General features: G+C 41.7%; 1 protein-coding gene across 3 annotated transcripts; it reads left to right on the forward strand.

Annotated features, from left to right (window-relative positions):
• Positions 1-3,698: 3,698 nt before the first annotated feature.
• Positions 3,699-118,098, forward strand: ROS1 (ROS proto-oncogene 1, receptor tyrosine kinase). Of its 3 annotated transcripts, XM_069974931.1 has the most exons (42): positions 3,699-3,990; positions 7,405-7,474; positions 8,447-8,595; positions 10,374-10,509; positions 12,042-12,249; positions 14,072-14,148; positions 18,635-18,751; positions 20,779-20,963; positions 23,288-23,382; positions 24,254-24,777; positions 26,431-26,637; positions 26,878-26,988; positions 27,315-27,496; positions 29,263-29,454; positions 32,574-32,674; positions 35,306-35,520; positions 36,306-36,469; positions 36,755-36,920; positions 51,153-51,415; positions 52,456-52,519; positions 53,341-53,540; positions 54,083-54,294; positions 55,668-55,957; positions 58,051-58,227; positions 59,123-59,340; positions 60,118-60,262; positions 62,198-62,430; positions 62,579-62,752; positions 62,838-63,009; positions 64,338-64,455; positions 66,789-66,970; positions 71,558-71,641; positions 71,733-71,877; positions 73,285-73,447; positions 73,898-73,962; positions 75,221-75,353; positions 76,188-76,285; positions 78,041-78,244; positions 78,647-78,781; positions 97,064-97,227; positions 116,125-116,176; positions 116,899-118,098. In XM_069974931.1, the coding sequence occupies exons 1-41, from the start codon at positions 3,895-3,897 to the stop codon at positions 116,157-116,159; spliced, it is 6,669 nt and encodes a 2,222-aa protein (XP_069831032.1). In that variant the 5' UTR covers positions 3,699-3,894; the 3' UTR covers positions 116,160-116,176; positions 116,899-118,098. The 3 variants fall into 3 exon arrangements, with proteins under 3 accessions (XP_069831032.1, XP_069831030.1, XP_069831031.1); XM_069974929.1 differs by lacking the exons at positions 116,125-116,176; positions 116,899-118,098 and adding an exon at positions 112,749-115,092; XM_069974930.1 differs by lacking the exons at positions 116,125-116,176; positions 116,899-118,098 and adding an exon at positions 112,749-115,092 and having other exon boundaries at positions 29,263-29,415.
• Positions 118,099-144,179: the final 26,081 nt, after the last annotated feature.

Here is a 144,179-nt window from a genome sequence, read left to right on the forward strand (position 1 = left end):
ATCTGCATTTTGATTGGTGAACTTATTGAGAGACCTGGGAGTTCACCAACCAAATTGCATCATAATTATCCAGGTAAGGATCCCCTCCTTGTCTATTTATTTCAACAGCTTTATATATAATTCTCTTTGGCAGCCCTTTCAACATACAATTAAATCAGATTGTCAGCCGTCTCCTTCATGTTAACAAACCGGTCATACATAACCGTATACCAGTGGTATCTAGTGACAGGAAATGCTGGGAATTGTAGTGTATAGAAATGTCTGTGAACCACAAGTGTCTCTCCAAAAAGTTGGGAGGTATGGAGGAAGGGCTGACTGCAAAGCATTATGGGGAACCTTGATGTCATGTGTTTTCAGTCATCATTGTCATAAACTTTACAGTAATGGAGCCTTTATAAACCTGCCAGAGACACAGTCTGATTCGTCTATAGCAACCAATCACATATCACCTTTCACATCCTAACAAGCTCTAATAAAATAAAAGCTGAGCTTTAATTGGTTGCTATGGCAAGTTAGACTGTCTAAGTTGCACATGGCAACCAATTACAGTTCAGCTTTTATTTTACCGGAGTAATTTGAGAAACAAAAGCTGAGCTGTGATTGGTTGCTATGGGCCACATAAAACCATATTGTTTAGTGTTCTTAGTGTGGCCTAACCATAAGCTGTTGGTCACAAGGGTGTTTAGTGACCTCTGCAGTAAAGCGCATCACCAGTCATTAATGGGTTAATGCTTCAGATGTGTTTGCCCGCAGTAACCATGGCAACTGTGCACTGTGATGACAAGCGCTTCTGTCATAAAGGTTATATAAAGCAATGCACCGCCCCCTGATCAGTGCCATCTTGGATGCGCCAGAGGACCTTGAGCTTGACTACTTTACTGCCCCCTACCCTTGATGGAGGTTCTAGCAGGGGAAAAGGGGTGGTCTGCTTTAGACTACCCCTTCATCAAGTCTCAACCATCTTGAGAAGTGGACCTGGATCTATGAGAGAGAAGAGATACATCCGCCTAGCCATCAATAAGGTGACAGATACTGCAGCCATTTCTCTCTCACATCCAGTTCATTATATTTATAGTATGGTATTACCCTCTAAGCCCAGGGGAGGGGCAACTCTCCAGCCATGGCTACCTCGAGGTTTCCCCCACAGGGGTTTTTTCCTCGCCTGAGTGCTGGAGGGTGACTCTTTGTGAGTCGGGGGTCTGCCTTTTTTTCGTGTCATGTATTTTTAAATAAAATTGGGCCCCTTTGACACCTGATTACAATGTGTTGTGTCTTTATTTTGCTTTCTTTGGTTTAACTTATTATACTTGGGAGTTGGGGATCTATCACATATTGCAGAGTGATAAAGCTGGACATCTGCCTGCTACACAGATCCATCACCTGCACAATGAACGCAAGTAGGATGGAGCAGTGGATAGTAGAACTCCTGCATTTATGTGCGTATCCCTGGATTAAAGGGGCACTCAAATCTTGAAGAAAAAACATACATCGAGAGGTTTATACCTACATCTGTAAGGTTTGTCAAGTTTTTTTTTTTCAAGTGACTGGGTCACACCAATCATAGCATAGCATATCATAGTATAAATATACACATCATATATACGTTGTAGATAAATGCTAAAATCAGGGATTTAATCAAATCCCTAAGGATTTGATGTATGTATCGTGCATGTGTGTGTACTATGTATGCATACAGGTAACGTGCATTTCTTTATATCTGTGTATGATGTGTGGATATTTGTATCTAATATGTACCTACTAGAGATGAGCGAACCTGGAGCATGCTGGAGTCCATCCGAACCCGTGGAAAACATGGATATAGTCATTGGCTGTATCCATGTTTTCCAGACAACCTTAGAGCTTTATCCAAGTTCAGAAGCCCCAGCTAATCAAATACCGAACGCTCGGGTTCGGATGGACTCGAACCCGAACCCGGTTCGCTCATCTCTAGTACCTACATATTATATTCACTAATTTGTATCTCCCCCTTCCATACCTAAACCTGCTGGGGACTCAACGCCCAAGTGTCATTTTAGCAGGGAGAAGCCTCTTTGACTCTTTGTACCTGAGAATCAAAGCAATTTTTATGCTATGTGAGCAGAGATAAATATATTTAAGGTACCATGTGTCTACGTCTCAGCCCTGGCTCATCCAGCTGCAATGTCACAGAGCGGCTAATGGATTTCCTGCTCAGCCAGTCAGTGACTGTAGCGGTGTCCTGTCCCAGTCACTGATTGGCTTAGTGGGTGATCCATTGGCCAAGTGTGTGATGTATTAGTTGGAGGAGCTGCAGGAGGCCGGCGTCTGTCAGATATCTTTAAGGAAGCGCTATGAGGGCATGGGGACAGGTAAATATACTTTCGGTATTATATTCCCGCACCCCCTGCCTGCCTGAGGTTTGTTAGTTTCATGCCACTTTTACTTTCAAGAAAATTAAGTGACACACTATGCTGTTTGCATAGAGTGACTGACAAGTTACTAGCAGTGAGCTAACATCCCTGGTCACATACGCAGCTCTGTGCAAAGTCGCTATAGTAATGTGAAAAATTTGGCGCTGGCTATATCTGGTATATGTAGGGTGGGCCCCAGCTGTTGGGTCCAAGGTACCCCAGTCCGACACTGGTTCTGTCCAAGAACTGATGGCTACTGTTGGTTTCTATGAAAAAAGCTTGATGACAACTGATGCATGTTTTCTATTCTTTGTGGTATCAGTTGTCATTCGCTTCTAATAGAAACAAGTGAGCCAGACTTCCGGACATGTGTGCACCCAGCCTTACACTTTAACTGTCAATGCTAATGTTTAGGGAAATCACTCTCAGTTTTTATTATAGGGCGCCATCTTGTGGTAAGTGTTGTAAGCGTAACCATGGATTTTAACGTTATCAATGATAAAACTTGGGAAAATAACACGGTCTTTCAAGATTTACTATAACCCTTTAACAGATAATAGATTTAACTATTTAATGTTTACAAGACACACTGCTTTCTCCAGTATGATTTATTAAGTTTCCACTAGAGATGAGTGAACTTTAAGTTTTTATTAGATTTCACGCTGTAAGTTTGGCAGCGAAATCCACTGTGATACTTGGTACCATTATAGCTTATAGCCCTGTATTCTCGCAGTGGATTTTGATTTTATTCATTTTTATTTCATTTCCTTATTTAACTAATTAGCTGCCATGCTGGTAAAAATAACAAACCGCCCATGCTCCTTTGTTGCACTCTTGCTCGAGTCTCTGGGTCCCTGCTCACTGACGGCCCGCTAAGCCTATCACTGGCCACAACACTGTCACAGTTTCTGGCTGAGTGAGCTGGAGGCGGCTGCAATCAATGGGGAGACTCGTAGGAGGACACCAGGGGAGCGCAGACATAGGTCTTTTTTTTTCATTTTCTATGTGTATTAACATGTGCAGCTGCCATTTTTACGAACTCTTTGTGAACCCTTCAAAAAGTTCGGTTCTGTAATGAACCAAACCTTTTGCAAAGTTCGTAATGAATCTCATTTTGTGAAGTTCGGTTTGCTCATCCCGAGTTTCCACATTATAATCGATTCTCGATAAATTCCTGGTGGATGAGTAACTAGAGAACAACCTGTTACGTAGTTTTATGTCAGTCTACCCTGGAACTTTAGTCACAGGAGGGTGTGACTGTGTACAATAGGATTGATATAGATAAGTATACCAGATGGGATGGATGAAATGCAGCGGTCACTCCTATCGTACTGTTATGTCTTCTGTTGTCTGTGCTGTTGTAGAGAAGACTGGTAGCCATGTTTAGCAATGCAGCTGCTGAAGAAATATATTCTAGATAATGCATTCTTCTTTCCGAACCATCACTGAGAATGTTTTATTAATGGAAATTTAGAATTACAGTGACTTTCGCTGGACTCTAAATATGAAAACTATTCCTAGCCAATGCTCCCTATATATCCCCTGGCTTGTAGCCCTGCTGACCATTGGGAATTGGTTATTTTTACAAGCAAGTGGCCAGGTAAGTAACAACTTTAAATTTGTGTTTCAAGTTATCAAGCAGTCATTGATTTACCTGTATTGAATCTTGCCCTTGTGCCATTGGTCACATATGTTTTATTCTCCATAGAGACTATGCACCATAGAGACAAAGCCAAGAACTCACAAATATAGAGACCACATTTTAATCCCCCCAGGCCAATTGTGGGGGTGAAGAGCATTAAAGAGGCTCAACAGACCTCACCATACTTCTCTTATATCTCAGTTTGCTGGACAGTGTGTCATTATAGGGTGGGGGTGAAATTTTGGGATAAACTGCAATCCACGAAAAGTCTCCCTGTGTCCACGTCATAAAATAATTTTGACTTGTGATTAAGAGTTTTGGGCTTCGTTTACACAATGTCATCTTTCGGCTTTATTTTTGGATGGCTGTATGGTCATATTTTTGCCATCCAAAAATACAGATGTGAAACAATGTTGTATGGACATAACCTTGATCTGCCAGGGTCTGTGTGTTCAGACCTACACTGATTGTTAGATATAGCTGGGAGAAGTTTCTGGCTGACTGCTTCACTTTCTGGTTCACTGGCAGAAAATTTGTACCATTTAAAGCGACTCTGTACCCACAATCTGACCCCCCAAACCATTTGTACCTTCGGATAGCTGCTTTTAATCCAAGATCTGTCCTGCGGTCCGTTCGGCAGGTGATGCAGTTATTGTCATAAAAAATTACTTTTAAAATTGCAGCCTCGTGCCCTACGGGAGTATCTGTGCCCTAACTTTGCACCAGCCCTCCGTTCCTCCTCCCTACCGTCTTCAGCATTAGGAATGCCACTGGAACATTTTCTCCTGTTTGAACATTGCACAGGTGTCTTAAAGGGAACCAATCACACACAAATTGGCCATAAAGATAAGGAAACGTGCTGGTACATCAGCCAGCACGCTTCCTAACCATCCCCCTGTCCCCTCCGTCCCATGAACATTCAGCCCGCAAAGTTAGTTTAATAGTGTCCCGCGCTGTATGCAAATTACCATGTAAGTAGTCAAGGTGGGCGGGCGGCTGGTCAAGTAGTCCCGGTGGGCGGGGGCTTCGTCATGTAGTCACAGGCTCCTGGGCCGCCTCCGGTGCTGTAATCACGCCCCTCCGGGCGTGTTGTAAAGCGGCTCCTGGTGACGTCACTCGGGGGGGCCGGCATTGCACGTCGGCCGCGCCGACGTCTTTACTAAGCTGCGCGTGCCCAGTACAGTGGGTGAAGCCGCTGCTGTACTACGCCGCGCAAGCGCAGTACAGCAGCGTCTTCTCAGGCTGCACTGCGCTTTACAACACGCCCGGAGGGGCGTGATTACAGCACCGGAGGCGGCCCAGGAGCCTGTGACTACATGACGAAGCCCCCGCCCACCGGGACTACTTGACCAGCCGCCCGCCCACCTTGACTACTTACATGGTAATTTGCATACAGCGCGGGACACTATTAAACTAACTTTGCGGGCTGAATGTTCATGGGACGGAGGGGACAGGGGGATGGTTAGGAAGCGTGCTGGCTGATGTACCAGCACGTTTCCTTATCTTTATGGCCAATTTGTGTGTGATTGGTTCCTTTTAACGATCAAGCCCATGTGCTGTGGTAACACAGGTGGTGAATAATAGGCAATCTGCCTGGAGCATTCCTAATGATGAGGAGGGCGGGGAGGAGGGACAGAGGGGTGGTGCAAAGTTAGGGCACAGATACACCCATAGAGCACGGAGCTGCAATTTTAATAACTGCATCACCTGCCAAACGGACCGCAGGACAGATCTTGGATTAAAAGCAGCTATCCGAAGGTACAAGAGATTTGGGGGGTCAGATTGTGGGTACAGAGTCGCTTTAACAGAAAATAACGAAAAAATCTTAAACAGTTAAAGGGGTAGTGCGGTGCTTGACATTTATTCACTAAATAACACATATTACAAAGTTATACAACTTTGAAATGTGTGTTATTTAAGTGAATGGCCCCCTTCCCCGTGTTCCCTCCACCCCCAGAGGTGTGGTGCATTATACTCACCGCATTACTGTCGACCCCGGCCGCCATCTTGGGACAATGGCGTAATCTTCAGGAGGCTGGCCTGTCCTCTCCAGCCCTCCCTCATGCCGGCCCCCCTCTGACGGGTCCTTAGCTGCTCAGCCGCAATTGGCCCAAGATGGCAGTCGGGGTCGATGAGTATAATGCACCACACGTCTTGAAGGTAGTGGGGGGAACATGGGGAGGGGGCCATTCACTTAAATAATAAACATTACAAAGTTGTATAGCTTTGTAATGTGTGTTATTTAGTGAATAAATGTCGAGCACCACACTACCCCTTAAAGGGGTACTCTGACGGAAATGATTTTCCTTTAAATCAAGAACGTTATACAGATTTGTCATTTACTTCTATTTAAAAATCTCAAATCTTACAGTACTTATAAGCTGCTGTATGTCCTACAGGAAATAGTGTATTCTTTCCAGTCTGACACAGTGCTCTCTGCTGCCACCAGAACGGGAAAGCTTTCTGTGGGGATTTGCTACTGCTCTGGGCAGTTCCTGTCAAGAAAAGAGGTGGCAGCAGAGAGCACTGTGTCAGACTGGAAAGAACTCACCACTTCCTGCAAGGCATACAGCATCTGATAAGTACTAGAAGACTTGAGAGTTTTAAATAAGTAAATTACAAATCTGTGTTACTTTCTGACACCAGTTGATTTAAAAGAAAAAGTACCCCTTTAACTCTTTAAGCTTACTTCGTTTTTTCCTGGTTGAAAGATTTTTTTTCTCCTGGAGTACCCTTTTAAGCTTTTGAAAAACCTTTTGACATGTCACAGACACTGGGAGACGTGTCTGGCTTATCACTTCACTGCACTTTCCATTTTCTATGAAGCCAGTCTCCTGCAGTGAGATAGAAAAATGAGTAATTTTTCATAAAAATTTTACAGATACACTTGAAATATATTATTTATTCCATACTGTGAACATCACTTTAGTGCGGCCATAGTTAGGGTAAGTTTAGGGGAGGAATAGAAAAGGAAATATTCCTGAGGACAATTTTCTCTTCTTGAGTTGGCGCAGAATTCCAGCAGAAAAGCTGAAATTCAAAGCTCTAAAAGTTCCTTCTATGGGATTTCTCTAACGGAATCTGCGGCAGAACATTCCACATGTAAATTCCGCTGTGTTAACAACAGAGCGGAAATCCCCTTGAACACAATGGGACATTGCTCTGTACATATTTTACAGGAATTTCAAGCAGAAAATGCATAAAACTGAGTGTGAATGAGCCTGAAATTCCTCACCTATTCCTCAGTGTGAACATACTCTTACAAAGTGAGGAGGCCCAAGCTTTATGTCAGAAGCATAATTTAAATCTTTACGCGTCTTTTGATTTCTAATGTGTTGTGATATACATATATGTATATGTGTATTTTTACAGGTTATACACTGTGATGTCCAATGTCACCATTTAAATGTGTCAAGCAACAGCAGCCAAGGCTTTTCAGAAGGTAAATGGGTTATATTATTTACAATTATGTTTATTGTTTCTGCCATTATTCATTCCCTTACTTCCCTGTAGCAAATAGACTGCTGTGCAGTAAAACGAAAGACAAACAGAAGTTAAGCAGATTGCAGAGAGCAATGTGTCAGGCTGGAAAGAATACACCACTTCCTGCAGGACATAAAGCAGCTGATAAATACTGGAAGACCAGAGATTTTTTTTTAGAAGAATAGAAGTAAATTACAAATCTATACAAAACTTTCTGACACCTGTATCTTTTTTTTTTTCTGGAGTACCCCTTTAATGAGAATCACTGATGCTCTATGTAACCTCAGAAGTTGTATTAGCCAATATGGACTACAATATATTTAGATCAATGATCATTTGTCAAAAAATCATTAAAAAAACATTTGGTCACTGATCATTAATCTACTTTTTTATGTTTGTAATTTCACACTAGCAGAGTATTGGTGCATATAATATTTCTGCATTGTTGTTATGGATGTATGTCCCAGCTATGCTGCAGTCCTTATGATATGACCCCACAGCATTATAGATCCCTGGGGGGTTGGGGTCATTTAACTGTAATACACACAGTTGCAGCAGTTTAAAACTGGCCAAAAACAATGGATCAATAAGCACCTAGAAAAGTTTTCATAAATTCTCCCTACTGCCTCCCTGTGGCATAAAACAACGAATGAGCCTTACCTATCCCTGCCCCACCTCTGCTGTGCGATCATCCTATCCCGGCTGTTTTCCTGTTCTCCGCGCTCTCTCTGATTGTGTGATTGGCTCATGCACAGGAAGTGTTATTTATGGATCAGTATGGATCTGTTATAGATCACCCGGAGGATGCTGTTGGCCCATTCTATGCCTCCGTTTTATTGGGAAGTGGGCATTGTCTGTCTCAAAAGCATACATGTGATTATAGCTGTGTAGACTGTCTGGATTAAACTTTTTTTTTTTTTTTTTTTTACAGACTGTATCATTGACCCAACACCTCCTGTTGTGTCTTTTATTGGGGCACATAATGTAACATTAAAGTGGAATTTAGCAAATGTATCTGAAGCAAGATATATGGTTCAGAGCAAATATGTTAACTTTCCAAGTGAATGGGAGAATACAGAGGTAGGATGTATCAATACTACATATTAAATTGCAGAAAAACAGTAACAAAATACTAGCTGTGCATTTCCAGGAGAATATGCATAGTACTTGGAAGAGTTCCCCTTTATTAGTGACTTCCAGGGTGCCCCTTTAAGAGAAACTTTATCCCTGCCCTTCAAGAGTGAATTTGGTAGCAGACCTTTAACAGTGAATTCAGTATTGGTCCTTTAAGGGTGAATGCAGTACTTGTCCTTTAAGTGTTAATTCGCACAGCCTTTCTCAAGGTATGTGGGAGCTGATAATTCCAATGCTAAAGTTCACTCATTTATTACTACTTAGCCTGCACAGTGAAAGTAATACATTCCCTGGGTTTAACTATTAACTTTTGCAGCTCAAGATGCCCAGATTTGTATATTACATCACAACATCAGTTGTAATATAGGCTATATCAAGTTGTAGCAAAACTGCCTTCTATCCTGTGACCTGTTTCATCTCTGAATTGTGGATGTATGTTGAATTATTATACATGGGCTGTGGAGAACCCCAACCATTGACTTACAAGTATCTAGATCCTTACTAGGCATCTTTGCTCAATTAGTATGCCTGCGATCCCGGGTGCATAGGTGGATTTCCAGGGAATGTATCTTGAATTCCTTGGAAGATCCCGGCATCGCACTGGAGTGAGCTGCTTTCGGACCGAAAGTCCGAAAGTTCCGCTCATCTCTAATCCTTACAACAGTAGAACAATGCTTTATATGTGGGAGAGGAAGAAAAAAATGAAAACTCATAAATTTTAAATTCCAGGGCCATTAAAGGGTTAATATAATTTTCAATTAAAGGGAACCAATTAGCCCAGGAGCGATGTCATTTATCCCCTCCTAGAATGCTGATAGGATACGGGTGGGGAGCCGCCCAGATGACTACTTCCCCGCCGCTGCCTGTCACGTGCCCGGAAAAAAAAAACTATTTTTTTTGGTACATACAGCGCTCCTGAAAACCATACATATCAGCCCAATTGGGCTGATTGGTTCCCTTTAAGGTTGCTACTGTGCAACCAGGTACCACGGTGCCATTCTGCCTGGTCATGCAACTTCATCAATCAATGAAGTGAATATTATTCTGTGAGCGGCTACTACCACAACCCCACAGTTGAGAAAAATTCCTACTCACAACGTACCAAAGTTAAGAAACAAAAGGTTGTGGACCTCACACTATTATTATTATTATACGTCCCTGTACATACCGCTTCCTCTCTGTAGTTAGGCTGATTGCTCCACACGGTAACATTAAGGATCTGCGTGTCATGTGATTCAGGTCCTTCAGCCTCTCCCTCTTTGTGTGTAGAAAGCTGGGGGAAAATGCAGAGACTTCACTCTGCCTCATGGATGCAGCAGCCCTGAAGAGAAGCAGGATGCGGGCAGGTTCTGCTCCTCTATTCTATTCTATTCCTTTTGATGTTTATCCCTCTTATCCTGCACACTCCAGTGTAAGCTGAACATTACAGTGGCGGGCCCCTTTCCCTCTTCGGGCCCCTGTGCAGCCAAACTGCCACATGCGGTATGTCCGCCACTGAACAGGCCAGCCAGGGGCAGATTGGTGCTCTGAGGGTGAAAACTTATTAACACTGGAGATAAGTTGCTAATATCATGGAAACACTGCAGAGGACGAAGGAAAGAGATTTTGTGTGCAATAGGGACATATCAGGAGGTTAAATGCTTCTATCCTGCTGATAATTTCAGTTTAACACTGCTAGTTGTATGTATGGATAGAAAACCCTGACATGTTGTCTCTAAATACAGATAGTGACAGAACCATTCTATACAGTGTGTAATCTGCAACCCTACACAGAGTATACGTTCCGTGTTATATGGATTATTTGTCAGCTACAGTTCTACTCTCTACCCAGCCCTGCCTACAGGACCCTTGCATCAGGAGGTAAGATGGAAGCAATATTGTAAATCTATTTTGTTCTCTCTTCTTTGTTTAATGCATTTAGGATTATTTATGCCAGAGACAATGGTTTGGAAAAGCAGCGCTGCAAAATTTGGTTCTGGGAAAGATGGGTGATAACCAATATGGGTACTGACACATCTAATATTTGTAGTATGCCCAGCAGTTACTGGTTATTTAACTTTATACAACCTGTAAAAGCCAGGTTACCACCCTCCTGATCTGAACATGATTGAGTTATATAGATTTGTAATTTACTTCTATTTAAAAATCTCCAGTCTTCCAGTTATTAGCTGCAGGAAGTGATGTATTCTTTCCAGTCTCAGCTCTCTGCTGTCTTGATCTCAGGAACTGTCCAGGGCAGTAGCAAATCCCCATAAAAAAAACTTTCCTGCTCTAGACAGTTCCTGACATGGACAGAGGTGGCAGCAGAGAGCACTGTGTCAGACTGGAAAGAATACACCACTTCCCGCAGGACATACAGCAGCTGATAAGTACTCTAAGACTTAAGATTTTTAAATTGAAGTAATTTACAAATCTGTATAACTTTCTGACACCAGTTGATTTGAAAGGAAATAAATTCAGCCAAAGTAACCCTTTAAAGAGGTTTTATTATGAAAACATTTTCTGCACATAAGGTATGTGCTATTAGAGCATATGGACATCATAGAAGAACCAGAATGGAAGGCTACATTGTAGCCTATGCTCCCTCCTATAGAAGCAAGGGGATTGTAAAACATGCGTTGGGGTACTGGTACCTGCTAGGCAATATGGGTGGGTGCAGTACTCAGTTTGATTAACCAGGTTACTGTATCCCTGGGAAATTAGTCTTATTCATGTGCTTTATAATGGGCTGGCCTTATTTAAACAGACTGGGGAAGTAACTCTGCCCATAATACAAGGGGAGACAGCAGTTTATTCATCTATTCATCCACCCATTATTAGGTATGTGGACAAATCTATGTTTACAATAGCATTGGCACATTATTTCGCCCTGGAGGTACTCTGTTTATTTGGAATCTCCTACATCTTTTGTCATTATTTTAAATGGTATAATAAACTGGTGTTTTATTGGGATAACATGTCTTGGTTCTTCTTTTTAGTATAAAATATGATTAGTTCAGGAGATTACCTAATGTTGAGTTAATGCCTCTCTGTCTGTGTTTCTCAGATGTCTCTCTGTCTCTCTGATGTCTGGGGCTCTCTCCCTGCACTATGATTGCCAGCATGGGAGCAGAGCTTTGAATCTTCCGCCTTGACTTCCTGTCTACCATAAAAAGTGCTTTTATTGACAAAGGGCAGTGGAGCTAAAACAGTGACACCTAGTGGTCATATAAGTTATAACTTTGAATTACACATAGAAAACAAAAATTTTTTTAATAAGATGAAGTACACATATGTCAAATATTGATGTCAGATGTTTTTGATCATAGGTAACCAAGTTTAACTAACTTTGGGAGGCTAGAAAATGTATTTCACTTTTTGTCTGTACTTATATAATTTGTTTGCGTTTTCAGTTCCGGCTTCTGCACCCCTGTTTGAAAGCCTTAATAGTTTTAGCAGCAACACAATAGAGGTCAGCTGGCTTCCTCCACTTTACCCATGTGGCCCAATTGTTGGGTACAATTTGAGACTTTCTGCTGATGGTGAAACCCCAAACCATATTTCAGTGGCTGAGAAGCAACATTTTCAGTTTTATGGTACAAAACCAACAACAACATACAGGTAATAATACATATAAACCTATCAAAAACCAACAGCAGTATTATAGGTGCTAAGCAGCAAGACAATGAGGAGGTGTGGTTTATCATGAGTTTTGACTGCTAGTGTCGAAAATTTACACCAGCTTCAGAGCTGCTATAGATTTATGAAGGTGCCACACAGCAGCCTCAGACTTGCTTCCTTTACTGAGAGGTGTGCGGCAAGGAGGTGAGAATTTATGAAAGAGCACCATGCACATTTGCCAGTCTTGATTGATCCCCCTATATGTTTTTGAGAGCATAATAGAACAATTTTACTTTTCCTGACTGAAAGATACTGCCACAAAAATGGAATTTATTACATGGTTCATTATACATATATTCTGAAAATAAAAGCTTTGTCTTGAGTAGAGATGAGTGCAACTCTAGCATGTTTGACGTGGCTGAAGAAGTTGGATGCAGCCCAGACGAGTCAGGGAAAACATGGATACAGCCTATGGCCTCTTTGCCGGCATACGTGTCCCCACCTCCTAGACCGCGCAGACACCTGCTCTATGAAATTCAAAGGGCCAGTGCTCCCTTAGGCTGGGTTCACACTACGTATATTTCAGTCAGTATTGTGGTCCTCATATTGCAACCAAAACCAGGAGTGGATTAAAAACACAGAAAGGATCTGTTCACACAATGTTGAAATTGAGTGGATGGCCGCCATTTAATGGCAAATATTTGCTGTTATTTTAAAACAACGGCTGTTGTATTGAAATAATGGCCGTTATTTATTGTTATATGGCGGCCATCCACTCAATTTCAACATTGTGCGAACAGATCCTTTCTGTGCTTTTAATCCACTCCTGGTTTTGGTTGCAATATGAGGACCACAATACTGACTGAAATATATGTAGTGTGAACCCAGCTGAATGTGTAACACCTGCCATTATACTTATATAAAGCCTGCCCCTTCCTGGGATCTTTGCTGACTCTATGGGGAGATTTATCAAACTGGTGTGAAGTAGAATTGTCTTAGTTGACCCTAGCAATTAATCAGATTCCACCTTTCATTTTTCAAAGAATCTGTGAGGAATGAAAGGTGGAATGTGATTGGTTGCTAGGGGCAACTAAGACAATTCTTCTTTACACCAATTTGATAAATCTCCCTCTATGTGTGCCCCTTTTTTGCTGTATAGTGTTGACTGTTATTCTTGCCAGTTTCCCTGTTTCCTGTCCGCCATCTTCCCGGACCTGCCTGTCTGTTCCTGACCTTAGTTGCACCTCGGGCCACCACTGCTATCTAGCCAAACCAGGGGTAGAAACCTGGGTGTTGCCTAACACAGCAAGTCCATCCTGCCTTGTGGTGGGCACTGGTGAAGACTAGTGGCACCTTAGACTCCGCTCCTTGGAGAGACTTAGTCATCTCTAGCAGTGGTGCACGGGAACCACAACCCCAGTCCTTCCAGTAGGACAATGATCCTAAACATACAACCAGTGCTACAAAGGCATGGTTTAGATCAAAGTGTATTCATGTGATATAAAGGCCCAGTCAAAGTCCAGACCTAAATCACATTGAGAATCTGTGCCAAGACCATTCAATTTGACTAAGCTTGACTAGGCTGACTACAAATGCACACCACAATTTACAGATTTTTATTTTTGAAACATTTTGAAAACCAGGTATCATTTTCTTGACACTTGACAATTACTTGCCACTTTGCGTTGGCCTATCTCATAAAATCCAAATTAAATACATTTACTGTGGAGAAATGTGGAAAGGTTCAACAGGTGTGAATACTTTTTTAATGCACTGTGTTTGTGCCATATTTTCTAATATACTGGGTATTGCTTATTTATAGGCTTTTCATCACCGCAGTAAATGAAGAGGGAGAAGGCCCTGCCGCAGAAACTAACATTACTACAATGGGATCAGCAGGTATGTTGTGCATTAAAACTCCATTTTACGGTGACATCCGTGAGTGTGCCATCTATCTGAAAAAGAACCCAACCCACAGTACAATGCTATTTTAACTGCGTGGTTACTGGCACATATTTAAAACACATGGAATAAAAAGTAATCTTTAGACATATGATAACTACAGATTATGGTTATGTTCACATAACTTTATTTCTTTCCATTTATTTTTTTTTAAAATGATATCTGTCATTTTGAGGCCCCAATAATGTCTGTCATTTTGCGTTTTAGTGCCCGTCATTACAATAATGGCTGTTGGTACATTATTCTAGTCTAGGTGGAATGATTGCTCTTTGGGTGCGTCTTTAAATAAAAAGTCTATTCAATTTAAAGGAGAAGTCCAGGCAGACCTCTTTTTTCACAAGTGTCGGGGAGGGGGAAATAAAAGAAATAACATGCTTTTACTTCCCCAGCTCCATCGCTGGTGGCTGCATACCACTGATCAGATTCCCCGGTCCCTGGCCGCTTACTCAGTGGGGACCCGTGTCGTGACGTGTCAGGTCCACTCAGCCAGTTAGGTGCCGTAGCAGGGTCCTACCTCAGCTGCTGACCGGTTGAGCAGACCTGACCCATTATTTTGTTTTCCTTCACTTCCCCAACTTCATCTTTAATAATAAAGACGGTGAAAGGATGTTGAAAAAAAAAAAAAAAACAGTGTGTGAAAAACTAAAAAATAATGTCTGTTTGCAAAAGACGTTCACAAATAATTATCATGATCATTATTTTGATGTCTACACAATGTTCGTTATTTAACGCATTGAGTGCTTTGGATGGCCTTCATTCCATCGACTTCAATGCATTCCATTAAGGTTAATTAAAATAGGTAATAACAGATGTAATTTTAAAAAGAAAAAGTAGACGCCTTTTCTTTCTCTTTTTTTTTTTTTTTTTTTTACTTCGTGTGAACATAGCCTATGGCACAATAAATGGACTCCAATACAGCTATGTAGACAATAAAAAAAAAAAAGTTAGAGGAGTCTTTTTTGTAAGAAAAAGTTTTAACATTTTTTAAAAGTAATTAAACCTGATGGAAACCATGCATATTGGATATCAATATAATCATACCAACCTGAGGAATTTTACCACACAATGACTGATGTAACCCCCCCATATGCAAAATTGCTATTTTTTCCATTAACCTCAAAGGATCCAGTAAAAAAAGTATAAAAAGACAAGGATCCAGTAAAAAAAAAAAAATGCATAAAACGACATGTAACCCCCACTATTGCTGGGCACCACAAAAACATAGCGTGAATAAAGCCTAGGTATATATATACAGTATATATATTTTTTAATTGTAACAGAAAACCCAGCAGTACAAAAAAAATGAACTGACTACCAAAAGTAGTCCTAGGAAGGACTAATGGTGAAGCCACAGGGTTATCGGTATCCATGCCTCACTGATATGTGTAGGATGCAAAGGCTAGCTTGTATGGCTAGCTTGAGAGGGTGGCCCAGAAACCAGCAGATGTCTGGGCAGCAGCATATATTAATAGTTTATCTCGGACAACCCTTTTAATTAACAAACTAGGCTATGAGTAGCAGACACCCGCTGCTAATGACTGACATCAGCGATCCCACAGATCAGTTCTGATCCATGTTCATTCAATCAAAGTGAGAAATAGATTTTTATTTCTTACAGCCAACAGCGTTGGGGCAGCAATTACACTAAAGGTATCTTTATCTCTCTCTATATCACTGCTGCTCTAGGCATGGGAGCTCGAGTGCCTAATGGCAACTACAGCCCTGGGGTACTTTTTAATGCTAAGGCTAGTTGATGTATGTACAGTATGACAATTTCCAGTTTTCACTTCAGTATTCAAATGTTAATATATTTTTATTGAGGATTTGACATTTATTGCACCCAGAGATTTATTACTATACCAAGAGGAAAGATAAGATTTATGCAAAGTAGATAGTCATTGCGGAAACAGGTTACACAATAAAGGACTTTTGTTGAAACCTTTTAGAAAAGATGTATGAGTAATACTGCATGCAATATTACATATTAAAGGGAACCTGACCCCCCTATACTTACCTGATCGAGCTGGGTCCCGCTTCTTGATCCGGTCCGGTGACGGAAATTTCAGCGCCTGAAGACCGGCGCACGCGCTCTGAGATGAGTCCGATGCTCATAGAGAATGAATGAAGACTCATCATTCATTCTCTATGAGCATCGGACTCATCTCAGGAGCACGTGCGCCAGGCTTCGGGCGCTGAAATCTCCGTCACCGGACCGGATTAAGAAGCGAACCCAGCTTGATCAGGTAAGTATAGGGGGCTCTAGCGGGGGGGGGGACACGGGGGAGGGGGGGGGGGACAGGTCCTATTTAAGCACTGAGAATGTCTCCTTAACAGCAGAAATAAGCCGCCTTTCGGTGTGTCTATATTTTGTGCACTTTGAAACACAACAGCTACTGCCTGTACATAGCAGATGAGACTTAGGGCCCTATTAAAGATTATTGTGCGAAAAATCTTGAAATTGTAAGAAATTTAAGGAGACGTTCGGGCGGGGAACTTTTTTTCAAGATTCCAGGGAGGGGCAGGATGAAAAAAACAACGAGCACTTACCTCCCCGGCTTGGTGGTCGTATGCGGGACCATACTACAGCCGCTGACTGGCTGAGAAGGCCTTGAATGTCATATCCGGTCCTCTCTCTTACCAGCACCGCGGGGGGACTGGAGCGGGGCTGAGTGGCCACCAGCTCCAGAGCCGAGGAGGTAAGAGCATGTTATTTTTTTCATTCTCCCTCTCCCAGGCACCTTTTAAAAAAGCTCCCTTTCTGGACTTCTCCTTTAAGAAATAATTTTAAGGGTGCCTTCATACGTACCGGACCCGCAGCAGATTTCACGCTGCAGGTTTGCAACAAAAACGGATAAGTAAGCCGGCCTCTTTAACCCCCTGCATCCCGCAGCCCCAGCCCAAAGCATTCATTACCGCCGCGGCTGTGTGAGGCTCCTGGCTCCCCTTGCTCCTAATCAGCCAATCAGTGCAATGAAAATTCTGCTGCGGATATGTAACCCATAGACCTTCACACTATATGGATCCGTAGCGGATTTCGCTGCAAACCCACAGATTGAAATCCGCTGCGGATCTGGTACATGTGAAGCCACCCTTAAGGAGTATACAAACAATGGTAATTACAATCGTAACTAATGACTATCGTTTTGTGTATTATGGTGACTGATTTCAGATTTTTGGCAAAAGTGCTCATTTGCAATCATGTATCGTTAATCGGAGAAAACAAAAAATGGCTTTATCTAAAAGAACCCTAACGTTTTCTAGCATTGTCACTGCGGATCCACAATTACAGACAAATTAAGGGCCAATTGGGGTTGTTATTTCTAAGTAACGGCTGCTATTTTGAAATACGGATGTTGTTTTTACATAGTGTGAACATAACCTTAAGGTGTATTAATTTAATGTTATTTGCTGCAATTTGGATCTAAAAGTCAAAAAGACAACCATCATTTATTCAATGTATTATTTAGTTATTTAATTACTTAAGTAATTAATTTTCTTATGCTGCGTTTACACGGGACGATAATTCGCACGATTGTACGATTAACCATTTTGAAGTAACAATTTTTTTTATAACGATCAGTGTTTAGACGGAACGATATATCATACGGAAAATTTGTTTTGCGATCGTTTTGCGATTGCTTAAGCCTATCTCGCACATAGGTAAAATCGGTGAACGACTGTTTACACGGAACGATCTACGAATTTTTTGCGAACGACTAGCGACGATTTTAGAACATGTTGTAAGATCAAAATGAACGATTTCTCGCTCGTTGCTTGATCGTTCGCTGCATTTACACGTACGATTATCGTTCGAATTCGAACGTTATCGTGCAAATTCGCACGATTATCATTCCATGTAAACGCAGCATTATTTATTTTAATAAATGATGGACACAAATAATGTTCATGACCTTTATAAACTTTCTAAACAATATAAACTATGCTATGTTCATGTATGTGCTAGACTACATTGTGATATAAGTGGATCCGTCAGTCAACTTTTTATTGTCTGGGAAAGGGTCTACTCCCAAATGGCCGGTCATGTGATATGTCAACCCTCAAGCATAAGTAGAAGATATTTCCATATAGATGAGAACCAGCATCTGTTCACTGTTATCATGTTGATCTTGGCTATGGCCATTTCTTACAATTCAGTAGTGCTGCTTATTGACTAACTTCATTATCAGAGACACCATACAAATCCATCAGAGATAAAATTACACAAATCCTCTTGAAAATCAACAGAAAATATCCATGGTAACCTACACGGGCGATGCTTCAAGAGGTAGCTCAATACAGTCGTATTTATTTCCAGAAACCCAATGGAGTCTGTCTTCAGTGTAACAAACAAATTGTCAATCCGGCTGCCTGGACCATTAACATTGAAAAATGCAATCTCCACATTTAATCATTCTCTATTTAGTTCCAGATCAATCTCAGTGGTTCTTTATGTCAAGAAATGACACTCTCAAACTGTGGGAAAACCTGAAGTATGATGTGCATGAAGCTCAATGTCTCAGAACAGGCAGCAGAATACACAGTAAGTGTATACTCCATTTAATTATATCGTGAAAATAAATGGACATTATTCGCGGTGGTCTTCATATGAAAATAATCACTAGGTAATCTTGCCTAGTTATAGCCAACATGTACATTTATTATGTTCGAAAAACTCTATTAATCATACATAAAATAGGGCAGAAAATGAGCGATTAGCCCAATCACAGAGGAAGAGCATAAATGGCAACATTTAAATTTTTTTCCAAGGGACACTTCAGCTTTAACAGATGGGGCGGGGCTTATTGTGGGTGAATATTTTGTGAGTGTGGGGTTTTGGGTGTGGTTTTCAAGGGGCGTGGCTTCAGAAATTTCTCTAAATTGGCCTTATTGTATGGACCTTACAGTTAGGACAATAAAGAGCGAGCATTACAGACTCCAGGATCAGGCCCCCAGCATATTACAGACCCCAGTGTCAGACCACCAGCATATTACAGCAGTATTAGGGGGTCTGTAATATGTGGCTTATTGGAAGTGGCTTATTGGAAAATGGGTGTAGGTTCACCAAAAGGGGTTTAAAAGCAACACTGCATACCAGAAATGTGCCAAAATTTGGTGCCCAATTATGACGTAAATTAAAACAACTTAATAGATGGCCTAAACTTAAAATGGGAAGGATAGATTCACAAATATTAAAAATGCGGCCTTCATTTTGAGGTAAAAATACAGCCGTATTTTCAATATAATAATGTGAGGTGTACCCCCTGTGTGATGTTATATGGGAGGAGCGGCCGGTCACTTGCAAGGTGTTGTAGTGTGACACCACTTCTATGGTGGATGGCCGAGATACAGCCGGACCTTGAGATGTTGTCACATAACGCCAGTGCTCCTCTACATAAATCCCCTGAGCTTCGGAGCTGCGGGGACATTTGTAAGCCCGGCGTAAAAAACACCGGAATTCATAAATGTCCCCCAATAAGTACAGACTTTTGCAAAGGGTGTTGTGGGAATTAGCTATGGTATACACAGGATTGACTCATTTGGCAGACAGAGACAGGGACACAAAGTCCAATTAAAAAAGTCCAGTTTATTGTGGTGCCGGCAACAGAAAATAAACAGCCTTTACACATCAGACAGATTCAATGGCAAAACACAAAACAAAACCCTGCTCGTCTGAGCACTAACTAAACAGTTCACCTTTAACTAACTCCAGCACCTTACTACCAGGCACTGGTACAGCTACTCACATAGCAGTTTGGCACCTCCAGGCATGGCACAGGACTGAGGAGGAGAGTGACCACTCTGCCTGGCCTCTCTATATGCACCGGCTGCAGGTGCAGATGATTAGGCCTCAGCCTTGTCCACTACCAGAAGTGGACTATGGATTGGGGAACCCACCCAACTCTTCCCCAATCCAGAAAACTCCAGGCCCTATTTTGGCTTCCTTACAAAGCCAGATAAGGTTTTTCCTACAAACACACTGGGCACTCCCTGGAGCTATAACTCGTATGACAGGAATCTAGGAGAAACATACCTGACATCTATTATTTCCCCAGTTAATGCTTGAGTGCTCAACTCAATGAACCCTACTGAAATTAATGGGAGACTCGAGCATCTAACCAGGTGCCCCCTGCTTGGTAGAACATAAGGTGCCTGGTTCACCTTTAAGAGATTTGTAAATGAAATGTGCAAACGTTAGAACACAAAATATAATAGGTTACGGCAAGACATGTTAGAACTCCGGCAGTATGCTGTCAAAGTTTTAATGAATCTGATGTATTTTGCAGGACCACGACCAGACGTCTTTTTTTGGCCATTTTTTGTAGGGATGTCATGTCACGTCCAAATAATGTCTGTCCATCAAACGGCCAAAAAGACATTGTATGGTCATGGCCATGTATTGCATTTTTTCATTCTTGTGGGACTGCTCCTTTAGCACAAAGAAACATTTCCAGATTTACTTCCTAACGTTCCAGTCAATTTTAGAAAAATTTTTAGAAAAAATTTGGCAGACTTAGCTGATAAATGTCTTGTCCTCATTTCTTTCTTACCTATCATTACTTTTGCTAGGTGTCTCTGTTAATGTGCATACCCAAGTAGTCTATTTCTCAGAGAGCAAGTATATTTGGTTAAAAGGAGCCACTAACATGACTGACACATCTGACCTCAAGATATTTTACATGGGCCATGGGAACATAACTTCCTTATCTGTAGACTGGTTACGTAACAGGATATACTTCATTATGTACAATCAGGTAAGAATGTGTTATGCATGCAGTCCTGAGCTAGGCATGTATGGCTTAGTATCTCTTTATGCAAATCCAGGTAACAAAGTGTATATATAAAACAGTTTTAAGATACAAAGGATAACTTCAACCTGAGGGCCTTTTACACAGGCCGATTATTGTGCAATAAGTTGGTAAATTGTTTGAATTTAAGCGATAATCTTATGGTGTAAACACGGCAGTGATCAAAAGTACTTTGTATTTGTATTAATTGACCTCAAAATCATTGAGACTCTGTCAGCAGGTTTATGCTGTCCTATCTCAGGGTAGCATAAACTAGTGACAGAGAAGCTGAACGGAATGATGTATGACTTACATTGTTCTGTGCAGCTGATTCAGAGATATCCTCCTAAATAACATAGATAATAAGTAGTCCTCTCCATAATGAGCGGTTATGAGGAGTTATCTATCCATGCTGTATACAGGGACTGCTCTAACTGTCAATCAGCAGCTGGAGGGTGGGAGGAGGGACACATCAAGAATCACATTCTCCTGCATATTAGGAGAACGGCTGAACAAAATTATGTAAGTAATACACCGATCTGTTCAGCATTTCTGTCACTAGTTTATGCTGCCCTCATTTAGAGCAGCATAAACCTATTGACAGATTCCCTTTAAAGAGGAAGTCCCAAGAGAACGAAAAAACACAGGTAGGCAGAATCAATGTGATGTACCTGGTGGTAAATGCCCTTTAATATTTTAAGGACCGTCATGGCATCCTGTCACTTAAGGACCCATGCTGTACCCGGACGTCATGGAGTCCACCGGTGCCGCAACTGCTGAACTTACATCAGTGGCAGGAGCTGTGCTACTGTCACTGACCGATCGGGGCCCCCACAGCGTGACTGCGGGGGTTCCGATCGTTGTATCTGACTGCCAGAAGTCTCTTACCTTCCTCCTGGCAGTCAGATCGGCGATCACTCTACAGAGACTGCACAGGCAGGCTGTATGCAATGATCGCAGATTTCACTGATCAATGCTATGCTATGGAATAGCAGTGATCAGTGTAAGAAATCCAATGTAAAAATGTTAAAGTCCCCTAAGGGGACATAAAAAGTGCAAAAAAAAATAAGAGTTTTAAAAAACACACCATAGCCCAAATAAAAGTTTAAATCACCTCCCTTTCCCATTTTATGAATTTAACACATAAAAATAAATAAATAAATAAACATATAATATACCGTAGCGCGGTACCGCGCGGTACGATTGGCGCTCTGGTCACTAAGCCTGCACAGGCAGGCTCAATGAGCAGATCGCCGATAACACTGATCAATGCTATGCCTATGGCATAGCATCATCAGTGTATAAAATGAAAGTAATCAATGTACAAGTCCCCCAAAGAGACTTAAAATGTATTAAAAAAAAAAGTTAAAATCACTAACACACTACCCCAAATCCCTGCCCCAATAAAAGTTTAAATCACCCCCCTTTCCCATTATATAAATAAAACATATAAAAATAAATATATAAACATATAATATACCATAGCGTGCGTTATTGTCCGATCTATTAAAATATAACAAGCGTCATTGCGAACGGTGAACGGCGTACACGAAAAGAGGGAAAAAAGTGCGTGGATTACCGATTTTATGTTATATTATATATTAAAAAAATTTATAAAAAGTGATCAAAACGTCTGATCTTCACAAATATGGTATTAACAAAAACAAGAGCTCAAGGCGGAAAAAATGACACCCCATACAGCCCAGTAGGTGAAAAAATAAAAGCGTCACAAGCGTCACAATAGGCCCATTTTATTAATAATTAATTGCCAAAAAAAAGGATTTCATTAAAAATATATATATATAATATTAGAGAATCTGTGTAAACCTGCATATAGTTGTGTTCGGGCTGACCTGTAGAGTACTAGTATCATGTCGCTGTTACCATATAGTGCATTACGTAGACACAGGAACCCCCCAAACATTACCATATTGCATTCTTTTTTACGATTTCACCTATTTATATCTTCATAAATAATATATTTGGGCTTCCATCATACACGTTATGGTAAAATGAAAGACGCCGTTACACAGTACAACTATTACTGTAACAAACAAGCCATTACATGGCCTGTAGATAGAAAACTGAAAGTGCTAGAGCTCTTAGAAGGGAAGGAGGGAAAAACGGAAACACTAAGATCAAAATTTGCGCGGTCCACTGGGTCATTTTGGACCTGGTCCACAAAGGGTTAATATGTGCTGTCCACGTGGCTCCTCCAATGAGAGGAAAATATAACTTTAGCTGTATGAGGATTTATGTGTACTTGAAATGTGTATGTTTCTTTATTGTAGATATATACATGTCATTTATTGAACTGCACTACCGCTAATATTCCATTAGAAGATGTTCAGAAGCCAAAAAAGATAATAGTTGATCCGAATAATGGGTATTTTTTTACTTTATTATTTACCTTACTGATTTCACTATTCAGCATATTTGTCCGTGTCTGTTCAGACCTCAGCATGGCCCTCTGCCTGTGAGAGCCTGCAGTTTTAGCCATGATTCAGTGCCTGAATTGTATTTTTTTTGCACCAGTCTACACTGTTATGTTCTAGCGCTTGCTCTGTGCTGATTGAAAGGTTCTACCACACCCGCTTGGTTTCTTTTGCTAGCCTAGTCCTGGGCTGCAGAGAGTCTGCACTGAGCAGAGATGAAAAGTGGCTTTTGCCACTCATCTTCTTTCCCTGTCAGTCTCTGTTCTGTGTGGTATGGATGTCAGAGGGCTGGTCCAGTCACGCCTTGGACCAGGACTCTGACATCTTATAAGAAGTCCACTTGTGGTCTGGTACCTTGCTTGAGATAATCTGTTGTAACTTGAGCTGGTGCTTCATATTGTGTTAGATTGGTTCTGACCTCTTTCCTTGTCTTTCTGTTCTGACTTCAGTTTTTATTGCTTTTCTTGAACCGCTCTGCTATCACCAGTTTGTCTGTCTTGTTCTGTGTCACTTACCCAGCCTAGGGACCGCCAATGCAGGTAGGGACAGTCTTGGGCAGCCTATCGCTAGGGCTTGCACTGTCTATTCTAGGTATTCTATCTAGGTCTTGAGTTCCCTTAAAATATTGCATTGTGTATGGCTTGTTAATAGTAGCAGTTTATCTTAGGCTATGTTCACACATCCTCAAAACGATGGCCGTCATTTAATGGCAGTTATTTTAAAGTAATGGCTATTATTTGCCTTTAAATGATGGCCCATTATTAAAAATGAACATAGCCTCAGACTGTAGTATTCTTGAATATTCTTTCTTTATACTTGCAGCTATTTATTCCTCCTTCTGGAAGATGGTATTCACAGAATGATTCTTCCTGAACCTTCCATCGTGAAAAATGAAACCGAGCACATTGTAAAATACAAAAACATTCAGGATTTTATCCTCACTGTCCAGTCCAAGAGAATAGTATATGCACGGCGAATTGGTTCAGGCACTTTTTACCTGATGTCCGTTTTCTTGGATGGCTCAGACGATAAATACTTGCGACAAATCCATGATGGATCCATTAAAGGAATAATAAGCTTTCTTTATATCAATGACTCTTTAATGTTCACAGATGGAGACAAAGTGTTCTATGAAGAATTTGCAATGAATAGTTACTGGTACAATGAGTATTTAGTAACCTGTAACTTAGCAGCTCCACCATCATCAGACTATAATAACATTATATTATATGGAAGGTCTACACAGCCAATTCCTATGCCAGGATCTCCTCAACATGTGTTGGTCGTGTTTGGAACAAAATCAGTTGAAATTCTGTGGAAGCCACCAAAGCTAACCATTGGAGCCAGTAAGTTATGTTGGAGTATTATTGTATTTAATGTGTCCCTATACACATTAAATACCCATGAATAATCCTGCACTACTAATGTAGGATCAATAATCCATGAAATGTAATGTACATTTCATTTGATTGAAAATACACATACATACAAAAAGTTAAAACTGCCTAAAAATAAGCTACACACTGCACCTGAAAAAAGGTGGGGGGATTTGCATATAGTATTCACATACAGTATATTACATATTGAAATATACAAAATTTGCAGTGATCACCAAAATTTATTAAAATGTAAATCTTATTGGAAGAAAATAGTAAATATATACATATGTATAAAATACTAAATTTAAATACATTTTTAAATCCCCCAAAGATGTAGGAGTCATGTAGAGATTATATAATCAGACCAGTACTAACCAACACCATACCAGAAACCCCCCAAAATATAGAGCAAGTTACTGACAGAACTTAAGGGCCTTTTCCACGTCTGCCATCCAGGACCTTTACATGGCAAAAGAGGCACTTATTACTTCTCCTTCATCTCCTTCTCCCACTACGGGTTATATGCCTGGTTGGAAAAAGTCCACATGACCAATAAGTACCCTGTTATTGGGTATACTAACTATATGTGAAAGTATTACTAAACGTTTTGTAAAACGTGGTGGAAAAAAGTGCCGAAGTGGTGCCTCATTTACATGTCTAGTGTTTTTCAAAGAGTGTGATTTTGTCCGCACTGTGAAAAACACTAGACATCTGTTGATTGCATCCGTGAGGGTAAGGGCCCTATTCCACCGGACGATTATCGTTCAGATTATCATTAAATCGTTCAAATCTAAATGATAATCGTTCGGTTGAAATGCAGTTAACAATTAACGACCGAAAGAGAAATCGTTGATCTCTTTATAAGACCTGGACCTATTTTTATCGTTGCTCGTTCGCAAAACGTTCGCAAATCGTTCGCATTGAATAAGACGTCGTTCGGTCGTTTGCAATAGATACGAACGCAATAGCGAATAAGTAGCGAAGAAAAACTATCGCAATTATGATCATAAGTAATGATTATTGTTCCATGGAAATGACTGAACGTTTTCAGGTCTTTCGCAATAGCGGTCGTTTGAGATCGTTAATCGTTAACGATTATGCAAACGATAATCGTCCGGTGGAATAGGGCCCTAAGGGCAGCGGGGGATATAGAACCGGTGAGAGACGGGAGTGGGTGACAGAAGGGCGGCAGATGGGACGAGGTGACAGGAGCGGGGTTGGGGGGGTTTGACAGGAGTGGAAAGAGGCATCCACCACAATCCGCACTGTCACCTGTACTATTTTTTTTGCAGCAAGGATCACAGCACGGATGGTATAAATGCGCACACAGGATTTAATGGGCCCTAAAATTGTCCATAGTCGCGGATCTGTCATCACAGACAATTTTACGGGACGTGAGCATAAGGCTTAATGCTTTCTTAAATGAATGATGACGTGATAAGCATTAGTAATCGCTACTATATTGTATTATCATTAACTGGCACCAACAAACACGGAGTGCACTAGGATTTACTATCACTCAATCATTATTGGTCAAACATAGATTTCTCATTGTGATTGAATTATTTATCTAGAAGGAAAAGGTATAATGATCAATTCATATATTTTGTTTTTTGAAAGGTCCTACAGCTTGGCAAAAGTGGATATATAGAGTCTCCTTATTATCAGAACATGGAACACAGCAGATCATCTCTAATATTAGTGTAACTCAAATAACATTGACTGGTCTGGACATATCTACACGCTATCAAGTGACCATTCAGGCATCATCACCTGCTGGCCATAGCAAGTCCACAGAACCTATAGTAGGGACAACTCTATGTCCAGGTGAACTATTTTTTTTAGCATCCCAATTTTAAATACAGAGAATGGGGTCATATAACACATGGTGGATATGTTGTGGGCTTTTGGTGTGGTTTGGTAATTTGTATAACTTACAAAACTTAAATAAAAATTTTCGCTGGACTTCTCCTTTAAAAATAGGTTTTTATTGTCAAACAACTCCTTTATGAAGGCTTTATTGCTAATTCCATTTCCTCTAATTTAAATAATCTACTTTTGTTTCAGCTGAGGAGGACCCATATTTTCTAGCAGTGGGCTCTACTGGAATATGGAGGCAGCCTCTAGATAGGTTTGGTGCTGGACAGCTGGTCTCCGACCAACTCAGGCATGTATCAGGTAAAAGACAGAGTACATGACATATACAAATGACATTCATATTTGAATAATTTTGTGGGAAGAGATTCAGAATAACATTGACGTTTTTACCAAGGAAAGCTTTGAATTCAGCTAAATTGCCCTCTGTGAAATATATGGATGGCTTGAGTTTGCACTTTAATTTTTTTTTTAAGATGATGTGTTCTTATATGTAGCAATATAAATGAAAATATTTTGTATTTGCACTCATTACACTGCTATCAAGAATAATTATATGTATACATAAAATCGTGTTATACTTTGGAACTTTAGGATTATGTTTCTGTACTGAACTATTCTGTTTGCAGATCTGGACTGGTACAATGGCACCATCTACTGGAGCAATGAAACAGGCCATGTGCATTTCTGGAATATAAGTAACACAGCTGACTTTTCAGCCCTGCATGTACCTGTGATTAGAAGAGCCGGACCCTTGACATTTGATTGGATTGGACAATTCATTTACTGGGCTGACAAAGCTGACCCAAAGGTATAAGCTAAAATATAATTTTAAGGGGAATGACACAGAGAATTTTAAAGGGGAAATGTCAGCAGGTTAGACGAATCTAACCTGCTGATATGTCCCTATTGTGCAGGAGACGCCAAGGATGAACGTATGTCTTTTACCTTCATCCTCAGCGCTGTTCTACTGGAGTTAGTCATTTGATCCATATCAAATGACCAGTCCATATCGATGATCCATTGAGTCCCTGGCTGGCCTGCTTCGTTGAGTATCATTAGAAAGGGGTGGTCCAGCCGGGCAGTACTCCTAATGGTCTTACTGGACCATGAAGCAAATGACTAACTGCACCAGGACAGCGCTGAGGATGAAGGTAACAGACATACCTTCATCCTCTCTGTCTCCTGCACAATAGGAGAGGAGGCCCAGAGGGCCTAGATATAGCAGCATGCAGACATAAAGCAGCACAGATGTGGATAAAGTTGTAGGTGCATCTAGTTCTGGGAAGTGATCAACTGTAAGAGATATTTGTTCTCAATGATGATCCCATTTTGGAGTTTGGAAATTGATGCAGAGACTAGCGACCTGGCTATGGTGGAGAGGCAGACTACTGAAAAAAAACTTCTTTTCTAGGTTTTCTATTTTTAATATATTCAGAGATAGCCTGGGTCTCGGAGAGAAAAAGGGTAAACATCAACACGCTAGGCTCATTAACAAACAGGAGTTTCACCTGGCAGATGTAAGGATGATATGGAGGCAGTGTCTCATCCTCCCTATTACTGAAGATGTCCGCAAAGGTAGCATATTTTGGTGGAAGTTCACAAAGGTTTTTGCTTACTAGAGGCAGGGAAGCAGGTCAGACCTCCGATAAGCAGAAGGAAGGATAATAAGAACCTCAACAGAATGGTATGGTAGTTGTATTTTTGGATTGGATTGAAAGCAGAGCATTTGTGGTGTCCCACCATGGGTGTTTTGTGTCTCTCTTTTGCACCTCTCAAAAAAGCTTCTTACTCCAGGTTAAGTGGTGATGAAGTGCGCTCTAAGGTTTCACCATTAGATGTCTGTGTTATTTGCTATGTGTATGCTCCTATGTATTGCACAGCAGAAATAAGTTATGCTGTGCTAAACACTACAAAGGGAGAAGAGTCTGGGAACATCCTTGCCCAAGCCGTGAACCAGCCTAAAAAGTGCAGGGCAGTATCCTGAGACACAAAGAGGAACTAGCCTGGATAGGACAAAGATACCAAGAAGGTCTATGTATCTTATCTCGCAGTGCAGCTAACTGGGTCACCCCCATGAACTTAGCTTCACCCAGGTAACCACGAACCCGAACCTCGGAGGTTCCGGACCATCCCTTAATCTTGGGTTATTTTCCCCTTTCTGTGGGTGGCAGTACCGATAGTCCAGGTGGGTCAATTGCCTCTCAGGACTACCATGACAAGAGCCCAAGTAATCCATCACAACCCAGAAGGTCACCGACCATTTCTGGGAAACACAGCTGAGCTGTACAAAAAAACCGACCAACCACCATAGAAGTGGCGTCACCAGTAACATCTTAGTATGTTACCAGTTGAGCTACCACACATGTAAGATCTGGTTCTTTAAAGACCATTTAAATGAAAGGTCTGCAGATTAGAGAATTGACCTAAGGTAGGGCTTAACAAGACAGCATTCTGTGGAGAACTTGTGTCTGTGCCAATTGATTCAGATCAGGCAACTAAAATGAATATAATACCTTTAATAATAAATTTAAAAAAACCCTTTTCGTTTGAATTTTTTTTTTCTTCCGGTTACAGATTTACAGAACATCTGTAAGAACATATGCAAGTGAAACAGTGAAAGTTACCAGGTATCTAGTGAATGATTTGGCAGTGGACTCTGTCAATGCTTTCTTATACTGGACCACAGAATACACAGTGGAGAGCTGCAGACTGAATGGACAGGACCATGTAATTATTCAGAACTTAACATTGTTTTCAAATTTAGAGGTAAACACCAATAGGTTTCAATATACATGTATGCTTTAATAACCTAACTTGGTGAGTGGGTCTAAATGAATGAATTAATGGATACTAAGGCAGTTTCTAGGTAATCTGGCCAACTGGGCGAATCTTAAATAATGCTGAAAGAGCTCCTCTGGTGTCCTCCAATGGGTCTTTGGTGTCTCCAGCCGCCTACAGCCCGCTCAGCCAATCATTGACTGAGATGCGACAGCACTGTGGACAGTGACTGGCTGAGCAGTCACTCCTGAGACAAAAGTGACAGCCCACTCTGCCAATCATTGGCTGCAGCATTGCCCTGTCTCAGTCAGTGTTTGGGTAAGCAGGCTGGAGGCGGCTGTGGCGAACACTGGATACCATAAAACAGGGGTGGGGAACCTCCGGCCCGCGGGCCGCATCCGGCCCCTGAGACCTCCCGATGCGGCCCGCGGCCCGCAGCTCTCCTGTGATGGGCGCCGCTCTGGAGGAGGAAGGAGCCGGCATACACAGCATCCTCCGGTGTCTGTGACAGCTGCCGGACACAGGAGGATGCTGTCTATGCCGGCTTCTTCCCCAGCAGAGCGGCGCGTGTCTTCAGTCTCCTGCGGGCCGCGCACGATGACGTCATTTCATCGCGCGCCGCCTGCAGGAGAAAGACCGGCACAGAGGACCTGGGACAGAAGAGGACATGGGCAGCGTGGGAGCGGAGGTAAGGTGAGTGGGATGTTTATTTTTTTTATTTGGGGGTTAACTAGGCCACCAGGGACATGCCTGATGGGGGTTAACTAGGCCACCAGGGACATGCCTGATGGGGGTTAACTAGGCCACCTGGGACATGACTGATGGGGGTTAACTAGGCCACCTGGGACATGACTGATGGGGGTTAACTAGGCCACCTGGGACATGACTGATGGGGGTTAACTAGGCCACCTGGGACATGACTGATGGGGGTTAACTAGGCTACCAGGGACATGCCTGATGGGGGTTAACTAGGCCACCAGGGACATGCCTGATGGGGGTTAACTAGGCTACCAGGGACATGACTGATGGGGGTTAACTAGGCCACCAGGGACATGCCTGATGGGGGTTAACTAGGCCACCAGGGACATGCCTGATGGGGGTTAACTAGGCCACCAGGGACATGCCTGATGGGGGTTAACTAGGCCATCTGGGACATGACTGATGGGGGTTAACTAGGCCACCTGGGACATGACTGATGGGGGTTAACTAGGCCACCTGGGACATGACTGATGGGGGTTAACTAGGCCACCTGGGACATGACTGATGGGGGTTAACTAGGCTACCAGGGACATGCCTGATGGGGTTTAACTAGGCCACCAGGGACATGCCTGATGGGGGTTAACTAGGCCACCTGGGACATGACTGATGGGGGTTAACTAGGCCACCAGGGACATGACTGATGGGGGTTAACTAGGCCTACCAGAGGCATCACTGGGGGGGGTTAACTAGGCTACCAGGGACATGACTTGGGGGTTAACTAGACTACAAGGGGCATCACTGGGGGGGTTAACTACAATAGCAGGGGCATCACTGGGGGTTAACTACAATAGCAGGGGAACTAGGGGAACAATACTTTGCCTTGCCCTGGGTGCTGCAAACCCACGCTACTAACTGCCGCACACGGTATGCGGCCCTCGAATGATTTTATTAATGCCCGACCGGCCCTCGACATGGAAAAGGTTCCCCACCCCTGCCATAAAAGAAGGATATCAGGGGGGCATGGACAGAAAAGTATGATGAGCGAACTTGCTGAACCGTACTTAAACAGCTAAATTATTTTTTACTGGGGTTCATTTAAGGTTCAGATTGGATGAACCCAAACTTTGCTTTAAAGTTCCGCGAACCCTGCCAAACGGAACTTTTGAAAGTGAATCTGTACCCACAATCTGACCCCCCAAACCACTTGTACCTTCGAATAGCTGCTTTTAATCCAAGATCTGTCCTGTGGTCCGTTTGGCAGGTGATACAGTTATTGTCCAAAAAACTATTTTTAAACTTACAACCCCGTGCCCTACGGGAGTATCTGTGCCCTAACTTTGCACCACCCCTCTGTCCCTCCTCCCCTCCCTCTTCATCATTAGGAATGCCACTGGAACATTTTCTCCATGCTGAACATTTGCACAGGTGTCTTAACGATCCAGCCCATGTGCCAGGCTCTCACAGCTGACGAATAGTAGGCAATCTGCCTGGAGCATTCCTAATGATGAAGAGGGTGGGGAGGAGGGATGGAGAGGTTGTGCTGGCCTAATGCATACACAATCTAGACCACTCCCGTAGGGCACAGGGCTGCCAGGGGCTGCCAGGCTATGTTCACACAATGTTGAACGGGCGCCATTTAATAATATTAATAATATTTGCTATTATTTTAAAACAACGGCCGTTGTATTAAAATAATGGCAGTTATGAACCGTTATATGGCGGCCATCCACTCAATTCACACATTGGGGGACATGTATTAACGGGCGTACATTTTTTTCCGGCGGAAAGTGGCGATTTGGGCATGATTTTATTTGCAAATCGGCACTTTCCGCTGGCTACGCCGGGGGGCGGGGAGGGGGTGTGAGGGGGCCAAATGGAGGGCGCGGACTCGCCATTCGTTCCGCCAAAAGATACGCTGAAAACCAACTCCAGTCCTCAGCTGGCGTAGGTTTTCGGCCGTACGCACAGGAGCGCGCAGGATTTATGTAGAGGCAGTCCGCCTCTACATAAATCCCCGTAGTGCCGGAGATGCGGGGACATTTTTAAGTCCGGCGTAAAAAATGTCGGACTTAATAAAAGTCCCCCATTGTGTGAACATAGCCTTTCTGTGTTTTCAATCCACTCCTGGTTCAGGTTGCAATATGAGGACCACAATACTGACTGAAATATAATGTGTGTGAACCCAGCCATAGTCTGTATCCATGTTTTCCTGAACTTTCTAGGGCTGCATCCAACTTCTTCAGCCTCCGTTGTTAAATGCTGAATGATCAGACTTGAGCATGCTCCAATTGTGCTCATCCCTATTTTCCTACAAGGGAGTATAGAAAACAGCGTGAACAGTGACCATTTTATGTTATATTTTATTTTTCTTTATGAAATGTAATATTCATCTTAATAAAAATTTACAGGTGGTGGGCTTGACACTTAACATTATAGATGGACAAATTTACTGGCTTGTTAAGAACAGGTTGCATATCAATATGTACCAAGCAAACACACTCAAAGAAGGGTAAGATATTTCTGGTAATTTTCATACTTATTCTCTATTATAAACATATCATAAAATTGTGCCCTGCAAAATATAATGCTTGCTCAAATCTGAATTTAGTGTTTGTGGAGCACTGTTAAAGGAAACTTGGTTATGGCAACCAGCCTGGACAGCCCAAATCACTAAACAAGGACCTGTTAAAGCGACTCCGTACCCACAATCTGAGCCCCCCAAACCACTTGTACCTTTGGATAGCTGTTTTTTAATCCGAGATCTGTCCTGCGGTCCATTCGGCAGGTGATGCAGTTATTGTCCTAAATAAATACTTTTGAACTTGAAGCCCGTGCAAAACGGGAGTATCTGTGCCCTAACTTTGCAACACCCCCTCCGTCCCTCCTCCCCACCCGCTTCATCATTAGGAATGCCACTGGAACATTTTCTCAATGCTGAACATTGCACAGGTCCTTAATGGTCCAGCCCATGTGCCGGGCTGCCACAGGTGGGGAATAGGAGGCAATCTGCTTGGAGCATTCCTAATGATGAAGAGGGTGGGGAGGAGGGACGGAGAGGTGGTGCAAAGTTAGGGCACAGATACGCCCGTTTGGCACGGGCTTCAAGTTTAAAAGTATTTTTTTAGGACAATAACTGCATCACCTGCCGAACGGACCGCAGGACAGATCTTGGATTAAAAGCAGCTATCCAAAGGTACAAGTGGTTTGGGGGGGATCAGATTGTGGGTACAGAGTCGCTTTAAGATCAGAGCAATATTCCTCTCTCAGATCTCGAAAGAGTAGGGTCCATTGAGGAAATATATTTGTGAGAGCAGTTTAGGGCTATGTTCCCACATAGTAAAGAACAAACAAACAAAAAACCCCGGACATTATTTTTACATTATTCAACTATAAGTTATTAAAATCTGTAATAAAAAGCAAAAAGAGTAACCAAGTAAGGACTATATACGTGTACAAGATTATTGATCAGGCATCAAGTGTCCGGAAAAGAAAAATAGCCAATGATAGCTGGCTTTGGCCATCAATGCAATGTTTAGGTTTAGAATACAGAGCCTGAATAATACAGGTGATTTAAAGGATCCAATTATTTCACTGAAAGAATGCTGCGATGTTTTTTTACTTGTTAAGGCTATGTTCACACACCATCTTTTTGTGGCCACTTGACTGCTATCTTTTGGGACAGCCATTATTTTAAGCATCATATCAGTTGCAGATCCTGTACGTGTGAATGGACTCTTAAATTCTATTTTGAGTTATAGTAACAGCAAGACATGCTTTGAATTGGTTTCCCCAGGGGGGCACTATTAACACATAGATTAAAATAATACAATGAAATTACAACAAATTTTCAAACCACCAAAATTTCATTTCAAATTAATCCAAAATAAGGTTGATGAAAAGTAATCAGAAAGCTAATACAGGTAAAATATTTATTAGAGGTGAGCAAGCTTTTAAAAAGTTCAGTTTTTGAGGCAAAGTTCGGGTTTGTTAGAACCTTAAATGAACCTCACTAAAACAGCTAAACAATTGCAGGCACTTAGCTGCTTTAGTGCGGTTCAGAAAGTTTGTACTTGTCTACTTACTTCTCCATGTTCCTCCGGTGTCCTTCTTTTCCGATGCCCCCTATAGCCACCTTCAGCCCACTCAGCCAATTACTTACAGCGTCATTGGCTGAGCAGGCTGCACTCTTGTCTATGGAGTGACAGCCCACTCAGCCAATCACTGGTCTCAGTCAGTAATTGGTTGAGTGGGCTAGAGGTGGCAAAAAAACACTGGAGACCCATAGGGAGAGCTAATAGGTGAGCATACTTTTTTTTTTTTAATTGTGTAGTTTATTGTGCAGCAATCCTTTCTCTGGCTGCAACAATCTGTGGTTTTCGAAAAATTTACTCTTTTTGTACCGCAATATTTTTAATTGTTGCACGGACTGAAGCCCAGACATTGGTTTGGTGTATCTGGCAAAGCCAAAGCATTCCTTTGGTGAAGTTCCTGCTGTGCAGTTCACACACTGGGACATATAAATAAAAAGTTTTCACTCATGAAAACTAATGAAAAACCCACAAAGTGGCTGTTTCATTTAGAGGATATAAATAAAAAGTTTTCACCAGTAAAATAAAATTTTCCCGACAAACCAAGGACATAAACAAACACAGTTCACTGTTGCATATGTTTTGGTGCACATTTCATGGAAATGGTAAATCAGTCAATTGTAAAAATGTAGATTTATTTAGGTTTCAAAAATACATTTCACATTTCCATGAATTGTAGCCCCCCCCCCAAAAAAAAAACATGAAGCTGCCCTCACTTGATGTCTAAAGAAGTAGGTCATCCTGACAATGTCCCAAAGTAAACGTTGCAGACACTTTATACAATGCTGTTATGCTACGTTTACACGGGACGATAATTGGCCCGATCGCACGATTAACGATTTTGCAAGAACAATGTGTTTTCCATAATGATCAGCGTTTAGACGGAACGATAGATCGTATGGAAAAATCGTTTTGCGATCATTTTAAGATTGCTTAAGCCGGCCGAAAGCAATACACTCCCATATTACTCGTGTGAATGCAGCCCAAGTGCTGCATTTTCCACCAATAAATACTCTTACTGAATTTTTATTTTATATGTTCGTTTCTTCTAGAACCTTTGATGTGAAAGTAACAGAACATGAATCATGGGGTTATTCGGAGATTTCCCAGCATGCTTTAATGTTACATTGCAATCGACTTTTTTGGATAAATGGCCAAAGATTTATAACTGTGCAAGAAATCAACCAAAGTTTTTGCACACCTATATCCCAACCTGCAGAATTCACAAGTTTTATATTGGGATTGAATTCTTTTAAACCATTGCCAGGTAAGTGGAGACAAATAGAGGTAAAGAATCTTAGTTGAATTACATTTGTTTAGTCGTAAGAAGAAATGTTTGATGATTTACTTATTTAAAGGAGTACTCTGAGAACTCCCAAGAAAAAAACGTTTTCAAATCAACTGGTGTAATAAAGGTATTTAGATTTGTAATTTGTAATTTGTACTTCTACTTCTATTCTATTTCTGATGCCTTCCAGTACTTATCAGCTGCTGTATGCCCTGCAGGAAGTAGTGTATTGTTTCCAGTCTGACACTATGCTCTCTGCTGCCACCTCTGTCTGTGACAGGAAGTGTCCAAAGCAATAGCAAAGCCCAATAGAAATCCTTTTTTGCTCTGGACAGTTCCTGACATGGACAGAGGTGGCTGCAGAGAGCACAATGTCAAACTGGAAAGAATACACCATTTCCTGTAGTACATACAGCAGCTGATAAATACTGGAAATCTTGTGATTTTAATTTTAATAAAAGTGACTTACAGATCTGTTTAACTTTCTTAAACCAGTTGATTTGAATTTTTTTCTCAGGAGTACCCCTTTAAGTCTATAAATTGCCCATACAAGAAAGGGTGAAAAGATGTTACAGCTAAAACCACCTCAAAAGACAAAGGGGTGGTCCCTCTACTTAGAGAAAAAATGGTTCAGTCTCCAGAGGCACCACCTTTACCATAAGTGCATCATACATATATGTAAGAAAGAGTAAGATACACACAACAGTAACATACCATGCATGTAATGTTAAATGGGGTTTAATGATACTTCTTCCAAATTACAGGCAATTTCTCTTACACTCCCGAAGTGACACCTGAGGCCATATTGAGCTCATCCTTTAAAATAAGAGGAAATTATTCAGATTTTATCATTCAATGGACAAAGCCGTCTAATATAGAATATGGAACATTATTCTACTGTGTCAAGTCTGCAGTGCTTCAGGAGCTGGTATCGCTAACATTTTACCTATAGTATGAAAGGTTTACAGGGATATTTTTAGTTTAGACTTTTAGTTTAGAGGGTAAATATTAATCGAGGCTTGTGTAGTAGGGAGAAACCAGAGGCAATGACAGGTTCCCTTTAAGAAAATAATATATTGTTCTTGTGCAGTACTTCTAGGCTTGAGAAATGTTGCAGTTTTGGGGCAGATACGAATGGATGGGGTTGGTTCTTAGTCCTGGCTACTTTTGTGGGAGATAATATACGCATTAATAATATCTTTATGTTTTGAAGCTTGGAACTGGATATGACTATTGTCTTACACCTAAAGGATTTACAGAATCATCCTATACTGTAAAAGGACTGGAACCATATACAGAATTTGATTTTGCTGTCATTCCCTACACATATTGGGCTAAAGGACCTACAAGCTCACTAATTCTTAACGCACCACAAGGAGGTATGACAGTAACCTTTTCTTTTCCTATATTATAATCCATTGTAGACGGTTCATAATGACTAATGTAGGTAATTTGGCTTAGTACCAGATACCATTGATTCACATTATTAGCACACAGCGGTTCCTTATTCTATTTTGTGTTTTAGCTTTTTACAAGGCGGACAAAATGCATTTTGTTAGGGTCTTGAATGTATTAAATGCATTGTTGTAAAAGTTTCTGCTTGTAATATATCTCTATTCTTGTTTATGAGCAGAATCATTACCTTGATATATGCTTTCAGATATGGAGACACAGCTCCGAAAAGTTAACTTGTGTTAACAATTAAATGCTGTCATTAATCTAGTCAAACAATAGATCTTTTATAACTCTGAATTGAAAATTCCCTGCCGCTGTCACTTCGGGTGCCCTTACCTTTAGGAATTTTTTTAAGCAATGATAATCGTGGATACTTGTCAAAACAGTTCAGTGGGAGGTGAATGGTGCTTAGAAAAAGAGGAAATGAGACAAAATAGAACAAAATAAAAGAATTATTGGACAATTTAGTCTTTAAAAGTCAACAATTTCAATACTAAAAGGGTTTCAAATCTGTGATAGAAACACAATAGTGTCCGAATAATAAGTACACTGGCAGCATACCAACAAATGTTCTCTATTTTGAGGCTATCCTAGGGCAGAATTTTTACCTGTAACATGAAATGGTCCTTAAAGTGTACCTGTCATTACAACTTTCAAAATGGTTCTGGTTGAAAAAAAAGAGACTAAACACAGGAAGTCCCAGCCAGTAAAGAGTGTTACAGCTCAATGTGTCCGTCAAATGACTGCCTTCTCTATGAGTATGCAGATGACCTGGGAAACCCAGGACTTCCTGTTTTTTCCATGATAACTAAAAAAAATGTAAATTGCAAACTTGCTTTATATCACATCTACTGTTGATTTAGATTTTAAAAGTTACAACGACTGTGACTGTCAGAGGCCGGGCCGTGCGGTCAGCTCATCGCACGGCCGGCTCTCTGGCAGCACCAATGGCATCCCTGGCGACCGGCCCGCACTTCTCTATAATGCTACCGGGGCCTCACCAACCCCAATTGACATTAGGTGTGTGTGTGTGTGTCAGGATGGGGAAGGTAGGCACACGACACAACAATGAGCCTTGAAACTGAACCCACCAAACTGTCCCTACATACTTGCCTTACACGGCCCTAGGCAGCAGCGGACAACCACGATGCTCTGATAGTGTCTGGGGTCCAGTTAACCAGATCCACCCCTTTTTTAGTTAAATCAGTGAGAGGTTTGGCTATGAGTGAAAACCCCCTGATAAATTTCCTGTGATAATTGGCAAACCCCAAAAACCTCTGCAGGGCCTTTAGGTTATTGGGTCGCTTCTAATTTTCAATAGCTATGACCTTAAGCGGAGTTTACCAAACGAGTTTGGGGTTATTCTATTCCCCAGAAATGAGACCTCCTGGATACCAAACTGGCATTTCAACAACTTGGCACAGAGATTATTTTGTCTCTATAGTCAATACAGGGCCAAAGCCCACCATCTTTTTTGCCCACAAAAAAGAACCTCGCCCCCAAAGGAGAGGAGTAGGGGTAGAATGTGGCCCTTACGTATGCCTTATATATTCCTGCATGGCCTCCCTCTCAGGACAGGACAAGTTGAATATACAACCTTTGGGATATTTGCCACCTGGAATTAATACAATAGAACAATCATATGGTCTGTGAGGAGTTAATCCGTCCACTGCGCTTTCATAAAATACATTAGCATAGTCGGACAAAGACAAAAATTCCGAACATTCCGAAAGTATCACAGCAATACAATGTGGACCACACTTAGGCCCCCACTGAACCAGTTCCCTGTTGGACCAGTCAAACCACGGGGTTATGTTGTTCCAACCAGGGCAACCCCAGGATAACATCAGACGACAGGTTATTCAAAACAAGAAAGTCCAGGGACTCCTCATGTACTGACCCCACTTTTACTTTAAGACGGGGGGGGGGGGGGGGGGGGGGGTGGTAATGTACCGCACATTCTCTTAAGCAAAGGGGACACAGGAGAGCCAAGTCGGTGTTGTAGCGTAGCTGATACCCGCATGACACAGCAGAGCCAAGTCAGTGTTGTAGCGGAGCTGATACCCACATGAGACAGCAGAGCCAAGTCAGTGTTGTAGCGGCGCACATACCCGCAGAGGTGAGCCATTGAAGTAGCAGAGGTGAGCCAGTGATGTAGCAGAGGTCAGTCAGTGATGTAGGAGAAGAGAGTCAGTGATGTAGCAGAGGTGAGTCAAATTAGCGCTTAACTCTTAAAGTGCCAGTATCAAACTAGCTTTTAAAGAGCCAGGGCCACATTCGCTTATAAAGGGACAGTACCAAAGTAGATCTTAAAGGGAAGGTACCAAAGTCGCCCTTAAAAGGGTGGTACCAAAGTTGCTCTTAAAGGAACATTACATAACTCGCTCTTATAAGCACGGTACCAAAGTAGCTTTTAAAAAGTACCAAAGTCAATATATAGGTCACTTTTAAAGGGTTGGCACCAAAGTTGCTCCTTAAGGGACTATACTAAAGTCGATCTTAAAGGAAGGGGAATCAAGGATTAAAGGGAAGTCACTGTTAAAGGAGTGCTCTTTTCAAGCACTATGAATTTCCCTGGAAATGCAAATCTAGTTCGACAATAAAGCTTTATTCACATAAGAGTAAGTAAATCCCACTATGGGATTTCAAGACCATCTTACTGGATGTCCGTCTTTTGTTAATGACAGATGCAAATAATGATGATGTGTAAGCCGTGTACCGGGGTGAGCTTCCCAGGATACAGCGAAGTCACAAACAAGCACCTCCAACATAAACTGCACTTTAATGAAAAAAACAAGGTGCTGAGAATTTAGATAACCCCTTGTGCTACCCAGCGTGTTGCCCAGACATATGTTGTATGAACACACACGCAATAATTTTACCTGCTAGCGATAGGATAGGCCGGCCGCCAGCTTATAAGATATTTACACTATTCCCAAACCACAAATAACAGTATAAAAAGAGAAATGGCCGAGTATGCTTTAAGCTGGTATCTTAGGCCAAGGATTTCAAGGTCCCTCCACTGTGATGTTCCTTACACAATATTTTGTGGCCTGTCACAGATAATAGCCCTAACTATACTAGCTATAGGCCCAATGCCTGTCCTAGAAAGTTTGGCATGCACGCTTACTGACCCGGGTCTCTTTTAGACAGTTTCTAAATGAGGAGGCCCCTTTTGTCAAAGTTCTGTACCAAAGATGGCGGTCGCTGCTCTTCACAACTGGATTTGGCAGGGCTCCTTAGTTGACTCAGTGAACGTCATCTCAACAATACCCAATACAGATAGGTGTAGTTGCCGTCCACAGCAGTTGGGGGATCACAGAAGAAATATACTTCACGTAGATGATATCAGGTCTCTCTGTCTGCATCAGCTTCAGCCAGCTCTTTAATCAAAATGGCTGCTCCAGACTTCCCTCATCTGCTCCTTCTCCTTCTTTTAGGACACATCTTCCAACTGTCAGATTCATCCCTTGACAACAGCACAGCCTTAAAGGGGTTATCCAGCGCTACAAAAACATGGCCACTTTTCCCCCTACTGTTGTCTCCAGTTCAGGTGCAGTTTGCAATTAAGCTCCATTTACTTCAATGAAACTGAGTTTCAAAACCCCACCCACACTGGAGACAACAGTAGGGGGAAAGTGGCCATGTTTTTGTACCGCTTGGTAACCCCTTTAACAACGCAGGCTGTGTACAGCAAAACAGCGACATCTTGTGGCCAAATGCAGAATGTCAGTTCAAAACCAAATGTCATACATATTATTATATACAGGTACATCTCTCCGGTTGTTTCACCATCTCAAACATGAACATTATTTGCAGGTGTTATTATCAATAGACGGCTGTCATTTTAATGTAATGTGAACATAGCTCAGTAAAAAAAAGTGACAAAAAAAAAGTCATTCATGGCAGGGCTAAAAAAACGTGGCCATTTGTTAACTGGAAGTCAAGGAGGAAATATAAAATCACAAACCTACGTGGCATTTTAATGGCATTATTTCAGCCCGTTCACATTTTTTTTTTTTTTTGCCTCAGTGGCAGTTTTTTCTTTTCCAATTGCAGCGCATATTTTTTTTTGTTTTTTTCTTTCATTTTCTGGATTTTGCAGTGTTTTCTCTCCCATAGACCTTCATAGGTTGAAAGGAATGCCATGTACAAGGCATTTTATTCAGGCTTTTTTTCTACTCACATTCCTCAAGAGAGAAGCAGATGAAAAAACACCACTTAAAAACACCTTTATTTATGCACACTATTTTTGGAAAAGAAAAAAACAGAAAAACTGTCTCATAAAGGGTATGCAGTAGGCCCACTAAGGTAAGCAACCACTAGATGGCGGCATGTACTAATAGCTCACATAATAGAGCCACATCACTATATAATTGACATGGGTCTCTATTTGAAATGGTGGGCTGTAATTATCACAATTAAAGCCGGCATAGCTCAGTAAATTTTTGGTGAAATTAAAGCCAGCTCAGAGTTAGGTACTTCCCACCCCGTCCCTTGAAGCTACTTATCTATTATCACTTGAGAACCTGCAGCCAAGTAGCAAATAAAAGAAAAAAAAATATTTGGCCAATCCCTGTATAAATGGCCTTGAACTAGGAAACCAGGAGGACTTTGTATCTGAACATTTTGGGTTTGCAATGTAATATGGACTGTGACTCTGATTCTGTGCAGGATTGGTCAGACAGTGTGTTCCCAAAGTTATCTAAAACAAACCTGTTAGGTGGTTTAGGTAACTGAGAACAGCATGATAGGCTTAGGCTATGTTCACCTAACGTAAAAAAAAAAAAAAAAAGGTATCCACTTTCCGTTATTGCGATTTAATTGACTTCAATGCAATGCATTGTAGTCAATGGGATAACGGATGTCCAATGCAGTCCTGAGGCTGTCCAACACCCACTGTCCCTGCTTACTTGCCTTAACGTGTCCTAAGCGACACAGGGCAACTTGGACATGTCCCCTACGCTAATATAGGCCAAGACAGAATCCAACCATGTTCACACCAGTGAAATGCAAACATGAGAAAAACTGGCAAGAACGTAAATTCTGCCACAACGGCCATAGCGGGTGGCCACAGCTCAAAAACTAAGGGTTTATCAGACACAGTCATGACAAAAGCAGAGTAAATTCTGACAGGACAGGGGAGGCAGTGCTAGTCCTGGTTATTCCATTGATTGATTGACATGACAGCTCTTCCTATATTAACTCTGTGGAGACTGCGTGGGCAAGATAATCACATTTTCTTAGCTTTTTTTTTAACAAAAATTCTGTTCCAAATACTGTAAACTTATCTATTTTGGATCTCCGCATCAATCCTATCTTATAATGCTCTTAAACAGAGCAGAAGAAATCACCTGACAGCTGTTCCTCTGACAGTGTCATTCCTAGTTCCCCAAAATCCAATAGAACTAATGTACATTATTCTGGGCTCCAGAAGAAACAGATATTCATTTAGTACAGCGGTGGGGAACCTCCAGCCCAGGGGCCGCATCCGGCCCCTGAGACCTCCCGATGCGGCCTGCGGCTTCCCTGTGATGTGCGCGCCACTCTGGTGGGGCAGGATCCAGTATTCACAGCATCTTCCTGTGTCTGTGACACAGGAGGATGCTGTGAGTGCGGTACACATCTTACTTCTCCTGCGGGCCACGCGCGATGACATCATTTCATTGTGCGCCACCTGCAGGTGAAGACAGGCACGGGCTAGAGGGGAGACAAGAGGACCTGGGCAGCGTGGGTGCGGAGTAAAGGTGAGTGGGATGTTTTTTTATTTGGGACAGGCACTGGGGGTTAACTAGGCCACCAGGGACATGACTGGGGGGTTAACTAGGCTACCCGGGACATGACTGGGGGTTAACTAGGCTACCAGGGACATGCCTGGGGGTAATCTAGGCTACCAGGGACATGACTGGGGGGTTAACTAGGATACCAGGGACATGACTGGGGGAAGGGGTTAACTAGGCTACCAGGGACATGCCTGGGGGGGTTAACTAGGCTACCAGGGACATGACTGGGGGGTTTAACTAGGCTACCAGGGACATGACTGGGGGGGTTAACTAGGCTACCAGGGACATGCCTGGGGGATTAACTAGGTTACCAGGGACATCATTGGGGGGGGGGAGGGGTTTAACTAGGCCTACCAGAGGCATCACTGGGGGGAAATAACTAGACTACAAGGGGCATCACTGGGGGGGGATAACTAGACTACAAGGGCATGACTTGGGGGTTAACTAGACTACAAGGGGCATCACTGGGGGTTAACTACAATAGCAGGGGAACAATACTTTGCCTTGCCCCGGGTGCTGTAAACCCACGCTATTAGCTACCACGCATAGTATGCGGCCCTCGAATGATTTTATTAATGCCCGACTGGCCCTCGACATGGAAAAGCTTCCCCACCCCTGATTTAGTATAACATCCACGAAAGCTTATTGCATGATCTACAGCCATGATCTACAGTATATAAATGGTATAGGCTCCCAGTTTACACACAATATTTAAGACAATTTTTGATCCTTATTCTGGTCCATATTTCTACCAGACCAGGAGTGGGTTCAAAACTGAAAAAGTGGCTAGTCTTTTCATGATGGTTTTTCTTTGTGTCTGTTCCACTTTCAGTAAAATAACTGTCCAAATACTGACTAAAATACTGCAAGTGAACCCAGTCCTAGTGAATTCTTTATCCAAATATTATATACTCCTTTGTTTTTTGGACTAGTTGTCCATTTGCAATTTGCAAATGGGCACAAGTCGATGTGGTCTTAAACATAGATACTAGTGTTGAGCAAGCATGCTTGGATGCTGTTCGAATTACTGATGTCTGAACGATTGTTTGGCCATCAGTTGTAGGTCTGGGGAAAAAAGTAGTTTTTTTAACCCCTTAGGGACCGAGCCTATTTGGGCCTTAATGATCAGGCTCATTTTTCAAAATCTGACCTCTCTCACTTTATGCGCTTATAGCTCAGTGATGCTTTAACATATACTAGTGATTCTGAGACAGTTTTTTCGTGACATATGGTACTTTATGTTAGTAGCAAATTCGGTCACTGTCTTGTGTGTTTTTTGTGAAAAAAATCAAAATATGAAAAATTTGCACTTTGCAAATTTTGAAATTCTCTGCTTTAAAAAAAAAGAAAGTCCCATGACATAACTTAGTTACGAAGTACCAGGGACCAGTTCTTTTTTTAAGTGGATGTATTAGACTTGTATACTAGAAACCCCCATAAGTGTCCCCCATTTTGAAACTACACAGCTTAAAGAATTAATCTTGGGGTATACTGAGCATTTTGACCCTACAGGGGCTGGAGGAAAGTATTTACCATTAGGCCGGTTAAAAATGGAAAATAGAAATTTTCCAATAATATATTTGTTTAGATTAATGTATCTCATTTTCACAAGCAACATGAGAGAAAACGCACCAGAAAATTTGTAACACAGGTTCTACCGAGTAAACGACTGTATGGGCACACAGCAGGGCTCAGAAGGGACAGGAGCGCCAATTAGCATTTCCAGTTCAGATTTTTCTGAAGAAGTTTCTGAGCACCAGGTACGTTTGCAGTGCCCCTGTAGTGTCAGCAGAATAGAGCCCCCCCCAAAAGTCATCCCATTTTTGAAAGTACACCCCTCAAAGAATTCATCTTGGGGTGTGGTGAGCATTTTGACCCCACAGGTATTAGAGGAAAGTATTCAAAATTAGACCGTAAAAATGAAAAAAATTAAAATTTCCAATAATATGTTTGTTTAGTTTGAAATTTCTCATTTTCACGAGAAACAGGAGAGAAAACACATCTCAATATTTGTAACACAGGTTCTCCTGAGTACAGTGGTACCCCACATGTGGGAATAATAATAATAATAATAATAATAATAATAAATGTATTTGTATAGCGCCAACAGATTCCACAGCGCTTTTTTCTATGCATACAGTACAGAGGTACATAATACACAGTTAAATAATTAGAATAAATAAAAATAACATAAAAATACAAAGTATAAAGGAGACCTGCTGGTTGGAACTTACAGACTACAACTTGGGTTGACACCAGGCATAAGTGCTTCATTTGTCCATGATCCAGCCATTGTACATAGTTAGAAATACAGGATGAGCCAGCAACAACGCCAGTGTCTGATTGCAAGTAAACATATAGAGTGCAGGAACCGTCATAGATAGAGCGAGGGAAACAACAGAAGGGGAAAACAAGTTTAGGGAACGTTATAAGCGAGCCTGAAGAGATGAATCTTCAGGGCACGCTTGAAACTGTGAATATTGGGTATGAGTGTGATGTCTTTGGGTAGGGCGTTCCAGAGAACTGGTGCAGCACGAGAGAAGTCTTGGAGGCGGGAATGAGAGGTTCTGATTATGGAAGATGTTAAGGTTAGATCATTTGCAGAGTGCAGAGCACAGGAAGGATGATAAGTGGAGATGAGGGAGGAGATGCATGGAGGGGCAGCTTTGTGGAGAGCTTTATGGGTGAGGGTGAGGAGCTTGAAGTGGATTCTGGATTTAATGGGTAACCAGTGCAGTGACTGGCACAGAGGGGAGACGTCGGTATAGCGGCTGGAGAGGAAGATGAGCCTGGCTGCTGCGTTAGGGATAGACTGGAGAGGGGAGAGCTTAGAGAAAGGAAGACCAATTAGTAGGGAGCTACAGTAGTAAACTACTGTATAATCACACAGCGGGGCTCAAAAGGGAAGGAGCGCCAATTAGCATTTTCAGGGGAGATTTTTCTGAAGAACTTTCTGAGCGCCAGGTATGTTGGCAGTGTCCCTGTAGTGTCAGAAGAATAGAACCCCCCAAATTTCACCCCATTTTGGAAAGTACACCCCTCACACACATCTTGGGGTGTAGTGAGCATTTTGACCCCACAGGTATTAGAGGAAAGTATTTAAAACTAGACCGTAAAATTGTGGAATTTTTCCAATAATATGTTTGTTTAGTTTGAAATTTCTCAATTTCACTAGGAACAGGGGGAAAAATGCACCCAAAAATCTGTAAAGGAGGTTCTCCTCAGCACAACGAACCCCATATGTAGGCATAAACCACTGTATGGGCACACAGCAGGGCTCAAAAGGGAAGGAGTGTAATTTTGGTTACGGGCAATCTGAGGGTGTTTACTGGCTATCTAAGGTGGTAAGTGGCAATCTTGGGGCGTTTACTGGCTATCTGTGGTGGTGACAGGCAATCTGGTGTGGTTATGGGCAATCTGGGGTGGTTACGGGCAATCTGTGGCAATCTGGGGTGGTAATGGGCAATCTGGGGTGGTAACAAGCAATCTGTGGCAATCTGGGGTGGTTACTGGCTATCTGGGGGTGTTTAATGGCTATCTGAGGTGGTTATGGACAATCTGGGGGTGTTTACTGGCTATCTGGGGTGGTTATGGGCAATCTCGGGGTGTTTACTGGCTATCTGAGAAGGTGACGGGCAATCTGGGGGTTTTCACTGGCTATCTGGGGTGGTGACGGGAAATCTGGGGTGGTGACGGGCAATCTGGGGAGGTTGCGAGCAATCTGGGGAGGTTACAGTCAGTCTGTGGCAATCTGGGCTGGTTACAGGCAATCTAGGGTGGTTACGGGCAATCTTGGGTGATAACAGGCAGTCTGTGGCAATCTGGGGTGGTTACGGGCAATCTGGGGTGGTTACGGGCAATCTAGGGGTATTTACTGGCTATCTGGGGTGGTTATGGGCAATCAAGGGGTGTTTACTGGCTATCTGGGGTGGTGACGGGTAATTTGGGGTTTTTCATTGGCTATCTGGGGTGGTCACAGGCCATCGGGGTTATAAGTAATCCGGGGTGGTTACAGGTAATCCGGTGCACTTGACTTTGGTGACAGGGGATAAAAAGTTACGGCAGCATTTGGAACAAGCGATCAGCAGTATATAGTATATACTGCTGATCTCTTGTATCAGGACCACACCAGGTGGTCCCCGATCATTTCCCCATGCTCTCTGCCACCTCCGGTGGTGGAGAGAATCGGGCTTTGATCATTTTTAGGAATCCATCACTGTGAAAAGAGTTACAGTGATGGTGGCAGCCATCTTGGATCAGATGGCCGCCCAGGGAGGGGAGTGTCAGTGTCCGGGTCACTAGGGTTAATCCTGGGGGGGGACATGTTTTTATCTCCTCTCACCGTCACTCATAACATAATAAATGTATTCTCTGGGTCACTACAATTACCAAATTTGTGTAGGTTTTTTTTAACTATTACCACTTTGGCGCAATAGAAATAGCGTTCTTATCTTTTGTGCGATAGAGCTGGATTTGGGCATATTTTTTGCAGGAAGATGTGTAGTTTCTATTGATACCATTGCAGTATCCCAGAACAGGCCCTTTTATGCTCACACTTTTATTATAACCATTCCTGTTCTGGAAAATCCAAATAACGGAAATACAGGTGCCGTTACACCATAGTAGCGTAAGGTCCAGTGGTCAAGACAAACTAGGGTAATCACCGGCGTATGGGTACCACTTAGGACTAACTAATACTTAACTTTTAATAATTCATTAAAAATTGTACAACAAAAAGGTCCACACTAACGACAAAAAGACATTCACTAATGTGCTCTATATACAGTGAAGTAACCTATAAGGCCAAAATGCACATAGGGAAGATATCCCCCGTTCCTAAAAGGATGCTGATACTTAGGGACTAACGGCCAGGTACAGAAATACCCAAGATACAATTTGAGAGTCAGGGAGAAAAAGAGAGAGAAGAAAGTAGTGGTGCGTCCTACTCTCAGCCCTAATAGCCTCTTACCCTGCCTTTTGGGGAACCCACCTCCTTAACAGGGTGGCCCCAACCACGATGACAGTCCCTTCCTTATTGCACGTGCCCAGTAGGAAACAAGAAACACAGAAGACAGAAAAGAGTGAAAAAACAGTGTAAACTCAAAACCACCTTAAAAACAACCAGCAAGAGATATCATAATATATACACAGTACCTATTGTATAAGCTGTGCTTGTTCCTACACAGCGCCTAAGTCAGAAGCTGTGTTTGTTCCGACGCGTTTCAGCCATCCCAATTATGGATGGATTCATCAGGGAACATGCATAGCACTCCAAAAGGATGTGCCTAAACCAATTCCTGCTGTGAGGGATGTCCTTTCATCACAAAAAATACATGGACCTCTTAGGAATGGTAAAACATAATATAGTAATAAAATATAATTCGTACTCAGTATGGTGACAGCAAAATAAGAGAATAGCACAAGAAAGACCCCATATAGATAAACAGATAAATATAGCAGATAATTGTACTTAGCTATACAGATTGTGCTGCCTGCGAAGGTCCATGCTCACCCCACCTCATCGTGGGGTGAGCATGGACCTTCGCAGGCAGCACAATCTGTATAGCTAAGTACAATTATCTGCTATATTTATCTGTTTATCTATATGGGGTCTTTCTTGTGCTATTCTCTTATTTTGCTGTCACCATACTGAGTACGAATTATATTTTATTACTATATTATGTTTTACCATTCCTAAGAGGTCCATGTATTTTTTGTGATGAAAGGACATCCCTCACAGCAGGAATTGGTTTAGGCACATCCTTTTGGAGTGCTATGCATGTTCCCTGATGAATCCATCCATAATTGGGATGGCTGAAACGCGTCGGAACGAACACAGCTTCTGACTTAGGCGCTGTGTAGGAACAAGCACAGCTTATACAATAGGTACTGTGTATATATTATGATATCTCTTGCTGGTTGTTTTTAAGGTGGTTTTGAGTTTACACTGTTTTTTCACTCTTTTCTGTCTTCTGTGTTTCTTGTTTCCTACTGGGCACGTGCAATAAGGAAGGGACTGTCATCGTGGTTGGGGCCACCCTGTTAAGGAGGTGGGTTCCCCAAAAGGCAGGGTAAGAGGCTATTAGGGCTGAGAGTAGGACGCACCACTACTTTCTTCTCTCTCTTTTGCTCCCTGACTCTCAAATTGTATCTTGGGTATTTCTGTACCTGGCCGTTAGTCCCTAAGTATCAGCATCCTTTTAGGAACGGGGGATATCTTCCCTATGTGCATTTTGGCCTTATAGGTTACTTCACTGTATATAGAGCACATTAGTGAATGTCTTTTTGTCGTTAGTGTGGACCTTTTTGTTGTACAATTTTTAATGAATTATTAAAAGTTAAGTATTAGTTAGTCCTAAGTGGTACCCATACGCCGGTGATAACCATTCCTGTTCTGGAAAGCTATGGTTCACTGCAAACTGTGTGTGTTGTGTCACCCCTCTCAGTGTTCAGGTCTGCTATTCCATTCATTTCTTGTATGCATATTCAAGAGTGTTCAAGTATGGTACTTCTCATGTATATTTCACTGTATATGCCTAATGGTGTGATGATGCAATGGCTGGATGTCACGTGACTGCCCCTGCTTCCATGGTAACTCCAATGGCCATCGAGCTTTGGCTGGGGAATACCATGTGACTTCCTGGTCTACTTAGTCTATCTCCTACCACAGGGGGGATAGGTTGTGTGTTGCTGCTGCTCCTGTGTCACAAGGCCGCGACCCTGCGGTATCTGCTGCAGCATTACCAGAAATGTTCCTGGCTGTGTTCTATTCTCAAATCCTCAAGATTCACATCTGTTCTCAAGATCTGGGTGCCATTCTTCAGTCATTCCTCTCATCATCTTCTCTAATCATCAAAAGCAAGTATTCATCTCAGTTTCATTCCGCCCAGCATCTCAACTTCAGTCCCACTACTACTCCCATCATTCAGTACGCTATCATCACAGCCTATTGCAGCATCACCCATTACTCTGCCTTATCCAAGTCTGCCTTATACCCGGTGGCATCCGGAGAGACTGTTGCTACTAGTTACCACCGTTACAATAAATATACAACTACCGTTATTTCTGAACCTTGGCATTGGTGTAATTATTGGTGCCCTGACTAAGAACAATGAAGAATCGCATGCCCAGCCTCCGCATGGTCAGGAGCCCGGTTCTCAGCTGTGTTGCCCTCGTGTCAAAACCGTGATAATCCTCTGCTCAGCAGCTGCCCCGGTTCCTGCCAGTAACAACATCCTCTCAGCGGAGTGGCCCCTAGGGGCCCGGGCATCGCACCATGTTTTATATATATATATATGTCGTTTTGATCTCTTCTATGATGTATTTTCTAAAGCGGATTGATAAAATACAGCTATTCTGTTACTGTTTTTTTTTTTTTTACAGCATGCAATATAATTATTGATATAGTTTTATACATTGGGTCATTACGGAGGTGGCGATACCAAATATGTATAGGATTTTTTTTTTCCTTTTACACTAGTGGACATTACTGTACACTAATGTAAATACTTTAATCACTGATACAATACATTGCACTACTACTGTGATCACTGTACACTAATGTAAATACTTTAATCACTGATACAATACACTGCACTACTACTGTGATCACCGTGGAGACATGGGGGGACATCGGGATCACGTGAGTATGACGGTGGAGCCGACTGGGACCCACTGTAACCCGTTAGATGCCGATATATTTCCTCTCCAGGTAGTTACAGGGGGAGATCAGCTGTCACACTGACAGCTGATCCCCAGCTCTGCTGCCGCAGGGAGGAGGCAGTTAACTCCAATGCATCCGCCGTTAAAAGGCTTCGGAATAAAGCCCATTAGTGACCGCCGTGAAAAGGTAGCATGGCGGTCACTAAGGGGTTAAATCCTTTTTTTTTTTTGCATATTTCATTCACTTAGGGGATATTTTAACAAAATGTACAAAAATTAGAATGAAATAATGGAAAAGCTTTATGCAAAACACATACAAATGAGACGGGGAATGTGGGGAATGTCGGCATTTGCAAGTATAAACCTATGACATCTTTTGTTCTACTTTTTGGATATTTTATTTAAACATCTTCTGAAGGAACGAATTATACAAGAAAAAGAATTAAAAGGGACATTTAACTCTGAACTCCTAAGTTAAAAGTTCCTATGTTAACCAGGTACTCTCCACTTTCGAGTAGCAAGCACCTTGACTTCAATGGGGCATGTTACTTGAGTCAAGCATTCAAACATTAAAAAATGCTCATCTCGGTAAATGAGGTAAATGAGTATTTTATTACTCGCTCAACACTAATAGATAGACAAGCCTTTGATTACGTTATTATCGTAGAGTTTCTTTTGGAAATACTAATTTCCTTCTCTTTCTTATTACAGTTCCTTCCCGACCCTTAAATCCTCGGATATATAGTTTACAAAATGCAAGCATATTTGACCCAATGGATATTGGGGTAGAATTGAGATGGGATCCTCCAATGATGAGCAATGGTGTTTTGATAAACTTTGTAATTTCCTACAAAGTAATTCATGAAAGTAAGGAATCCCATACAGGTGGTGTGTGGGTTACTGTGAACACAACAGCATCTACTAGGTCATTTATCCTTCATGGCCTTAGTCCAGGACTACTTTTTCAGTTTCAGGTAAAACATCTTGTACAACTGTTCACTGTTTACTAAGTTAGACTGGGTTTACATCCACCCAGTGATCCGGCAGCGTTTCCCTCCGGAGAAGGAGAAAAGCCCCGGAGGGAAACAAATCTTTGAACTGATCCCATTTATTTCAATGGGACAGTTTAAAGCATCAAGCTTGTTAATACATGATAGGACAACTGATGCATTTCTTTTTTTGTTTTTTTTTTTTGTTTTGGATTTCTTGAATCATTGATTTAATTTATTCATCTATAGATAAACTCATTGATTCATTGTTTGATCCTACAAACAGTCATGCATTCATATATATTTTTTTTAATTTTAATTTTATCATTTTCAAATGAAAACACAATACAAAAAAAAAAACATCCGATAAAAAGGGAAATACAAAAATTCATCTACTACCATGTTCTCCCCTACCTACCCAACCCTCCCTATCCCCTTTTCATTTCTGCCATCAGTTGTGGCATCAGTTGTCACAAAGGAAGGATGCTGGACCACTGGATATATGTAAACCAAGCCTAAGGGTCTTAAGAGAGGTGTTTTAAGCTGAGACATTTTGAAGTTACGTAAAATATGGAAATTGTATTTACCCTCTCAGGTTCCTCACACTCCAAGACATGGCAGGTCAGGAGAACAGTGTTATTGTAATACTGTCGGACAAGACTCACCGCCGACGGTGCCTTCCTACAGCATGACTATCTTTCCTACAAGCAAAGGATTTTAAATTAAAAAAAATGTTAATTTTTAAAAATTTCTATAACATTTTGTAGTTTTTCCACAAATAATTACTGAATATAATGACCCAAAATTTGTCAGACATGTCAAAATTTGAAGACTGCATCACTCCTTAGACCCTAAGCTGCAGCTCTCCACTCCCTGACAGGAATATAAGCCTCCATAGACTGTAGTTATTGACAGCCAGGGAATGAAAAAAAGATGTTTTGTGGTGGTGACCTTATATTGTATATAGGTATCTGTTAAAGCAATTCAAAAATATTAGAAATAATGATTATGTTATTGTTTTATAGGTACAAGCTTTCACCTCTGCTGGACCTGGACCATTTTCTGAAATGGTAGAAGAAATAATTTCAGGTAAAATTTTGGAAAAAAAAGTAAGATTTCTATTCCTTATTCAAAATATTATATTCAAAATATTCAAAAAAATCTGGTAACACACATCTGCCACCAGAGTCTCAACGAGTTTCTCCCTACTTGGGATCATCAGGAGACCAAACATAAGCACAATGGCTAGTAAACAGGGTCATACCACAGCTATCTCAGTCATGGATTAAAAAAACAAAACAAAAATGGCTGAGCTATCAAATATTGTCAATATAGCAGTGGTGCAGAGGGCAATGCTCCCAACCAGCAATTATATTGGGGGCACTTTTGGGTGTGCTTACAATTTAATTAATGATTGACCTCAATACAATATATGACAATGAGAACCGCCAAACATTGTGTGAACAGACTGTGAACAACAGCTGTCTGCCGGCCGCAAATAATTGACATGTCATGGCCGTAAGGGAACAGCGGCTATTGTGCAATACATTGTGTCCACAGTGGCTGCTGTTTCCCATAGAGTGTATTATTTTTTGATAAGAACCGCTATTGTTATAATTGACAACAATGGGCGTTCATGTCAAAAAAGAATACACTGTGTGAACGTAGCCTAAGGCTATGTTGACACTACATCTTTTTATGCAAAATAACAGCTGTTGTTTTTTAAAAAACGGCTGTTATTTTATGACAGCCGTCAATAAGGATCATGAACATTACTTATGGCTGTTATTATCAAACAACGGCCGTTATTTTACAATGACGACCATCAATAAGGATCATGAACATTACTTATGGCCGTTATTATCAAACAACGGCAGTTGAACATAATAACTTTACCGTTCTCGTTACAGATCTTTATCCTGTTCCAGTTCTAATCAGCTTTTCCTCCAAGAAAATAACTTATAATGACATGGACAGAAAACAACCATTGTGGAATTTAAACGCTGAAAATATAAAGATGATTTGCTACATAGCTCATGAAGAGAAATTCTTTTATCTGGATAATGATACTCTCTTCTCGACAGATTTGAAAAGCCAGTCTGCTGCTCTGGTATTTATTAGGATGCGAATTAAATAATTGTAATGTTTGGGTCTAGGACTTTTAATTGCTCTTACCTATTGTTATATAAAGGCACAGTAAGTGCCATTGTGTGGTTAACGTAGCTTCATAATACAATGCAGAGAGAACAATCGAAAAACACCAAAAGAAGGTCTTTGAAAATAATAGACATAGTCTCACAAACCCTTTAACATCTCTGTACCATGTGATGATGAGACACTTCAGAGTAAAATTCAACAATTTATGCTACTATTCATTAAATTAACACTTCTTTCAGAGAAGAAATCATCGTCACGAGGGCCAAATACAGGGCAGATAAATGACTACAATTCAAAAATTATAGCTAGGTATAAAGTGCCAAACAATACACGAGAACACATCATAATACACGGTATGTTTTTATGCACACTTGATAAATGTAGCAAGGTTTTCAGGTATATAAATAAAAACCACTTGAAATTTTATTAAAAAGGGTTCTTCATTGTTTCATGCATTTGCATTCCTTTTGTTCTGAAGATTTACTTTATTTGTAGCTATTGGAAGATGCCCGTCTCTCTGGATGTCAGAGTATGACAATAGACTGGATCACAAGGCATGTTTATGTGGCTGTACATTCAGAATGGAATGGCACTCAACTTCTTGTTATTGACCTGGAGCAAAAGGAAAAGGTTCTAAACCATCTCAACACATCTGAAATATCTCCAAGGCTAACCCTACACACAAGTCTAGTCTACCCACTGCTTAGGTACAAAATCAGCCTTCTGCTTCTGCCGTATTGTTAGATATATTAAAATATTAATACTGTACAATATTAATTAACATAATGGATCTTCTTCTGATGAAATACCTTGCCTTGTGTATAGCCACACTAAAGAAAGCAATTAGCATTAAGCAAATTTTTGGGATAGGCAACATTCTCCAAACCGCTCGTTTTGACTCCCAGTGGCTATAGAAGTTGGATGTGATACTATGGCTAAGAGAAAAATATAGATACAGCCTATGGCTAAGATCACTTGCTGTCAAAATGGTGTCTGTTTTTGTTAAACGGCTGTCAATTTATGGAAAATAAAGACCATTATTTGCTATGAAATGATGGAAGTCCAATGGAAACGGAAAATAGACATTGTCAGACCATGATTAAGTACAGCCACGAATAGATGTACGAATAAAAGTTATATTTTGTCTGCTGACATCCTTGAGTGCTGGCCCCTTCACCTTGTACCATAGCTATCTTCTGCTCACAGCATCTGGCCAATGCCCGGGAGCCCATGCACCGTCCATCTGGATAATCTGCTGCTGTGGGATCACTTCCATATGGTGAGCTGTATCTTCCATGCTTCTACTTGTTGAAATGATGGCTGTTTTAATTGATGGCTGTCGTTTACCAGAAAATAACGCCTGGTATTTGTCATTAAATGACGAGCATCCAATCAAACAGCCGTCATTTCAACAACGTGTAAACATAGCCTCTGGCTGTATCCATGTTTTCCCGGAGTCCCTAGGGCTGCAAATGCTGCACGATTAAGGTTTGCTCCTCTCTATTGCTGATATTTTCTACTACAGAGTGGTCTGAGACTCATAGAATTTGATACAAGATTTTATTGAATGATTTTCAGTATAACTGAGAAAGTCAAATGATTTCCTCTTAGACAATTATTTGTTATATTCTGTTATTAAAGGGGAACTATCAGCAGGTTAAACGAATCTAACCTGCTGATAGCCTCCTATAGCTCCAGGGACGCTGGGGAGGAAGGTATTCGTCTTACCTTCCTCCTCACCACTCCCGTGCTGTTAGTCGGGGTAAACTCCGCTCCAGAGCACCCTTAGCAACACTGCCGCGTCATCCAACCTGCCTCTTCTAATGGTAATCTATGGAGGGGGCAAGCCAGATGACGCAGCAGTGCTCCTAAGGGTGCTCCAGAGCAAGGTTTACCCTAACTAACAGGGCGGGACCAGTGCCAAGGAGCAAAATAAGACACATACCTTCCTCCTCAGTGTCCCCAGGGCTATAGGGGGCCATCAGCATGTTCGATTTCTCTTAGCTGCTGATAGTTCCCCTTTAATTTGTTTTCATATGTTTTTTTTCCCTTTGTAATATTACTCATTCTCTTTCTGCAGACGTATTTATTGGATAGACTCCTGGGAAAATAGTAATGGACTTTCATTCTACGACATAATAAATGATACAGTAGTAGGTATTTTGGGACATAATAGAAAAATAATTCCTACTGCTACAAATAATTGTGATTGCAATGAGAAGAATTGCGATCTAGGAACAATAATGGCTTTGGATACTTCAGATAAAAATAAACAGTACTTATTCTTCCTATGTAATGTCACGAATATCTGGGCCTCAGATTTGGATGGCTGCCACTGCTGGGAAGTGATGAGTGTTGCCCTTCTGCCTGGTAAGTGCTCATTATTATACTGGACCATTATAACTTTTCTGTCAGGCTGGTCTACCTATGCTTCCTTTATTTTCTTCCTTGAAAAGAACTTAGCGTACCATATTTTTTAAAAGTTGGTTTCGGCAGGTTTGCCAAACTTTAAAGCAAAGTTTGAGTTCTGTTTGGACAAACTTTTCTTAAGCCACTAAAATAATAGAATTATTATTTTAGGAGATTAACCCTTTCTGCACCGGGCTAATTTTCATTTTTGCGCTTTTGCTTTTTTGTCCTTGTGCTTAAAAGGCCATAGCAGTTGCAATTGTACACCTACAGACCCACATGAGCCCTTATTTTTTGCGTCACTAATTGTACTTTGCAATGACAGGCTTAATTTTTTCATAAAATATGCTGCGAAACCAGAAAAAATTATATACGCAGTGAAATTGAAAAAAAACAACAATTCTTTTTCTTTGGTGGAGCTTCGTTTTTACACCGTGTGTCCTATGGAATAACTGACATGTTATATATGTTCCCCAAGTCGTTACGATTACAACGATATGAAACTTTTGATAATTTTATTTTATTTGATGACTTCAAACCATTGTTAACAAATATACGTTCCTTAAAGTCGCTCTATTCCCAGGCTTATAACGCTTTTATCCTTTGGTCTATGGGGCTGTTTTGCGCCATGATGTGTTCTTTCTATCGATACCTTGATTGCGCATATGCGACTTTTTGATCGCTTTTTATTACCATTTTTCGGGATTTGATGCGACCGAAAATGGGCAATTTTGCACTTTAGAATTTGTGCTCACGCCATTTACTGTGCAAGATCAGGAATGTGATAAATTAATAGTTCGGGCGATTACGCACGCGGCAATACCAAACATGTTTGTTTATTTATTTATTTATTTTTATTTATAAAATGGGAAAAAGGGGGCTGACTGAAACTTTTTTTAGGGGAGGGGGCATTTTATTAACAAAATAACTTTTTTTTTTTACAAATATACTAGAAGCCTCCCTGGGGGACTTCTAGTATATACACACTGATCTCTCATAGAGATCTATGCTGTATAGTTATACAGCATAGATCGATGAGATCAGTCTTGTATTGCTTTTGGCTGCTGCAGCCAAAAGCAATAGAATGCTGAGCTGGGATCAGCGCCATTACGCCAGATACGGAGATCACTCCTCCGTGACAATGTCACGGGGGAGCGATCTCCCCACTAGACACCAGGGATCGGCTGCAATACAGTATTCAGAGGCAGCTGTCAACTTTGACAGCTGCATCTGAATACTTAATTAGTGGGCACGGCGATCGGACCGTGCCCTCTAATAGCCGCGACCCTGCTCTGAACTCCCCCACTGTACGTCCTCGCGCGGGAAGGGATTAAGCTGTTGCACATAGTTATTTTGCTGTATACTATCTTTGCAAAGACGCAACTCCTGTGTATGCCAATTGCTTTCTAGCCCACCAGCTTGTTTTGTGTATGTTTACTTATTACAGCATGTTTTTGTTCAATCGTTGCTGTTTTTCGTTTCCAATTGCAACATTGGAATGAAAACATGCTGTCAGGTAAATATACAGGAAACAAGCTGGAGGATGGCACCGGGGGACTGTGGACGGGTAAGCATAACATTTTTTTTTTTTTAATGTGTATTATATTGTGTGGCCGCCAGCTTTATGAACTGGTTACGAACGTTTCAAAAAAATTGGCTTGGATGAGAAACCAAACTTTTTGTAGAGTTTGTAATGAATTTCTGTTTGTGAAGTTTGGTTTGCTCATCTCTAATGATGCGTGTGCGCTTGCATCCGAATTCAGCAGGAGTAAGGATCGTCCAGCCAGTGCTGCGGTACCAGCCAGGATGATCGTCAGCAACACCGGCCGTTCTGTGATCTGCCAGGGTCACAGAACGGCCGGTGTTTCAATGATTGTGAACATGTACAAAATAAGGATTGAAACTGACAGGGCAAAATTATAAAGGAAAGTTCTGCACAGTTTTCTGTCTTTTTAACCCATACTCATTTAGGTACTTAGCCTACGTAGCCTACGCATCTTTTTATGGTTTTTTTTTCCCCTTAAATAACAGCTGTGTTTCTTTCTTCATACAAGGTACGTCAATAATCAGTCTTTCACTAGATGGCTATTTTATTTACTGGAGTGTTCAAGAAAATGGAAAAACAAATGTTTATTATGCAAGTAAAAGTGAAAAGGTTCCAAATTTGCTACAAATGTCTCAAGACGTTGTTCAGGTTACAGCATATAGCACCTCTCTGCAACCCTTTCCAGGTAAGGAGGTCTTTTTGTGTGATGTGACAATAATGCTAAGAATTATCATTGTCGTGATCATCATTCTCTTTATGATGATATTGTTAGATATTTTATATAGTGTCTGTCTTGGCACACATTGTAAAAAATATGTATATTTTTTTTGCAATGTGTGCGCCGACTGACATTTTCCCATAGACTTAAAGGGGTAATCAAGAGAAAATACGTTTTTTAAATCAGCTAACGTTGTACAGATTGGTAAATTACTTTGATTTAAAAATCTCCAGCTTTCCAGTACTTATTAGCTGCTGTATGTCCTGCAGGAAGTGGTGTATTCTCTCCAGTTTGACACAGTGCTCTCTACTGCCACCTCTGTCAGGAACTGTCCAGAGCAGGAGCAAATCCCCATAGAAAACATCTCCTGCTCTGGACAGTTTCTGTCATGGACAGAGGTGGCAGCAGAGAGCACAGAGAGATTTTTACATAAAAGTAATTTCCAAATCTATATAACTTTCTGACACCATTTTACAATTTTAAAAACTTTTTTTTTTCTTCTGAGAACCCCTTAAATGTAGCACATTACTAAATTCAATATATGGCCACATTGTGAACTTATTTTACTGTCGTATTTTGCTTTAGTTTTATTGATTTTATTGTGTTTGATCATTATTTACGACCTGCTTATCCAAAATATGACTTTTTCTCCCCTATCTGTTCACACAATATTTTATTTTCACTTATATTTACAGTCATATTTAGGTTTTATTTTACTGTGTGGGATCCCAGCCCTAAGGTTATATTTCAACATTATAACAATTTATACTCTTCATCTCAGAATCAAGAATTTGGGTTATATTGTGCAATGTATAATAATTAATTTACATTACCTGATAACTTGTTTTATTTCTCCTTATAGATAAAGATTGTCTGACATTGGCTTCACCTATTGATAATCCTATCATAATGAGCTCTGCAAATACAAGCATTACATTGCGTTTACCATCACTAACGACAGAAGTCATCTGTCCATTCATAATCAGCTGTACTTCAACATACACAGTTATACATAGGAAACTTCTCACTGGCTACAACATGCTTACAGCCTATCTTGAAGATGTCAATGGCACAACATTAGTAAGATGTACTTTTTTTACATCTAAACAACTGGAGCCATAAATAGTTGGAGCAGTTTGTAGACAAGGCCCCGTTCACACTACGCTCAAAGAATTGACATGTCAATCCTTTGAGCGGAGAGTGTAAGCGCGCAAGGCCTCTCGCTCAAACTGATGGAAGGCAGGATTCGCATGGGGGGTGGGGGGTGTTCTACACGGAATCTCAGCGCCGATTCCGTAGTGTGAACGGGCCCTAAGGAGTGGGACAGCCTTATGAGGTCCATTAAGGTCTGAGTGTTACTTTCCTTTAGACTGGTATACCCATCTGGGACATTTATGGCATATTTAGATCAAGGACTTCTTGGCCCCCTTTGCCCTATTTGTAGCTCCCCTTAGTTCATGGGTAGAAATACATTCATTTTACCCTGTGTTGGAAGTTAATGCCAGTGACGGTTGTTGTAATGTCAGTAAATTATATAACAGTAGAGATGAGCAAACCTTGAGCACACTTGGGATTGCCCGAACCCGAGTATGCAGTATTTGATTACTGTTGGCTGAAGTTGGACGTAGCACTAAGATCATAGGCCATACTGTAGGCTGTTTTCCAGGACTCCCTAGGGCTGCATCCAACTTCTTGAGCCACTAGTAATGAAATGGTGCACGCTCTGGTCGCTCTTCTCTAGGTTAGCAATAGTCGCCCCATGTAAAAGGATCCATAGACATTGGATACAATTCTGCCACTATTGATTAATGTAAGTCATTGTTACTAAGTATTTATTGTATAAAATTGTATCCCTAGGAATTTCAGGAGCAGATAGCAACCGTCCCTGACTTGCAGCCCTTCACTGTCTATGAATTTGAAGTCAATGTGAGAAACTATTATTTATTTCTACTTGATCAACAACCATTAGGAGCCACAGTCAATGAAAAGACAGCTTATGGGGGTGAGACATGTCAATAGAGCATTCTTACATACATTTCCTATAATGATGTTGACCCCAGTTTACAACATATATCCCACTCTGATGACCAGTGTACAATGCATCTACTAGTGGCAAATATACAGGTATGTCTAGAAGTATTTGGACAGTGTCAGTTTTTTTTTTTTATCATGTAGCTTCTGTATCACCATGGCGGATCTGAAAAAAAGCCATCAATATATCATGATGAAGCATAGAGCTTTATAGAAACTTTTTGTCAATTCCATACAAATTCACAGCCTTTAAAGTAATTAGACAATTGACTAATAAGCAGTTTTATGTTACCATGTGTTTATGTTACCACTTAAGTTCATAATAGATTAAGGAGATCTCAATATTAAAGCGAATGTACCACCAGGAACATCATTTTGTGTTTTTTTTTACATGAATAGACTGGCACTGGTGTGGGGATGCTGGCGCAGCAGTCCTTTTTTTGAACCACAGCCTGGTTCCTGTGCACAGCGCAGGTTTCGTCCCAACTTCCAGCCTAGCATGTAGCGCTGGGAGCTGGCCCACCAGCCCCCAGTGTGATGAAACCCCTACCCTCTGTGACGGGGCTGCATTGATTCCAATGGAGCTGCGTCCCAGATGGGAAATCACAACAGACATGCACCATTAAAGAAAATAGGATCTCAGCAGTTAAAAGACCCAATCTGGGTCCTCTGCTCAATAGGTAAACAGAAACTCCGCAAAACTCCAATATTCAATAAAAAAATGAAATGGTGTTTTTTATGTTGAAGAATATGCAACAGCTTCAGCTTATAATAATATTTTTTATTTATTTATATAACACTTTTATATATAAGCTCTTTACAATTCTAAAGCTTATGTTGGAGGACTTATGTCATGCAGACAGCAGATGGTGCTATGTTAAGGGTTAAAGTGTTTTCACCTGGACTTGCTTGGTGTCTCAGTATGCTTTGTGTCCTATACCTAGTCTGTAGATACAATGTAAAATCCTTTGCCTTACATTTCTTACATGTTTAATTAGATGCTGTGACGTTCTCAAAGTAATTACCAATTACCAAAGTTGGGTATATTACCTGGGGAGCAATCCTCCGATGGAATTAGGGCTATATGTTGTGCTCAGATTTACTCAAGTGTTGCCCCCCTTCTCACCCCACTTTTAGAGTAGAGTGATCCCTCAAATTACAATAGTAACTGGTTTCAGCACAACCATTGTAAATTGAAAATATTGTATCCTAAGACCAAAACCCCATTAAAGACTTGTAATTGGTTTTGAAGCCCAAAAATAGGAAAAAAAAGTTAAAGAAAAAGGGGCAGATACATAGATAAAGGGATTCCTTAAAGAAAAACAAAGTGCGGGTGGGGGGACATAATAAATAAGCTATACTTACCCGTCTCCATGCCCCGATCACGGACCCCGCTGGTCTTCTGAACCTCTCTCTCGCTACCCGACTCAGGAATGCCCGCTCAGCCAGACAGTAACTGGGGCAAGATACCGTTGTAGTCACTGACTGGCTGAACCGTCACTTCCTGCTGGGGCGTGACGACACTGGAACACGGGAGAACCTGGAGAGTGAGAGCAGTAAATCACTTTCTAGAGGACAGGATTCTTCAGGGCCCTGTACAATACAGTCCAAAGAAGCAGTCCATTCTGGCACAGGTACAGAGCACTTGATGATCATTTGAATATATTAAAAACACAAGCTGCTTGGCTCACAATCTCTACCTGGCGCTGTGATTAGTAACACTATATGATACCATCTGACAGATTCCATGTAAAAGTCTACACTTCAGTCTACTATTGATGGTTTTGATTCAGATCCATGGAAATTGGGTCACTGTCCAAATACTTACAGACTCAACAGTATCTGTCTGCGAAACTTTTACAAACTTCTCTCTGGGTCTACAATTTTTGATTTATATTTTTTTTAGTGCCTGGACCAGCAACAATCACTGTTGTGACCATCGTATCAGATTCTGTAGTCAATATCAGTTGGACAGACCCGCACAAGCCAAATGGACCCCTTGATATGATTCGATATCAGGTTAAGGCCAACAATTTGTCTCCAACCCCTGCTTCTCCTTTGAAAAAAAGTGAATTTCCAAATGAGGTCTTATTGTGGTCTATAGATGATCTTCAAGCAGGAACTGAGTATGAGTTTAAGGTACGAAAAACTCAACCTAGTTATCTCTCTCTACTAATATCTGTCTATTAGAGATGAGCACAACTTGAGCATTTTCTAGTTGGACTATCTATCTATCCTGATGTTATAATAACTCAACAATTTTTTTTTTTTTTTTTTTGTTTCTTAGGTCCTTGCATTTCATCCAGATGAGGACTGGTATTCAGAAAGTAGTGTTGTTTATGACAGAACATTTAATGCACCAGCTGCTCCACACAATATAGTTCCGGGGAATATAAGCTTACTATTAGAATGGAGAGCTCCAGATGTATCTATACAAGAATACTGGTTTCAGCTAAAAATGGTAACCCTTTATTACAGGTTTGTGGCTGTTTTGTATAATGTATATGTATAGCCCACTGTCTTATTGCTATCATTTTTCATTACAGTCACCAGGTCACAATTGGTATAAACCGACATATCAACACTGCACAAATGGATCGGTCCTCACCTGCACCCTCATGGGAGTTGTACCAAATGCGATCTATCAAATACAATCGGTGGTTGTTTTTCTTACTGGAGCCCAAAGTGTTTCTACACCTGCAAATTTCAAGACATTAGGTTTGAAATTCCTGATTTCTTACAAAATTACAAATAGTGATTCTGTGTATAGAAAACTAGTTACTGTCACACTGCCAGAGCGTGCAGCCGGTCTCCTGCAAGCGCCAATGGCGTCCTTGGCAATTGAGCCGGACGGTTGTGGGGAGCGTGTTGACTACGTCCCTGATGACTGGCCCAGCCGTTTGCTATGGGTGCATCGACAAAGTGTCCTTCTGTTGTTGCCACGGCTGTGGATTTGTTGCACCCGGCCGATTGGCTCAAGTGTTTTGTATATTGGCCTGCTGACTGGCAACTGGCACCACCAATCAGCTTCATAGTTTTTGCTGGGAGCTGGTTTCTGTGCCCCAATCATGCCTGGGGCTGGGACTCCAGCCTCCATTTAACTACCATTCCCATCATGCTTCCTTGCCTGCGATACAGCCTCTATGAGTGTGACTAAGCTAGCGTTGTATCCTGATTGTTATTTGCTGGGTTTCCTGATTTTGGCTTGACTTCCAGCCTATTCCTCTAACTTCTGATTTTGTACCGCGATGACCGATAGTTCCTAACCTGGCTTGTTGACCCTTAGATATTGTGTTTGTTTTGTCCAGTCTTTGTCTTGTGTACCATTAATATCAGCATAGTGGTCTGGTCTTCTGGCAGGCCTGCTAAGGAGCCGATCACTCCAAAAGAAAGGAGCAGTGGGACGGGTGCCAGCGTTAAGGCTACACTTGTCCAGTCCCAGCCTTACAGATACTTTATAAACTACATTGGGCAATTGAAAACTGAAGTGTTTTTATGAATAACACATTAATTCGTATATTTGTTCTATATTGTGGAACACTTGGAGGTGGATATACACTTATAGCTCATTATATGGCGAAAAGGACTTGAACGTTTTCACTTAAAAGTATAACTGCATTGCTTAAAGTTCAAAGAAAGGTTAAATTAGCATTTAAGCGTTTGTGTATTTAAATATATATATATATATATATATATATATATATATATATATATATGTTAAATGTGAACGTGATTAATGGATAAAAAATGCTCAAGGTTTGTTTACTAAGTAGACAAATTTGAATAGGTCATAAAAAAAAAAGAGTGAGGATTTACAGTTTATAGCTAACATAAAAGAGCATATTCCAATATGTCCTTGTAGCTGGTAAATAGGTTTTGTGTTTAAATGCAGAATTAATGTTTCTTTTAAAAATGTTAAAATTGTGTTTCCTAAATAATATCCCTTTGTATTGTTGAGAATAGCATAATTTTATTATGCTCTTGAATGTGCCAGTTTAGGGGAGAATTTTATGTTAACCAACAACCTTTTATCTTTCCTACTTTAGCTGGTGTTCCTAGTAAACCAGGAATTCCACAAAAAGTGCCTGGAGATGACAATACCATCCAGTGGAAAACATCCATTGATAATGGTAGTAACCTTACATATAATATCCTAGAGTACAGGTAAGCAGTGCACTATATCCATTTCTGTACAGGGCATTGATAGGGGAGTAGCTAAGATTCATGGGGCTCCATAGCAAAATGTGCTGCAAATCAAGCCAGAGGCTTTAACCCTTTCTGGACCGGGCTAATTTTCGTTTTTTGCGTTTTCGTTTTTTCCTCCTTGTGTATATAAGGCTATAGCAGTTGCATTATTACAACTACAGACCCACATGCCCGCTAATAGCCGTGGTCCTGAGCTACATGCTGCACCCGGGACCGTGGCGGTTCAGAGCGGGGTCGCCACGCGGCCCCGATCTGAACTCCTCCACCCGCGCAAGGACGTACAGTTACGTCCTCGTGCGGGAAGGGGTTAAAGAGGTTATCCAGCATTAGAAAAACATGCCCACTTTCTTCCAGAGACAGCAGGACTCTTGTCTCCAGTTCAGGTGCGGATTGCAATTAAGTTCTAATCACTTAAATGGAACTGAGTTACAAAACGACACCCAAAATGGAGACACAAAAGTGGCTATTTTCTTTTCTAATGCTGTATAACCCCTTTAAAGGGATATTCTAGGGAGATAACATTAAAATTAAATAAATCCAACGTCCAAGGTCATTGAACTATGTAATATACTTGTATTAAAAAAAAAGCCTGTGTGTGATCCCATTGTACTCACCCTCCTCCTGTAAGCTTTGTGCTGCTATCTTTCTTCTTTGTCTTCCTCTCCGCTTTACAGCTTCTTCCCACTCCCCCACCCCTGAGGAACGATACATATCTAGAGATAAGCGAACCTCGAGCATGCTCGAGTCTGTCCGAACCCGAACTTTCAGCATTTGATTAGCGGTGGCTGCTGAAGTTTGATAAAGCCCTAAGGCTACGTGGAAATCATGGATATAGTTCATTGGCTGTATCCATGTTTTCCAGACAACCTTAGAGCTTTATCCAAGTTCAGCAGCCCCAGCTAATCAAATACCAAACGTTCGGGTTCGGATCGACTCGAACCCAAACCCGGTTCGCTCATCTCTATACATTACCTATTAAGTTTAGGAGGCTTGGTGGGCATTGTGAGGCTGAGCTGACGTAATGTGTGATGTGAAAACAAAGGGAGGTGGAGCAAGCAGCATCAAATAGTCAGGACGAATAGAATAACACAGCTTCTGGCGGAGGGTTAGAACAATGAGGTCACGCACAAGCCCCTGACACTCATGCTTAGTTCCATCAAGGGTGCAGATTTATTTCAAGAGTGTACTCTTGAAATAAATCTGCACCCTTGATGGAACTAAGCATGCAGGGGTATGGTGTTATTCTGCCCGCTATGTCAAGTATATGTCCAGCTGTGGATACAGGCTTAAAGAAGAAGACCGGCCCTGTCAAAAATCTGACATAGTTTTGCTTACCTCTCCGTGTGCCTGCTATGAGCAGCGTGACTGGCCCCGGGATCCCCGCCAGAAAGCATTTTTCCCCAAGTTGGGATGATGTCACAACTCACGGAAGAACAACTGTCTCGGCTGATGGACAGCCCACTCAGCCAATCAGTGACTGCACTGAGTGGCCAGTCTATCAGCTGGGTCATGATGTCGGCTCTGGCCCGGACATCGATCCAGCGCTGGAGAGGCATGGTGAGTTGGTGTAGTTTTTTCTGTTACCTCCTGCCCCTGCTGCTAGAAAAATTTTGCCCCTGGCCGAACTGCTCCTTTAAAGTGAAAGTACCATCAGGGCCGGGCTGAAGCACTGGAGGCGGGCCGACCCACCCCCAGCGGGAAGAAAACCCTGCCCCCTATGATACAGTTCCATTGATTCTAATGGAGCCGTGTCATAGAGGGGCAGGGATTTCCTTCCACTGTGGGGTGCGTTGGCCCGCCTCCAGTGCTTCAGCCTAGGCCTGATGGTACATTCACTTTAAGGTGAAAAAAGAAAATCTTTGTACTGGGGAAGGAAAGCTAAATTGCATCTCAACATGCCAATATTGTTAATTTAATAAAATAAATTAGGCAACTGATTCACATAGTCTTCTTTGAATTCTTCAATGCAAAAAGCATTAATTTCTAAGGCTATGTTCACACAACGTATGTTCCGTGGGAATCACAGCCGCTGTGTGCAGCGGCACAAAAGATCGTGCACCCGATACTGCAGCACCGGCCAGGATGATCTTTTCAGAGACTGGCCAGTCTCATACGTAGTGTGAACATAGCCTAACAGTGTGAGCAAATATATGCACCTCACCATAGATGCAGAAGTGGATCTGAAGAATGGTAGAAAATCCTCCCTTTATTCCAACTTACTGTACTGCTTCCAGAATAAATGGCTACATAGGTTTATGTTCATGATATACTTTAAACCATTTCATCTTTAGGCAGCTCACTGATGTTAGAGAGATAATCCTGTGGAGACTGGCATACAATGGCTCATGTCATGACATTTGTATATGGAAGTCAAAATCTTTGGAGGGAGTCTTCCACTTCAGAGCAGCTGCTGCCAACACACTAGGTCTTGGAAATTACAGTGACATAAGTGAAGATATTCTGTTACATGCAGGTAGGTACGAGTGGATTGGTAGACTCTTTTGAGAATCCTTCAGCTCCTTTATAAAGGAGCAAGTCTCTAGCTCTGTTTTTAAACTTTGAGGAGGTGTTCTGCACACTGGCAGCTTTGCTGCAGCTGAACCGAACTGAGGGCTACCTTAAGGGGGGAAGCTATCCCGACACTGGGAACTCAGCTCTAAGGGGTTATAACCACCTTGTGTCAGTGGAAATATACTTGAGAGAAAGAACCTATATCCACAGCTATAAAGTTCCGCCTATTGCTGCCCGAAGGCACAGAATAACACAACTCCTGGAACACAGGCCCCGCCTTGTGGGTAAACTAGCCATTGGGATTACCAGTTAGGTCCTAATGAATTGCAGCAAAGTTACTCAGCTTTAGTTTCACTTTCCAGACTTCTGAAATTCTGAGACTCCTGTCGAAGTTTTCAGGCCACTTGAAGGAAAGAGAAAGAGAGCCCCTGATTGTGGATAAGTCTTTGGTCTCTGTCTACAGTAGCGTCACCGCAGGTTTCACTAGCTTGACATGGCCAGGTTGCAGAAGCGTGTTGAATAAAGGATCTACAGTACATGCACTCTCTGACTCAGGGTAGTGCCCCACGGGTGGGTTGTGGCCTTCAGGCTGAACCCTGGGAAGTCTCTCAGTAGGGAACACTTTTCTGCCTCTTAATCTTACCCTGACTGGACCAGAACTCTCTGAACCAACAGCGCCACCACTATATGAAGACCTCCGGGAGCTAACTGTTGGAAGAGAGGACATCAGTTGATATGTTAGTGAACTCCTTTCACTCTCACTGCTTTTGAGGGCCCTCCTGGCGCACGCACAATGATTATGATGATGTAATTGTGCGGTACATGGGTCCATTGGCTTCTCGTCGTAGGGATTTGTGAAGCACAGCCCCTAGTAATTGCGACGAGGGGAGACAGCTCCCTACATTGTAGTCCATGGCCCCCGTTTTTACAAGAGAGAATGGCATCGAAAGAGGACTTGCTTATCGCTCCTTTGTCTGTCAGTGTTTTATAGCCATTGTTTTATAATCAATACAAAGCGCAGACGGGCCCCCTATGAGTCAGGGACCCCCAGGCACCTTCCTTCCCTCCCCAATGGGAAAGATGGCTCTGTGCTGGATGTGTAGAGCTGTTTTCAAAGAATCTACACACTATTACACTACACTATTTGGAGTACCTCTGCAGTGTTCTCTTGGGAGGTTGGCCCATATTTAGTTTTAGCTGATCAGTGTATATTTTTAGGCATAAGGTAAACAACATCAGTTTACTATTTCTTCATAAGAAGAGTCCACTATAAAAATTTGTGGAGACTTCCTGCTACACTGGGAATTCTGGGAAGAAAGGATATGCAAAATAGCTCTCACACCACTCATGAAAAGTGGCATCCCTTTTAGGTGAGTGTTTCACTCCATTTGTGAATCTTTGAGCATTCAATGGTGATGTATGCCAAGCCACAAATCTCTCCAAAAGGAAAGAATTCCCATCCGCAGCTCTTTTGAGTTTTCGTCCCTCTTCAGTGCAAAGCAGATTGTTGGCTGGCTTGTGAGTGGCCTATCGACGTGGGTAGATTTTAAGAAGACCTTTGTAACATTGAATATAATATTGTATTGGACAACAAACAACTATGATATCATATAATCAGAGCAGTGAAGGTAAGAACAAAAATAGAAATTCTTCTTGTCGATGACAATATTTGTGGAATAAAAAAGCTTGATTAACCATGGACGTTAAAAGTTCTTACAATTCAGCGATCAGATAATGATACGTCAAAGTAATCTCCTTATCTAGAAGACACAGAGCTTTGTTACGAAGCTTATCGGCTACTGAACCCAGAGGCGCATTCATTTATATTACTGTACTATGTTGAACTAAAATAATCTACCTGAATATGTACTTTATATGAAGCACAGGTGTTGTATAGTGAGGGAGAATAAACGTTTTCACTCATAAAAACTGATGAGAAACCCTTACATTTCCAGCATATACCTAAAAAAGTTTGCAAAATATAATTTTCCTAACAAACCTGATTCCCAAAAAGGAGCATGGCTTTGTGTAAACTTCATCCAGGGTATAAGCAAACATAGCTCACCATTTTTCGGTACAGATTTCATGAAAACTGTTTTGCTTAATTCATGACTCATGGTATTTCTGAGTTCATTATGGCTAACCTTGACCCCTTCCTAATAAACCCCCATCAATCTCCCCCTCTTTCTCCACAAACTTAAAGGGAACCTGTCACCCCCCGTGCCGGGGTGATAGGCTCCCGACCCCCCGTTAGAGACCCCTATACTTACCTAATCCCGCCGGGTCCCGCTTCTGAAGATGGTCGGGTCCCGGAGATCTCAGCCGCCGCAGCCCGGTGCGCGCGCTGAGAGATGAGTCCAACACCCATAGAGAATGACAGGAGAGTCCAGCGCTCCGTCATTCTCTATGAGCGTTGGACTCATCTCTCAGCGCGCGCGCCGGGCTGCGGCGGCTGAGATCTCCGGGACCCGACCATCTTCAGAAGCGGGACCCGGCGGGATTAGGTAAGTATAGGGGTCTCTAACGGGGGGTCGGGAGCCTGTCACCCCGGCACGGGGGGTGACAGGTTCCCTTTAAAGGACAATAAAATAACAGAAAAATTGTCCTTATTAGCCGCTCTATTGGAGTGCTTCAACATAACAAGATATAAATAACATTAAATAACAAGTTAAAGTCAAATCTAGGGAGGTCTGGCAGGGTGCTATCCATCAGCACCAGTACTTACAGTTTCACCAGTGGCACCGCACCAACATGGAATCTGTCATCTAGCAATGCACTTCTGTTCCCTGGGTCCTATCCCAGTGGGAACCACACTGTAGCTCCTCAATTAACACCCTCTTTTATGGGTCCCCTCAGAACAACTTCACCTTAAAGTGCCCTGCAAGAGCCCCCTACCACAGGCTGTCATGACAGTAAATAATACTGTACAAAACAAAAGGCCACACCCGGACCCCAATACAGTCAAAGCTGCAACAAAGGCGTCCAGGTTGGCTGAAACTGGGCCAGTGGGAAACTCAATCTCTTAGTTCTTCAACTCTTCCCTTGTAAGTGATTCACTTAGCGACTCCTGCCCTTCCTTATTAGCTCCTCTCCACCCCCATCTGTCTCACACTTAACTCTGTAGACCCCCTATCCCATCCCAGCTAACTTGGTCATGATGGACCTCTGCTCGGTCTGCTCCCCCTCTTTGTGGCCTTCCTTTACAGTGAGTTTTACATGTAGAAAATTCTCTTATAAACAAGGGGAAAATAATTTTATTTATCAGTAAGTTCATTTTGAATTCATTTTGTTTTTCACAAATACATTTTACACTTTCTTTTACACTCCCCACTCGTGAGCTATACTCAGATTTATACTTAGATTTTCAAGTACATTTTTATGCTTTCATCTTGTAAATTTGTATACTTTTTATCCATTTTTTTTTTTTTTTTTGCACAAAAATGTTAACCAGCTTCTCAGCAGGTCAGGCTACTGTTGCTGTTATGCAGGCTTAAAAAAAATGCCAGTTGATCAGCTGCGCTAATTCTAAAATAACATACAATATTGTGTCATTTTTCTGTACGTTCTTTACCGAACCCGAGTGTGCGGCATTTTAATACTGGTGGCTGCAGAAGTTTTATGCAGCACTTGGGAGCCTAGGGAAACATGTATAATGCCAATGGCCTATGGCTCTATGTTTTTCAGGCAGCCTTAGGGCTACATCCAACTTTTTCCACCACAGGTAATCAAATGCAGCATGTCCCAATTCATATGAACCCAAGCACACTCGAGGTTCGCTCATCTGTAGTATTTAGACAAAATACATAAAGTGTAGTTACTCTGTCAGGATCGGGTGATACAGACACAACAAGACAGTGGGCCCTAGGTCTGAACCCACCCTCTGTCCCTGCCTGCTTGCCTCGATCGGCCCTAGGCGGCCGTGGACAACCACGTAGACGTTCCCTACGCTGATAAAGTGCACACAGAACGCGACTGACGAACAAACATAAAAGAATGGTAAACAGGCCGGGTCAAATCCAAACAGGCAAAGCAGTACAAAATCAGCAGACAAAGGGATCGTCAAATAGTCAGGCAGAAGGTCAGATAACAAGTTGAGTAAAACAGAGGGATTAGGAAAGGGGTTCGCAGGAATAGACAGGGGAGCTGGAACCAGGAGTAAACCTTAATAACCAGCGCTGGAACTCAGCTTTGTTTTATGCTGAGCTAGAGCCTGGTCCGGATCCTAATTGGACCGGTGCTCTGATCCTCCAGGCTGCAGACAGGCAGAGAACCCGTCAATCAAACAGACCACCCAGCTGTGTAATCAAGTCCCACAGCTTCTCAGCTAACTCCTGCATTGCCAGGAAGCTGAGAAGCAAGCGGGTGTGTCACACAAAAGCAAAACAGACCCAATTCAGACCAGGTTACTGCACAATGCTGATATACTCATTTCTAAACAATTTACACCAACATCAGTGACATCATACAAATTTGCTATGGTCATGTGTTCCTGTTAATACATAAACAATTGTACATGAAAGTAGATATCTGATGTTGTTGTTTTTTTCAGAGGACAGTTCCTTTGATAATGTCGGGGTTATTGTTGGCTGTATCTTAGGTGTAATATCTGTACTTACACTGTTGACTGTTTTTGGTAAGTATGTGCACTGCAGGTATCAAATGTCACTTTGTACTTTCATCTAAAGTCACCTTATGGAATTTAAAGACTTGTGTTAATTTTTTAGTTATTTACAAGCGCCTGAAGCAAAAACAAAATAATCTCATACAAACCAAGGAGACCATGGACATGACTTATAAGGATAAAGAGCTTGCTAAGCTGCGTAGCCTGTCCAATGCTGTTGGTTTAGCTAATGCTTGCTATGCTATAAGGTAAATGTTACTTCTATCTTTTATGACTTCACATAACATCTCTACTAGAAATGAGCGAACCAGGTTCGAGTCCATCCGAACCTGAACGTTCGGCATTTGATTAGCGGCAGCTGCTGAACTTGGATAAAGCCCTAAGGCTATGTGGAAAACATGGATATAGTCATTGGCTGTATCCATGTTTTCCAGACAACCATACAGCTTTATCCAAGTTCAGCAGCCCCAGCTAATCAAATACCGAACCCGGTTCGCTCATCTCTATATCTTTTCCAATGTCTGATCACGTCCTCATCAAGTGGGGCTATGTAATTCATTAAAGGGGCACCTGGGGCCCTCCAGCTGTTGCAAAACTTCAATTCCCATCATGTCTGGACAGCCAAAGCCGCTTTGACTGTCCATGCATGATGGGAATTGTAGTTTTTCAACAGCTGGAGGGTCACAGGTTTCCCATCCCTGGTGTAAACATACCCTAATCATCAACACAGTGTGTGGACCCCTATCATCTGGACTAGGTGTCGAGTGGAGAGGAAGACATGTTCTGATTAGGCAACATTCTTCAAGCCTGAATGCTCGGGATTTGAATCCCTGCGGCTGCAGAAGTTGGATTCCAATGGCTGTATCCATGTCTTCCAGGACTCCCTAGGGTGGCATCCAACCTCTGCAGCCCTGAGAAGTCAAATGTTAGGATCAATGCTAGATGCCTAGATAGTATACCCGATTCCCCAGTGTGTTAGTCCCTCTGCTATAGATGCGTAATCCAGGGCTTATGTTAGTATTGCAGTATAGAGTTGCTATATGGCTACAGTTTAGAGCGATTTTGTATACGTTCGCTAGTCCTCTCCATCTGTCCAGTTGATCACATGCCCATATTAGTAACGCTAATCTGTTATTAATGATAATTGAAAATCCATGCCGTAACTGACATGTTTCTTCAAACGAATCTGACTTTATTAAAGCCATAACTTTGATAAAGTCAGATTTATCTGACGAACATCTTCAAACAACAACAATAAAAGTTATATTTTTAAATATCTTTAAATAAAGTTTTTGAGTTAAATATATATTTTTTAAAGGCTACCCGTCACATTCTTTAGAGCAAATAATGCTGAGTAGACTGATATTGATGGTGTTGTCAATTATCCATGTAAACCTCTGCTCATTCTGTGGGTAAATAGTTAGAAAGCCAGTGATTGACAGCTATCTCTATATACACACTTGAAAAATAGTGTAGATTTTGTTGCGCATGTTCCATATTTGTGCAATATTTTTTTCCGCAAAGTTGGAGTTTGCACAACATTATTTGTTGAATAATTTTATTTACTTTTTTTTAAATTGTGCAGTTTTGGCCACTCTACGCTAGAGCACAACGTGAATAGTTAATAGTATAACCAACCAGTCTTGTTTTCTCAGTACTTTGCCAACAAAGAGCGAAATGGAAAACTTGCCCATCTTTCCTCGAGAGGATTTAGAACTCTCTGTTTTCTTGGGAAGTGGAGCATTTGGAGAAGTATATCAAGGCATTGCTAAGGATATCATTGGTCCTGAAACTGGAACTCAGAAAGTGGCTGTGAAGGTTCTGTATATTTCTATAGAGATTAGGTGTAGCTTTTTAAATTTTAAAGTGTCACTGTCATTATAACTTTTAAAATCTACATCAACAGTGGATGTGATATAAAGCAAGTTTGCAATTTACATTCTTTTTTTTTTTTTAGTTATCATGGAGAACATGGCACTTCCTGTTTTCTGACTTTTTTTTTCTCACAAAGCAGGAAACAGTCAGAAAACAGGAAGTCCTGTGTATCCCAGGCCATCTGGGTGCTTACTGAGAGAAGGCATTCATATGATACACATATTGAACTATGACTCTCTGTACTGGCCTCAAAATAAAACCAAAAATCTTTTAAACACCTCTACAAATACTGTATGCATGAGGGAGCAAAGCAAAGCCCATTTAGTAACATTAGAATAAGAGGTGATACAGACTTTATTGTACACCTTATTTTTAATCATTTTTGTTGAACAGACCCTGAAAAGAGATGCAACAGACCAGGAAAAAGTGGAATTTCTAAAGGAAGCCTATGTGATGAGGTACATTATCTTAATACTAATTTTAAAGAATTTTTATAACATATGACATCATCAATAAATACATGAAAGAAGATGATATAGGCATGTATGCTTCTGAGAAACATGGTGCAAGCTTAAAGCTGATTGTCGATGGGTGGCGACACAGGGATCCTGGTGGTGCGGTTCTTTTCTTTGAAACACAGTCCAGTTCCAGCGCTCAGCACAGCTCTTTAGCCGTGCACCAGCCCAACTCCATTGATCCATTGTTTGTAATGGAGCCACGTCAAAGAGGGGAGGGGCTATAGTCACACTAGGGGACAGAAGGCCCACCCCCAGGGCATACAGGGGTGCCAAGCGTGGAAACCAGGCGGAGTTTAAAAAAAAGAACTGAATCACTCTGATCCCCGAGCCGGTGCCAATCTGCTACTGTAAAAGAAAGAAAGCGATGTACCAAATAGGCACTATTACTATAGAGCAAGGAAAAGTCCGCACTGAGCTCATTCTCTCCTGGTTCCGTGTCACATGACCAAGACAACAGCATAATGTAAGTCTAGGGACTCTCACTCAAAACAGGATGAGAGACACATTGTAGCATCTCCCTTTCTTCTCGTTTTACTGATGGGTCAAGGTTTGAACACTCAGACCCTGACTGATAAAAGCTTTTGGCATAGGCATATCTCTGTGACAGTTCATAAGTTTTTTTCTATGAGAGGTATTGTGACAGTGTGCCTGGCTGTGGACTCCTAACCAGAGACAAGGAGTCTGGAGGAGAAGGAAGGGGGCAGCATGGAGTCTTATCACCTTCTGCTGGGGAACTTATAGACAACACTAGGTGTGGAGCAGGGGGCTGTAGGTTATGCAGACCCCCACCCCCAACAGACTGGGCAGAAGAAAAAGAACTGAGAAGACAGAAGGGAGTTGATTGTGAGTTAGTGAAGAAGCCAGGAGCTGCAGCTGTGGCAGATCCTGGGGCCCCAAGAACTCAGAAGATTTATGAGGAGAGAAGAGGAGCTGATGTGAGCACAGCACCCGGTGAGATGAAGAGGAAGAATTCCATGGGGACCTGAGGACTGATAGACTATGTGGACTCTTGCTAAATCCGTATGGGTGGACTCTATTGGCATTGGATTACCTGCTTCATACAGTTGGATTTAATAAATTCTCCTCCTTTTCTATAAGTTGCTCCATCCCCGTGTGTTCTCTGATAATCGCCCCGTCACAGGTATGCTTTAAAACAATGCAAAAAAGCATTACTAACTGTATTTCTTATGTTTTGCAGTCAGTTTTGTCATCCTAATATCCTGAAGCTGCTTGGAGTCTGCCTTTATAATGAACCTCAGTACATTATCCTGGAATTAATGGATGGTGGGGATCTGCTGTCATACTTGCGAGGAGCTCGGGCAAATACTCTTGTAAGTATGAGCAGTGAATTCCTTAATTCTTTGTCACAAACAAATCAGACCCTACACATTATTTAAGTAAATCTGTATCCCCCTCCCCCAAACCATTGGTACCATTTGTTTGTTTTCAATTCCTCCTGGTGCCATCTTTAGGGTTAAAAATGCTCTCTTTTGTTTTTTAGCTGGAGCAGTGTCAAGGATTTCTCCTCTTTAGGGCTTTTTAAACTCTGTGCATGCGCAATAGCGATCTGTAGCCACACAGGCAAAACAACGTGGCTGGGCTCCTTGTTCTTTTTTTTTTAAATTCAAGGAGTTTTTATAAAATTTTTCAATTTAAAAGGATATCAGACAAAGAAATAGAAACATGAACCCTGGATAATGTTCTAAAGGCATATAGGAAGGTAAAACAAAAGAGCAGGTTAATCAATATAACAAACTAATGCAACAAGGGAAAATAAACCTTTGTGGTAATGGTAAGTTGCGAAACAAATTAGTTCAGTCAGAGTACTCGGGTAGCCCATTGTTTTTATAAAGAGAAACTACGAGGAAAAGTGTGTACTGTTGATCCAGCAGGACCAGTTCAACTGAAATTTCAGGTAGGTATGAGATAAGTGAGCATACATCAGTTTATAGGAGGCAGAGGAGTTGACCAGGTAGATCACTTCATTGACATGCAAAGGAGAAATGATTACAAGTTTGGTGGACATCAAGATATGGGCAGTCAAGCTTACTTTTAATGTAAGACAAAATATTGGACTGCTGGTCCCAAGATTTCCCCAATATGGTTTGCTTAGCTGACTTTTAGCAGTTTTCAGACTTTTATATTTATGGCTATATTTCTTATAGGTTCAAGAAACATGGTTGTCAATTGTGGATTTTCTGGATATGTCATTGGATATTTCCAGAGGCTGCACATATCTGGAAAAAATGCATTTTGTTCACAGGTAAATAAATAAGAAATAGCTGGTAATTTCCTTGTAGACTACATAATATGATGCTCTGAAAAATTGTAAACATTCTATGTAGGTTGATTTAATATAGCAAAAATAAACTTATCTTATAACAGAGATATTAAAGGAGAAGTCACAGGCAGGGACAGAGGGAGGTATAATAAATGAGCACTACTTACCTCTCCCCGAACCTCCGCAGCACCGCATTACAGGCTCCAGGATCCCTGCTGGAACTCAACGCAGCTAAAGGATTGCCCGTCCTAGTCACTGATTGGCTGACCAGGCAATCCATCATCTCAGTTGTGATGTCACTGGAGCAGGAGATCCCTATGCCAAGTGGGGGTCCCAGAGTAGTGAGACAATGCTCCAGAGGCATGAGGAGAGGTAAGTAGAGCTTGCCCCTGCCTGCTTGAAAATTTGTATTTCCTCCAGACTTCTACATAATTCTAGATCTTATCATTCTTAAAAATATCTAACTTTTAAAGAGTTACTAACTCATTTGCAAAACTTTTCCAAGCTACTTTGGTGTTATAAAACAACTACACTATCACGATCTTTCAGGATTTTCACTGTAGCAGTTTAACCCTTGGCAAAGCTCTGTAGCGTAATCACAAACAAGCAGCTATTTGTACTGTATGTGGATTATTTTCTCTCTGTATTTTATACTTTATTGCATTGTAATTTACAACTGCTTTTATGGAACCAGTTTCTTCTTTTTCCTTGTCCTACAATTCTCTACTATGCAGTAAGACTCCTACACCTGTAAAGCGGCACACATATAAATGAGGGCGTTCCATAGCAAAGATAAATAAGGATGGATAAAAAAATAAAAGAATTTCCAACATCGGAATAGGATCCGTCTGGCTAAGACTGTTGGCAAAGACATTACATTAGAGTAGGTCACAATACTCAAGCACTCTTTAGATTTCCATCCAGTCTGCAGAAGATCCAAGCAAGATAGCTTCAATAAGGATCAACATTGGTCAAGGCCAAGTTAAATAGGAAAACAGCTTCTAGTAGTCAAGTATAAAATTGTAGCACTTGAGTGAAGAAGCTGCCAGTAGACATTAATATTAGTACTATTTGGCAGGACATTTTTGGGAAAATAAAGGTTTGCATGAAAAAACAGGTCTTGGAGGTACCACTCAAGTAATATAGGTTTACTTTTAAAGGGTACCTGTCGGCACAGATACTGCTGGACCCCTAATCTAGAAGCTCGGGTATCCTTGTTAATGCCCCACGTGTGACAGAAATGTGCACAGCATCAAATAAAGTACAACGGAGGTTGCGTGCATTTCTGTCATGTGTGGTGCATTACCAATAATAACCAAACTTTCCGATTAGGAGTCGCAGTGTCAATTATAATGACTGGGTTTATGCTGCCCTATCTGAGCATAGCCTAGTGACAGACACATTAAACAAAATGATCTATTGTTCTGTGCAGTTGCTCTGAAGATACAGTAGATCTTTCATTATGTGTGTGCGCTCAGTAGTCCACGATATTCTTGAGAACCCACTTCTTCTCTTCACCCGCCAATAATTGGCAGCTTTCTTTCTGATATGATAGGTAGACAGCTGTCAATCAGCAGCTGGAGGGCAGAGGGCTGCACAAAAAAATGTACTGTAAGTGATACATTGCTTTGCTTAGCATGTCTGTCATTAGTTTATGCTGCGGTCAAATAGGGCAACATATTCCTAGGGACAGATTACTGTACTGTACATACAATGACTGAATGATCTTTTCTTTAGAGACTTGGCTGCTCGCAATTGCTTGGTATCAGTGAAAGAATACAAGGACCCAAGGAGAATGGTGAAAATTGGGGATTTTGGCCTCGCTAGAGATGTGTATAAAAGTGATTATTACAGGAAGAAAGGAGAAGGACTCCTACCTGTTAGATGGATGGCTCCTGAAAGTCTTATTGATGGTATATTTACCACTCGCTCTGATGTTTGGTGAGTTTCATCCAGTAAAACTTCAGTCCCACAGTGCTGGCTTATTTTATATCCTATTGTTGGAAATGCATTTTGGGATATTTGTTTCGAGAACCCCTACTGTATTATAGATTACGATTACTGATCTCGGGGAGTTCAGATGAGACGAGACAGTTTGCACGTTAAATTGCTCAGCACAATGAGAACCTAGGTGAATTGCCCCCAGGGAAATTAAAATATGCAAAAAAGTCAGAAGAATTGTATAAACAGCAACGTTCCGATAGTTACATTGTTAGTACGGTGGAAAAAATACATGAAAAGTCCTTTAACAGCTATAACTTGAAGTAATGGTTTCTGTATGACTTTCAGTCTCTCTCTAAATAGTAATCTTACACTGTAAAATGACAAATTTGTTTCATTCAGGTCTTTTGGTGTTCTTTTATGGGAACTTTTCTCTATCGGACAACAACCTTATCAAGGATATTCCAACATGGAGGTTTTACATTATGTGCGTTCAGGACAGAGAATGGACTCTCCAGACAATTGCCCTGATGACATGTAAGTAGAGAGTGTTATAATTTTGTATTGTTTGATAATAGTACTGTTTTAGTGCACAATAATTTGCTTTTTTAACTATGTATGTGAAAGGAATCTGCCAGCAGTTTGAGCTCTAAGGGTATGTTCACACTGAGCAAATGTGGCGGAGTTCTCCACTGTGGAATCCCGCCTGCCTCAGTGTGACACTGCTTCTCTATGGGAGAGCTTGTGCGCCTCCACTCTCCTCCTCTCAATTTACATCAATTCTGTGAGTGGAGAGCGGTAGGAGCAGAGGCGCGCAAGCCCTCCCATAGAGAAACAGTGTTACAGTGAGGCAGGCGGGATCCCGCAGCGGAGAACTCCGCCACATTTGCTCAGGGTGAACATATCCTAAAACTACAGACATTTGCCTAGGCTGTATCAATGTTTTCCCGGACTCCCCAGAGCTGCATCCAGTTTCTTCAGCCACCGGTATTCAAATGCTGCATCATCACACTCGGACACGCTGAAGTTGCGCTCATCTCTAATATTGATGTATTGCAACTGGTCTCAGTAAAGCAGTCATATATTTGTTAATAGTTTACATGCTGGCTGTTGGACAAGCTCCAATGCGAGCCTTACCTTCTACTATGACATCTGTGCGTTAATGTGAATCCATTTGAATGTGTCTACAAGAACACATTCATGATAGAGTATTTCATTGGAAATTGAGATGCTAAATTAATCCTTCATGACCAAAGGTCGTTGATGCACAGATGTCGAGTTCAAATTGAAGCAATTTTCTCCCCGCCTTCTAAGAGCCATAACGCCTTTATTTTTTCACCTACAGGGCTGGTTGGGGGCTAATTTTTTTGCCATGACCTACAGTTTTTATTGGTATTTTATTGGTGTAAAAGAAAAATTTTGATAATAGAGACACGTAGGCAGCACAGCAGGCAGGAACACAGCAGGGAACTCTGTCAGGAACCCTCAAGAACAGGAGCCAGGAGCCAGAAGAGCTTGGACCACAATGCTCAGTGTCAGCAATGCAGAGTCTTCGGGGGGGGGGGGGGGGGGGGGGGGGTTCAGGCCTGTGCATTCAACCAATTAAGGGCATACTGCCCTTAAATTTCCTTGAGCCTACATGCGCACACCTCAGTAGGTGAAGAAGCATGCAACAGTGACGGGGAATGAGAGCAAAAGTGTAGCAGGTTGAGTATGGGGGGGGGGGGGGTTGGCCTGAGGGATGGGTCACAATATTTTTGTGTATTACTTTTTGGGTTTTTTACATGTTTTTATTTGTATAATGAGAAAAATGGTAATTTAAACTTTTATTTGGTTTTATTTCATATGGGTTTTTAAAAGTATACTTATATACTGTAGGCAATCGTTAGATTGGATAAACTGATCATAACATATTGCATAATACTGATCAGTACTATTGGTGATCTGCACATAGAGTCTGCCTGAGGGAAAAGTATTTCACCCCCTCCCGTCAGGGAAGGTGATTGGGACCCCTGCAGATCATGCCATCAGTGACGGATAGTTCTCCTGTCACTGACACCATTAAATGCCGCGATTGCTATACATTGCATTGTTTAAGGGGTTAATGACAGGCAGCTGCATGATTGCAGCTGCCTGTCATTATGGCCTGTACCTTGGACACTAATGTATGCAGGGCTGCTCACATTAAAACTCCTTCTTGACAGGACAGTTATGTACCTTTCTAGTGTACGAGGCATCGGCAGTAGGAACGTATATAGCCATATTGTGGACGTGAAGGGGTTAAAGATTTTTGTAATTATTTAGTAGTAGTAGTAGTTATTTAGTAGAACTGCTACATGTGTTTGGGCTATAAGGGCTATAAGGTAAGTAAAATACCACCACAGATCTTGCTACAAGTCGTTATCTTCGTATTAAACTTTTGCTATGTCAGTATCAATTTCTTTTGGAAGCTGTGCTGTTTTTTGGTAGTTTTAATTTTAAATGCAATTATAAAATGATCCCACTATTAAAAGAAAAAAAAAAGAAAATTCCCTATAATCTGCAAAAAATGTACTTAACTAAACCAGCAATTGCTGTCTACACAAACAGGCAGAAGAGCAAGCTGCTTAAGTCATTAAACGTCTCTTTATGGGATTGACCTAGCACTCAGCGCCTGGATGCTGCTCCTGTCAGTAAAGGATATTGTCTGTTGCCATTACACACAGTTATTATTGGAAGTGGGGGATTCTTTGAATTCCATTTATCCTAAACATGATTCTGAATGTGAGGAAGAGAGGAAAAGGCCATTAATTGTCTTTTTTCCCCTCCTTTACCTTTGCACATTGGCATTTTCCCTGCAATGCATCAATGGTTGGCTTAAGGTTCAAAGACTAGCAATTCAAGCATTTGTGCAGAGCTCCTTTCTTAGAGGTCTTTAATGTATTCAGCATACAGGTGATGAATCCATAAATCCTTATAATGTCATCATTTGTCCTTTATTTTTCTGTTTTAGTTTATTTCCAACATCTCTAGTTGGTTATTGCCTTAATAGGATAATTTTTTTTTAAAGGGGTGGTCCGGGTAAAGGTATCTTTAGGGTCAAAAAATCGTTAGATTGTACGAATTTAAACGATAATCGTTTCCTGTAATAGCAGGCAACGATTAAACGACCAACGAGAAATCGTTGATTGTTTGATAGAATCTGGACCTATTTGCATAGTTGATTATTCACAAACCATTGGAACATCATTGGTGTAATAACAATTTGTTTGGTGGTTCCCTGGTCTATCAGCCAGGAAAGGAGGAGTGTAAAAACGACCATAAGTAATCATCCAGTGTAATACCACCCTTATATATAGTGCCCTGCAGGCGCCAGGTGAGTGGAGTTCCAGTTTCTGTTGCAGTAGGCTTCCAGGTCTGATCCGTGATATCACATGTCTGCTCAGCCAATTAGAGGCTTATGGTGGTTTTACACGGAACGATTTATCGTTCGAATTTGCACGATAATGGTCGAATTCGAACGATAATCGTATGTGTAAACGCAGCGAACGATCAAGCGACGAGCGAGAAATCGTTAATTTTGATCTTTTAACATGTTCTCAAATCGTCGATGATCGTTCGCAAAAAAATCGCAGATCGTTCCATGTAAACAGTCTTTCAACGATTTCACCTATGTGTTAGATAGGCTTAAGCGATCGCGAAATGATCGCAAAACGATTTTTCCGTACGATGTATCGTTCCGTGTAAACACTGATCATTATGAAAAAAACATTGTTCATTCTAAATCGTTAATCGTGCGATCTGGCGAATTATCGCTCCGTGTAAAAGTACCATTAGGTGGAACACTGCTGTGGCCACAGATTGGATAAGAAGGCATGTGACATCATAGCGCCAAACCGCCAATCCTGCTACAGCAGAGACCAAAATTGTATGTCCCCCAACCTTGGTAGGGAATGTGGGTGGTAAGTGACTGCGTTTTTTTTTTTATTTTTTTTACCGCTTATCTTTATGGGCACTATAAAAAAAATACCTTTGCCCTGACAACCCCTTTAAATGAATTACAAATATACATTTAAAGTTATCCTTATTTCCACACTTTACAAACTTTTTTAATGCCATAAAGATCCAAGTGCATCTTAATAAATTAGAATATCATCAAAAAGTGTTTTTTTCTTCAGTAATTCAGTTCAAAAAGTGAATCCTCTATATTATGTAAAGTCAACAGATTGAACTTTTACTTGTGTTGTTTTCTGTTAATGTTGATGATTATGGTTTATACTCAAGGGAAACCTAAACTTCATTATCTCAGAAAATTTAAATATTATATAAGACCATCTGTATGTACAGTAAATGCAGTCAATACTTGGTTGGGGCTCCTTGTGTATGAATGACTGCATCAATGCCGCGTGGCATGGAGGCGATCAGCTGATGGCACTGCAGAGGTGTTATTGAAGCCCAGGTTGCTTTGATAGCGGTCTTCAGCTTGTCTGCATTTTTGGCTCTTGTGCCCCCCAGACACGTCTTTTCCGCCAGTACCTTCCAAATAAGAGATGACGGTATGGCATGAAATTCTACAAACTCTGTGAGAGTACCTCAGGGTACACTTACAGATTTAGGGTACGTGCACACTGTGGAATGGTGAAGGATAACCCTTTCTGCATTCCGCAGCTGGCACCCGCCGGTGGACTGATGCAGGCGCGTGTCTCCATCCGTGTCATAGACTCCATTCTATGCACGGGCGGATTCCATCATCCGTCCAAAGAATGAACACGTTCATTCTTTGGACAGAGGACGCGCGCCTCCATCAGTCCGCCGGCAACTCCATCAGTCCGTCCAAAGAATGAACACGTTCATTCTTTGGACAGAGGACGTGCGCCTCCATCAGTCCGTCGGCAGGTGCCAGCTGTGGAATTCACAAAGGGTTCTCCTTCTCCATTCCGCAGTCTGCACGTACCCTTAGAGTGTATAAAGGAAGGGACACCCGAATCCAGCCCCCAGATGCTCCCCCCCCATCCTCGGAGTTAGTGGGAAGATCGTTCCGGAACTGATCTTCCAACTGCTGGATAAAGGTCACCACCTGTACGGGGATAACTTTTATACCAGCACCCCCTCTGCCGGTCCCTCGATGCCCGAGCTACTGTAGCTTGCGCCACAATCCAAAAATATCAGAAGCAGTAATAGTGCCCTAATATTTAGCAGCCATGGAGCGGACCCAGCGCTTCTGGATATGAAGGATCCCATATATCATTAGGGCAACATTTTCTAGACAACGTCCCCCACACTGGAAAACAGGAGACCCCAGAAGAAGTGCAGAGTGTGGCATAACAGAGGGATCAGGAGGGACACAATTTTCCAGTGTGACACCTGTCCTGATCACCCCGGCCTCTGCATACTGGATCGCTTAAAGGCGTACCACACGTCATTGGAGTTCTAAATTTTCTAAATTCTGTCCCTTATTCCTATTTCAGGGGTCACATTGATCCAGGGATTATTCTGATTGCAGTCTGGAGGGAATTTTTTCCCTGTGATGAGGCTACTGTAGTTTGCCTCACAAGTGTTTTTTTGCCTTCCTCTGGATCAACACAGGTTGAATTTGATGGACTCCTGTCATTTTCAACCTTGTAAACTAATAATTGGCCTAATACCCCCAAGTAAATTAGAATTGTACCTTTTCCCCAGCTAAATAGGTATGGCCCCCATTCCCATTAGAGGCTTGCCATGATGCAATTACAAAGCCTCTGTGCTGCCAGGACAGTAAAAAACCCCCAACAAGTGACCCCATTCTGAAAACTATACCCTATAAGGTATCTAACAAGAGGGGCAATGGGGATATGGCCCCCTGGTGACAGGTGCATTTGTGTTGTGAAAATAAAAAAAAATGGTATTTTTTATTTTCACAGCACATGTTCTACATATGTGCCCGTCACCAGTGGGGTCCATATGCTCACTGCACCTCTTGTTAGATTCCTTGAGGGGTGTAGTTTCCAGAATGGGGTCACTTGTAGGGGGTTTCTACTGTCCTGGCAGCACAGGAGCTTTGTAATTGCATCATGGCCTCCATCTTCCATTCCAGCCTCTAAATGGCGCTCTTTCCCTTTGGTGGCTTGCCCTGTGCCCATATGGCACATTATGTCCACATGTAGGGTATTTTTATACTCAGGGGAAATTACCCTACACATTTTGTGTTCATTTTCTATTTTAACCCCTAGTGAAAATGGAAAAAATCAAGGGGTTAAAAGATTTAAAAAAAACACAATGTGTAGAGCAATTTTCCCTGAGTATGAAAATACCCCACATGTGGACATAAAGCGCCATGTGGGTGCAGGGTAAGCCTCCAAAGGGAAGGAGCGCCATTTGGTTTATTGAGGCTGGATTTGGCTGAATTGGATTTCGAGGGCCTTGTTGCATTTGAAAGGCCTCTGTGTTGCCAAGGCAGTTGAAATCCCCCACAAGTGACCCCATTATGGAAACTACACCTCTCAGGGAATGTAATAATGGGTGTAGTGAGCATATGGACCCCACTGGTGACGGGCACAAATGTGGAACAATGTGGCGTGAAAACGAAATATTATATTTTTTACACTATAATGTTGGTTTAGCCTTGAATTTTTCATTTTCACAAGGGGTTAAAAGATAAAGAAAACACAAAATGTGTAGAGCAATTTTCCCTGAGTCCGTCAATACCCCACATGTGGACATAAAGCGCTATGTGGGTGCAGGGCAAGCCTCCGAAGGGAAGGAGCGCCATTTGGATTTTGGAGGCTGGATTTAGCCAGAAAGGATGATAAACGCCATGTCGCCAAGTCCTCGTGCTGCCAAAACACTTGAAACCCCCCACAAGTGACCCCATTCTGGAAAGTACACCCCTCAAGGAACCTAACAAGGGGTGCAGTGAGGATATGGACCTCTTGATGACAGGTGTGCCCATCACCAGTGGGGTCCATATGCTCACTGCACCCCTTGTTAGATTCCCAGAGGGGTTTAGTTTCCAGAATGGGGTCACTTGTGGGGGGTCCAGTGTTTTGGCAGCACGAGGGCTCTGTAAATGCAACTTGGCCCTTGAAATCTATTCCAGTGAAATTCAGCTTTCAAAGGCCAATTGGCGCTCCTTCCCTTTGGAGGCTCGTCCTGCACCTGCTTGGCACTTTATATCCACATGTGGGGTATTTCCGTACTCAAGAGAAACTGTGCTACACATTTCGTGTTTTTTTTTCTTTTATCTCCTTGTAAAAATGAAAAATTGAAGGCTAGAAAAACGTTTTAGAGTAAAAAAATTAATTTTTCCTTTTTCACGCCACATTGTTCTGAAAATCTGTGAAGCACCTGTGGGGTCCAGATGCTCACCGCACCCCTTGTTACATTCCTTGAGGGGTGTAGTTTTGTAAATGGTGTCCCTTTAGGGGTGTTTTTTAGGTTTTGGCACCCCAGAGCCTCTGCCAACCTGAAGTGGTAAAGTAAAAAATGACCAAATATAACGGAGGCGTTGAAATTCACTAGGCACTTCTTTATATCTGTGGCTTGTGGTTGCGTCAAATAGCGCAATAGGACCACATATGGGGTATTTCTATAAACTGCTGAAACGGGGCAATCAATATTGGGGTGCATTTTTCTGGTAATAGGTTTATTATTATGAAAAATATTGGATTACAATAAAATCTCTGCACAGAAAATTTACTTTTTCAAATTTCTTACACGCTTAGTTGTGTAACTCCCCTAAAGGGTTAAAAAAAACTTTCTGGATGTGCTTTTGCAGAGTTTGGGGGGAGTAGTTTTTGAAATGGGGTGCTTTGTGGTGCTTTCTAACATACAGTCCCCTCAAAAACACTTTAAACCTGAACAGGTCCCTAAAAAAATCTGATTTTGAAAGTTTACTGAAAACTTGTAAAAAATTGCTGCTAATATTTTAAGCTTTCTATTGTCTAAAAAAAAAGAAAAATAGTTTAATAAGTGCTGCCAACATAAAGTAGACATGTTGCTAATGCTATTTAATATATAATTTATGTGGCATAACCATTTTCTGTATAAGCAGAAAAGTTTCAAAGTTGAAAAAATGCATTTTTTAAAAAATTTTCACAATATTTTGGTTTTTTTCATAAAGATTCGTTAACGACTTTAACTTTAACCAGAAATGTAAAGTACTATATGTCACGAGAAAACAGTCTCAGAATCAGTCGGATAGGTAAAATCACTCTCAAGTTATTAATGAATAAAATGACACAGGTCATATTCATAAAATTTGTCTCGGTCCTTAAGGCCATTTCAGGCCCGGTCCTTAAGGGGTTAATTAAAGGCCATTATCGGCTGCAATGGCCGATAATGGGCCAAATACGGCCAATAATCGATTTGTGTAATAGGGCCTTTAGGCTAATTTTTGGCTCCATTGGTGGTATACAACGGAAGTATTCCACCATGTATACCACAGACGAAAGTCTACAGCAAATACCACTGTATATGCTGTCCTGTACATTTTTACTTATAGGAAAGCACAATAGAATACACTTTACTATACAGTGAAAAAAGTAACACCTGTGCCCGCTGTGTCCAAGACATTCTTTTGATATATGCTGGGTGCATAAGGAAATATGGGCATGTAGAAATGTACAGTACAGCGTGAATACTTCCAATGAACTGAATACCACTGAGATGTGAACAGAGCCTCATAGTTAATTGAGATTTCTTGCCCTGTAGTAAATTGTAGTAAAATGTAGATATACAGTATTTGCCTCTGTATCTGGATTCTAATGTGTTCACTATTAGTCCTATGATTTTCGATCAGTATATACAAGTTTTAATGGATACACCATTGTGGGCAGTAGAGGGCACCATTTAGACATGTATAGTATGAGCACACTTCTCTGACTCAATATGTCCATCAATGTTTGAATAGGTAGTGGGTTGAAGTCTGCATGTCAAAGCTGGTAGGATAGAAGATTAATTAAGTGGAATGCATTTTGGACGCAATTTTATCACAATGCTTAAACATAGGTCCATTGCAAATAAAGATACTAAGGGGGAGATTTATCAAACTGGCGTAAAGTACAACTGGCTCCAGATTCTTTGGAAAATGAAAGGTGGAATCTGATTGGTTGCTAGGGGCAACTGAGCCAGTTTCACTTTACACCATGTTTTTATCTATGTAGACCTTTTAGATCCAGTTACTTGTGATTACAAACAAGCACGAAAAATATGGTCTTGACGTGTAAAATGGTTTCTGAATATTGGTTTAAGAGTGTAGTGTAGTGTATCCAGTTATTGCTCTCTTTTAAAGAGAATCCTCTATTTTCTTTTGGTCCCCAATTTCCAGCTTCCTGTTAAAATTGTATGCTACGAATATTATGTAGTACACATTAATTTAATTTAATTTTGAATAATATTTTTTAGGCTTTTGCTTTGCCATAATTACAGTATAGTATAAAGCATTTACTGTATATAATATTAATCTATTTCCAATCTGCTTTCTGCAAAACAATAATGTTTCTGCAAAACGATAATTTTCGAGAGGGTTTCTGTGCAGGTGTTTCCACTTTAGGTGAGCTTTCCTCTTGTGTGCTAAACCAGTCAGGTGTGGAAAGCATATGATGTGCAATAGCGGAGGGGAGGGGTTAGATAGCAGGCAATGTTCTAGTAAAGATGGGCAAACTAAAAAGCCTATGATAAGAACAGGGCTAGGACAAAGTATGCAGAAAAGGTACTGTATACAGTATGACACCCCCGACCCCAATTGAAAAACACACACTCAAATTTCCAAGAAAACATCACTTTAAGGCTAGATTCACACAAAACTTATCCACAGTGGATTTCACACTGCAAGTTTGTAGCAAAATCCGCTGCGCATACCTCTCCTGTAATTTCTAATGTGATTACGTGCTCGTGGCGGGATTGTTATCCCACTGCAAGTATTTAAGTGCCAGTCTCAGTGACCCAACATTGTCGGGAAGATACTTCACCTGCTTTATGCTCCAGCCGCATCAGTGACTGCGGCTGGGCCATGCACTGATTGGCTGAACGGGACCTGGGGGGACTTACATACTTGCAATGGGATGACATTTATTAGTTTATTTATTCATGACAATAGTATGTAATCACATTGGAAATGACAGAAGAGGTATCCGCTGCAGATCTTGCTGCGAATTTGCAGCGTGAAATCCGCTGCGGATACATTATGTGTGAATCTAGCCCAAAGCAATTTTTTGGCGCACTGATTGGCTGAGCGGGACGTCCAGACAACCAGAAGCCGCTGAAGCAAGCTGGAGAACGGATCGGTAATATATGCACCGGGCCACGGGGGGTTAAAGGGGCAATTCTACTCCGAGTATAAAACCATATTCAAAGTGACAGTGAAGGGATCCACAGCAGATTTTGCTGCGAACTTGCAGGGTGAAATCCGCTGCAGATCCGTTATGTGAACCCACCCTAACTCTAAATAATAGTCATACAGCTAATAAATAATATCAGTACACAATGAACAAATATCACCCGACATATCACCTTCATACTGTTACTTAACCAGATCCGGTATACCGAGACCAACCAATAATACCAGTTAACAAAGGGCACATAATATTGCCATACCATGACCATTACACAGTGACTGAGTAATACCACCATGTTGTTACTGAACAAAATCAGCATATGAAGGCTAACCTTACAAACTGTACATGGGACAAATACTACCAGACCATAACAACATAATATAACAACATATTGTCTTCAATATTACCCCCAAATAGTAACCATATAGTGGTGGGTACACAGATCATATTAGTGACTACCAACAGTTACATCCAGTGACTCGCAGGGGACATCTTTGACTGCAGACATTTCTGTTACCTTTCTTCTTCATCTGGCCCAGATTGCCATGGCGACTCCTCCCATCCCAAATTGTAGTTTACCAACTACAGGTACCTCATCCCTGTGCTAGACCCTAGATACTGGGAAATAAACAAAAACTGTGTCCAGAGACAGCTCTCTGTAGCCTCCATGACTGGAGCTAACTGTGGTTGAAGACTTAGGCCCCCTTCACACGTCCGGAAAATCCACCCGGATTTCCTATCAGGAAATCCGGACGGATTTCCGGACCCATAGGCTTTAATTGGTCACGGACACCCTTCCGGATTTTTCCGGAAGGGTGTCTGTTCCGGAAAATAGATCCGGAAAAAATAGGACATGTCCTCTATAGAAGCCTATGGGAACGCCGGAACCGCGGACGCTTTCCTGATGCAAAGCGTCCGGGGTTCCGCATTGTCTACCCACCACCCGTACCCCTCTCCCCTGAACCTCACCCGTTGTCTCCTCCGGCTCCGGCCTCTTGCTGTTCCTGGTCTGCTGTGCTGGTGTGCTCCGGCCCCCCGGCCTCTCCCTTTCGCCGCCTGAGGTCTTTCCCGGCCTCCTGCAGCCTGATCCCCCATACTGCCCCCCGGACCCCTGGCGCGCCGCGGCATGACGCCCTCCCCCGGGCAATGACGCACGCTGCCCAGCACCCTCATTCCGCCCCGGACCTCAGCAGCCGCCGCACATGCCCTCCGTTACGCCCCCCCCCCCCCGGCCGCAGCGCACACCGTCCGACACCCCCATACTGCCCTCCCCCCCACGGACCTCGGACCTCCCCCCCAGTGATCGGCACCCAGCACCCCCATTCTTTTCCCCCCTCCCCGACCTCAGCTCAGCACCCTCAGCGACCCCCAATCCCATGCCAGGAGCCCGATCACCACCCCCAGGACCGCAGCACCCCCAGGACCGCGGCACCCCCCACCCCTCTGCCCCTCACCTCAGGGACCATCAAAAGGAGAAGAGGACTACGGAAGCCAGAGCAGGATCCAGGACAGGTGAGATTATCCCCTTAAACTACTACTCCCATCATGTCCTGCTAACAGTCCATGACGGGAGTTGTAGTTCTGCAACATGTGGCCATTCAGGATGCAGAACTACTTCTCCCATCATGTCCTGCTGACAGTCCATGATGGGAGTTGTAGTTCTGCAACATGTGGCCATTCAGGATGCAGAACTACTTCTCTTATCATGTCCTGCTGACAGTCCATGATGGGAGTTGTAGTTCTGCAACATGTGGCCATTCAGGATGCAGAACTACTTCTCCCGTCATGTCCTGCTGACAGTCCATGATGAGAGTTGTAGTTCTGCAACATGTGGCCATTCAGGATGCAGAATGACACAGTATAGGAAGGGGGAGGCAGGGGCACAGTAGAACTACATCTCCCATCATGGTTTGCGTGGTAATACGCAAGACTACATCACATAATGGGAGTTGTAGTTCTGCAACAGATTAGAGGATAATACATGGCATGAGGGGGAGACTGTGAATATGTACAGGAGGGGGACGCATTGGCAGGGTACACGAGGGGGACGCGGTGGCAGGGTACACGAGGGGGACGTGGTGGCAGGGTACACGAGGGGGACACGGTGGCAGGGTACATGACGGTTGATGTGGGTACTTGTGATGTGTGTTGGCATACTAGACCATATTGAAATCACTTCCTTTTTTTTTTTTCCATCAGTAAATCCTGAAGGCTTTTCCTGATGGTTTCCTGATGGTAAAAACGGATTACTGTCAAGAAATCCTGATACTTTCCTGATGACATTTGAGGCCTCCTGATCAGGATTTCCTGACAGTAAAAACTGACATGGACGTGTGAATGGGGCCTAAGAGAATTTCAACATTTATACCATATATACATTAATATATGCTCCTCTAATTCTTCCCGTATTAGCTAAGGCATGTAATAAAATCACATCTGTCATTGAAGCAATACGTGGCTATAAATATGAAAATAAATATAGTATTTGTCATTTATGAATCTTATATAAAATAGCCATTATAAATGTCTAGGGGACCTTTGCAAATTAATCCACAGATTTCGATTGACTTTGCATAGGAACAGAGAGCCATTCTATAAATACACTATAAGCTCTTTGTTTGATGAAGTAAATTAGATTAGAAATGGGCGCCTATCATTTCAGCATTGCAGGGATGTGTGCGTGTCATCTGGTGCATGTGTGTATTACCTCTTAAATTTTATTATTAAATAGCACTAAATGGTGATAATATTGTCACCTCTGACTGCCCACATATTCTTGATGCCAAAGTTGTTAGAAAGAATGTAATCACTCATGATGAGGATGAAGCAATGCTTATTTCTGTGATAGTCAATTACATGGGAGAATTCTAATCCTGTATTTTCTGTCATTTATTATTATATATTTTGTTATACTATACTAGTTTCTGGATCGGCTAAAATTACATATTGTAAAAAAAAACAAAAACGTTTGGTCGGTAAACATATAAGGTATAATTTATTAATTTTAAGTGATAACCTTGTGTCCCAATCCTTTGAATGATATATTTGGACCTGTGCACACACTTGTCTTTAACAGTTTTTTTTCCTTTAAGGCTATTTTTCCCATTAACAGATCAACTGACCGTCTCACATTTCACATGCATACCAAAACCTTCCAACTTTACTGTGACCTTGTCACTAAACATAGTGTCACATAGCTTACTAACATTTAAGAATACCACACTCTCTGACAGCTTCCTAAACATATTCTTCCTCCATCTCTTTATTAAAGCAGGTGGCTACTGCATTACTGGACTACCCTTAATGGACTACTCAACATTTTAAAACCTACATCAACAGTAGATGTGATATAAAGCAAGTTTGCAATGTACATTCATTATTCTTATTTTTTAGTTATCATTGAAAACACAGCACTTCCTGTTTTCTGACTGTAAACACAGGAAGTCCTATGTTTCCCAGGCCACCTGAGCACTCATAGACAACTCAGCCATTTAATTGATGGATGCATTGAGCCTTGACACTCTGTACTGGCCAGACTTCATGTGTTTAGTCTCTCTCTTTCTCTCTCCTTTTTTTTGTAAACCCGCACAGGACTAAAAATCTGCCTTCAGGAGACTGAACCTTGACACAAGCAAGTATAGCTTTGTTTTACAGCATGATAATTAAAAAAAAAGAACAGATGGTGCAAACTGTACTGGCTGGACTTCATGTGTTTAGTCTCTCTCTCTCTCTCTTTTTTTTTTTTAAACCCGCATAAGACTAAAAATCTGCCTTCAGGAGACAACCTGGATACAAGCAAGTATAGCTTTGTTTTACAGCGTGATAATTAAAAAAAAAAAAAAAAGAACAGATGGTGAAAACTGTAATGGCTGGACTTCATGTGTTTAGTCTCTCTCTCCCTCTCTTTTTTTTTTTTTTTTAATCCCGCACAAGACTAAAAATCTGCCTTTAGGAGACTGAACCTGGATACAAGCAAGTATAGCTTTGTTTTACAGCATGATCATTCAAAAAAAAAAGAACAGATGGTGCAAACTTGCTTTATATCACATCTGCTGTTGATTTAGATTTTAAAAGTTATAACGACAGGGACAATTTAAGGATTGACCACAACTTTGCCTCTTATTAGTTGTAGTTTTACTCATTTATAAGCTTTTTAGGATTCATCGGACAATCTGTGTTTCTTTTTTTTTTTTACTAACACCTTTCTTTTTTAGTAGTTTTAGGCAGAGAAGATGGATAACCTTTCATTGGGATGGATATAGGGTCATTGGGATAGACATAGGGTCATTATCCGAATAGCTTACTTCTGTTCTGTATACAAATGATCCTCGCCAGAACATGTTAGAACTAATAGTATTTGTGGTTACACTCAAAGTTCAAAGTAGCACATGACCAAAACAACTTTCAACAGCTCCTTAATCCCTTTGCCTCAGGACACTGCTGTAAATGTGCTACTTTGCAACTCACAACTTTGTTAATTTATTATTCATATGTAAGAGGGAGGCCAGAATCTGACTGCTAGTGACATAGGTTGACCCTTAGAGGGGGGTGATGAGCATAGTTGCGGGCTGCTGGTAATGTGGCAAGGGGTCCAGCAGTAACCACCTCAGTTATGTTTTGAGGCAGCAATAGCTTGAAACCCACTGAATTTTTGCTTGCAAACACTTAACTCAACAGAGGCATCTGAAACTTGACAGCTTCAATAAAAGTATATACCAGTTCACGATGCTCGACATGCATTTGAGTTACAGTTATCTCAATAACAAAAAGGGCGACTCTGGCAGAAAACTAAATGTCTTGCAAATCAACTGGTGTCAGAAAGGTATATAGATTTGTAAATTACTGCTGTTAAAAAAATCTCAGTCTTCCAGTACTTATCAGCTGCTGTAGTCCTGCAGGAAGTGGTGTATTATTTCCAGTCTGACACAGTGCTCTCTGCTGCCACCACTGTCCATGTCAGGAGCGGTTCAGATTAGTAGCAAATCCTCATAGAAAACCTCTCCTGCTCTGGACAGTTCCTGTCACGGACAGAGGTGGCAGCAGAGAGCACTGTGTCAGACTGGAAGGAATACACCACTTCCTCCAGGACATACAGCAGCTGACAAGTACTGGAACACTTGAAATTTTTAAACAGCAGTATACAACTTTCTGACACCAGTTGGTTTGAAAGAAGCATTTTTGCACCGGAGTACTCTTTTAACTCTCTAATGACACTTTTTGCCCCCTAAATCAGGGATATAGTGACACACTTCTCAGCTTTAACCCTTGAGCCAAGGGTTTAATCAGTAGTTTTACTACACTACATGCCCTAGCACTATGAGGGTGTGTTCACATGTACAGGATTTGCAGCAGATTTGATGGTGCAGATTTGATGCTGTGTTCAGTTATTTAGATCAAATCCGCTGCAGATCTGCTGTGATCAAACCCGCTGCAATAAGGTACGTGTGAAGCTACCGTAAGGGTGCCTTCACACCTACCGTATCGCAGTAGAAAATCTGCTGCGGATCCGCAGCAGATCTGCAGCGGATTTAACTAAATGAATGAACACAGCATTAAATCCGCACTTACAAATCTGCTGCGGATCCGCAGCGGATTTGACAGTGCGTATTTAATGCTGTGCTCATTCATTTAGTTAAGTCTGCTGCGGATCCGCTGCGGATCCGCAGCGGATTTTCTACTGCGATACGGTAGGTGTGAAGGCACCCTAAGGGAGATTTATGAAATCTCGGTAAGTGATGTACGCCACGGAGAAGGTGCAGATACTTACCTTCTCCTTGACGTACACTTGCTGTAACCCCCGCTCACCTAATGGGTGGCTGAGGGAGGGGGGTGCGGCAAAGCGAGGAGGAGGCGTGGCCACTCTTACTGTGATATATGCCTGCTTGTAGTCATAAATCATGGCAGAAATCTACATCTGCTGAGGGGCAAGTAGCAGGGCCGGTTTGATTTGTGTGGAATGAGCCTTCCGCCTCAGGCGGCAGATTTTGCGGTCCGGCAGGGGGCGGCATTATGTCCCCCCTGCTGTCATTTTTGTTAAGTATCACTTAACAAAAATGACAGCGCCCGCTCACCTGTCCCGTCGCCTGCGCTCTCCACATCCCGTCAGGTCCCGCGATGTCACCCTGCAGCTGTCACGGACCTCCAGGCTGTGGTGAGTGCCCGGGGTCGGTGGGGGACGCGCTGGGGTGATCGGGTCGCACGGGGCCGCCCTGCGCGACCCGATCACCCCACTCACTCACCACAGCCTGGAGGTCCGTGACAGCTGCAGGGTGACATCGCGGGACCTGACGGGATGTGGAGACAGCGGAGAGCGCGGGCCGGCTGCGGCGTGGGACAGGTGAGCGGCTGGCTGCGGGGGGGGGGGGGGGGGGGGGTTGCGGGGGGGGGATGCCGGCCATCACTCGGGGCGGCCGCCTGAGGTTTGCCTCAGGCGGCAGAAACCCCAGAATCGGCCCTGAGCGTACTCACAAACAAGTCTTCATAATTGTCCCGCTGTGTGTTCACTTTACACTCATTTGTCATCTATGAAGTTTATTCCAAGCTCATCACTACTCTTTCTCAGTGCTACCTCAGCACCCATTACTATGTAGTACTTAGTAAATTACATATTTACAAAATGGGTTTTAAATTGGTGTCACAGTGACAAAAAGCAAGTCCATATGTAATTCACAGCACTTGGTGTTATAGTGACACACTGTCGATGTAAAAATCCATGTTTTGCATAAGGATTGGCCAGTAAGAGGATCTGCTTTACTTCCTGTCTCTTAAACACCAGAGAACTGTGACCTTCATTATTTCTATGGTACTAAAGAGGAAACATTGAAAGGTATATAGAGCTTTAGTAATGAGGCGGAACAACTAATGGTCACCCATAAAACACTTTGATGGCTAAGTTCCTATTGTCAATCAAATTCATTGTAAAAGAATTGTTTTTACAAAGTATTTACTAAGCACAGCCCAGTCAGATTGGTGGGTTATAAGTATTTACTAAGCACAGCCCAGTCAGATTGGTGGGTTATACGTATTTACTAAGCACAGTCCAGTCAGATTGGTGGGTTATACGTATTTACTAAGCACAGTCCAGTCAGATTGGTGGGTTATACGTATTTACTAAGCACAGTCCAGTCAGATTGGTGGGTTATACGTATTTACTAAGCACAGTCCAGTCAGATTGGTGGGTTATACGTATTTACTAAGCACAGTCCAGTCAGATTGGTGGGTTATACGTATTTACTAAGCACAGTCCAGTCAGATTGGTGGGTTATACGTATGGGGGCTATGTTCACACTACGTAAGTTTCCGGACGTAGCGCGTTCAGTGAATAAGCGGCCGGAGATTTACGTAGTTTGCGTACAATGGAAAGTATACGATCTACGGCTGCACAGTTCACACTACGTAACTTACCCCAGGATCGTACGCGGCGCCGTAAAAAATGAACCAGACCATTGTTTCGGGATGGAAATGCTGTAACTTACGCCCGTAGCGTAACATGCGGTCTCGTATGTAGTGGTGATTTCTTCATTTTTGCACTTTTCTTTGCCGATCCAAAAGGTTCTGTGGGGTGTCCGGTGCTAGGCGAGGTTTTCCAAGTAAAAGACCGCTGTCAGATCGCTACGTAGGGCGCTCGGGAAGCGTAAGTAGACTACGGGCGTAAGTTCGCGGACCGTACGTAGCCGGCCGCAACTTACGTAAATCCCCGGCTGGAGTTTAACACGTATATGTCCAGCCACAAAAATATGCGGCCGGACATATACATAGTGTGAACATAGCTTTACTAAGCACAGCCCAGTCTGATTGATGGGTTATAATAATAATAATATTGTATTGTATAGTAGGATTAACACTAGTGGTATTTAACTGAAACTAAAATCGATGCTTGTTTGCTGTGCCTTTACATGACGTTATCATTTGCGCATCAAGGCTGCACAAACTATAGTCAGATCATTTGTGCCACCCATTTAAAGGAGAAGTCCAGTGAAAATTTTTATTAAAGTATTGTATTGCCCCCCAAAAGTTATACAAATTACCAATAAACACTTATTACAGGAAATGCTTATAAGGTGATTTTTTTTCCTGCACTTACTACTGCATCAAGGCTTCGTTTTCTGGATAACATGGTGATGTCTCCCGACTCCCAGAGCTGTGTGGGCTGTGGCTACTGGAGAGGATGATGGCAATCCCTTGCTACACTTTAGCAGCATAACAGTGGGCTTTTTTTTTAAGTACAGCGCCGTGTATATGTTTGTTTTTTAGAAATTACTTTTTTTAAAACAACATTTTATCTATATCGAAATATATATATAACTTTCTGACATGCCGGAGTACTTGTTTATGTGTATATGTGTATTTACACATACTGAACAAAAGCAAGCTTCATTCGGTGTGTATTACATGTGTTTCCTACTAATCCCAACTAGACATAGCCATTTATTCTTTGTTAGGAAAAACTTGTGTGCTTGTTTTTTTTTTTATTATTATTGAGTAAAAAAGTATGGAGCTAATGAAATTCACTACATTTTTCCATTAGGTGGAATATGATGCTAAAATGTTGGACACAAAATCCTGCTCAGAGACCCAACTTTGCTCAAATTCAAAAACAGCTTGAAGAACTCAAAGGTTGCTCTTTAAGATGCACTCAGCCCAAAAGGAAAAGATTGGATTTAGAAGGCATTGATAATGAAGGTTTTGAAGGTGAGTAAAGGTCCCCTCCAGTCTATTGTTTTCTATGTTATATACAGTGGTACCTTGGTTTAAGAGTAACTTGGATTAAGAGCTTACATTTTTTTCAAAATTGTAACTTGGTTTAAGAGCTCCCTGTACTTGGTGGGAGGGAGAGCAGGGGAGGGACATGGTCTGCATAGTGTGGTCTACAGCCCTGTACTCTGACCCAGGCAGTCTACCTCACCTTCCAAATCATAGCAGATCCACCTTAGGCACTCACACTCAGCTACACACTGCTGCTATAATGCACCTGCACTTACACTCACGCCATTTACATTACTGTATAGAAAAGTTTCTGTCACTGTCCTCCTGCACAGCTCTGTGATTCTCACATCCTGATTGGTCCATGCTGAACACACCCCTTCCCCATTGCTGTCATGTGACCACACAGACCTCTGATAGCAGCCTTGCTTTTCTATTCTAGCCTGTTATACTACGCTACTGCATTATGGGGATTTGCGCCTCCATCCTGTATCTAAAACTGCTGCTGTTTTTTCATTCTTATGCACTTACTATACAGTATCCTCCACATGTTGATTGCTATATTGTACAGTAACTTAGAATGTCACATATTCAGCTTTTTCTTATTGTTTGTTTAATTTGTTTTACGTGTTATTCATAATGAAAATCATTATTTTTGGGTTGTGGAACCAATTGTCTGCATTTCAGTGATTTCTTATGGGAAATTTTGCTTTGTAATCCAAGGCACCACTGTATATAAAATTACAGTCAGAAAAAGAAAAGCTTTCATTAAACAAATAATGAAATTAATGATACATTGTCCTGCCTCTAAGCTGTATAGGGGAGAACCCCCTGCAATGGGGGGCCAGGGGTTCAGGGTCTCCTGTCAGAATCGAATATTAGAAAAAGCTTTTGCATTGCCTTTCTATTCATTCTGTATGGGAGCTGTTGGAGTTAAACAAGTACATAGTGTGTGCAATATGCTGTGCATCTGAGGGTCCATTTTGAAAGAAGACTTGGTTCCTTATTCCTAAAATCGAATCGTAGGGGTCAAAAACAGACTGTTTCCATGCACTATGCTTTCTACCTACAATCTTGCCTTCTGTGGATTACAACTTCCCAGCCAGCTTACAGTATCATACTTAAAGGGAACCAATCTAGATGATTGTGCTGATATGGTTATATGGTTCCCAGCAGCACAGTATAGATCTACTGTGCAGCTTGCGAAGCATACCAGCCACGGCTGCAGCAGTAGCTTTACAAAGGGGAAAAAGATGTTTTATTACACCTCACAAGGCCTGGAGAGGGGCAGCAACTAGTTATCAGTTCAGAGAGCAACCCATTACTAGTCATAGGTATCTGCCTGTCAGCGCACAGTTTGAGAATGACTAGTTGCCGCCCCGGCCTTGTGTGCTGTAATAAAACATCTTTTTCCCCTTTGTAAGTGTAGTGTCCTGGTACAGGTGTGCCACCAAGTTTCTATTCCATCTATCAAAAAGTACCTGTCAGGTATTTCTGTAAGTCTTTTGATGTTGGGGACTGAAGGCTGAACTAGGTGTCACTAGAGCCTATGTAATGTCTTGTATTCACTATGCCCAGCTGAAGGAAAATGGTTAAAGTGTCACTGTCGTGAAATTTTTTTTTGCAGAAATCAATAGTCCAGGCGATTTTAAGAAACTTTGTAATTGGGTTCATTATCAGAAAAATGCATTTTTATCATGAAAAAGCAGTTTGAAGCTCTCCCCCCTGTCTTCATTGTTCTCCTATGGAGAGAGCTAAACAAAAGACCAAAACAGGACAACAAAGAGTTAATCTACAAATATCTCACCCGTTATCTTCTTGGACAGTCACCAGTGACCTGTCTGAGCTCGGATTACAGCTGTCACCCAGCTCCGTGCCTGTAATCCTCTGTTATCTGCTTTCTGCTGCCGGCTAACTCCCTCCTTCCTCCTCCCCCCTCCCCTCTCCCTAGAACAGACAGGGTACGTCTCCTGCAACAAGTCACAATTTTCAGATTTTTCAGAGTGGATGAAAAAGAGGAAGGAGGGGGGGACCTGGGAAAAGGCTTTTTACATGCAGATAATGGCAGATTTGGCTAATAAACCCAATTACAACGTTTCTTAAAATCGCCTGGACTATTGATTTCTGCAAAAAAAAAAAAAAATACGACAGTGACTCTTTAACTGTGTTTTCTGTGTTCTGTTCTAACCAATCACACACTTCCTTTCTTTCCCTTCTAGCAATGCCCAGCTGAAGGAAAATGGTTAAGGGTAGCTTCACACGTACCGTATCGCTGCGTTTTTAACGCTGCATTTTTATCGCTGCGTTTTTGCTGTGCTCTTTACATGCACGTTTTGATTTTCACATGAAAATCATGTGAAAATCAAAATGTGCATGTAAAAAACACAGCAAAAACGCAGCGATACGATACGTGTGAAGGCACCCTAACTGTGTTTTCTTTGTTCTGTTCTAACCAATCACACCCTTACTTTCTTTCCCTTCTAGCACTTTCCCCACCATATTAAGTCAGTTAGTTCCTGGTGGGAGGGTCTTTCTGATTATCTGCAGTGGAAGAGACAAACTGAAAGAGTTGCTGCTACAGTTTTCCAGCCAGTCCTCACTTAGAGGAGTTAGCTACACCCAGTGGTGCAGGCCTGGGGCTCGCTCATCTGGTTTGGCAAAAGGCCGTCCTCTCTCTTTTGCTTCTAACAATGAATGCAAAGATTCTCTACAGTACACCCAGCCACTTTCTACGTTATGCCGGCAGAGTACACTACAACATAGACAAGGTCCCCAAGATGGCCTCCTACACCTCTCCCAAGTCAAGTTACTCCTTTCCTAGGTCAAGCTTCACTTTTTCTATAAACTTCCTTCTCAAATCATTACCTTAAAGAGTCACTGTCGTATTTTTTTTTTTTTTTGCAGAAATCAATAGTCCAGACGATTTTAAGAAACTTTGTAATTGGGTTTATTAGCCAAATCTGCCATTATCTGCATGTAAAAAGCCTTTTCCCAGGTCCCCCCCTCCTTCCTCTTTTTCATCCACTCTGAAAAATCTGAAAATTGTGACTTGTTGCAGGAGACGTCCCCTGTCTGTTCTAGGGAGAGGGGAGGGGGGAGGAGGAAGGAGGGAGTTAGCCGGCAGCAGAAAGCAGATAACAGAGGATTACAGGCACGGAGCTGGGTGACAGCTGTAATCCGAGCTCAGACAGGTCACTGGTGACTGTCACAGGAGATATCCCGTGAGGGATTTGTAGATTAACTCTTTGTTGTCCTGTTTTGGTCTTTTGTTTAGCTCTCTCCATAGGAGAACAATGAAGACAGGGGGGAGAGCTTCAAACTGCTTTTTCATGATAAAAATGCATTTTTCGGATAATAAACCCAATTACAAAGTTTCTTAAAATCGCCTGGACTATTGATTTCTGCAAAAAAAAAATTTCACGACAGTGACACTTTAAGCACTACTGTTACCTATACCTGCACCTAGTGAGCTGTTTGTTATTGTACCTTTGTACCTTGTATTGCACTAAAGTTCTTTAGTAAAAGTCACCTTTTGGTTAAGTTCTGGAGCCTCATTTATCCACTGCACCCTCACAATGTGCTACCCTTTTGTGCCAGCACCCATGTGTCTGGGGGAGGGGGTGTTAGTGGGGGGCACTCCTGGCCATCGTGACAAGTGCCCCAAACAAAAACACCAACACCCACTTGAGTTTTTGAATAGAAGTAACTTACAAATCTATGTAACTTTCTTGCATCGATTGACTTAAAAGCATTTTTTTTTCTCTGCAGTACCCCTTTAAATGCATCTAAGAGGGAAACAGGGCACAAATCAATGTCTTGAACATAAGAACTGCAGAGGAGGAAATTGGAGTGTGAGTGTGTTAATGCTGTGTAATATATGCTGTGTGTACCAGGGGAGTAACTACCAACATAACAGCCAAATTGGCTGCTACGGGCCTTTCACATCAGGGGGCTCAGTGGCCCGCTCCTGCAGTGCACTGGGCCTCCTAAACCATCATAATTAGCAGCACCCAGTGGCTGAGTGGGCCTCCTGGGCTCTGCAAATGTACCTGATGTGCGCTCTCAGTTATGCTGTTATGACTACACTTGATGCCTTAGTGCTCAGTCGAGGTGCCAAATCAAAAGTTTGCTATGGGGCCTAGCTATGCCCCTGGGGTGTACTGTATGTGTAGTCTATGTTGTGTGTGTGTGTGTGTGCGCGTGTGTATGCAATGTATGTGCAGTGTATGTACTTACAACTCCCCATACCTCTTCACCTTTGTGGACCACCACAGTAGATCCTTACCTCTCCAATCAATAGAAGGGCAGCATCGGGAGGTGAAAAGGAGTCAGCAAGGAGCAGCAAGTACATTTTGACTACGTAAGCAAAACACTTGAACACTAGAGATTCTGAACCAAACTCAGACCTTTTTTTGAAACCTATGGTTATCTTATTGTTGTTTCTTTGAACTGTAAGAGGTCTGGGTGCCCCTAAGGGTACTATTACACCAAGCAATTTTCCGACGATCTTAAACGACCGCTAAGGCAAACGACCGAAATCGTTCGCCCAAGTACACGAAACGATGATCGTTATTTATGATCGTTCTTGCGGTCGTTTAGTCGTCGCTATTGCGTACGTTTCAGCTGTGAATTCTGATTCCACCGAACGATGTGCGAACAATGTGCGAACGATGAGCGAATGATCAAACGATAAAAATAGGTCCGGATCCTATTAAACGATCAACGATTTCTCATTGGTTGTTTAATCGTTGCCTGCTATTACACGAAATGATTATCGTTCAAATCCGAACGATTTTTTGAACGATAATCGTTCCGTGTAATACCACCCTAAGTCTTATTGCACCTGAGTAAGGTAACTCTCTTGGGCTCCCACAGGTGGGATAAGGTATCCGCTGTAGCTAGCGTTGTTCCCACTAGGTGTCACTACTGTGTTTCTGTGTAACTCTATGCACGGCTGAAGTCTTCCAGGGGTTTACTGTTCTGTGTCATGTGTTGCCTTTATGACCACTCACAGGTGCAGGTGCTTTCCCTCTTTTATCCATACTATCTTCTTCACTCTACAGTTAGTGAGTTGGTTGTAGTCTGAAGTCAGTCTAACAGGGACGCAACTAGACAAGTCAGTTCTTCTTATTAGCGCTAGAACCGCTATGCAGTGCTAAACCTTTCACAAGTGGAGAGAAACCAACAGAGAACACCTTGCCCACACCGTGAATCTCTCTAAAAAGTGCAGGGCAATTACCTTCAGAGTCATAGGAACCGACCCCAGTGGAACAAAGGTACTAAGAAAAGTCCTGCGTATTCCGCTGCGCAGCGCAGGACAACTGGGAAGACTCAAGAGTCTGCTCAACCCAGATAACAAGGCCTGGTGCTTGTATTACCCACCTAGGACGGCTAGTTCGCAACTAGGGGGCATAAGGTGGTCAGACTAGAAGTCATCCGGGAGTATGAGTATACACTTGGGTTAATCTCTTTTTTGTGGTAGTGGTCTTACACCACTCCAGGCTACCGTGAAAAGTGCCCAAGGGACCCTAGACCCACGCAGTTACCACACCACTGTACCAGCTGACCTGGCAGGTGTCCACTCAAACACTCCCCGCGCCTACACCGCACATCTACATCACATAATCAATTTTCCCATGTCTTCTTGTGGGAGGAACCAAAAGAATTTCCACCCAGGGGGACATTCAATCTAAAGCCAGCAGTCATTGACTTTTCCTGGCCATTACCATTGCCATCTTATGCTCTGGTATCATTTTTTTATGCATTTTTTTTTGTGTAGGAAATATTTTGTGCTTCTGTAAATGTTTGTTATCATTATTAATTCAAGCTACAATATCTTTACACTGATTTTACAATACTTGTCCCGGATTATTTTGTGTGTAGCCGGAAGCACACCTCATGTACTGTGTAAATTCTCAGTCAAACTAATTCCACAGTCAGTCAGCTTACAGGAATAGAAGCACAGACACCCACAGAATAAAAATATCAGCATGACTTCATTCGGCTTCATTTAGGCAAACATCACCAAACGTTTATACAGAAGAGGAAACTAAACATAGGCAGGCTGGCCGGCAGTTGTCTGGGACATAAATATACTGATTTATTTAGTATCCTTATTATTATGTTTCCCCCTCAAGAGCATGTTGGAAATAGCGGAGACTTATTTGATACGTGCTTCTTAAAGAGTCAAGCTTTAAGGATTTTATGTTAAGTGGTTCCTCAAACAAAACTTCACACAGCAGATGTCAAGGTCATTTAGAAGACTAGTATGATCTTGAGATCTGCATATATGAAGTGGCTATCTGAAGGGCTCAAAGCCAATAAACCCGAGCAAACAAGTCAAGGAGCTGCGGTGCCATATAAAGAATATAGTGCAATATCTCTAAAAAAAAATTGAAGAAAAGTAAGGGAGGAAAAACTGTTATTTGCTTCTGTCCTACAGAGAAATCACCAATAGGGCAATTTATGAAGGGACATATAATGGTTGCCAACTGCACAAAAATCCTGAATGTTTAACCCCTTAGTGACCGCCACGCTGCCTTTTCACGGCGGCCACTAATGGGCTTTATTCCGATGCGTACGCCTTTTAAAACCTACACAAATGTGGTATCGCCGTAACCGTAGTGACCCAGAGAATACATGTATTATGTTATTAGTGACCGCCGATACGGATTTTTACGGCGATCACTAATAGGCTCTATTCTGCTGCCATCAGCTCTTTATGGCGATGGTGCAGAATAGTGCAGCGGCGCCGGTAATGCCCGCAGCCCCCTCCTCTCAGCTACCGGAGGTAGCTGAAGGGTTGGGACAGAGTGTGGGGTCAGTCCCGGCCAGTCCCCTCACCGGCGATCGCCGTTATTACCAGTATAACGGCGGCCACCGGTAACAGACATTGCCAGCGCAGCTGAACGCTTTCATCTCTTCTCACCGTGAATCCACAGTGAGAGGAGATGAGAACATGTCCCCCCCTGTCCCCAGAATGAACCCTAGTGACCTGGTCACTGACCCTACCCTCCCAGGGCGGCCATCTGATCCAAGATGGCCGCCGCCATCTCTGTGAACAGACTCTGTTCACAGTGATGAATTCCTTAAAATGATCAAAGTTTCATTCTCTCCACCACCTGAGGTGGGGGAGAGCATGGGGGAATGATCGGTGACCACGTGGTGTCGTCCCAGTACAAGTGATCAGCGGTATATACTACATACCAAATGGTGCCGGCCCTTTTTTACGCCTGTCACCAAAGTCAAGTGCCCTGGATTACCCGTAACCACCCTGGATTACTTGTAACCACCCCAGATTACCTGTAACCACCCCAGATTGCCCGTCACCACCCCAGATTGCCCGTAATCTCCCCAGATTGCCCGTATCCACCCCAGATAGCCCATAACCACCCCAGATTGCCCGTCACTACCCCAGATTGCCTGTCACTACCCCAGATTGCCTGTCACTACCCCAGATTGCCCGTAATCTACCCAGATTGCCCGTATCCCCCCAGATAGCCCATAACATTTCCAGACAGCCCGTAACACCACAGATTGCCCGTAACCACCCCAGATTGCCACAGACTGCCTGTAACTACCCCAAATTGCCTGTAACCACCCCAGATTGCTCGCAACCACCCCAGATTTCTCGCAACCAGCCCAGATTGCCCGTCACCACCCCAGATTTCCTGTCACCACCCCAGATTGCCCGTTGCAACCCCAGATAGTCAGTGAACACCACCAGATTGCCCGTCACCAACCCAGATAGCCAGTGAACACCCCCAGATTGCCCGTCACCAACCCAGATAGCCAGTGAACACCCCCAGATTGCCCATCACCACCCCAGATAGCCAGTAACCCCCCCTAGATAGCCAGTAAACACCCCAAGATTGCCCATAACCACCCCATACAGCCAGTAAACACCCCCAGATTGCCCATAACCACCCCAGATTGCCCGTGACCACCCCAGATTGACCGTAACCACCCCAGATTGGCACAGACTGCTCGTAACCACCCCAGATTGCTCATAACCCCACCAGATTGCCTGTTGCCACCTCAGATAGCCAGTAAACACCCCGAGATTGTCCATTACCACCCCAGATAACCAGTAAACAACCACATATTACCTGTAACTAAAATGACACTCCTTCTCTTCTGAGCCCTGCTGTGTGCCCATACAGTGGTTTATGCCGACATATGGGGTACCATTGTACTCAGGAGAACCTCCGTTACAAATTTTGGGGTGCTTTTTCTCCCCTGTTCCTAGTGAAATTGAATTTTTCCAATAACATGTTTGTTTGGTTTGAAATTTCTCATTTTTTTTTATTTTTACGGTCTAGTTTTGAATACTTTCCTCCAATACCTGTGGGGTCAAAATGCTCACCACACCCCAAGATGAATTCCTTGAGGGGTGTACTTTCCAAAATGGGGTGACTTTTGGGGGGGTTCAATTCTGTAGACATTACAGGGGCACTGCAAACGCACCTGGCTCTCAGAAACTTCTTCAGAAAAATCATGCACTGAAAATGCTAATTGGCGCTCCCTTCCTTCTGAGGCCTGCTGTGTGCCCACACAGTGGTTTATTCCCACATATGGGGTACCGTTCTACTCAGGAGTACCTGCGTTACATATATTGGGGTGAGTTTTCTCCCCTGTTCCTCGTGAAATTGAGAAATTTCAAACTAAACAAACATGTTATTGGAAAAATTCTATTTTTTCATTTTTACTGTCTTCTTTTGAATACTTTCCTCTAATACCTGTGGGGTCAAAATGGTCACCAAACCCCAAGATGAATTCTTTGAGGGGTGCACTTTCCAAAATGGGGTGACTTTTGGGGGGGTTCTATTCTGCTGACACTACAGCACCTGGCGCTCAGAAACTTCTTCAGAAAAATCATGCACTGAAAATGCTAATTGGCACTCCCTTCCTTCCGAGGCCCGCTGTGTGCCCACACAGTGGTTTATACCCATGTATGGGGTACCGTTCTACTCACGAGAACCTGCGTTACATATATTGGGGTGAGTTTTCTCCCCTGTTCCTCGTGAAATTGAGAAATTTCAAACTAAACAAACATGTTATTGGAAAAATTCAATTTTTTTCGTTTTTACTGTCTTTTTTTAAATACTTTCCTCTAATACCTGTGGTGTCAAAATGGTCACCACACCCCAAGATGTATTCTTTGAATGGTGTACTTTCCAAAATGGGGTGACTTTTGGGGGGGTTCTATTCTGCTGACACTACAGGGGCTCTGCAAACGCACCTGGTGCTCAGAAACTTCTTCAGCAAAATCTGAACTGGAAATGCTAATTGGCGCTCCTTCCCTTCTGAGCCCCGCTGTGTGCCCACAAAGTGGTTTATGCCCACATATGGGGTACCGTTCTACTCAGGAGAACCTGCGTTACATATATTCGGGTGAGTTTTCACTCCTGTTCCTTGTGAAATTAAGAAATTTCAAACTAAACAAACATATTATTGAAAAAATTCTATTTTTTCATTTTTACTGTCTTCTTTTGAATACTTTCCTCAAATTTCATGAAAATTTGATAATTTGCTGATACATTTCTAAGCCCTGTAACACCCTAAAAAAGTGAAATATGTTTACGAAATGAAGCCAGAATAAAGAGGACATATTGGTAATGTGACTTACTAACTAATTTTTGTCATGTGCCTTTTTGTTTAGAAGCAAAGAATTTCAAAGTTCGTAAAGTGCAAAATTTTCTAATTTTTCATTATATTTTGATGTTTTTCACAAAAAACACACAAGACAGTGACCAAATTTTGCCACTAACATAAAGTACCATATGTTACGAAAAAACAATCTCAGAATCGCTAGCATACGTTAAAGCATCACTGAGCTATAAGCGCATAAAGTGAGACAGGTCAGATTTTGAAAAATGAGGCTTGGTCCCTAAGGGGATAAAATATTAAAGGGGAATTCCCATCAAAAGAAGTTATTTCCTACCCACTATGTGTGCCTTCATACAGTAAACAAGGGTACCAGACAGATGCCTGTATACTGGAATCTATATATATAGACTCTTGTCTAATATTCTATAACCTAGCACTAGTGTTGAGTGGACTTGATGAACTGTTCGGGTTTGACAATGTTCTCCAAACCTGAACGCTCAGCCTTTAACTCACAGCTTCTGAAGGAGTTGAAGGCCATGCTAGGGCTGCCAGGAAAACATGGAAACAGCGGCATCCAACTTCAGCCACTGGGAGTCAAATGTGGAGTGTTCAGGTTCGGACAACGCCCCCTATTTACTAAAGCCCGATCAGCAGGAGCAAGCGAGTGCCAACCTGTCAGATCAGTGCTCGCTTGCTCCTTGTTCCCCTCTTGCTGCCGGCGCTACATGCCTACACATGCCGACAGCGAGCGAGTAAGAATGGGGGGGGGGGGGCTTGGCACAGGGAACTGCGAGAGGGGCTCTACGGATGATCTTTAGTCCATCCGGGCAGCCCATAGAAGATAGCCATGGTCTGCTGCCGCCGCTCCTGTTGCACAGAGAGGTGGCCAGCAGACCTTTGTTATCGTTGAAAAATTTTTCAATATGTTGGAAGACATAGAAAGAAAAGTAATGTGCTCGAAGTCGAAGGAGGATATGGTAAATGTTGTGTCTCAAGTGTACTACCTAGTTCTTCACCCAATGGAACTTACAAATGAAATAAACAATAGAAGAAGGTGGTAGGTTCTCTAAAGACAATTGACATATATGGATATTGTGTTTGTACCCAAGAGTATATAAATAGCTAATATAAAGTATAATACTCTAAAACCAATGGAACTTACAAATGAAATAAACAATAGAAGAGAATGGTAGGCTCTCTAAAGACAATTGACATATATGGATATGTATAGTATAGTATATAAATAGCTAATATAAAGTATAATACTCTAAAACCAGATGAGAAATCTTAGTTAAAATTCTTGCTTTATGTATTATGAAGAGAAATAAAATATATAAAGAATTGAAATAAAATATATAAAGAATATAAAAAATTAAATGAATTATATAAAGAATTAAAATGAAATAAAATCAATATAATAACAGTAATATGTATCCCCTTATTTGCTTGTACAACTATAAATAACAATAAATGGCAATGGATAATGAGTAAAGATGAGCGAACCTTTAGCATGCTCGAGTCGTTCCGAACCCGAACTTTTGGCATTTGATTAGCGGTGGCTGCTGAACTTGGATAAAGCCCTAAGGCTATGTGGAAAAAATGGATACAGTCATTGGCTGTATCCATGTTTTCCAGATTTATCCAAGTTCAGCAGCCCCCACTAATCAAATGCCAAACGTTCGGGTTCGGATTGACTCGAACCCGAACCCGGTTCGCTCATCTCTAATAATGAGTGCTCATAGCACTATTCCATCGTGGTAATATAATCTATATATGTTTTATATATGTTTGTTTAGCCACTTATTGTAATGTTTTAGTGCGGTGCAGGGCCCTTGCTTTCCGCGTGTCACGTCTTAATTTGCTGTTCACCCTTACCTTTATGCGAGTATTTGTATTTGTATCTGTTAGGTGGGGGTTGTAGATGGTATCTCCCCCAATTGGTGTCTTTATATTGAGGCCGGATCCGCGTCCTGGCATTCTGTCTGTGACTCCTTCATGCAAATCAAAGTGCATAGGAGGCGTCCCCCCTCTGCCGTTTGGGTAAATTACTTTGCATGCGGTGCACTCGTGTACGCGCGTAAAAATTCAAGATGAGTGACGTGTTTAAGGAAATATATTAGTGGCTGAATATTTCAAGTGGCTGAATATTTCAAGTAACTGCAACCCTTCAGACGCATTTCAGGATGCTACTATGTATCCTTTCTTCAGTAAAGAATGTTGCAGTGTTGAAAGACAAGGATCAGCTGACATAGTGCATATTGGCTGATGGTTGCCTTTCAACAGTAGCTATTACACCAAGTGATTATCTGCCATATTGGCTGATAATCGGCCGAATACAGCCAATAATCACTTGGTGTAATAGGGCCTTAAGATAGGCTGGAGGAGTCCTACTGTGACTTTGGAAAGGATCATAGAATTTGATTGCCAGATGTATTGTCAGGAATATGTAATGTAACTATCATGGGATGAACTTACCTTTAATGCCTGCTATTTAATTTGGACTCTATAAGCAGAAAATAGAGTTCAGTGCTTAGCTACAATTATGTGTTACAATTATTATATGGTCTCACAGTTTTATCTATGTGCATAACGCACAACTATGAACTTGTATGGGTGCATATTAAAGGGGTACTCCAATGCCAGAATGTTATACAGATTTGTAAGTTACTCCTATTTTTTTTTTTAAGTACTCATTAGTTACTGTATGTCCTGCAGGAAGTGGTGTATTCTTCCCAGTCTGACACAGTGCTCTCTGCTGCCACTCCTGTCTGTGCCAGGAACTGTCTAGAGCAGTAGCAAATCACCATAGCAAATTTCTCTTGCCCTTGCCCATTCTGTGAAAAAAAAGGAAAAAAAAAAAGAAAAAAAGGAAGACAGGGACACTTGGGTGCATAGAGCCATATATGACCTACATATAACAATACTGATGCCTGTAGAATATCTTGTACAATTTATCTATTGGCAAAGATTTGCCCTAGATGTGACTGTGTTCTCATGCTGTTATGGTATGACTGGCATGTCTTCTATGTGGCTAGTAAGTAAATTATGCAACCCACTGTGTTAGGAGATAAATAGCTAGCATTCTACAGCTGGCATGGGTTCATCAGGCTAGTATCAACTTTGCTGTTGGGAAACAGGTGTTTTTTAGGCAAATGTACAACTTTATTTAGCTCAATTGGTGTGTTTTCTAATGGTTCATAAAATTTAATTCTCTTTTGGGTGGCAGAAACCAATGCAGCACATGGATCAATGAAAAAGTGTAGTGGGAAACAATCACCATCTTAGGATCTTTTTTCGTCTATGCAACCCACTGCTGGTTAGAGCTTCATTTTGTATTTAACCACATAAATGCCACTGATATTTTAAGGCTATTTGTCCTCGACTGCATCCAACAAAATTGTTCATAAATTTTATCCTTAGTCTTAAGTGATATAATGAAAGGTGATACATAACCTTTGTCAGGGGAACAATTTATGGAATGTTCATGATTATACTATGTTATCAGTTATGATTAGCGATGAGCGAGCCTGCTCGTCCGAGCTTGGTACTCGTTCTAGTATTAAGGTACTCAATAGTGCTCAATGCTCAGACGAGCATCTCGCGATACTCGAGAAAATGGCATCATCCTTTTCCTGCAAGTTTGGGTGCAATTTCTCAGCGAATCAACATGCAGGAGATTCTTTGGTACATCGTGCAATGACGTGGGACCCATACATGTCGATAGCAGCGATTGGTTGGCCAGATCAGATAACCCTGGCATATAAAAATCTGGGATGGCGCTGCTCGCCTCACATGCATGCTGGAAGAGAATAGGGACAGAGCTGCAGCTTGTCAGGGAGAGTGTTAGGGAGGGAATTAGCGTTTCTGTAGGCAGGGATAGTGAAGGAAGAACCCAACAGCCCTTGTTGCACACTGCACTCTGCACACTGTGATGATCGACTGCTGGCAGAAAGGGGACAGCAGGTGGTGCATACAGACCCTAAAGAAGTCCTCAGTACTATTATATTATTTTGTGGCTGGTGCTGCTGCTGCTGTACATTTTATAGCTGTGATTTTGTAGTACAGCTGCATAGAACCTCACTGCTCATTGTCCTGTATAAGAGGTGGCATACACCATATAGCACCACTTACACACAGACTCTATACGACAACCTTCAAAAACTAGTCTGACCAGTATCTTTTGTCATCTGCAGCCAGTCTTGAGGTTGACCACCAGGCTGTTGCCCAGAGTTTGGCATAATGGTGCGATTAGCCAGCCCCAGAGGCATCCATGCATGCTGCCTCTGCTGTTTCCTGTCCATTTCCGTAGTGTTTCCATCATTTTCTTAGGTTGACAGGTTTTCATGCAACCTTTCCTGGGCCAAGCTTGGGTCCCCTGCAAAAATGCTCGAGTTTCCCATTGACTTCAATGGGATTCGTTACTCGAAACGAGCACCCGAGCATTGGGAAATATGTTGAGTACCGAGCACCCGAGCATTTTAGTACTCGCTCATCACTAGTTATGTTAAATGAGTTATGATAGTGAATGAGAATGAATGTTGCAAAACTCTGACATACTGTATATTCTAATATTATTCCTCTGCTAGCGGTCATCGCTGTAATACTCAAAATACTGTATCTCTATGTAAGTAATTATTTACCATGAAGGATAATAAAAACAAATTTTGTACATAGCACATAATACATTAATTATTAATTATTATTAATTATTATTGGTAAAAAAAAAGTTCATGCATTACACTGTGGCATGTTGGTTATGTTGTCCTTAGAAAACATTCTTTTGCTTTGTTGACAACTAAAGGAGAACTTTAGGCAGGACAATTTTTTCAATATGACCAGGGAGGGGGTGGGTGAAAACAATAATCTCCATTTGCCTCTCTGGCTTCAGCGCTGAAGACCACAGTCTGCCGCTCCAGTCCATTGTCTTTTCCTGATGGTCAAAAGGGGCCTGGGATGTGATGTGGCAGGCCTGCTCGGCCAATCATAGGCAGAGGCGGGACAAGGCTACAGTCACTTAAAGGTGGGATTGCCAGGTCTCAGGCCCCTTCTCACCACCAGGAAGCAGCAACGCATCAGGGACCGGAGCAATGGGCGGTCAGCGCTGGAGGCACGGAGTTAAGTGGAAGTTATTGTTTTCACTGATCCCCCCAGCCATATTAAAAAAAAAGTGTCCTGCCCAGAGTTCTCCTTTAAATCTCTTTATCCTGTTTTCTATTTAAACAGTATTCAGCTATGTGCACACTTGGTAAGAGATCGGTCACTCCGTGACCCGTCCTGGCCGGAGAGTATACTATGGGGGACATTTATTAAGTCCAGCGTTTTTTGCGCCGGACATAAAAATGTCCCCGCAGCTCCGACAGTCCGGAGATTTATGTAGAGGCGCACTGCCTCTACATAAATCCCGTGCGCACCAATGTGCCTGTTCATTTTTTTGCGAGTAAAATTATGAATTAAGCGGATCCAGAGTCCACATCCCCGCCCCCCTGGCTACCGGGCAGAAAATGGCCATTTGCGAATAAATTTATTTGCATCTGGGCATTTTTCGCTGACAAATAAGCCTTTTTGACTTGATAAATGTCCCCCAATGTGTATACGCTCTAGGCCGGGATTCCATAGACGACAAGGTAACATATATTTTTGTTAAAGTGCGGCCCTTGTTGCCGATTGCAACAACGGCCGTACTTTTACGAAACTATACGTTGTGTGAACATGGCCTTATGTATGAAAGTCACATATTAATATTACTTAAATTCCAGTAGCTTACATTTATTCACTTGCCAATATACTTAAGTTTTAACCTGTCTTATTTTACATCACACAGCTTGAATTTCAGATCAGATCGCTTCCTTTGGCCATTAACTTGATAAATGTGTGATAAGAGTTTACTTTTTCATATACAGATGCCAGTGTTGTGGGTTCAGCTTTAGAAGAAACTGGTCCATTAACCCTTACAGAAGGAAGAAATGTGGATGGCCTCAATTATCTAATGGTTACTACCGCATAAAGCAATGAAATGGGGAAAAAAAAACTTGAGAAAAGAATGTTGGTAAAGGTTTACAGTAAAAAGGAAACTTTGAAAACTTTGAACACTCTCAAAAGCTGAAATATTTATATGTATAGAATCAGAAAATGGATATAACTGATTAATTAAATTGATGTTTTTGTTGAAGAATGCAACTTACTAAAGAAATTTTCAGTTAACACAAATTGAATTTTTTTTGGCTAATAAAAAATAAACTTGTTGACCTCAACTCTAAAAGCTGCTATACAGATGAAGGCCATATTCCCAGGCGGTGATAATAATGATAGGGAACATTATTTGTGGCCGTCATTATTAATAGACGGCTGCCTTTTCCTAATAAAATCTTGTCATAGAAACATAAGGCTATGTTCACACGCAGTTTTTTTGGACAGCCACCAAATGAAGTCCTCTATTTGCCATTAAATGACAGCCAATAAAAATGGTCGTCATTTTAATGATGTGGTAATCTAGCCTTAAAAAGATTATACATTTTTTTAATGAATATGCTCAGGCTTTACTGACCTTCCCTTTCCCCACTCTGCTTGTCCAGTGCAAGCAAAGCAAGTCTTTTTTTATAATTACCACCTCCATAAGCACATTCATTTTAAAAAATTCATGGGCAACTTTTTAAATTCTGTTGAAAGATTTTTGGCTGATCTGAAATAAATATGTTTGCTGACTTAAAAATGTATGACCATCTTAAAGTGAATGTACTACTAGGTACATTGCTTTTTTTTTTTTTACAAGAACAGACCAGCACCATCGCGGGTATGCCGGTGCCACTGTCCTTTTTTTAAACTGTTGCCCAGTTCCCCCACACGGCACCGCTCTATTACCGAGAACTGGCCGGGCATGAAGCACTGGAGGCAGGCCCGCCGGCCCCTAGTGTGACGATCTCTCCTCCCCTTTGTTACTCGGCTCCATTAAGTCTAATGAAGCCAAGTCACAGAGGAGAGGGGGTTTCATCATCGGAGCTGTGCCCAAAAACTCGGTGGCAGTTTAAAAAAGGTGCCAGTCTGTTTTATGTCTGCTTTAACCTCTTAATGATGGGTGATGGGTATACCTGTCAAGCTGCAAGTCACTATATGTTGGTAAAATGTGTTCCTGGTGTGGAGGTATTATTTAATTTTTTTTTGATGCATGAGTCAATGGATATAACCTCGAACTAAGCAATTTATTTACCATCTACCAAATTGTAAGTATTATTTTGACTTGATTGACTCAAAGCTACACAGGAGAAAGAACTCAAACCAAATATTTCATTAATATACAGTTACCATTTATTGACAAGCTCTCAATGAACACTAACTGTAAAATTCACCAAGTGGCTAAGTTTCCACTTTATAATGATAACAACGATGGAAGGCATTCATTATAAGTGTCTGTCTGTGTTACAAGATGGTTGTCTTCCCCGATATTATTACAAAGTGGTAACATAGCCATAGTTTTCAGTTGTCTGGTATAGTGGAAATAAGCTTTTGTGTTGTCTAATGAGTTGCATGAAGGCAGGTAGCTGTGGCAATCAACTGCCATAGTATATGCTTAACTTACCCAAAATTAATACATAAACTAAACGAGTCTTTAAGGCTCTAAATAGGCTGGATACTAAAGGAATCATTGGTCCACCTATGTAATGTACATAGTGGCCATTGGCTTTCCTCAAGCAAAGATAGGTACACTAATGTTCCTGATTATAAAGCTAAACTACTACATGCAAATGAACTAATAGGGTATTTAAATTGGACTTTTACATTTATTTCCAACATCAACAACAAAACCAATAACACCAACATGTACAGCTGCAATGTACAAAGCTTACAGTCACTCACGTGTATGGAAACCTCTGCCATTATCACTGCACTAACTTATTTTACACTCTTTACAATTTTTTTTCCTATTTTAAAACCTCCAATAACAAAGTCTCTGAGCGCTGAGTTATGAATGCACATTCCATCATTTTCATATTATATTGTTACATTACAATTTTATCATATTCAATGTGCTTCCTATTATTTCAGCTGTTTCTTGCGATTGTCACGAGAAGCCTGAACAGTGAACGCATTATATAGGCTTTCTTCCATATGTGAAGCTACAACATAGATTTACCTACATGAGTGATTTGCCCTTATTCTCATTACAAAACTCCGCAGTTTTCTTTTGATCATTATTTGTATCAAGGCTATTCACAACTAAATCCGCATTTCGCAAAAATTATTTCTTTTTCTTTTTTAACAAAACGCAAATACAAACAAAAACGATTTTTCTCTGCAATGTTTTTAAGTGTTTGTAAGTGAAAGTTATGTCTTTTAAACATGACATCAGTCATTTAGAAGAAAAAATGAAGCCTTGTCCTTCATCGTATGTGACCTATTCAAGTGACATGAAAATAGAACAGGAATTTTCTTCTTCCTTGGCCCTTACCTTTCTAATATAGCACATACAAAGGAAATATGTGCAGATGTGCATAATTCACTAAAGTCTTGAATGTTTTTCAGAGGCAAGGATATTGTGTTATTGTCATTGCGCTTTCAAATGTGTCTTTTATGTTAGGATTTTAAGTAATAATGCCATGAGGTTAATGCAACAATTTAGTAAATGTCCATTTCTATGTGTCCTTCTCTTTTAAACTGTGAATATTTCCTGCCTTAAAAGGACAAAAATGTGCATTAACTTTTTTTGTCAGTTCTCTCTTCCACAAAATAATTACATATTGTGCCTTGCATGTATATCATGTAAATGAAGCCTTTAATGGTTTTCTCACTTGGGCTGATTAATGTGATTTTTGTTAGTGGGAGGTGGGCATGGCGCCAATCTACTGTGAGAAGAATGTTGATCATTACAACTGTATAGTTATACCCATGAGTTGATGTAGTGGAAATAACTCATTTTAATTTGTTAGGTGTTCAGTCTGTGCTATGCAGTATCTATGTATCTTAATTTGGCTTACAAATTTTATGTAATGCATATTCATGTGGACTCTGGAGATCTTATCCAAAATCTCTCAAATGTAGATTATATATTGGCACCATCCTATGCAACAATTTGAGGGAGAAAACTTAACCCACAGAGATCCCCCCCCTGCTTTTGGAGTGGGAATTGAATACATATTGCAGAAGGGAGTTGTAATGCCACTGAGCGCCACACAATGGCGATCTGTTACTTACCTTTGGTGGCACCATCAAGGTCCTGCTCCTGTTCAATCTACTGCTGTGCTCTATGTTGATCTGAGGCCTGTTCGCTCTTGTGCCTTCTAGAATCTTCTTTCTCCTTCTGGTCCCTGCTGCAATGACTCCTCTGGCCACTAGGGTATGTATGTGGCCACCTGCCAATCCAGAGCCACCTTCACCTATTTAAACTAGCTCAATTTGCTCTTCTCTGCCTGAGCATTGTTGCATTTATGCATCTCAAGTAAAGCTGTCAGTCTGTTTGCCAGTCTGAGATGCTTCATGTATCTGTTCTTCTGATGCCTGTTCTTCTGATTATGACTCCTGTCTGCCCCCTGCCTGTACTGTGTGCCTCTCCTGTTGTTGACTTGGATTGTCTGATCTGTCTCTGGTACTGCGTTGACTCTCCTATTGTTAAGACAGCCTGCAGACCACGTTTGCTTGGCCTCTTCTCCAGTGCCTTACACTGTCTGGTTCTTGGGAAGCAGCTGCTGCTCACACAGGGACCATACATGTGGAGCAACCTGATTTCCTTTAGCCAGAGAAGTCCAGTACTTAGACTCCGCTCTTTGGTGTGGCCCAAAGCCAAACCAGTTGAGTACCAAAGCGGGTTCACACGAGCCCTGTCTGAAGACCAGGAAGCAGCCGGACATTGGGGACTTGAGCATCTGAATGTGGGCGGCAGTGCTGGAGCTGGGGAGGTAAGTGGATGTTATTTTTTCACCCAACCCCTCTTTGGGTGTTCTGAAAAAATGGTCCCTGTCCTGGGTTCTCCTTTAACACTGAATAATGCCATAATTATTTTCCACTTTCTTTTTCTTTCTAATCCATTGCTTTAATATAGTTACATTACATTGGTTGCAGATGCAGAACCCTCTGCTGACACCATCATTCGTTGCAGTTTCCTGATCAAGAGCTGACGCACAGTGCTGTACGGAGAAGGATCCCGTTTCCCCCTTGTACTGTATTTTTCACTTTGTATGAATGGTATGAGGCTCTTAAAGGGATTATATAGTGTTAGAAAAAACATAGCGCCCTTATAACCCATGATTGTCCATATGTTGTAAGTGGTATTCCGGTTAAATCCCACGTACTCACATTGACTGCTCTTGTTCTGCTTCTAGAGGAAAGTAATCATGTGTGTACAATAATTTCAAATAATACTATACACAATGGAATAAACCTATATATGTTTCTTTATGAAATTTCTGAAATTTCTAAAAAATTTCTAAAATTTTTATGGGAAGATATGAAGAGTTTTCTGTGGCATTTTAGATTTGGTGAACTTTACTTGTGGCCTTCTATCCTTTTAAACTCCGCCTGGATGCATGGTTGCTCATTGGCTTACACGACAGGTCAAATGACCACTGGTCTCCTGATTTGGGGGTGGGGTGGAGAATTATCATAAATGTCTTTTGTGGAGAATGCATTTAAAATGGTTACGTGGCTACACTAAATAGGATCCCCAGGACATATTCCCAAGGGGCATGGCTTAGCAATGTCTCTGCTAAAAAAAGCACATTTTTATTATTTAGTTTTTTTTAATAATTGGTTCGTAATTTATTTCTATGAATTATAAAGTCTATGAAGATACAGTTTGCTGAACATCCACATTTTTAAAATGTTTCAAGTATTTAAAGTTACTCCAAGTGGGTTACTTGCCAGCTACATTAACAGCAGTTTGATGTTGGAAAAAACATTACAAGTGAAAGGCGTGTGAAATGTTAAACCTGAATTATGCAGAAAATGTTAGTGTTAGTAGTGTGCAAATCACCAGGCATGTAGGACATGTGTATTGCTAAAGTATAATAAAGAGATGCTATGCAACGAAAGCATTGCTCACATTCTTACCAGACACCAGTCAGGAGTAATAATGGACACTGTGGCCAAAAAAAAAGCAGAAAGCAGAAAAAAGAAGAAAATCACTACAAATCCTTGAAGGATTAATGGTATCTTAAGCAGCATCTTCTCACATGACTAAACCAGGTAAGGTGGGTTATCCAGCAGGGACCCCAGCATGAGTGATATATATATATATATATATATATATATATATATATATATGATCTGTTTTTGTTGCTACTTATTTCATTCATAATTAATATACATTACTTATTAAGGCTGTGATGGTTAGAAAGGGTTAATGTTTCTTATTGGCGAGCATTTTAGCTTAAAAAAAAAAAGCTTGAAATTAAACAACACGTAGCAACAGCTGTTGTTAGGTGTTTTTTTTTTATTATTTTGTATCCAGATTTAACAAGTGAAGAGGCTTTCCCACATCTTTTGTCTGGCTGTAAATTCTTAAGTGGAACAGCGACCTCACCGGCCAACCCATTCATGATACGAAGAGAGCTCATCTTTTTGGCAAAAGCAGTATATTGTTAAGCTTTACTTAAATATATTTATTAATTTATTTTAAAGTGATCTATTCCTTGCTCTAATCCCAAATAACTAACCTGTGCATTTTATATCAGAATAAACTCTGAACCATGACAAATACATATTACAGCCAACTTTTTACAACTGTTGACATATGGTAATAATTTTGTACAATGTTCATTACTTACACGTATAAAAAATCTTAAAGTAACAGAAATAAATCCATACAAACAATAAGAAACATGTACTTGATACTTTCATGTCAGAGGCATAGGGATAGTTCTTCAATGCGAAGCAGTAGTATATACTTGTTCGTCTTGATCTGTTATAAGTAGGAAGCTTATCTGGACTACAGCCTGAACTTTCCTGTCTGTAGCAGAGTTAGTCATAAGGTTTCTACATTCATCTAACATATTGGGAGTCGTGTAGCAGTATGCAATATACTTGGCATATACCAAGTATGCATTTCTCGTCTCTGTACTACGATACTGACAAGAATTGACAAGAGACACCAAGTAGCTACATCCTATTGAGGAAGAAATGAAGCAGTGGGCTTCTGGTGTGTTAGCTGCTGATAACTGTGGTATAGCTGTGGATAAATGAGATGCCACAATGCTTTGTAATTACGGCCTTGGAAGTGAAGCACCTACAAGAATGCAGCTGGCAGACCTCTCTTTTTATCATTTCTATTACCCTGAGCTTGTGTTCTTTTTAATATTTGGGAACAAAGTATATAATATTCACATATTTGTCGGATAAATACTGTATATTGTGCAGGCTCTTGAGTTAACCTTGATAAATTAATCTTATAATGTTTCACCATATCCGGTTCATATATGAATATTGCTAAAAAAAAAAAAAAATTATGTAAATATGTGAGAACATTTGTGTGTATACTTTTTATTTTATTTAAGAATATGATTTTTCTTGTTTTTATTCATTATTGCATTTTTAAAATCTGCATTTTATATAGCAGAAGGTTTTAAAAGTTATCTGAAAGTGCACCTTCTTTAAAGTGTCCCTGTCCTTTCAAAATCTAAATCAACAGCGGATGTGATATAAAGCAAGTTTGCAGAAAGTAACGTGTCACGGTGTCTGTCAATCACATGAATGCCTTCTCTGCAAGTGCAGATGACCGGGACTTCCTGCTTTTAGTCTCCTTTTTTTAATATTTCTACCAGCACAATACCAAAAAGCATTCTGCCTTCAGAAGCCTGAACCTGGATAATAGTAAGTATAGCTTTCTTTTTTTTTTTTTTTTTTTTAAAAAGGAATTTAAATTGCAAACTTGCTTTATATCACATCTACTGTTGGTTTAGATTTTTAAAGTTATAATATATATAGTTAACATTAACTATACTGGCACCTAATGTAAAAATAAAACTAAAGTATGTTTATATTTTAAATTCAATATCCTTTTTACTATTTTTATAATAAGTGCAGCTTTTGCCGTCCATTGTTTTGAAATAATGGCCGTTATTTGCTGTTAAATGTATGAACGGTGTTGTTGACAGATTTGTTTTTTTTTTAAATATGTGTGTATAATACTGTCTTAGGCTAGGTTCACACAACTTCCAAAAAAAAGCAAAGGCTTCCACGTTTTCTTTTTAAGAAGACGTCTGTTATTGCCGTGGTGTAATTGACTTCAATGCAATGCATTGAAGTCAATGGAATGACGGACATCTACTGCTCACAGTGTATGAAAATGACAGACGTTTGCGCAGATGTCAAAATAATGATCATGTCAATCATTTTTGGACGACTATTGCAAACAGCGAGGTTATTTTTCTAAGTTGTTCACACACAGGTTTTCTTTTTTCGACATCCTTTCACCATTTTTTAAATTAAATTCAATGGACTTTTCAATTAAAGACACATCCAAAGGGCAATTAGTCCACCTAATCTAGAATAATGTACCAACAGCCGTCATTGCACTGACGGGTGGCCAAACAGCGAAATGACGGACGTCATTTTATGCTCAAAATGACAGACGTAATTTTAAACGGAGAGGAAAAATGTTTTGTGAACATAGCCTATGGGTCCATTCACATGCACATAGGCTATGTTCCCACAGTGTAAAAATAAGGGCAAAAAATATTGTCCATTGTTGCAAAACAACAGCCGTTAACAATGATCTTTATTTATGGCCACCATTATAATATAACGGCCATTATTTTAAATAACAATACCCGTTATTTCACCTAAAAAGACGTGGGAACATAGCATAAATCTGCAGTTGTGGATTTTGTATTTGCACATATTTGCATTGTAAGGCTAGGTTCACACTATGTAAAAAAGACAACAGTCTTATTTGTGTAATTGTGCAAATAACGTCCATTATTTTTAAATAGCAAACATTATTTGCACAATGACGGACGTTATTCTAAAAGACGGACGTCATTTTTACATTGTGTGAACTTTGCCTAAATGGTGCAGCGGCAAATCTGCTCAATCAGCATAAAAATATATGCAATTTGCAGCGGATTTACTTGCAAATATGTTTTGTACACACTGGAAAATCTGTTGCATTTCTCTCCTTTGCCTTAAAGCACTGAGCTGAGTTTTATACTAATGTAGTCACTGACATAAAAATATGGGACAAGAATATAAAAACCCTGCAGAACTATATCTATCCACAAATAATATAAAATTATTTGTTGATGTAAAAAAAAACTCACTCAAGCACATAATTGCTAAAACCTGTTCACTACTTTGATTCTGAACAAATGAATTATATTACAATAACAGGCGCTAATAATAAGTTATAATTGTGCACAAAAATAACGTTCTTCACTTTAACCTACTTAGCTTGTATCTATTGTGCCACCCTAGCCTCCGGCGTGTCCTGCTTAATCCTAAACCTTTGGCACCCTCTTAGTTTCCAATTCATTCAGTACTGTTGCTGCTCTTCCTTCATGTGGAGGTCATGGCTAGAAACAACTGGGATCTCTTCTTGGACATTCTCTTGCCTTTTTAGGCTATGAGGGTCTCTGTGTGTTTTGGATAACATGATTGACAACTCCACTTCGGCCCCAATTAGCACCCTATAATTTATTAGCTTCTGCTTTCAGATTATGCGTTAACTTCACAAATATTTCAACCACGGAAACAGCGGCTATCAAGTATCTCGCCTTGATCCAGAAGCCTGGAGCTGCAGTTAGGAACAGGCATAGCTGTCTGCCTAAGCCTGTGGGGATGAGACGAGAATAATCATTTGGGGCTATGTAAGCTGGTGTGACATGAAGGCAGAAAGAGAGCACTTTAGAAACTGCAGTGCTGGAAATCGCACATTGTGTCAGGATTCCACTCACTTTATTCAAAGGAGGTGGGGAATGAGGGAAATGGTAATGAAGGAAGATTGTTTGTCTAACTGCACTGCTTGAGCAAATACCCAGATTCAATTACACACAAACAGCAACTGCAAGAATGCTAATGTCACCCTGGTCTCTCCTTCCACACCTTGGCTCGAGCTGTGCAGTCTTTATATTGTAGTTTGTCAAAGATGGAGTTCTTGAACTGTTTTGATCACATGGTGTTATATCCTTTTGGCAGTGTCAACAACGAACAACTTATATGCAAAGGCAATGATAACTCTGATTATAATACATGTAGTCTAGGAGGGCTCCCATTATGGGATATAAGACTGGTGAATATTTTTTTCCCTGCTCCATTGCAAGGAAAAACTTTTGCATTTAAAGTGTCACTGTCGTTATAACTTTCAAAATCTAAATGAACACTTACACAACAAAAAGTAAAGTAGAAAGAGGCAGCACTCCAAAAATAAAGTGAATAAGTGGTTCTTGTTTATTCACCCAATGTGCAACGTTTCAATCTTCTCAATGAGATGTTTGTCAAGCAACAACATGTGTCGGAAGGGGCTGGTATATAACAGCCAGTAAGCCAGCCCTTCAATTAGTGACATCATACATATCATGATTTGTAAACATATCAAATAAATCATTAGATAAATGTGATACATGTGAAAAATATACAGTGATCAAAACATAGTGTATAATATAATCAATGGGTAGTGACCGATCATGTATAAAAATAAATAAAAAAGCTTATAAAGTCCCATATCATTTAGTCCAGCATTATCATGGCTAACAATCAGCTGTGCCATTCTCTTGTTTGTACACAACACCAATGCACAGATGCGGAGGAACGCATCAAGAGGAGAAGGGCTGAGTTAGGAGTGTCACTAGTACCAATCAAATGTGCGCAGTTGCGCATGCGTACAGCATACTTGGAAGATCTTTGCCGCCATATTGGAAAAGGTTGTCGCTCCAGAAGTTCCAGGCTCCATGTAAGAGGAAATCTATTGTGCTACTAGTTGCGGGCAAGTCTCCTCCATCTTTAGTAAGGTAATCTGCCCATTACAATCAGAGGCCATCTCTTACTGTTGTGGTGCTACCAGGAAAAGGGGTATGATGTCCGGTCCTTCAAGCCGTGTCCATACTGTGTCATCCTATGAAAGACTGGACTGGTCGATCCTCTGGCCGCCAATGGGCCATATCAGGAGGTCTCCCTGAATAACCCCACTGGATAATCGTGCATCACAACAGTAAAATAAAACAAGTGGACAACCAATAGATAAATATCAGGCGAAGTAATAAAGCCTGATATAATAAAGCCCCCCCCCCCTTAGCCAACATTGCCCCCATACCCGCTGCACAGGTGCCGGTGCCACCAGTAACTTCCCCACATCTGGCCCCCCATCAGCAGCCCCCCAGCTGATGGTAACTTCCCCGCATCTTGCCCCCCAGCCTCCCCTGCCGCCAACAGTAACCTCCCTGGATCTGGCCCCCCCATCAGCAAGCCCCCCAGCCTCCCCCGCCACTGCACGTCCTACTCACTTAACTGCCATGCCGGTCCAAACTGTCAGCTCCCTGCCGCCCCCATTGTCCTGCCGACTCTGTCCTGGATGATGAGAGCTGCTGGTGACATCTGGGACCGAGTTGGCAGGACGTGGGGGTGGCAGGAAGCTGACAGTTCGGACCAGCATGGCAGGAAAGTCAGTAGGACGTTCAGCAGCAGGGGAGGCTGGGGGGCTTGCGGATAAGGGGCCAGATCCAGGGAGGTTACCGTCGGCGGAGGGGAAGACTGGGGGGCGAGATGCGGGGAGGTTACCATCGGCTGGGGGGCTGCTGATGGGATGGCAGCTGTGCGGTGGGTGTGGGGGCGATGTCGGCTGAGGGGGGCTTGGTGCTGCGGATCTCCCTAGTACTACTTCTACCATCATCTGCTCATACTATAAGCAGATGATGAGAGGAGTAGCAGTGTCCTTCTGTCTCACTGCACTAATCAGAGAGGGAGGAGGTATATAGATGCACCGATACCTCTCTCCCTCCCTGTGCCCTCTTACTGTAAGTAATAATTTTTAAAAATACTTTTGGCCGAACTTCTCCGTTAAATAAGTTCAAAGGAGACCTGGATGCTTTTCTTGAAAAATATCACAATACAAGTTATGGGCCGTAGATTACATGAATGGTTATCCAGGGGTTATTCTGATTGCCATTGGAGTCGGGAAGGAATTTTCTCCCTGTGATGGGGAAATTGTCGTCTGCCTCATAAGAGTTTATGCCTTCCTCTGGATCAATGCAGTAGATTTTCTCTAGGTTGAACTTGATGGGCTCTTGTCTTTATTTAACTTAATTAACTATGAAACTATGATATTTATGTTCAAAATCTGGCACTTTTCTCCACATTTCATATGTTTTTGGTGAGTTCAGAGACTTTCTATTTTTACTGGGTCAGAAAAGGCAAAGTAAGAGCTCATTAGCCACACCCTATTGAACTAGGACAATCCTCTTTGGGACCCAGTGAAAAATGTCTCTGAAGTGTCCATAGCAAATAATCAATGTAGACAAAAGCCCCAAGTGCCATATTTTGGACAGAATTCTGGTGCAAACATGTTAGTACATCTGGACCAATAGGCAAGCATTGCTCGTGTTATTCAGCTCATATTTTGATGTCATAAAATGCACCAAATTAATGGTTTGTCTGACCTTACAATGGACAATCTTCATGCAACAGATTTTATGTTTGTCATATTGATATTGATAATGGCCATCTGGGCTATTGTTTTTAACGGAAATATGTCACTGTTTATATCAGCTTATATTTTTTTGTTTGTGCATTTCAAACTTTTTCCAAGTGTATTGGAAAGCAGCAACCATACTGTAAGGTCCACAAAAGAATTACTTGTTACACTTAATTTACATAGTGGTAACGTTATAATTGTTTAAATTACATGGGGGGGGGGGCTACTATATGGGCAAAACTACTTACAAGGGACACCTACCTGGGAAATGGGAAAGACTAGCTACTGGGGCACCTTACCTACTGGGGAAATTACGTCCTAGTGGCACCTGTCTACTTACTGGAGGGAACTATATACTTAATAAAGGGACCTACTGCCAGCAAAACGTCGATACAGTCTATGGCTATGTTCCCACTTCAATAAAATATCAAGGGAAGACAGCTGTCTTATTATATAGATGGACGCTAATAATGATCATGACTTTTATTAGCGGCTGTCTATATAATGAGATGGCATGGTTTGTCCCTGAAGTGGGAACACAGCCATAGACTGTATCCATGGTTTCCAGGGCTCCCTAGGGCTGCATCCAACTTCTTCAGGCAGCGGGAATCCAAACCAAGGCTTCAGGTTCAGATGAAGCAGAACATTAGACAAGTTCACTCATCGCTAATCACCTCAAAATGACGGCCGTCCGAGTATACAGCCGGAAAAATAAATGAATATAGCCTTATAGCACATTAGCAATTGACAATTGGTAGATTTAATTATGATGTGACATTATTATGAATGTTGCCAGTAGTATTTAAATGTTGGGGGCAATTTTTGGAGGTTAGCCTTGTTGACCAAGTTACCTAGAACCTGCCCTGAGTAAATGTAGCGTAATGAGTGAGTGCCGTTTACACTTCATCAGATTAGCTCTTTGCATGGAAATTTCTATCTGTTGTAGCATGATGGGAGGGGACACAATGTAAAACTCTATTGTTCTGTTCTGATGCAACAAAACAGATTAGAAAAAACAAGTTTCCCTAACGTCCTCAGCAGCAGCACAAATGGGGAAGATCCTATCTTCCTGCAATGGTAGGACAGATGGTACTAATAAAAGATTGATTAGGAGCCCTATAAGAAGGCCATACAGACCCCTCCTCCTTGTGTTTTTTTCTGTCCTCCTGTGGGACAGGTGGTAGGAGAGGGAAGCAGGCTCAGGCCTATGTTTGTGTCTGACTTTCCTTTCCAAAGATTCTTCCTTTCCACATGGTCGTGTGGAGAGGGGAAATTTATAGAAATGTTGTTTTTCCTGCTCTGCTGTATCAGAGAGGAGATTATTTACTTTTTAGTAGAGTTATCGCTCAGCTTCTCTGCTGTATGGAGCCGCTGTGTGAGGGAAGCCATGAAGCTGCTGCAGTAAGTATCATGGTGCTGCCAGACCTGTGTCCTCACCTGGGCGGCTGCTAATGTTTCTTGATACTTCAGCAAGGTAAGATATGCTGTTTTTTCTTTTGAGCTGGAAGCCTGGCATGTGTATCAGGAGGATTATTGGATATATATATATATGTTGTATGAGGCTTTTATGCCTCAAATGTTTCGTTTCAATGTTTTTCACTTTTTTTAACATTGGTTGTGCAAGTCCTGTTAGACTGCTTCACTATATGAGTGACCTATGTAACTATAGTGAGTATACATGAACACAGCTTTAAAGCTGCTAGTTGGGTATTTAGTACACCTGCTGTCTCATAATTTTCTCCAGTACTGCTACAATGAAACTGTGTATGTGTGTGAACACAGCCCTAGAGCTGCTAATTGTGTACACCTGTTGCCTCATTACTTTCTATAGTACTGCCATCGGATGATGCAGTGAAGCTATAAAACTGTGTGTTTGTGTGTGCACACAACCCTAGAGCTGCTAGTTGTGCAGTGTGCACACCTACTGCCTGATTACTTTCTATAGCACTGCTACCAGATGATGCAGTGAAGCTCTGAAACTGTATGTGAACACAGCCCTAGAGCTGCTAATTGTGCACACCTACTGCCTCATTACTTTCTATAGCACTGCTACCAGATGATGCAATGAAGCTATAAAACTGTGTGCACACAACCCTAGAGCTGCTAGTTGTGCAGTGTGCACACCTGCTGCCTGATTACTTGCTATAGTACTGCTACCAGATGATGCAGTGAAGCTCTGAAACTGTATGTGAACACAGCCCTAGAGCTGCTAATTGTGTACACCTGTTGCCTCATTACTTTCTATAGTACTGCCATCGGATGATGCAGTGAAGCTATAAAACTGTGTGTTTGTGTGCACACAACCCTAGAGCTGCTATTTGTGCATTGTGAACACCTGCTGACTAATTACTTTCTATAGTACTGCTACCAGATGATGCAGTGAAATTGTGTGTGTGAACACAGCCTTAGAATTGTAGTTGTGTAGTGTGTATACCTGCGGTCTGATTACTTTTCCAGTATTTCTATCAGATGATACAATGAAGCTATAAAACTGTGTATGAACACAGCCTTAGAGTTATCGTGTAGTGGTAGATACACCTCCTGTCTAATAACTTTCACTAATACTGCTAACAGATGACGCAGTCACCCTATGGAGCGTCTGTGTGCTACTCCAGTGCTGCCATTTAAGAATGCAGTGAAGCTACTGTGTATGAACACGGCCTTAGAATTGTTAGTTGTATACTATACACCTGCTGTCTATTTACTTTCACTATACTGCTATCAGATGATATAGTGATCATGTGGACCTTCTGTGTGCTGACATTTAAGAATGCAGTGAAGCTACTGTGTGTGAACACTGCCTTAGAATTTAGTCGTGTACTATGTACACCTGCTGTTTAATTACCTTGACTAATACTGCTATCAGATGATGGTTATCATGTGGACCTTCTGTGTGCTGCTATTTAAGAATGCAGTGAAGTTATGAAGCCACTGTGTGTGAACATTGCCTTAGAATTGTAGTGTACTGTGTAACACCTGCTGTCTGATTTCTTTCACTATACTGCTATCAGATGATGCAGTGCCCTATGAAGCTACTGTGTGTGAACACAGCCTTAGAGTTGCTAGTTGTGTACTGGATACATCTATCTAATTACTTTCCCTAATACTGCTATCAGATTATATAGTGACCATATGGAGCTATGTGTGTGAGCAGATGCTTAGAGCTGCTGGATGTGTACTGGATACACCTGCTATCTGATTACTTTCCATAATACAGCCATCAGATGATGCAGTGATTCTATGGAGCTTTTTTGCGCTGCTCCAGTGCTGCTATTTAAGAATGCAGTAAAGCTACTGTGTGTGAACATGGCCTTAGGATTGTAGATGTGTACATCTGTGTACTATCTGATTAGTACTGTTATCAGATAATGCAGTGACCTATGAAGCTACATTCTTAGAGATGCTGGATGTGTACTGTATATACCTACAGTCTAATTACTCTGTAATACTGTGTACACCTGCTGTCTAGTTACACTCTGTAATACTGATATCAGATGATGCAGTGACCCTATGGAGCTTCTGTGTACTGAAGGATGCAGTAAAACTATGAAGCTGCTATGTGTGAACACTGCTTTAGGATTGCTGGTTGCATATTCAGTGCACCTGTGTGTCTGATTCCAGGCACTCTGCACTAGTCTGTTAGTCGGCCGGTCAGTCTGGCACAACTTCCATCCTTGGATGTAGCAGGATTCTGGTAACAGAACTTCTGGGGAAAAAGCTTTCTTGGCGTACAGATCCTGCAAGATTCCACTTTAAGGTGGCAGAGAATTCATTTGTGGATTGCAACTTTTTCTCAGAAGAGACAATGACTGCTTAAGATTTTACATCTGAATGATAATCTACAGGCTGAACTGGATGGAGTCCGAGGTCATGGCTCCTTCAGACGCACAAAGTCCTTGTTCAAAAAGAAAAAAAAAAAAAAATAAAAAAAAAAAAATAAAAAAAAAAAATAAAAAAAAAAAAAAAAATAATGTGTATATTAGTAGAGCTGAGCAGTATACTTGGCTGCCCGATCCCCACAGTTTGGAGACTGGTCCTTCGTTGTAAGGGGGCAGATGTTCACTCCAATATAAAGATAGTTGGATCTGTATTGGACATTCTCATGAAAGTCTAATAAGAGAAGGAACTTCTACTTTGTTCCACATTCCGTAGGAATTCTAGTATGGAAGGTAAAGGAAAGAATCCTGCACAAGAAGGACCAGACGTCTCGGAGGCCTTGGGGATGGGGACAAGAACTTGTGACTACGTCTTTTCTGACAATTTATTTCCATAATGAGAGAGGTCTGTACCAGTGTTATATGATAGGAAAGGCTACCATATTGAATTTTGATCTGTGGGTCCCTCCTAGAGGGATGTTATCTGACCGTGTATACCTGTATACAGCCTCCTCTGAGGAAGGTGCTGTATGTGGGATCTATGATCTGTAGGTCCCTCCTAGAAGAAGGATGTTATCTGACCAGGTATACCTGCATGTACCTGTATACAGCCTCCTCTGAGAAGGCGGTTGTATGGAGGATTTATGCTCTGTAGTTCCCTCCTAGAAGAAGGACGTTATCTGGCCATGTATACCCGCATGTACCTGTCTACAGACAAAAGCTGCATATTCCTTTACATCAAGACCCTTTGTACAAGGCAATTGGCATTCTTTTCAATTTACAGCCCTTCTATCTGGAATAATCTTGGCTCCATCTACAGTCACCAAGAGGATGTCTATTGTACTTTGACTGTTTGAGAAAATTGAAGCTCATCATTGTTTTCTGGCATCGAACAATTCCTAAGGAGGAGAATAGATCCCCAGTCTGTGACTTTCTTCCTCCAGAGAGATTACAGAAGTTGACACAAGTCGGGGTTCTCAGCACTCCCCAGTTGCTGTCACTTCATCTGATACCCTTGGGTCTTATGTCTACACTGGAAATAACACCCAGAGACAAGGATAGCTTTTCCTGCTCAATGGCAGCAGTCTCCCAATGAAGTGGGTAGAGAAAACCATTGATATATCAAGCAGTGGGGCGCTTGTATGAGCAACTGGCAAGGAAGCCTTAATCCCCATCAGAAATGTTGCTGGCATCCAACATATGAAGGGAATACTAGTCCACTCCAGCACACCAATCTATGGTAAGCTATCAGTATAAGATCAAAACCGCATCTAGGATGGCGCATACCGATCTTTATAGGGGCACTACTGGAGGCAGGGGCATTTTGTCTGCTGGCAATCTATGCTGCGATGTAACCCTGTCGGAGGAACGGTCTCTGGACCAGAAGCTTTCTGGAAAATCGCATGGAGGATAGACCTATTCCTATTCAAGGTTCAAATTGGAAAACCTTTTTTCCTCACTCCTAAAAAGCCCAGAGTCTTGCAGAATCTGAGACAAGGTTGGGCCTTGGTCAGCCTCATTTGCCCCTATTGACCCAAGAGGGCATGGTTCACAATGGTGAGCCCCCTGCCTAAGAATCTTCTGGGAACTCTCCCAGTCTCCCCAGCTACTGACACAGAGTAGCAGAGATTACTCCCAGCGTCCCTGCCAGGTGTGGGCAGAGTCTAAAAATCTTGCAAGTAGCAAGTCTCTGGTTTCATGATGGCCTCTTATATTATCTAAAAGCATGGCGCTAATTCCATAGGAATAATCTGGAGGCTTCTGTATACCCTCAGTTAATAACTCAAGAGGGCAGGCTTGTCCGAAGCTTGACTGCCGTCAACAAGGTGGGAATTGATATGCTGTCAAAGTGGTGACCACTCTTCTGTAGTCCAGAGCCACAACTGCCTACAGAACCTACCTGAAGGTAAAGAAGATGTTTGAAGCCTGGTGGGTGAAAGTCTCTTCCACATCTCCATTGTTACAATCCATTACTCCTGCCAACACGGGAGAGAAGGAGCTTCATCCCTTAGATGTGGGAAGGGCTTGGAGCATGTATATTGAACGGGCAAACTCCTTCAGGAAATCTAACCACTTGTTTTTATCCTTTGCAGGGAAAAACAAAGGATGCAAGTCATCCAAAGCTTCTCTGTCCAGATGGATAAGGGAAGTCATCTCCATATGCTAACAAGAAGCTGGATTACAGGTACCTGGTGCAATCAAGGCACATTCAATGAGGGCAATATCATCCACATGGGCTGAAAAAAGATCTGTACCCTTGGAACAAATATGCAGGACTGCTTCATGGTCGTCCGTCAATACCTTTTGTCAAGCACTATAGACTAGATATTCACGAGTCAACCAGTTTTTGGCTCAGCCATTCTGTCTTCTGTAATGTAATGGCCCTCCCTAGTCTGTTTTCATAGCTTGCTATATCCCCATTTGTGCTGCTGCTGAGGACGTTAGGGAAAGGATAATTTTTTACTCACCGTAAATTTTCTTTCCTGTAGTCCGAAGCAGCAGCACAGACTTCCCGCCCTGATTTAAACAAACTATTATTTATGCAGCATACCTTGATTGTTTTAATGCCTTATTAACTAAGATTTTATTATGAATTTTAAATTTTTTTCGTCGTTAGAATTAACACAAGGAGGAGGGGTCTGTATGGCCTTCTTATAGGGCTCCTAATCAATCTTTTATTAGTACCATCTGTCCTACCATTGCAGGAAGATAGGATCTTCCCCATTTGTGCTGCTGCTTCGGACTACAGGAAAGAAAATTTACGGTGAGTAAAAAATTATCCTATGCGATTAATGAGATGAGATGAGACAAGAAGATGCAGCTGGTTATCCTCCTTTTCAGATAATAAAACCATGAATTTCATATTATACATAGGCTAGGATTACTCTATGTAATATTAGGGTCCATCTTTAATAACAATGGTCGTCATTGTGCAGATAACTGCCATTATTTAAAAAAACAACGCACATTATTTGAACAATGATGGTCATTATGGTTGTTATAAAAGGCAGACGTCATTTTAACATAGTGTGGACCTAGCTATACTGTGAACATATAAAAGGAAAAGCCCACAAGTTTCCAAATAGCAATAAGAAAAAGAGGAGGGCAGACACGGTCTCCAAATAAAGACAAGGTAACCTTTCCCTAATTGGATCTGCTTTCAGACAATACACTGCTTACACCATGCACTCACCAAAAGGACAAAATTACCATTTATCTACTAATGCTTTGTTTTTTTTATTCATTGTGACTCAATTTTAGTTTCCAAATGTCCATCATGTCCATCTGTAAATAACATGCTAAGCAACAAGCCTAAACTCAATAAATAACAATAAAACTTTGATATTATGAGTGTTATATTTAGAGGTTTAACAAGAGAGAAATAACTAATTTATTTTCCTAAAATTGCAATAATTACACATTATTTAATTGTGTGATTCTTTAGGCTATGTTTTCACATAGTAATGATAGATGTTTTTCTTGCCTAAGTATATGTTTCCACTTTGGAAACATATGCGGCAAAGGCAGGCATCCTGTTATATAGACGGACGCTAATAATGTTCATAATTAGAAATGAGCTAAGCGAATCAAGATTTGCTGCGAATCGCGCTTTCAATTCGCAAGTTCCTGCCGATTCATTAACAAAGAAACAAAATGGTGGCCACACTGCTGTCGGGAGCATTACCGGGCAGGAGAAAGGGATAATCCCTAGCACCATCGGCTGCAGGCCCCTCTGTGATGTCAGCACCTCCCCCTCCCCCTCTATATAAGGAGGTTTCGTAATGGAGGTGGCCAGTCGGCTGTGTGTGGAGGAGAAAGCAGGATTGCAGGAAGTTAGAGCAGAGAATAGAGAGACTAACAGAGTGATATAGGGAAAGAGAGGAAAGGAAAGGCGGAAATTGGTTGATTTACTGGCTAACTGACATTTTTTTAAATTGTGATTTTCCTATTTGTGACACTTTTACAAGAACATGCTTTAACAAATTTGCCCTTCTGTAATAGTCCCAGTATTGTAGCTACTATAGTTTTGCCGTTTCAATGAAATTCGATAGGATTTGATTCGCGAATCAACAAGTCTCACTGAAAATTCATGAAGCTCGCAAAACAAATTTCTGGCTGCTTCGCTCCCATCACAATCTTTATTAGCTGGTGTCTATATAACGAGATGGAAACATGGAAGAACAAGATCACAACATCTGTCACGTAGTGCAGCTATTGGACATTTTTGCAGGCATGGTTCTGCCCACACACAATGATTAGTATATAAATTGGAAGGTACACTTCCAAGACATGGATAGAGAAGAAGTGAGCTGCGGGAAGCAGAAGGCATCAGCTGTATTTTGCTTCCTTGAAAACACCTTTAACCCATTCATGACCAAAAGTCATTAATGCACGGATGTCCAGATGACACTGAATATATCAGACAATTTCACACGCTACAAGACCAAATATATTTATTTATTTTTATTTGTAAAATGGGAAAGGGGGCGATTATAACCTTTAGTGGAGGAGGGGTTTTGTTATAGTTTAAAAATATTTATAAGCCCACCTAGGGGACTTATATAAGCATTCTTTAGATTGCTTATACTGATCATTGTATAGAGTACATTTACTATAGACCACAGCTTTGGCTGTCCAGGCATGATGGGAGGGCACTTTTGCCTGATATGTTCCCGAAGTGGGGACATAACTGGAAACGTTTTTTCTTCAGTGCCAGAGCAGTAGAAAATCCCCATAGAAAACCTTTCCTGCTCTGGACAGTTTCTGTCATAGACAGAGGTGGCAGCAGAGAGCACTCACACTGAAAAATACACTACTTCCTGCAGGGCATACAGCAGTTGATAAGTACTGGAAGACGAAATTCCTAAAGAGAAGTAAATATAAAATAAACATGACTTTCTGACACCAGAAAAAAATTTATATATATTAATTTTCAATTCAAAATATGGCTCTGTTTCACACCTATTTTATTGTGATACTGTGCTTTTGTTTTACTGTGTCTAAGCATAGCCTAAATGAGAGAAGACATCATATAGATGACACTACTGTTTCCTCCTCTCGATGCACAACCTCAGTAAAAAGGACAGAGGGTCCAAAACACCGGTTATGTCTAACCTTTCAGAGATCCAGGCTTAAGCTCAGCCGGTGCTTGGCATGGATCTAAATAGAACTTCAAAGCTGAAGTGATAGATCTTAGTGGGCTCCTGACCGAAGAAGAAACTTGAGACAACCTTTAAGATTTATTTCCCTGCAAGCTTTGGATAATTTAAAGGTACTGAATAATATGGCGACAGGAGTCATGTTAGGATGGACAGTTTCCAGGGTGTCTTGTTACTGTCCTCTCTCAATCACAAAATTGGTGCAACTCCCCATCGAAGACACAAGTAAGGGTTCTGTGCAACTAGGCAGCAGAAGAAGATGTTCAAGTGACATGCAAGCACTGTATAGATGAACTGTAATAAATCACTGACTTATAGACGAGGTGTGGAATTACAACAAATTCCGCTGTACTGTTTTCTTTGCTTATTTTGTCACTTTGTTTAAGCAGTCATTCTGCAGTTGGCCAGGAAGGCTTAGTAACCTTTACTAGAAATAGTAATGCTTTCCTTTTTGGCCGATCATTATATTTTTGTTTTATCGTTAACTAAATGTCAGTAATTCTATAGCACCTGGACTACATGGTTAGAATTTATGGATAGTCCTGACTTCTCCTCTTGGCTCATATTGAATTAGACAAGTTGAGCTGATATGTTGTAGGACACAATTCCCATATCCCTCACCTTTAACATTACCCTTCCTCTTTTTGTCTCCCTCTTCTCTCTCTCTCTTTTTTCTTTCTTTTCCTCTTGTATCTCCTCTATTATAACATAGTTACAGACAGTAATAAATGTCTAAAAGTCTATGTTGGTTGGACCTCATATCAGCTTGTAATCATTATTACTCGTTCCATGCTGGGCTGCCACCCATACCCGTTGGTGTACAACCTACTTGTCAGTTCTATTGTAATACTAATAAAACTTTAATGCAAAAAAACTAAACGTCAGTAGAGGAATCATGTGGGGTCCTTACGGCGCATTAGACATTCTCTTCAGAATTAGTTAAGAGGGGAAAGGCCCTAATAAAACCTTAATAAGTAATATTGATTAGCAATGTCCAGTTTGGGCAACCACTTTGGGAGTTAAAGCAATCCATGCACAGTCATATCAGTAAATGATATAAATTTTGTCTAAATCCAAAAAATAACAGGCATTATTTGCTAGTCAATGCCACCATCCAATAAACATAGCCGTCATTTTGACAGTGTGAACATATTCTAAATTTGTAGAGTACATGCAAGACCCTTTTAAACATCTACTGTTGAGGGAACAACATAATAAAATCTTACTTTACATGGCAATCTGAAGTTTGTTCAAATGCAGTATGAAAAGCATAGCTATTAAATTTTTAGTGGTAGGACGTTATTCCAGGGATCTTCATTCACTATTAATTTTTTTTGTTATCATGCTTTAACCCCTTCGGGACCAGGCTAATTTCGTTTTTGCGTTTTCGTTTTTTCCTCCTTGTGCTTAAAAGGCCATAGCACTTGCATTTTTACACCTACAGACCCACATGAGCCCTTATTTTTTGCGTCACTAATTGTACTTTGCAATGACAGGCTGAATGTTTGCATAAAGTATACTACGAAACCAGAAAAAAATTCAAAGTGTGGTGAAATTGAAAAAAAACGCATTTCTTTTATTTGGGGGGAATGTGTTTTTACGCCATTCGCCCTGGGGTAAAACTGACTTGTTATATATGTTCCCCAAGTTGTTACGATTAAAACTATATATAACATGTATAACTTATATTGTATCTGATGGCCTGTAAAAAATTCAAACCATTGTTAACAAATATACGTTTCTTAAAATCACTCTATTCCCATAGCGCTTTTATCCTTTGGTCTATGGGGCTGTATGAGGTGTAATTTTTTGCGCCATGATGTTTACTTTATATCGATACCTTGATTGCGCATATACGACTTTTTGATCGCTTTTTATTACATTTTTTCTGGATTTGATGCGACCAAAAATGTGCCTGGGGGACTCCTAGTATATACACTTTGATCTCTCATTGAGATCTTTGCTGTATAGATATACAGCAAAGATAAATAAGATCGGCACTCGGCAAACGAGTGCCGAGCCGGGGACGGCGACATCTTGGACGAGTCCCCGGCCGGCATCAGACAGGGAGATCGCTCCTCCGGGACAACGTCCCGGAGGAGCGATCTCCGCCACTAGACACCAGGGAAATGCTGTATCCGGTATCGGATGCAGCTGTCATGTTTGACAGCTGCATCTGATTACTGTATTAGCGGGCACGGCGATCGAACCATGCCCGCTAATACCGGCGGTCCAGGGCTACAAGCGGCACCGGGGACCGCCGCGGTTCAGAGCGGGGTCGCCGTGCGGCCCCGCTCTGAACGCTCGCACCCGCGCGAGGACGTACATTTACGTCCTCGTGCGGGAAAGGGTTAAAACAAAGCTATACTTATCTGAAATCCAGGTCCAGTCTCATGAAGCTTTTTGGTCTTGTGCACAGAATCTTCAGACTGGTGAGAGATGTACTGCCACTGTTTTTCTCTATTATCTTAAGTATATCACCTCTGTAAAATACGGGAGTAGTTACTACTAACTGTTACAATATATCCCAAATTGATAAATAGAGAAATGACTATTTACTCAATACAAGCACAGTGATTACCAACATTGCGACCTGCAAGGGCCCTGCAAAGTCGCATATGGACATAATTCTACTGTTTACGATCATTTCATGAAATATACAAATATACCACACAAGGATATGTTTCAAGTGATATATATATATATATATATATATATATATATTTATGATATGATATTTTTAATGCCAGAAATTTTTTCATACCTTTTGTATATATCCCTATGATCATTTTATGAATCACAATATAGGGATACATCAAAATATATACTTATAGATACGTATTTTGCTACAGTTATATATTTTAAATGTGTCCTTATTTTATTTCTGCTTTGATTTTATGAATATAAAAGTGTTTATTTCTATATACTACTTTGACTCGTATATGAATTACAATATTATCTTTAATCATCTATGCTATATCAATTTAGATATTTTTAAGGGGGTTATGCTAGAGAGCCTACTATTACTACTTTTTAGTCTTGTGCTGTTTAAAAAAAAGAGACTAAACACAGCAATTCCGGCCAGTACAGAGAGTCACGGCTCAATGTGTCCATCAGTCACATGACTGCCTTCTCTGTGAGCGCTCAAATGGCCTGGGATACACAGTACTTTCTCTGTTTAGACTCTAAAGTCTAAAAAAAAGTCCTGAAAAACTACTGTTGATTTAGATTTTGAAAGTTCTAAAGACAATGACACTTTAAAAACTGCTTAAGGTTTTGTACCTCAATCCTGTGGAAGAAATGATCTTGTTAGTAAAATTACCATTTTGTAATGCAACTCCTTGAGTCCCAGTGTTTTGCACTCATCTGCACATCACGGGCACCACAAACACTTTCAGCCAGGTGATTGTAATCAGGTGTCCTTCTACAATACCAAACACCTTGGGGGAGATTTATAAAAAATGTAGACCTTTTTTTTGGGGTGGAAAAGTCGCAAAATTTTGAGCAACCGCATAGCTGCGCAAAATTTTGCGACTTTTCCCCAACATAGACTGATCATGCCTACTTCAGCTTACTGCTGAAAGTAGGCATGATTTATCATGTGCGACTATCTAAAATAGTCGCACGTGTCGCAAACTCACTCCACACTAGAGGTGGTCTATTTTACCACCTCTAATGTGGAGCTAGTTTGCTCCGTGGGTCGGGTGCAGTGCACCCGGTTCACGGAGTCTAAGGGGTTAAGTAGTGATTCAGGAGCACCCCTCCTTACAGTACAAGAGCAGGGAATCCCCTTAATTAAGCTGGGATTCCCTGCCTTATGGGGTTTTCCACCCAGAAGCAGAAAGCAGTCTGCTTCTGGGCGGGAAATTTGAAATCCCGGCACAGCAGTAACAGTCTGGTTCCCAGGGGCTTAACCCCCTGGGGACCAGACTGTTCTAGCACTGCACCTGCACCAGCAAGGAAGGGGGTTAAGTGCCCCCTTCCTTACTGGGGCAGGTGCAGTGCGATCTCCATGGGGAAGGGGGGGGGGGTTGATGCTAGGGGTTGGGGGTTACCTGCTGAGTCTTCTTCAGCAGTTGGCAGCAGTCCCCGAATGTCCCGGTAAGCTCCGCCCCCCGCGACGATAAGCTCTGCCCCCGAAATTGCTGGGGCTTTAGAGACAATTCTGAGACTATTTAGAGACAATTCTGAGCCAAACAAATCTGCACCACAGAAAATAGACCAGGCTTATCTCTGATAGTAAATTGCACTTTAAATAGACCAGTCTATTCTTGCCAAAGCAGAAATAGACCACACCTAGAAAAATCCCCTGTTGATAAATCTCCCCTTGTGTGGACCCCTTTATAACTGCAGCCAGCCCATGGTGGTGTAGAATTTTTCCCTTAGAAGACATCCATTACCATGACAGAGATGTGGTGCCACAAGGCCCACCATGCCACAGGTGGCTTTCCCCAGCTATTCCACTAGCTTATTCTCTTCATTTGGGACTGGTCACTGAAGTAAAAAAAATAAACATATGGCCCCATATATGCAGCTGTATGTGTTTTGGATATGTGTTAAGGCTGTTATCCAAAAAGAAAATGGGCAAGCCATTGTGCAGCCCATAGTTGCGGCATGAATAATCTATAGTAAATGAAGAGGTCTATGTAAGTGTGGACAGCTGGCAGATGGTTAAAAGGACATATCTGTAGTCCTGTCTGTAGCTTCAGGTCCGGGTACAGGCTAAAGGCCAGGACCACAGATGTGCAAATCAGGCATAAGAGTATAAATATGTAATTGGAATAAATTGCCTTAGGGTGCTCTCACATGCATGTCTACCAGCCACAGTTAGAGCCTGTGTTAATGATAATTGCAGTTGGGACCTGGACTTGCTGGTTACATAAGTCCTGGTGGGGGCCACGGTTATCAGTGAATTGCAAGTGGTAATGACTTCAGCTAGCGTTTTCAATTCAGCGATAATTGACGGCTACACCTAGTTTTCCTACACCTCAAGGGTGGGGTCACATATACCATATCCACAGTGAATTTAAAGCTGCGAGTTTTCAGCGAAATCCACTGAGGACACCGAACTGTCATTTTCAATGAGCTAACAAACTCGCAGCAGGATGACAACAAGTATGTAAATGCTGGCCCCTTTAGCCTGCTGCCGCCTGGAGCATACATTACCTGCTCTGTGCTTCAGCTGCAACTGAGGCTCCCGGTTCCTATCAGTCCCGCTCAGCCAATTAGTGCACGGCCCTGCAGCAGTCACTGATTGGCTGAGCGGGACCGACGGGAGCTGGGAGCCCCAGATGCAGCTGGAGTGTGGACCAGATAAAGTATGTTCCAGGCTGTGGTGGGTTAAAGGGGCCGGCATTTACATACTCGCATGTCACTCGTATGTTAGCTCATTGAAAACGACAGTTTGGTATCCGCAACAGATTTCGCAGCGTGAAATCTGCTGCGGATACGGTATGTGTGAACCCACCCTTAAGAGCCTAGCCCCAGTTGCAACCGCAATTATCATTAATGCAAGTGCTATGCTAGCCACAGCTGGCAGCATAGAGCATAACGCTGCACTTAGAAGAGACTGATTTTAAGTTTTTTCTTTTATTCTTCATATACAGTTTTTTTTATATGCTTTTATTGTACTTATGTATTTGTTTTGAAGAAGAAATGCTACTGTAGTCCTTAATATACTATAAGAGGTTGGGGAATTCTAGAAATCTGGGGATATAACCTTGGAGGAAGCCAGAATATAGAAACTTGAGCACAACCCAGAATGGCTGTTTTAAACTTACAGCATGAAAGTCATGTAGCATCATATAGGATAAGAAGCCATGTAGGAGACTGTAGGCAGAAGAGACTATATCTGCTGGAGGAGTTTGAATGCTCTCAATGTTTGTACATGTGTTTTCCTCAAGTAAGCAGATGAAAAGGTGACCTCAAGTTAGATAAATGGATTGCCAGGTCTAGAATTTCCCGCCAGTATTGTTGTTGCGCTGACAAGTTGCTGTGCTAAGACGTCTGACGTGTCTATAAGGGGCTAGGAGTTGGGTCACGACTGCCAGTAAGGTACCATGTGTTTCCCAAGACAGGAATCTACTTTTAGGACCTTGTGAATGAGAACCAAAGAGAGCCTGTAAGTATGCCTGCACTGCTGGAAGGCCACAGAGGTGAATGAGAACAGTGGTGGATGGGCAGTGAATAGAGCAGGTGGAAGGGAACTTCCCCACATAACAATCAATTAGCCAAGAAGTAAAAGGAAGAAGGCAAGAGTAGCAAAGGCTGTGAGTGTGCTAAAAAAGAGGTATTCCATTAAAACAAAACTTGTTGCTGCCCACGGTGGGCTAAAAATTATTTCCATACTTGTTATTATATGTCTAGTCTCCTTCTCCCAGTTCTAAGCTGCTACACAAAAAACTGTGTGTGAGCTTAAGGCTGGATTTACACATCCGTAGTAGAGACTGTGACCGCGGACCCACGGCCCGCACTACGGATGTGCATCTGTAGTGCTCCGTGCTTCACTGAGCACTACATTCCCACCTTATTAGTGTAGTAATCCGTGCCGCAAAAACAGTCCGAATTACTACGTGTGAACGGGGCCATTGAATAACATTGGTTTTATGTTCTGTCCGCAATTACGTGCCCGCAATTGCAGACAGAACAACGGACGTGTGAATATAGCCTAACTCTCTGTCTCCCCCTCCTCCCCCCTCCTTTCTGAGACAGCTGATATAAACAAGTCCCTGGCAGACTTTTTCTGCATCTTTGTAATGCTGAGAGGATTAATCTGAGTTGCTGATAAACTCACTATGATTAATCCTCCCGGCATTACAAATTTGCAGATAAGAACTTGTCTACATCAGTTGTCTCAGAAGGTAGGGGGGAGGAGGGTTGGGGGCAGAGAGAAAAGGTCACACAGTTTTTTATGTCTTCAGCAGAAAGCTCAGAACTGGGGGAAGGAGACTGAATAGATAATAACAGGTATGAAAGGAATAGTTAGTCTCACCATCTATTGTACACTGTATATACATCGACCACCCCCAACTATAAGTGTACTGTAGTTTTATTTGCTGTGTTTTTTCTCATTGTGTGGTGTGGTGGTCACCCCTAGATTACCACCTAGTCTACCTTACACAGCCACCATTATAGCTCCAAGAAGACTGACAATAATCTTTGGCTAGCATGAATCGCTTGGTGCTACGTTCATGAAAATAATACATTGACAAAGGATCCCACAATGTGTTATAGAAGAATCTATATTATGGGCTACATTTACAGCTTACATCTTCATTCCGTGTACATTACAGATTTGTTAACAGTTTACATTTTATTGTGTGGAAACAGTGAGGCTATAGTCCTCTACTAAATGAGGAGTATGCTATCAACCCTAACCCTGAACATGGCCTTCCAAGGAACATTCTATACCTGGCCATTAGAGATGCTCGAGTCGATCCGAACCAGAACTTTTGGCATTTGATTAGCGGGGCTGCTGAACTTGGATAAAGCCCTAAGGCTATGTGGAAAACATGGATATAGTCATTGGCTGTATCTACGTTTTCCAGACAACCTTAGAGCTCTATCCAAGTTCAGCAGCCCCAGCTAATCAAATACTGAAAGTTTGGGTTCGGATCGACTCGAACCCGAACCCGGTTCGCTCATCTCTACTGGCCATCCATTTATCTAACTTGAGGTCACCTTTTCATCTGCTTTCTTGAAGAAAACACATGTACAAACATTGAGGACATAGGTTTTTTTTCCTTGACTGTTAGTGAGTGACATCAATATTGATCTATTTAGTATACATGTACTGTATACTGTGGAGGTGAAACATGATCAGGCAGTGTTCCAATATTGCAATGAAATTTTTTACTTACTATTAGAAACTGATGTGATACAGTTAAAGAAGACGCAACACAACCAAATTGTGTGTTTTAACTAGAGATGAGTGATTCATTAAAACAGCCAAAACTATAGTAGCTACAATGCTGGGACTATTACAGAAGGGCAAATTATTGTAAAAGTGTCAAAAATCGGAAAATCGTCATTAAAAAAAGTCAATAAGCCAGTCAGTCATCCAACTTCAGCTATTCCTCTCCTTTCTGTCCCTATATCCCTCTGTTAGTCTCTCCCTGCTTTGCTGTAACTGCCTGCTGCCATCCTACTCTTTCCTCCACACACAGCCGACTGGCCACCTCCGGAAGTAAACCTCCTTATATAGAAGGTGAGGGGGAGGTGCTGACATCACAGAGGGCCCTGCAGGTGATTGGATGGGTGCTAGGGATTATGGTTTATCCCTTTTTCCCGCTCAGTGATGCTCCAGACAGCACTAGCGGCTGACATTTATTTTTATTTTTTTTTGCGAATTTCCTTAACAAATTGGTGGGAATTTGCTTAGCAGAATGAAGAGAGTTGACAGCGTGATTCGCAGTGGATCTTGATTCACCAGATTCACTTTGCTCATCTCTATTTTTAGGGTTATCAATAAGGATATATTTAGATGCATATTTCTTTTAAGATTACATTATATACTCAATGGAGTTAATGAACTATGTACAACACATCAGTTTTACTTGAATGGGACTGAGATGCAATACCAGATGTAGCCCATGCACAAGAGTACTGCAACAGTTTATAGTAAAAGCTAACCCTTATTTCTAATCTTAAACTTTTTTAATACAGGTGTTGATTCTGAAGAACTTTTCCTCCTAGAGAAATGTCCATACCCATTTATGAAAATATGTCACATCAAATCCTTGAGCTTCTCCAGTGTAATGAGACCCTGATGTGATGCCAATATTATGAATGCCTTGTTGAAAGATCTTATGCACTCTTGACGATAGATCTCATGAACCCTCACAAGCAGGATCATCTTATGATGTCCAACACCTCAAACCCTACTTATTCCCAACTGGATGAAGTAAAACAGCACATTTCTATCCATATTGGAGTAAATGCAACTTTTTTTTCTTAATTAATACACAGGATGGAACTTACAATAAACTCTGGCCTCTCCTTGGCTAATAATAAGCCTATACTTGGGGATGCAGAATCCAACTAATACCAAAAAATAACCCTACTTGGTCATGCGCTCCACCTATCCATCCCTGGGGGCTATTTTTGCCAGTATCAATTGGATCCTGTATGCCAGAGTATAGGCTTATTACTAAGCAAGGAGAGACCATTAGTCAGTGTAGGGTTCATCCCATTGTGTTTTGTGAATGTAGCCTGAGGGTTCGCAGCGAAATCCACTGCAATACCCCTCATGTCAGTTTCAATAGGATTACATACTCGCAGTGGAATTGTCATCCTGCTGCGAGTATGTAAGCAGCAGCCCCCTTAACAACCCCCCCCCCCTCCCGCAGCCCAGTGCATACATTACCTGGTGCGCGGTCTGGCTTCTGTGGCTCTTGGCATCTGGACGTCCCGCTTAGTGCGAAGCTACCCTGAATAAGTAAAAAGTAATGGCTACAAAATTTCCTAACAGTATATATGCACTGTAGATTGATACTTTAAATTTGGAAGTGAAATCAATTTTTGAGCACCTGTTTTCCCATCTTTCTACATTATGCTGTAAAACATTGTGCCCGTCTTCAGTGAGAGACCCAGCACTATAGGTTTTCTGCAGCGGGGAACAGGAAGGATGGGCACTATGGGATGGGCACTATGGGAAGCTTATCTCGAATTCAAATTCAATATCCACTTATATTAAAGGGGTTATCCGATGCTTGCACATTTTAGGGCTGCGTTCACACTACGTATATTTCAGTCAGTATATTTCAGTCAGTATTGCAACCAAAACCAGGAGTGGATTAAAAACACAGAAAGGATCTGTTCACACAATGTTGAAATTAAGTGGATGGCCGTCATTTAAAGGGAACCTGTCACCCCCCGTGCCGGGGTGACAGGCTCCCGACCCCCCGTTAGAGCCCCATATACTTACCTAATCCCGCCGGGTCCCGCTTCTGGAGGTGGTCGGGTGACGGAGATCTCAGCCGCTGCAGCCCGGCACGCGCGCTGAGAGATGAGTCCAACGCTCATAGAGAATGACGGAGCGCTGGACTCTCCTGTCATTCTCTATGGGTGTTGGACTCATCTCTCAGCGCGCGCGCCGGGCTGCAGCGGCTGAGATCTCCGTCACCCGACCACCTCCAGAAGCGGGACCCGGCGGGATTAGGTAAGTATATGGGGCTCTAACGGGGGGTCGGGAGCCTGTCACCCCGGCACGGGGGGTGACAGGTTCCCTTTAATGGCAAATATTTGCTGTTATTTTAAAACAACGGCTGTTATATTGAAATAATGGCAGTTATTTACTGTTATATGGCGGCCATCCACTCAATTTCAACATTGTGTGAACAGATCCTTTCTGTGTTTTTAATCCACTCCTTGTTTTGGTTGCAATACTGACTGAAATATACTGACTGAAATATACGTAGTGTGAACGCGGCCTTAACATGTTGCTGCCATATAAGAAAACATAACAAACATATTATTCTTTCTACACACCCACATTGTCCCGATGTGGTCACCAGTGTCCCCCGCTGTCTGTAGCCAGCGTTACGTCCGAGATGAGCGTGTCTCAGGAGTGACAGCCGCTCAGCCAATCACTGACTGATAAGGGACAGCACTGCGTCCAGTAATTGGCTGAGCAGGCTGTCTCTCCCAAGCTTGCCTCAGCAAGTAACTTGCCTTAGCAAGTAACAGTGG

The sequence above is a fragment of the Dendropsophus ebraccatus genome, chromosome 6 (genome assembly GCF_027789765.1).
Source record: "Dendropsophus ebraccatus isolate aDenEbr1 chromosome 6, aDenEbr1.pat, whole genome shotgun sequence".
In the NCBI taxonomy this organism is placed as follows: domain Eukaryota; kingdom Metazoa; phylum Chordata; class Amphibia; order Anura; family Hylidae; genus Dendropsophus; species Dendropsophus ebraccatus.

Bases quoted from the DNA above. Each gene is read 5' to 3' on its own strand.
- ROS1 (XM_069974929.1), top strand. From the start codon at position 3,895: ATGAAAACTATTCCTAGCCAATGCTCCCTATATATCCCCTGGCTTGTA. The intron at 14,149-18,634 runs GTATGTTGTGCA...TTCTCTATTTAG, and splicing joins TACTACAATGGGATCAGCAG to TTCCAGATCAATCTCAGTGG. The intron at 51,416-52,455 runs GTAAAACATCTT...ATTGTTTTATAG, and splicing joins GACTACTTTTTCAGTTTCAG to GTACAAGCTTTCACCTCTGC.